At 40.6% G+C, this 144,179-nt stretch overlaps 2 protein-coding genes across 6 annotated transcripts; one reads left to right on the plus strand and one right to left on the minus strand.

Moving 5' to 3' along the window:
• Window positions 1-1,114: 1,114 nt before the first annotated feature.
• dhcr7 (7-dehydrocholesterol reductase) lies at window positions 1,115-11,065 on the minus strand. 2 transcript variants are annotated; one of them, XM_037096162.1, is made up of 8 exons: window positions 10,950-11,065; window positions 9,830-9,941; window positions 6,936-7,158; window positions 6,759-6,849; window positions 6,404-6,617; window positions 6,048-6,252; window positions 3,409-3,540; window positions 1,115-3,213 (listed from the first exon to the last, which is right to left on the minus strand). In XM_037096162.1, exons 1-8 carry the CDS (start codon window positions 10,951-10,953, stop codon window positions 2,749-2,751), a joined length of 1,446 nt encoding a protein of 481 aa, XP_036952057.1. In that variant the 5' UTR covers window positions 10,954-11,065; the 3' UTR covers window positions 1,115-2,748. The 2 variants fall into 2 exon arrangements, with proteins under 2 accessions (XP_036952057.1, XP_036952058.1); XM_037096163.1 differs by having other exon boundaries at window positions 9,830-9,938; window positions 10,950-11,010.
• A 17,539-nt stretch (window positions 11,066-28,604) lies between these two features.
• mtss1lb (MTSS I-BAR domain containing 2b) lies at window positions 28,605-107,740 on the plus strand. Of its 4 annotated transcripts, none has more exons than XM_037096045.1 (15): window positions 28,605-29,248; window positions 52,630-52,691; window positions 53,317-53,390; window positions 82,731-82,815; window positions 83,577-83,668; window positions 84,954-85,028; window positions 86,134-86,142; window positions 88,372-88,529; window positions 89,869-89,976; window positions 90,071-90,168; window positions 92,504-92,789; window positions 93,171-93,245; window positions 96,808-96,990; window positions 98,196-98,361; window positions 98,908-107,740. In XM_037096045.1, exons 1-15 carry the CDS (start codon window positions 29,162-29,164, stop codon window positions 99,783-99,785), a joined length of 2,436 nt encoding a protein of 811 aa, XP_036951940.1. In that variant the 5' UTR covers window positions 28,605-29,161; the 3' UTR covers window positions 99,786-107,740. The 4 variants fall into 4 exon arrangements, with proteins under 4 accessions (XP_036951940.1, XP_036951942.1, XP_036951943.1 ...); XM_037096047.1 differs by having other exon boundaries at window positions 98,950-107,740; XM_037096048.1 differs by having other exon boundaries at window positions 92,642-92,789.
• The last annotated feature ends 36,439 nt before the right edge of the window (window positions 107,741-144,179 follow it).

A 144,179-nucleotide genomic window follows, 5' to 3' on the forward strand; every position in this document is an offset into this window, starting at 1 on the left:
ATAATTTGAGAATCAATTATCCTGAAAAAAAGAATGTTAGGTAATGTGGTTCCATGTAATGCAGTGCCATAAATCTGGTGTATATTGCATTAGCTTTGAACAAAGGAAAGGGGAATCAATGACTTTTCCATTATCATAACTGATTTACATCCATAACTTGTATCATTACACTGATAGGAGACCTACTGATTCAGGAAGCAGGCCTTTGTTTACATTGCATTACAGATCGCCCGGTCCGGCGAATTACTGAAACACTTGAGAACAAGCCGTTAAATCATTAACAGCAATGTCTACACCTGCTATGTCAACCCACCTTAAACAAACATATTTTGGATGTGACATCAAGGTATTGTGGTAGAGTTTTAGATTGAACACCTTTGTAGAAAAGAAACCTTAAATACCCTGACGATATTGGTCTGAGAAGTGTCAACACAAGATCCATTAAGCAGTTGTCTTGTAGCTTTGAGTGCTGTCACATTCATCAGTAGATGAGTTTACTCGGCAGCACAGACTACTCTACTCTGCATTTTTGACATTTTATTAGCTTATGAATTGAGATTTTAAATGTACTTTTGGCCTTATAACACAGAATAGGAGAGGGCGATCTTACCACAAGGCCAGTTTTGAAGTTGTTCAGGAGCTTTTGGTCATATTATGACCTTCACAAGCAGACACACTCTGCATATTTTTTATCAGCCATGTTTTTCAGTGCATCTAAGTTTCTTTTCATTTTTCGTGTTTCCCTCAATCACCTCTGTCCCATCTTACACGTCACATGACTGTGCTGACTGAAAAATGTAGATAACACATAAAATGTTAAAACATAACAACAAAATCCATTATGAGAAAAATGTAGTGGTTTGGGCCTTCATTGTGTGGTTCTGCTTCCTGTTAAAGTGGGCTGCATGTAGGATTAGGTGGAATTCACTGGGTAAACCCAATCGTATCCAAAGTCATCTCTATCTGACAACTGGGATCAGCTGTCATCTGCTGCCCCCAAGTGTTGAACATTGTAAATGACATCTAGGGTACAGTGGTACGAGCTGCCGTTAGTTTCCTTTCACAACTATAACGCAATAAGAAATCATCAAAAATGGCAAATATCACAAGAACAGAAAATGCAGAATGGATTTATTTTGTGACTTTAGAAAAGGCAGTGCTGGTATGAGGAAAAACAAAACAACAACAAAACAAATGTCATCACTGACAGAAAAAAAAAAAAACTCTTCTATCAATAGCTCAAACATTACTACCTTTTAATCTACATGTTGGTTGAACACAAAGCAATGATCAATAATGATCCAACTAGCTTAGTAAACAAGAAAATCTGAAAGTGCTGTTGCTGTTAAAGTTCTCAACCACAACAAGGGAAATCCACACCAACAACTAAGGATTTCCTTATTGTACTGAGTCTTATTAAGCCCGATATGATAAACCTCAAATAACTTTATACAAAGACATCCTAACTTTCTATGCCATTGGTCTCTTCAGTGGACCATGTAATTACATTTTGTCTATTAAGCCAGTGGGGCAGCAACAAAATATTATAGAATATATTGATGAATAAATCTATCCAATTTATATTCATAATTACTGATTACGTTTATAAATGACCCAAACAATGAATAGGCCCCATCATAGGATGACTGAGTGCTAAGTGACACAAACTCCCACAAGTATTTAAGTTATAAAGACAAACCATTCTCACTGGGAAAACTGAGAAATGAGAAGCCAGCCATGTTTTTGTATTTTCTTGATAAATGATTATCAAACTAACTCACTAGCATTTTTCTTTCTTTCTTTTTTTTTCTTTTTAACAAACTGACCAATGAATTTACAGGATTACTCATACATAGCTTGGTATGAGAATGTCACAGTGTTGTGTGGAACAGTCAAAGAGAGCAGTCCACTGCAGAAGTGAGGTGCCCCGAGTTGTGCTCTTTTAATTTTAAGTGCTGTATCATAGGAAACTGGTCCTGTTTCAGTTTCGTGAAAACATTTCACCTCTCAGGCTTCTTCAGTTGTAACTCACTGGAAGAGATGTGCAGACTTTTAAACTCTGTGTGGGAGTGTCCTTACAGAGTTGTTAAGGACACGTATAAGCCCTGAGTTTCAGAGTCGTTAGGGGCATTCTTGTGGGTTGTTCACTTAACCGGCCGTCATGTGGGTTGCTGGAGCTAGGTGAGCCTAGTGTGGATGGTTATTAAGTTGTCTGGGGGGAGAACTCAGTACTGCATTGTTGGTGGGTGAGTACTTTCATATGCGACAGACGGTTGTTCCAGCATGGCTTAGATGGATTCTTTTACTGCTCTTCCAAACCTTCTGTCTTTTCATGCCAATATGTTTACATTGTTGTCCTCAAAGGAATGATTCTTCTCCTTCAGATCTAAGTGGAAAGCAGACTCTTGACCTGAGGAGTAAGCCCTCCTGTGTTCTTCTGCCATTCATTTATAGAGAGGTTGTTTTGTCTCTCCAATGTACAAATCTGTACAGTCATGTAACATACAATATAGGATATATTGTACATTTAAAAAAAAAAACAGGTCACAGCAGAAAGCAGCAGACTGGTGTATCTGACTGCCTTTACTGAGGCTGAAAAAAATACAATAAAATGTATAGAAATGTGTGTGCAGCAGTCTATATGTATACTTATGTTTATCTTGCTATTCGCAATCCAATTTCATAATGTCAGTATCGATCATAATCCTAACCCTCACCTTCTCTCTCCCTCCTTCATCCCACTGTTCACTAAAAAACCCCAGGAATTAGCCGGTAAGGCACCGCGTCCGTGTAGCGTTTCCAGTCCTTGCCATACTTGCTGCTGCAACGGTGTTCATCACGCACACAGCGGTGCACCAACAGGATGGTCATGTAAACTATGTAAAAGTATGGAAGCATGTGGCCAAAGCCACAGGCGGCACAGTAGGCCAGTGACCCCATCAGGTCACCAGTATAATTGAGATGGCGGGCCACTCCCCAGAAACCTGAGGTCATGAGCTTGCTGCGGTGGACGACACCGTCAGCTGAGCGATACAAGCACTCGATGAACGTTGGTTTGCGGCCCCAGATTGAGCAGGAGCCCTCAGTACGGCGGAACAGGTCCTTCTGGTGGTTAGTGGATCGGAAGATATAGTAACCAACAAGGCCAAACAAGAGGACAGCCAGGGCATGGGCATCTGAAAGCTGGACTGGGTGGTACACCAGATACAGACCCTGGACACACAAGACATTTACTTTACTTACTTTACGTACACTCACACACTTATTTCTTTTTTTTTTTTTTAACACTTTAATTTCATTGAGACGCTTATTTTAGAGCTTACATTTTTGCATAATATATGAAAACCATTTTCCTGATATCAGATAGGTGTGTGTGTGTGTGTGTGTTAGCATGCATCTGATTGTTACCTGCAGTGTGTAGAGGTAGGGCAGCCAGACACAGTCACCCCAGCCTAGATACCATCCAAAGTGGTCATGGCAAATATCAATGGTCTTCAGGTACCAGGCCTCATTCCAGAAAAAATCCAACACATAAATGGCCTACAGGAAAACACACATGACACAAGCTTCCAGTAATTATTATAAATCTTAAACTGTGAATCCTGTCAATTGTGACCCATGAAGTAAGCATTTTACATATCATACAGTTTGTTACTCTAACACTTAGAACAACAAGCCCACTCACATACACATAACATTTAGCACAGGTGTACACGTTTACTGAGACCCAAAGACACAAATTCAACAATCTCAAGATTTTAACACTTTCTGAAATCTCTCGGTTTGTTTCCATATTGCAGCACTTCTGCTTCCACATAAGGGCTACAACTAATGACTATTTTGATAGATGATGAGACATCTATGACAATGACTCTTTTTCATTATATTTAAGTGGTAGCAGTGATAAAATACATGTTCTTTTCTTTAACAAAAGTGCATTTTGGGTATAATAATCAGCATGCATAACATACAGTTTGTTAAACAAACATTCCCTACTCTAAAGACTCAACAGCTGCAAGATGCAACTTAATGAAGCAACAAGCCAATCACAGTTTATTCAAACTGAGGAAAGTCAGCATCTCCAAGTGGTCACAAGTGAGGCTTCCTCTCTTCTAGAGTTGTGCGATATATCATTTGGGCATTGCCATTGTGATGTACGTGCGCGCAATAGTCACATCGCAGGGCCTGCGATGTAGGAGGCAAATGAACTCATCTAATTTCAAGGGTACCTGACACAGTGATCCACCAGTCACATTAGTTCTTATTCAGTGTGCCGAAGCTCACTTTAGCAGATGTTTCTTCTGCTCGCCGCCATCCTGCCAGTGAGAAGTTTCGATTTCCGAATGCGACGTAACATGAAGAACAGTTAAGGTGGACCATTCCTAAAGCTTAGTTCCATATAAATGCACAGATAATTCATTGTTTTGTTGTTAGCGAAAAACAATATTGACCTTGAAGTTGAAAAAGGAGCCTCATATAAGAAACAATACTAAAATCAAAAGCTGGAAAAGTCACATGAGATATTGTGTGGATAATTGTTGCTGGTCGACCTTAACTCTCGTCCATGAACAAGCAGAACAAGCATCTGCTTAGGTGAGTTGTTCAAAAACTTTTCAGTAATCTCTGTGTACATCAACTATGTTCTCAATGCTCATATTCATGCGCAGAGACCCTGGTGATACTACAAGCAAAGTTTCATGTTGTGTCGAGCCTTCTCAGTGCTTTAACAATAGCAATTTTTATGCTAATTTGCCCCTAGCACTCCCATTTAAAAAGGAGTTTGACCTGAAAATGAAAATACGGTCAATCTTAAAAGTGCCTCTTTGGTCATAATTATGCTTTTACACGAAGGTTTGACTCATATACATTCTCAAAAAGCCTACGCTGCATTTTGGTGAGAGTTTCACTTTAAGATTTAAAGACACATTTTACTAATTGCTTTGATTTAAAGGATTCAAAATTTGGGAAACTAAAGGGCTTAAAGTTAATCTTCAAGTTATAGAACAAGTTCAACTTATTCATCTTATTACAAGTTGTTTAAGTTGTAAATTGTAAATCACTCTGGCAACTGGCAATGTGCTAATATTTTTTATATAGTTTTGTTTAAATCCTGTTTATTTCTTTTCTTCTAGATTCAAAAAACCTGATTTAGGTCTTATTTTATTTATTTATTTATTTTAATATTGTTTTGTTGAAGCTTGTTTACTTATTTTCTACTATTTACAAAACAAGTCAAATTTCATCAGCAATCTGATGAAAGCTGCTCTTATTTTAATACTAATACTAATACTAATACTAATACTAATACTAATAATAATAATAATGATAGTTATTATGATTATCATTTTTGATTTTGCTGTAAAAGATTTCAGTTGTTGAATAGAAGTTTGAATAACCTGTTTATCACTCATTGTTAGTTCCTTAATGTAATTAAGAGCTAGAATGTTCCAATTTAAGATGGAGAGCTCAAAAGGTTCAAAGGTTTGTTTATTGTCATTCAATTCACGTTTGCGCATGATAGAACGAAACATGTACTCAGGTCCCAGCACAAAAAAAGCAAGCAATAAAAGATAACAATAAGAATATCTCTAAAACACAGACAGAAGCCATACTCCTAACATTCACAAAAAGAGACTGCAGGTTAATTGTCCACAAATTCCTGTATTTTTTCATATCGCAATATATCGCAGGGTTAAAAAAGATCACAATGTCAGATATTCCCAAAAGACACCTTGCTAGTTTAGACAGAGTAGGAAAACGAGCCTCATTTTCCTTCCAATTTAGCAGCTTCCATATTGCTCTTGTTACCGGTCACAAGTGCGCATGTGGTGTCAGTTCATCAATGAGTTGGGAAAAGTGAGATGTCTCACTGTGAGCTAGTTCAACTGGCTATGGTGAAACATTGTTGAGCATGGCCGGGCATGCCATGGGATACACAGATGATGACGTCACAAACGACTAGTCGACACACCCCTTTTCCACAGAATAAATTCAACTTTTCAACAGATATCATTCCATCCAATTCATCCATCCTTCTTCCTCCTTACCTGCAGTACGTTGACCAGGATCATGGAGTTGGTGACATGGCCGTACAGTTCCTGTTGCTTGGCCATGTAAGACAGGTTGATTAGCGTCCAGGCTACGATGCCAGGCCGACCGTTGAAGAAAAGTTTGAAATCAAACCACTCGCCAATCCGTGGGTTGAACTCAATGCCCATCATGTAGTCATAGAAGAGGTTCCCTGTGAACTTGCTATAGAATCACAAAAAAAGGTGGAAGCAAACAAGTCAATTCAGTTCTGTACTAATTACTAGTAAATAACTGGTTAACCTTCCAGACATAGATAACATTTCTGCAGTAGAAATCTACTCCAGTGAATTGTCATCCTCTTATCAGTACTCACCAGTCTTCAGAGTTTGTGGGGAAAAGGTAAGCCTTTATGAACGCAAAGGTGGCAACAGCATAGCCCAGTATGTTAGCACACCACATCAGGGGGATCCAGTTGTCGAAGATGATGGTGGGGGAAAACCAGTGGAAAAAGTTGGCATTGGCATACCACAGAGCATGAGTGATGAGCCAACACTGCAGTCCATTGATCTGGTACTTGTTAACAAGGCCTACAAGAGTGGATGGGGACACAAAATTATTTTGTTACAGAGCTCAGAGTTACCATCCTCCACGGGCACCGAGCCACATCGGTGTTACACCGGATCTTTGAAACTTGTGGCCTGATGAGCTTGGCTGTGTGTGTTAATTACCAGCAGGGGTTAGTGCTCCGTCCTGCACCCCACCAACATAGCCAGGAATAAACTTATGAGTGATGTCAGGAACACACATATACAGGAACGCCTGAGGGACAAAACAACCTGTAACTTGCTGACATTTGCAAAGAAAATGGATTAACTCTTCTGCCTTACTATTACACTTATTCTTACCTGGAAGGCCACCCAGATGGCGTATATTTTGGCAGCTGACCAGGTGAAGGAGGCTGTCCGGGCCCAGATGGAGAGCAATGAGGTCTCTCCTCGAAGCAACTCAAACAGAGGCTGGCTGATGGAGCACTGGTACTGATCACAGGCCATCACAAAGTAGAAGACAATGAAAGGGGCAAAGCACAGGAGGCCTATCACGGAGATCAGGGAAAACCAGTCCACCTCCCTGATAACATATCCGATATACATACAGATAAATTATGAGGACATGACAGGAGAAAAAAACAGTGATAGAACATTGTTTATTTTTTTGAGAAACAATGAGAATATATTATTAGCATGAACTCACAACTCATAGTTCTCTAAATGTATAGTGTGGGGTAATGTGTGAAATGTAACTAGAGTCAAATCAAGTGTTACAGGGTAATATTACAAAATCAAAATAACCCAGACATTTTTTTCCACAAGGAATTTCTCCTTAAGTCTGACAGTTTCTTTTTAATTTCCACGTATGACTTTTAAACAAACTCCTGCTTAAGTCTTGAAAGGAGATATTCACATTGCATATCTTAAACATGCAATTTATGGGCTTTATAAAGTTATTTTTTAAATAAGAAATGTTTTTTACTGTGAGAAATTTCAACTTAGATCAGTTGTGACCTTGTTTTCTAACACACTTGCTATCATTTGCCATCTTCAAACTAATTTAGTACTCTCTCAAGGCAAAAGTTAGTATCAGCTAGTACATTAATATACTCAATGCTTACTATTTATGTAGCACTGAATACCATTTGCTATACTCTGTATGCTGCAATACACCTTTGACAAATACACAGTTACATATTATTAGTGTGGACAGAGTCCCTCATTGGATGCTCTACAGTACATCATTTTGTTACTAATTTCTTAAATTATTATTATTACTTAAAGTAAAAAAAATAAAACACTATGAAGGACATAGAGAGACCCTTGACAGGGAGACTTAAAGTGAGGCATCGACGAGTTCATTGACATTTTTAGGTAATTCATTAGCTAGTTGGATAGGTTGCTGTTGGCGATCACTGGGCTTTGATCACTGTCATGGTGGACGTTAGCATTGTTACTGGTGTTAGTGAAGACCAAGTCACTGGCTGTGCCTGAAAAGTCTAGACTTACTTTTGAAAACTAAAAGGACATTTTTATTATAACAGAGAGATTAAGGACCAAAAAGAGGTACAGGTTCAGATGTGAACAGTACCTACACATAAGAGTCCAAACTGGCAGTGTTTCAGGTATGTTTTTTCACTCTACCTTCTCCCCTTTTTTTTGGCTGACCGCATCAGTGGGGCCAGCCCTACAATCACATTTGTCCGAGTGAGTATGAGAGTAAGCAATAAATTAACAGATTAGTCAAGGCTGTTGAGCTGAATTTGCACACTGGCTGTTTGCCTTTCAAAATGAATCTAGGAAAATGGTTATTATCCATTTATGTGCTGCACATAGGTTATAGCACTGATGCCTGCGGTCGAAGATGATGCTTTATACTATTAATAAATATTAATTTAGAGGCATACAGGGTAGGATTTGTTGGCTGATGTTAACACTATTACGCTACAGAGTGAATCAAGAGAGTGAGCAGTAGTATCATGAAAAAACTGTAAATTAGAGAAATAAAATGTTATTTTCTGATTGTGTCTGAGTGGATTTGTTCTAAAAAAAAGTTATGTGGAAGGCTGCCTAACTGCTGGTTTCTGTGTGATCGTTTAGCCATAAATATGGGTGCTTTCATACATGGAATCAGAAATGGTTGTTTGGATATTCACAGTTCCAATTTTAGACCGCTCAAAGCATCCTCTCCATGATGATCCAAGAAGTTATCTTTTGGTCATAATTTAAATTCAAAGTCCAAATAGGAATGGAATTTAATTTAATCTAAATAACATTACACATTGCACTGCGTGTATTGTTTTTCCATTTTACATGTGTACCAACAGTGCTGCCAAGTGCAGGTGACTAACACTAATTACAGTGCTTGAATGCATCATGTGTAGACACAAAAGAACCACTAAAGCTGCTGCTCTCCTAACAGGTTTGCACATGCTTTGCCTCTAGTGGAGACATGGTGTTACAGTAAACATCTCAATTCTAATAGCAGGAAAGGCACAAGAGTAACTACTAGCATAATGAGGGCCCTTCTTCTTTGGGGTTTCACGGCAGCTGGGCTCAAAAAGTTGCATTGCTGCCATCTATGGGACTAGCACCTTAGTGCACTATATCCTGCTGTATAGACCAGTGTCTTTTAAGAATTTGAAAAAAACCCCACTGTTTTCACGTTGTATGCTTGTCAATCACTGCAGCATTTAAATGCCATTACTGGCACCTAAAACACGTAATTGCCTACCAATTAACTTTTAACTCGCCCTTCCAACCTACCACCAGGCTGAGCAAGTTTTCTGGGGGAAACCCTAAATTGGCGCCTCTCCCGTTACTGAACTGACTGGTTTCTATGAACTGGTCACCCACCGGTTCCAAAGCCACATCCACAGTCAGATGCAGTTTCTGTCTCACTGTCTGACTTTACTGTGTGTTGGGAGAACAAATAGATTGATATGATCACATCATTTATCTATGATGATCTGGTAAGAATAATTACGCTAAAATCCCAAAAGCAATGTCTCTTGCTCACTGTATCACTTATCAAATGGATTTGTTTAACATGTGGTTCCAGAACTTCACTCTACATAGTCAGCCAATATAAAGTTATTCTCTTCAATCTCAATGCATGTTTCAGGTAGGTAGGTTTAGGTTTGAATTTTCAGGTACAGGGCATGTTTCACTCTGTGCTAGACCTGTAATGAAGTCAAGTGCATTACATTGCAAAATGGCCTTAAGCAACCTGTGACATAATATGAACTTACCATGCTCTTCCCCACTGTGCTGGCTCCTCACTCTGTTCAGATGTTTTCCCATTGGCACTGGGCTGAGTACGTCTCCTGGTGGCCTCCATGCCTGCTGTACCATTTGTTTCTGCTGAATGATCAGGTAATCAGGTTAGGATCAGTGGTGCAGTGGTAAACTGGGTGTTGTACACTACCACAGTTCTTTAATGACAGTCCAGCATACAATGGGAGTAACCAAACATAGGCGCAATGGGTAATGGTACAAACAAACAAAAGATATATAATTTTCCTCTTTTATCACTTTTGGAATTGGTGTATATATACATTTTTTTGTGTGGTCACTTTTAATAAAAGCTCTGAGGGGTCACCACAGGTCAAAATGAGGTAGCTCAGTCCAACATGCCAAACCTTTATAAACAGATAATGAAGAAGCATGTTTGTCTTGCAATTAAAGTGCATGTCCTTGGAGATGAGAGATAACAAACAGCGCCTTGAATGGAGGTCAGCCTGATAAAGCTAGCACGTACAGCAGCCTGTGGATACACTAATAATGTCGACATATTTATTCAAATGAAAAACAACGTTTTGTTCTCTGTAACTGTTGATATCTCTCTGGACCCCTCGCCCGCTCTCTCTCTCTCTCTCTCTCTCTCTCTCTCTCTCTCTCACACACACACACACACACACACACACACACACACACACAGAAAGAGTTAGGGCCAATGCTGCTAGTATTCACACCAAAGCTACACTAACAATAGAATAATGAGCTGAATGCCTCCGTTTCTCTGTTGAGTCCACGCTTGCATGTTTTCCAGCAGTTTGGCCCACAGACAGATGTAGTGCGTATAGAGGGAGGGAACAGTTCCCCCGTTGCATAACCAACCTCAACAAATGGAAACATTTCACTCTTGTCTGAATTTATGTTCACGGAATGGAATCATCCTGCGGGTGCCGTTTGTCCTGATGCTAAGTTGCTGTGAGCTCCTCAAACAATGGTATCTTAATTAACCACCAAATATCCCTGTCCTCAACGGTAGGTCTTAAATAACATGCCGACATTATGGACATCATTTGACGTAAACTGGACGTTATAGTAGATTCAATTCTTGTTACAGACGCGCTATTGTACACTTACCCATAGATAACTGCACCGTCGGACAGGGTGCTGGGGTCTCGGCTCGTGTTTCCTTCTGGACCAGGTGCTGCTATCACATAACCGCTGGACATAAGTCGCTGGCCCCCAGGCTCCGCCCATAACGCCACTACGCATTAAAATTCAACCAATGATTTCAGTTAAAAGGCGGGCCTGTGGAGTTGACCGGCATTTGATTGGACAATGCTAACTGGAGCCACCAGCGCCTCATAAAGTCTCCAGTGGTTGAATGGGCGTCAAAGTACTGATCAGGCAGCATTATGACACAGCTGGCACCGTTATCTACGTTGCGTGTCCAAACACTGGCCTTGAGCATGCTGGCTTTTTATAACAGGTAATCATGTCAGTATGATACCAATGATAGATGCATGAAGACATTAACAGCCAAATTTGCTGAGATATTTTTTCATTGTGTTTCATCTTAATGCTTTCTAAAGTCCAATTACAATGCTTAAAAAACACAAATTACTAAAATATTTGTAAAAAAGCAGTGCTATATTGTTATACCTATGTAGCAAAACAAAAAACAAAATACACACAATTTTATTTTGTACTTGGACAGATGTGTTTAAGACTGTAATTGACATGTGGGTATTACATGCACAGACAAAACAATATTGCTGTTAAACAGTTGTTTCTGGACAGGCAGCTAACATAAATTGGGACTAATCTACAATATAGTAGATTGGCATAAACACATCATTCTATGATGTTTCGGTCAATTCACTACAGAAATGGAAGTTTAGAGGAACTGAAGTCCAACCAAAATTAGAAACATCTAATCTCATGATATGATCCCCTTTAACTGTAGCAGATGATGAAAACAGGTCTGTTGGTGCCCAAGATGCACATCTGGCACTGCAAACAAACAGTTGTTTAGAGTCCCAGTAGGGAGTGAGAACTGTCTCCTCTGTGACCTGAATGAAATGAAAGTCACATTTTAATTTACTCTTTCAGTACTGTGGTTGCTACAAGTGGGCAGTTGCTTCTGAGTGTTCTTCCTTAAAATTGTCTAGTATTTCCTCATTGTTACTTTTGTGATTATTTCTAATTTTCATTCATTCATTCATTCATTCATTCATTCATTCATTCATTCATTCTTTTTCCTTGTGTGGTGATAAAATGTTCATGGATCCATGATAAAATCTGCTGTGCTCCAGTTTCCAGGCGCATGTACATAAATGAAACACTAGAGGGTAGTACTCAGCTGTTAAATATACAGACACCTGCTTTAAATGACACAAGGTAGAGTTGATAGACCTTCTGGTAGAGTCAGTCTGTTCTGGTCTATACCACCAACTCAATAATCTGACCAAATCGAAGCGCACTGAATTTTTTTCTTTTCCAGCCTGTCACATTAAGCCAATTTAGATGTGTGACATTGTGCTAGATCCAGAAGAGCTCTTCTTGTTCAATATGATGACAGAGATCTCTGAGAAATTAATATTAACAGCTGCACATTTTAAATTTCATTCTTGCATATTAGCATTTGTATAAAGATATCAACATCATCATTTGCAGAATGTTATAGCATTAAACAAACAGTGCTCCATGGGTTTCATCACAGGACTGAGCACTATTAAAAAAAATGCTGCCCCAAATCTCAGTGTCACTTAGACCGTTAAATGTTAAGAATAAATGAATGAGAGGAGGAGAGAGTCCTGTTTATGCTTCTATCCACCTTTGGAATGTGTTGAAACGTGAAAAGCTGATTAGGGGTACTTTTTCTTCAGTACTGGCTTTGATATTTGGAATTCCTGTCTCATTACTTTTCAGTGTTTTGTGCCAAGTTAGACATTTCTCTATCGTATTATTCCTTGCATGTATTCATCACCAGACACCCTCCATCTGAAACTCTTCAAGACCCCGACAGTGCTTCTGAGAAATGTAGCTGTATTGTACAGTAGCAACATTTTGACTCATTTCAGTAATGTTGAGAGGATATTGCTATTTTCTTTAATTGAAAAAGGAAAAAAAAGAACTTTGTCCTGATTTAATTCTTCACCAGACACTCTACTGTGCCTACCAATCTTTCTCCTATTCCCCTCTGCAAGTCCCCTAGTTTTCTGTTTTCTACCAGTTCTCTCTTCTATACTCTTTGATCAGTTGCCTTGTTGCTATGCTGCATCCAGACAGTGTGATGTATCTGGGCCAAGCAGCAGACATCATTGCTTCACAACACGTCTGAGACAAAGAGGAGATTTTGTGCTGCTGGCACCTTTGGTTACCTCATGAAATTTGGAATTTGAATTAAAATGCACCAGTCTGCTCTCTCTGCAAGGAGCTCATTTATTGAGCTACACAAGGTAGGTGTACTGTATTTACCCTCTACCATTTTTGACTTTCAGAATTCTGACTGTGAGATACTGGAATTCTGACTATGCTTTATAAAGTGCCTCCCTCGGCCCCTAAACCCCCAAAACTCCACAGCATATAGGCTACATATTTTTCGCCAACAATCCCAGAATGCAATGTTTCACACTTTATAGATGCAAAAATTACAGCTGTGAGATCAGCTGTCAGTGATGACACAACATGTCGATGAGTCATAAGTGTCCAAAATCTCAGTTTATTGCTCAGTATAGCCTAAGATACACAGTATGTATCATGTAGAGCACAGCCATAGATTCAAATTACAAACACAAATCAGCAGCCGATGTCACATACACAAATATAGGTTCTTTTCAGGGCAGATACCCAATGGTACCCCACTGAGCAGCATGCTTGGGAATTGACCAATCTGGAATGTACGTATTTATCAATGATACCAATTACTCCTGTGCTTGTATTGTTGTTGCACGTCAAACTGTCTGCAATTTAAAAAAAAGCCCTATTTATGATATAACATGTAACATTTCAACATTTAAAGGTCTTAAAACAACTAGACCTTCATTATTTTTCATGATTTTGACAGAGTTCAAATCCATAATTATATTCAACATAAGAATGTGTTTCATTTGGCTGCCTGATGCTATAATTTCCAGGAGAAAGTCAGACAGTTAAGAATAAAACTTAAATATATTAGCTCATCGGTGAACACTTCTGCTAAGTCACGTAAATAGATGTTCATTGGCGGTGGTTGTTTAACCGTGACAACAAGTCCCATGGTCTTTTGTCTTTTTGATTTTTTGATATAGAGTGTGAGTGTGTGTTTAATGGGTCATAAATGCGGTTGACAGAAGAGAAATTTGTAATTTTGTAATTTCTTCAGGTTTGCTTTAGTTTTTGTGAATTAGAAGAAAGGTGTGTATGTTTGAGATGCAATAATTCTATTTCCATCCACTAAAATGTAGTTTTATTTGTATTTGTTCAGTGGTAGCAAATCAGAAAAAAAAACTACTTTGGTATAGATGCCAGTACAAGTCTACTATGTGTAATTTGGGGTTGCTTGTCTGTTTGTTTGTTATGTGACAGGTAAGACTGTTTTTCTATTTCAGTTCATTGGTTAGTCAACAAACTTAACAGGTTAATACAACAGAATATGACATTATTACCAAGTGCAAGGAGGACAGTCTGTGCTCTGTCTGTGTGCATATTTGTGTGATCAATATAAAAAGAGCTGGCAATGGTGTGTGTGTGTGTGTGTGTGTGTGTGTGTGTGTGTGTGTGTGTGTGTGTGTGTGTGTGTGTGTGTGTGTGTGTGTGTGTGTGTGTGTGTGTGTGTGTGTGTTTGTGTGTGTTTGGGGGAGGAAGCCTGACAAATCCTACCCTAATCAGCTCCCTTGGGATAATGCATGTGTGTCTGTATGCATAACAATGTGTATGTACATGCAATTTTCAGAATGTATACCAATTGTGTATACATGAGCTAGGATTGTGCATATTAGTGTATATATGTGGGCCTGTGTCCCTTTGCAGGTGTTTAAGTATCTAATGAATATGAGGGCTCATGTTGCCTCAGAGATGCAGAGCAACATGGCTCCTAAATAATTTACTTTAAATGAAAGTGAAAAATTAATGAGAGCAGATCCTCTCCTCTGTTTGTCCTCCCCCTTTCCCCCTCTCCTGTGGACCTGATGGAAATGTCTTCCTCCATGCTCCGGCTCAGTTAGCCTCACCATCAGTATTGTCATCGACATTACAATTCCCAAATCGGTGGTTTATTTGTCTTACATGGGTCCATGATAATAAAACTCTCAATACACTTTAATATTGGGATGTACACTAATTCTGTGCCTTTTTACCCATATTTAAAAAAATCTTGTCGCCTGTCCAGCCCATCACCATCAGAAAGATGATAATATATATAGGTCAGCTGTGCTACCAGCTTATTATGACCCATATACAACGATCTCTAGTAGCCATAGTAATTATTCAGCAGCAAAGGAGGAAGTCAGTAGTTGAAAGAAGAAAGGGTGGACCGACAAGTTCAAATTCAAATTCAGAGGTAAATTTGTAGTTGAATTACCAAACATACATTACATACAAAAGTTAAGTCACATGAGTAACATCATTATTTTGACCTAAACTATAATGTTTTTCCAAAATCTACACTGGACTTTGCTTCAAGAGTCAGCAGTGACTTTTTAAATTGTGTTCCCTAGGCAATGTAATGAATGACAATGATGTTACTAAAGTGACATTACTTACAAGACGGTAATGTAGATGTAGTATGACCTCTACCTTAACCTAACCACTGGAGCCTAAACCTAGCCAGTAGTTTTGTGCCTCAACCCAACTGAAGTGCCACAGTTTGACAATGTTATAACAGTCCAGAAATCGTGTCATAACATGTGCCCTTTTTGTTATCAAGCTTTATTTTGAAATTCTAACTGGAGATTGCATATTACATATCATTACCAGTTTACCCACACAGCTTTTCACTTACAAAACTGATGCTAGAAGGGAAGGTAGAGTCACAGTTTGAAGCTTAAGCCCACTGTCCCTGCAGCTATATATGAGAAGTAAGGAGTGACAATTTTTTGGAGCAACAACCTGCTGAGACTTTGATGTGTGGATAAGAAACACATAACTGATACATGTTACTGCTGTTTTTCCTGATGTCTTTTTAAAGGTGTTATTAATTATTTGATGGAAACCTTAGATCTACCATCAGTCTAGTTCTATTGTGATTTTGAGGCTGCCCTTCCTTTTCACAGTTTCTCTACCTAACCTTTGCATTATCAATAAAAGCCTTGGCCCTGGGAGAAGATTCATCAACATACTGTTTCAGTTGAAGCCTATAGTGATTTTAAAATTACTAAAACAAATTGGTATTAAATGCAGTTTGTTAAAGATAGGGTTTAATTTCGGCATTAATCAAAATCTTAATTGCTTTCTTCAGTGCCGTTGACATGATAATCATGGTTATTTTCCATATAGTGCATTTTCATGCATGTTACTCAAATCCGTCTTTACCAGAAAAGTGCAGTTGAATATTTGGTTCTAAACACTGGAAAGAAAGAATCACCCAAACTAAAGCTAAAATAATAAAAGGTTATGTATTAGTTGGACTAACGACAGGATCATGTCATTGGGAATTATATTATATTATATATATATTTGAAAGTATTTGGACCCCTTCACTTTTTTCACATTTTGTTATGTTGCCACCATATGCTAAAATAATTGCTCTGTGGCAGGGACTGGCTGGCTTGTCAGGGATGAAAGAAAGCTGAACAGAGAAAAGTACAGAATTATCCTTAATGAAACCTTGGTCCAGAGCACCGAGGACCTGAGACTGAGCTGAAGGTTCACCTTCCAAAGGGACAATGACCCTAAGCACACAGCCAAGACTCTGTAAATGCCCTTGAGTGGCCCAGCCAGAGCCCTGACTTGGACACAATCAAACACCTCTGGAGACACCTTGAGAGGATCTGCAGTGAAAAATGGCAGAAATTCCCTAAATCCAGGTGTGCAAAGCTTGTCATACTCAAGAAGACGCAATGCTGTTATCATTGCCAAAGGTGCTTCAGCTGGAGGTAATGTGTGTGAGATCAGTCTGACAGACTGTAATGCAATGAAAACACAGACCATCTCATGGGACTGCTAAAAAGACGCCCAGATGGGCATCATGATGAGTCACTTCACAATTATTTATTTGGAGAAATTCCAACGCTACAGCTCAGACAAAGATTATTTAGAGCAGCAAGGCTAGACAGTAACTTCGACTTGTGTTAGATTTCAGAGGGAGGAAAAGTCTGATTTTTTCTTGCTCTGAATAACTGTGGTGGGAGTTCACAATGCATTTTCTGCCCTCAGCATGACCTATGTGCTGTTAACACATCTATAGCTACATTTAACTGGAGGAAATATATGTCAAGTGGCACAATAAAATGCATTTACAGCATACTGTACTGGGCTTTCATTTGGAGGGAAAGGTTAAAAGTTTAAGGAGGAACGTGTGTAGCAGTTGCCCTTTTCCAAGAACTGACCTGGAAGCAGTGCTCAGTTCATTTCCTGGTTTGTGAATATAAAAGCCCTGCAAAACCGACAGAAAGAACTAGGAGTTTTCAACGTTACTTTTAAAGTCATGAATTTACTGCTTTGCCTATGGGGCATTTCTTACGAGGGGAATAAAACAGACACAATAAATGAATCATCAGAATTTTTTTTTTTTTTAAATGCCTGCAGCTACAAAGGAAACAAGAACACAGAAAAATATACAGTACAATGTGGCAAAAGTCAATAAAATTAAAGTCTGTGAGAGATGTTTCCTGTAATCGCAATTCTGCACGGTGGATAATTTCTTCTCACCAATGCTTTTTCCTCTGATCTTAGAAAGACCGGAAGCAAACTCAGGCCAGTTTGGACCACCAGGAGGGGATATTTTAGGCCAGGGAGAGGGGAAGCCCGTGAGAAAAACTGGTGGGGAGCGGCACTAAAATAGGCACCAGAAACAAACCCAGGTGAGCAGACAGGAGAACGAGACCTTCCTGGACCCTGACCAGTACCCACCTCTGGAATTAAACTGTTGAACTCTCTTGAGGTACCAAATGGTTTAACAAGATGGGTTTGGCATTGGTGCGTGCATTTGTTTTGGAGGTGCATGACAGGGAGACCGCAGGACGGGTCATGATGAGGTCATGTATTAACAGTAACTACATAAAAATAGCAGTGTTTTCACTGATGGTCTTTTTTGCTGTTAAAGGTTACTTATAATCATCTGAGGAATCATGGTGATCATGGTGCTGTTTCATAAACACAGTTTCTTCTTAACATTTTGCTACAATTGATTTTGTTAATTTTTGAATGTTTAAAGACATGTATCACATATTGCAACTTTAATGCTCAATACTGATATATCTATATATATATATATATATATATATATATATATATATATATATATATATATATATATATATATATATATAGATATAAAAACGTTTTCAATTGAAAAGAAACAGAGTTTCACCAGGTGCTGTTGCTCTGTTTTGGGGTTTGAATCATCCAGGTCAACTCATTCCAATCAACTTTCTCATAATAAACTTGAAGAGGCTGTGGTTTAATTGCACTGACACAAAGGTTATAGACCGACACAAACATTTGACTGACACAAAGGTTAAACTGGTTTTCAGGGTGATATTAGCCTCTCTCCACAAATCTGATATCAGTCAGTCAGGGTGCATAACACTCTACGATATAACAGACAAGAATAATATGCTAACATTCTGGGTTCATGGTTTTTAATGTATCTGAAAATATGTACATTTTTGGAATTCTAAAATTTAGAGATTCGTTCTTGAAAGGTATACATATGTTGGCTGTAACAGCTATTGTCTAAAAGTATTTTAATATGAATTTGATTTTTTTACCCATTAAGATTTTAATGAACTCTGCCTTAAACACAAACTCACATTCTTCACATTTCCTCAGTTAACTTTTGACAGTTAACTGTTCCAAAACTTAAGTCGTCCAGCTGGCAAGAGAATTATCAGCAGTGGTGTCTCTGAGCTTTAGTACAGACTGGTGTGTGGGCATGTGTGCATCTGCAGCAGAGAACTATGCACAATAATAATATTTTTATCAGAAATATTGGACTAGTTCATCCAAATCCTCTTTTTCTCTCCGTTAAAGTGTGAAAATGTGATCATCTTCAAATGTTTGCATCTGTGCAGCTGTGTAAGAGATCATGTCTGTGTTTGCCAGTATGTGTGTGTGTTCCTCTGAGACTGTCCTGTTTCGTGTGTGTTTCTGCAAGCATATTGTAAGTGTGTCTGTTTCTGTGTGCATCTGTGTGAGCATTTCTGCGTGTTGTGACGTACGAGCGTGTGTGTGTTTAGTCTGTGAGATGCGTCAGTAACTGGGGCAGAACTGATTGTTGCTGATGGCTGTAGGCAAGCACAGACCTACATTCTGCTCTGCCATACAGAGGAGGAGGAGGAGGAGGAGGAGGAGCAGGAGGAGGAGGAGGTTTGCAGTAGGGTAATGAAAACTGGGGTCTCTTCAGTACTCCTCTTCATCCTTTATCTGCCTTCTTCTATGACAGCCTCCCACACTCCTTGTCATGAGCTTTCCAATCTTTGTTTGGCACTCTCTCCTCTATACTCCAGATGCCTCTTCATTGTGTCTGGTCTGACACTTGACAGACCCTAGGACTTACTCAGCACATACAGAGGAAGTGACTGGAAGCAGAAAAGTTGTGACCTGAAAGTAAAAGAGGAAGGGAGTGACAGGTCACGTTTCAGTATAGATTTGTTTTCCAATATCCCAGGTATAAGGGCTAATCTCGCTCCAACTCAGATTCAGATTCATAAACATATTACATATAGTAGCTACAAGGAAACAGGTTCACAAAATACACCCAAAGTGTATTTTACTTTTGTTAGAAATATTCTGAAAAACAGCTTTCACAAAGAAATGTTAACTACAATTTGCACTTAATCAGAACCAACAGTTGAAACTGTGTGCTACTGATTCTGCTCCAAAATGGTGGCAAAATTTGAACCCAGGACCTCATATGTAGAGTACAGTAATAGTAGTAATGCTCAGCAGCAACCTTCATGTGCAGATGTGGTTAACATATACTGTAAATTCAGAATGTAACACAATAAATCAACCGATTAGCTAGCCAGCTAGAACAATCTCAATAGTCTTTGCAAATGTATCATTATATATCTGCCAGATATTATGGTACAAAAAGATGGTGTTGGTGGTCTTGGTACAGGCAAACTCTGGGGCTACTGGCTCTGTGGCTAACTGAGCCCTGAGCTAATTGGCTAACAGTAGCAGCTACAGCCAGGGATATCTAGCAAAGAGCTTCAGTTTTCTGTTACTCTGGTGATGCTGCCTCCCATATTTTTGGAGCTACCTTTCAATTCTGTCTGTATTTCACTGCAGTTGTTTCTCAGCTTAATATGTATCTAACTAGTGTACTTTTTTAGAACTGAATATCTTGTGGCCTTAAAAGGAGTCATGGTCAGTTGAATTTGAACTCTTATGACCTTTTCATTTCTCTGACGTTAAAAGAGCACGTATGATGAATGTTACTTGTGTGCTTAACATTGTTGTGCTTTTTATGTTGAGTATTTTCAGAGCTGTTAATGCACTGTTAGAAGGTTTTTTTCCCCCCATTGTAATTTTATGCTTGCACTCATGCCGATTCCTCCATTATCAGCTAAATCGCGAAGACCTGTCAAAAACCTTAAAGAAAATGTTTTTTTTTTTTTTGTTTTTTTTTATCTGAGCCTTTATGTCCCCACTGCTTTTCAAGACAAAGTTAACTTTAACTTTTACGTGGATCGGGGGAAAAGGAATGGAATTTTTTTTAGGCATTTTCTCTCATTATGAGGCATTCATTGACATTTTCATTAATTTCTCATGGAATAATGACTGGATCTTAAAGTGACACTCTCGTCAAAATGCAACCTAGGGTCTTTTTGTGAATGTATCCGAGTCAAAAGTTCGTTTAAAAGCATAATTACGACAAAAGTGCCACTGTTGTCTATGGAGTGCTAGGGGCAATTTATATGTTAGCATCACAATCACTGTTTTTAAAACACTAGGAAGGCTCAATACAACATGAAACTTTGCTCGTAGTATCACCAGGGTCTCTACACATGAACACGAGCATTGAGAACATTGTTTGTGTACACAGAGTTTACTAAAATGAAAGTTTTTGAGCAACTCATATTACCAATTGCTTTTCCTCTTGCCAATATCTTGCCCGTTGAAAAATGTCTATCGCCGAATGCGACGTAACACGGAAGAGAGTTAAGGTGAAACGCTTCTGTCTTCCAGCAACAACTATCCATGCAAGATCTCACGTGACTTTTCTGGCTTTTTATTTTAGTATTGTTTCTTAAATTAGTCTCCTTTTTCAAATTCAAGGTCGACAACGTTTTTTGCTAACGACAAAACAAAGAATTATCTGCGCATTTATATGGAACTAAGTTTTAGGAGCGTTCCACCTGTGTCGTCGCATTCTGAGATCAACACTTCGCGACTGGCAGGACGACAGCGAGTGGAACAAGTGATAATGTGAGTTATTCAAAAACTTTTTTTTTAAAGTAAATTTCAGTGTACACAAACAATGTTCTCAGTACTCGTGTTCATGTGTGGAGACCCTGATGATACTACGAGCAAAGTTTCGCGTTGTGTCGAGCGTTTGATTTTAATGCTAACATAGAATTTGCCCCCAGCACTTTACCCCTGCTTTTAAATGAACGTTTTAAATGACTCAGGTACATTCACAAAAATACCCTAGGTTGCATTTTGGCGAGAGTTTCACTTTAATGCAAAAAAATAAGACATTTAAAGATGTCTGCTAGCTATGAATGAGTAAAAAAGGCAACTGTTGAGCCTTATTGGAGGCATGTGCTTTACTGACTGTCCTCTTGCTTTTGTGGTAGTAGTTTTTAACAGTTTAAATGGGCTGTACAGATAATGTCGTGCAGCCAGAAAGGTGTCACATCAGAAAACAGTGATGTGTCATTCTTGAGGACAGTTACAGACAGAACATGCTGTTGGTTTGATTCACCTGCTATATTCAATTTTGAAACCATTCCATAACCCATATTCAGTAACCAGTCAAGGTCACACAGAAAAAAATATCAAATGAGGCTGATAATTTGCTGACAAATTATGTGGTAGTAGAGGTTCCTGCCACTTTTAACAAAAGTCCACATATTGATAGACCCTGTTGGGTCGAGAACTGCTCACATTTGCTTTCAGTAGGCAACATCAGTTGCTTAAGTTCCGCTGCATCCTCTCAACAGAAATGACAAGTCATGAGATTTTACGGTCAGCTGACATCTGACGCCTGACCCCATCCAGGGAAAGTGGCTGGGGCTATTCTGTTTTGCTTTATGTGTGTGTGTGTGTGTGTGTGTGTGTGTTTCAGCAGAGAGCACCACAGCACAGAGCTGCTTTCACTCAAAGATGATAAGTTATGACGTGATTCTTGAAAATACAGAGCCACTGAACAAGAATGTTATTAACCCTTGTGACTGACAACATTTGAAGTCACATTTACCCTCTTTAGAACATGTGGTAGTCGGTGGTTCAAAATGAAAGCATGAGGTAGGCTGCAGCTTTCTCTGTGCTGAATGTGACTCAGCCTCTTTTATTAGATGTCTGTCTCTTGAAACAGAAACATGTTCATTCGAAACATCATCTGCTTCCTACGCTGACTCCATTTAGGTTCAACTTTTTTGTTTGTGATTCATTCAACATCTGAATCATCTTATGAGCTAACTCTTTTTAGGCCATGTAAAAATGCCATTATAACCGTCTGACTAATCTTCTGAGCAGATTCACCACAGGCATTTCAAACTCAATTAATGTAAAGGAACAGTGAAAATTGCTTCCTTTTCTTATTTTATTATATCGGTTCCAGTTTTCTCTGCTCATCCAGGATTCTTGTCGCTTCTCGTGACTTCTCGTTGAAAGGCAGATACCGGGTGGCCCTCATTAAATGATCTGTGAAAAGGCTGGGCATCAAGACGTCAACACTGTGAGCTGATCCTCAGCCCCACACTCAAATGGTGTCATTACATCTAAAGGTTTAGACAATGATCAGGCAGTTCAGAGGGACAGCCTCCCTCGGTGGCGACAGCATTTGTAGAATAACCTGCCCCACTGTCTCAGAGGCAGCCTCCAGCTCTGCCTCTGTTTGTGAACCTATACAGCCACAAGAAACAAATGCCACCATTCTGAAAGACGCAAAGGAGGGTTTCTCTTCAAAGTTGAGTTTTTTTTATTTTTTATTTTCCATTTAATTCATATGATTGTTATTCTAAAATCTGACACCTTATTGCAAAATAACCAAGACAGAATTCAGATTTTTACATATTTGTCACTTTAAACCAACTCTGTTTTCATCGGAATCTACGCCAATCCTAATCTGTAGGTTCAGGATACAGTTCATGCCTCATTATTTAAGCGATTCAGGGTCAAATATTGTATCAATTGTATCTTTTAGGATGGTAAGTAAACTGATGCAAAATAAGACAACTATACAAAAAAGGGTTTTCGACACGTTTTTAGGAAGAAAATGTTATACGAGTCAGGCTATGACTGATAGACAGAAATAAATCTGGTTAATATACTGGAGTGGAGATTTCTAGCTCAAGAGTATGAGAAAAAAAAAAACAGCCTTTAAAAAAGTGTATTACAAAATTTCTTACAGTTTTAGACAAAAAATAGATAGTCTGTAGAAAAAAAACGCATTCTGAAACAAAATGTGTTTCGGAGGCAAAATACCCCAAAAACTCAAAACGAAGAAGTGCATGAGAAAATGATGTTGTCGCCTGCTGTGTCTGTCCTTTATTGGGTTCAAGCAAACTGCTTTCTTTCTAAATAGTGAAAATCTATCAATTTTTGATTCTGTGTTTTCTGGCCCCCTGCTTAACGTGCAACAGTCAGATTTAAAGTGCATTTACATAGAAAGCTCTGAAATGTGAGCCTCTCCTAACACTTTCATGAGGTCTGTCCTATGTCACAGTCATATTATAACTTTAAAAAGAAGTTCAAATATACAGGTACATAAATAAATGACTGAAAATGACATCCTTATCATGTGTAGTGGGAATTAATCATATATGTTTGAGCATAGAAAAACAAAACACTGTTTGCATGTTTGGAAATTTACAGTGACTGAAAATTGACAAAAAATTGATGACTTTTTGGCAGAATTGGTAGATTTGAGGTCAACAGGATAAGAAAACCTGAGTGTTTTCATTTGTATGAAGTGAAACAAGCAGTACTCTGAACTCCAGTAGCTGTGCGTGAGACACCTCTAAATAGAAACCAGGTCTGCAGTTAGGAATGCAGTAAAACCTTGTCAAATTGATTTAACCTGGGTGGAATCTGTCACTTTGCCATACACAGCTGTTAATACAGCTGCTCTGTTTTCATGACCCTTTGAAGTGTGTTTACTTTCTCCGCTGATCTGATCACTTTCAGGAAAGGCTTCATGGGAGATACTGTGAACCAAAGGAGGATTTTGTTGAGACTGAACACGTGCACTTCAGGTTTCCGCCAAGTCAGAGCAAACCACTAAATCTGCCAGGCGTTAAGGCGGCCACAGAGTGTGTAAACCAAGTGTACAGTGCGGAAAGACAAGACAATGTGTGAATTTAAGCACATGCGTAAACACGCGTGCAGGGAGAGGCTAAGAACAGAAAAGCACCGGCTATCTATTACATCCTTCCTCCTGTCAAGGTCACCGCAGAGGACCATCGTAGCCGCATGAATGCTAACATACCGCATTCATTTTGATGCAAACGTACTAATATAGATTGGACATATGCTATTCATACTTACACACACAGGAGATGCACACATGGGGCATGTCCTGTCCTTTATCCATATGAGGTCTCTCTCAGGATGCTCAGTATTTGGCAAGAGTTTAGAGCTGAGCATATGTGTGTTGAGTATGTGTGTGTGTGTGTGTGTGTGTGTGTGTGTGTGTGTGTGTGTGTGTGCGCATGTTGTCACCTGCTCTATATAAGGACTTCTACACATTTGTTCTAGTTCAACGGTCTCTCAGAGGGAACTTGGTTAACAGAAGGTAATTAATGTCCTGTAGCTTTTGTGAAACTCATTGAACTGATCATTAAAACTCATTCTTAGGTTTATTAGAGAAAAAAAAAAAAAATAAAATCTGATCTTGTGGGTTAGAGTTGCATTTTTAAATTTTTCCCTAACCCTAACCCTTTATTTTAAGTGGGTTTCATGACTCCCCCGGTTCTTTCAGCCTGACACAGAAGCTGTTCCATTTGAACATAATATTGAGGCACCACATTCTGAAATAATCATGTGACGGTCACATCTTACTGCCTGAAACCGATACAAGAAAAGGATCCCATCGACCACTCTCCACTGCCCCCTGATTTCCCAGCACTTGTCTCTGACATGATCTATCTGCGGCCACAGGAATATCCAAGGCACTTTGACCTTTGACCTTTCTAACCAGCATTTGGTCGCTCAGAGTATCATGTTACTTGAACACTCTGAGCAGTACATTTTGCAAACGAACACAAAACCATTGCCATTCTCCTCCCAATTAAAGTGGACACATAACTATATCTGCGCATTTCCTTGTCTTACCTCTCTTACTTTATTTTAACCTGCAAACGAAACCTAATATTACCTAAACTAGGCACAGCTCTGTTCATGTCAATAAAGGACAGGTCCACATTAGACAACAGACCTCCACTAAAAGGATTTTGGCTCGTGCAAGAACTGCCTCAGGGAACCTGTTTGGAGTTAGCTGCAGCTTTTACTGAATTACATAACTGTCTACTCTACAGGCATGGTGGTGTGAACAGTAGTTATTATGAAACTTATGACCACTGTCATCTTAACATATTTATATATTTTCTCAGGATCATGCACAACATGGCACGGACGACTCTTAATATCAAAATCAGAACACAAATCATCTTCTCATCTTCAGCTCTCATGGACTTTATGGTGCGTTATAGTGACTTCATTGTTCATTAAACTACTTCCTCTGCAGTTGCATGGGGGGAGTGAAAGACTGTGTTTCTGCTGTAGTTTTGGATAAAACCAAGGATTATTCAAGGCCCCCACACACTGGCTAGAAGTCCAACTGCCTTATCCAACCACTCACCAACCACTCTGTTGCCTCTTGTCTGACCCGTTGGGCAGAAAAGTTGCATTGAACACACCGCTTCGACGTGCTGCCAGCTTCACAGTAGCATGAACATTCTGCGCTTCCACTAGATGCTATAAGCGTGTGGCTCTAGTGTTAAAGACGCTGGAGGTTCATGCACGCAACTCTCTTTACTTTCGATCAAAACGAAACTTGACTATTTCAGACAAAAACAGCTGCATACTAAACATGCCGCGAGGCTTTACCAAACGAACACAGATTAATTTGTCCTGAGCTGACATTATAACAGCTAGTCTCGTGCCAGTACTCCAAAACATGAAAACAAGAAATGACAGAACGGAGTGCGTAAAAAAAAACAAAGTGCACACAGCATTCCGCCCCTCCCACACACCGCGCTGATTCGCTAGCACACCGCCAATCAGAGAATCCAATGGCTCCGATGTCCGACAGCCAACCTCCTCAGACTTCGCATGTTGAATCGGAGCAGACAACGTCCGAGCGGCTCCAAAAGCTTCCAACGCAGCTGAACACACTGAACATATTTGCTCCAGACCTCGTCTCTCCAAACGCTTCAGACATCCAACGGTTGGGCCGGTGTGTTCCTGCCTTCAGACAAACACTGAAAACAGCCGTATTTCTTGAAGACCATTTTGAGACCATTCTTATTTTATGCAAACTAAATCTGAAAAGAAGCTGCCAAAGTTGGGCTGTCAAATGCCCAATCTAGAGGATAAAATATTTAGTTTTCCTCAACAGAAAATATGAAAACTTAAAGAACGGCATGCACTCACATTGTTGTTACTTAGGCTAAGAGCAGTAGGCTAGCTAGAGCTTTATTGAAATCTCTTTTTCCTGTTTTCCCCTCTTTCCCCGCCCCTCCCTACATGCCGAACACGCGCTGTGCGTAGGGCCCCGTGATCCATGGGGGCCCCATTTTGCGCAGGGGACGCATTCTCTGCAAATGCGCAAAGGATGCGCTTCGCTGCAGTGAGGCACGTGTAGAGCACCAAGTCAGCCCGAAGCAGGAGTGGGAAAAAAAAAAAAAAAAGAAACAAGTAATATGACACCGCAGGCTTTGCCGCAATGATTGACAGCACGCAGCATCTGGCCAATCAGCGGTCAGATGCGCTGACAGGCAGTTGGATGCAGGTGGAGAGATGGCCTCCAAACGGCTATATGAATCGGGAGCACGCAAAAGAAAGAATAAGTCAAAAACACGAGGAGGCTCGTGCTTCACTTGAAGGTGGTTATGTTGTTGAAATTCAAAAGAAGAACTTTGTGGCATAAACATCCCAGCCTGCTAATCATGAGACAGGAGGGAGGATACTTATATCTAGATGTGGACTGGAGATTACATTTTCCAGCGGACATGATTATCATTTACTGAATGTCTTGTTAACTGCATATACATTCACCTCTGTTTGTGTGATGGATTTCTTGTCCTAACAGGGTCGATGCTTAAGGTTTTTACTAAGGGTGACATGGAGCCAGCACCCAGCGCGTCACCAGGGCCATCTGCAAAAGGCTTGTTCCATTGTTGAAAGAGGCTGTTCATTCGATTTGTTCCTACTAATAAAGTTTGTACACCTAAATGGCATTTTGTGATACAGTCATTTTGTAATGGGGGGGGCTCAAAATAAAATTCTGCTTAGGGCCCCAGTTCAGCCAGGGGCGGCCCTGCCTGTTCTCCTATTTTCCCATCTAAATTATTTGGTGCTGTTTGCAAAACTCAACCACAGCCTCTCTTCAGCAGTCATACTCAAGATAATATGTGAAACTGCTCACAACAAGTTCTGTGGATTAACTATTTTCTTTCTATCAAACTGCACTCACCAACAGTGTCACTTACTTTGCTTATAGGTGGCACCTTTCCAGTCTCAGACAGAGTTCTGGGTGATTTTATTTTCCTCTGACAAACAGTTTGTTTATACAGTTATGGAAAAGGAAAAAAAAATCGTTTTGCATTATTACACTATTCATATTGTAAATATTACAGCTGTGAGTTTGGATTCCTTATTGTTCACTGTGTATTTCCCCTGTAGCTCCACACAGAAAGAGATTTGTGAAGTTCTTCTTTAAGTTTCAATTTTTGCATCCCAGCTGCCTGTCATACAATCCTGAACTAAGCACGTACCTAAGAAGAAATGAATACCAGTCATTTTGGAGAAAGGTCCTATAACAGTACCTCACATAACAGTCTGTGCAGGTCACTGAAAGGTTATGAAAGTCATTTTCTAAAAAAAAAAAAAAAAAGGAAAGAAAAGAAAAAGAGGTGATTAATCAGGGTCACCAAGATACATTCCTACACACTCTTCTGGTACCTCTAATCTATTTGACATTTACCCCCTGCTGATTTTTTCTGGTAGTCTACAGTATATGTGTGTGTGTGTGTGTGTGTGTGTGTGTGTGTGTGTGTGTGTGTGTGTGTGTGTGTGCGGCCATGTGACAGTCCGTCCAGAGTTGTCCAGCCTCCTTTTTTTTTTTTTTTTTTTTTTTTTTTGACTCCCTTGCAGTTGCGTGGATCGTATTACTGGCTTGCTCTCCCCGCACCGCTGAGCCCACCGCCTCTGCACCAATCACAGCCTGCCTTTACCTCCGCGCACATGCCTGCATGCCCGAATACACACACACACACAAGCGCGCACACACGCAGCGGTCTATCTCTGTGGTTCTCCGCTGCATTCACATGCGTCCCCAACGTCTCCGCGTAGCGCCGGCTGCGCCAAGATGAGCGGTCGCCCCGGTACCATCTGAACGTCTGAGCGCCGCCTGACTGAGCCAGAGCTGGAGAGAGAGAGAGAGACAGAGAGAGAGACAGAGAGAGAGAGAGCGAGAGAGAGAGAGAGAGAGAGAGAGAGAGACAGAGACCACCTCTCCACCCTCAGAACCCATCTTCCCTTCGCCAGGAAGAGACCGCAGCGCGAGCCTTTTCTTTCGGCATCTTTTCTTTTTTCCTCCACCCCTCCTCCTCCTCCTTCTCTTCCTCCTCCTCCTCCTCCTCCTCCTCCTGTTCTCGCTGCATCCCTCCGTTACTGTCGCTCTCCCGGTTTGAAGGAGAAACCGGAGAGCCCGGCCGTGATTTGGTGGAAATACATTTTGTATATTTTTTTTTTCTTTTCCTGCTTGGTGTTGGTAGCGCGCAGCTGGTGCGCGCTTTTGCAAATTCCGGTGAATGGTGGATTTGGCAAACATGGAGACCGTGGAGAAGGAATGCGGGGCCCTCGGGGGTCTATTCCAGGCGATTGTCAACGACATGAAGGTAAATGAAAGGCTTGTTTTTACGTCTCACTGGATGCGCGATCGTGGTTAATCACATGTGCTCCCTCCCTGAGAATAACCAGCCTCATTATTATGGAGCTGGTGTCTCGGTTTCCAATGCACACATGAAATGTCCGCGCGCGCGCGCGCGCGCACACACACACACACACACACACACACACACACACACACACACACCAAGCATAATAAGCTGATTTGATTCAACCCGTATTTCACATCGAGATGGAGCGTTTTACTGTCAGTGATGCGGTGGCCCGCTGGGTTGCTGGTGCGCATGTACGTCAGTGCATCCGTTATCGGACATTCTTGACGAGATGCTCAACTGCCTGCCCCCTGCACACACAGAGGACCACCCCAGTCACTGGTCAGCCCGGCCGCTGCTTCCATCAGTGCGTCTTGCGATAAAGCGCACACACCTGTGTTTGTCTGCTTGGGTAAACAGTGTCAGAGCATCGTGGCTGCTGTGAAAGGGCCACGGGCAGGTGGCTGCTGGTTACATGAAGCAGCATTTCGAGGGATTCCTCAAGCAAAATTGCTCAATAAAGAGGCCTCAGGTCAGATTTTTTTTTTGTCCGTTTATGGAGTCATTTAACGATTAGAATGCAGCTTTGACAGGTTCCGTTACACATGTGGACCCTGGGTAGATAATTGCTGTAGATGCTTCATCATCATCATCATCACCATCATCACCATCACCATCACCATCACCATCATCATCATCACACACCCACACGACTCTCTGGAACAGTCCTCGCCTTTTTCACTGGTTACAGTCTCCATGAGAGTGCAGTGTCATTGATTTTCTGTCAGGCTGATCTGGCAGGAAAACATGAAGGCGTGAGAAGCCTGCAGCCGTCAGACACCCAGCCTCCCTGTCTCTTCATGCCTCTGTCTGTCTGTCTGTCTGTCTGTCTGTCTGTCAGTCAGTGGTTCTGCAGCCTGATGGCTCCAGCATGGCACCGACACTGCTGCCAGGCTTCTGCAGCTCAGCACCCACCCATGCTCAGTGCCCTGTGTTCGCTCCAGCCACAGTTAAGATGCTGTGGATGAAAGCGTCCATCAAACGGTTCATGATACAGTCTCTGTCAATATGTCTGCCTGTCAAACGCCCATGCAGCTCCGCACGCCTCCCTGTCTGCCCGTCATTCCCCGTCTCTCCTCTCTCTTTGTCTCTCCCATTCTGAATTTTGTGTTTTTTTTTGTTTTTTTTTTTTGCATCATTAACGGAGGCACGTGGAGTATCACGGCTAGCTGCAGTTATTTTATCCAATAAAGATGAAATGTTTATGAAGAGGATTGTCCTGAATTGCCCCCTCTCTTGAACAGAAAAAAAAAAAAAAAAGATATTTTCTTTTTCCAACTCTGCAAATTGTGTTGCCACCCATATGACCCAGAATGGTAGAGGTCATGACCAGTGCTTTATGCTTACTGTGCCATAAGGAGAAATTTGGCCTCTTGTTGTTACAGTGAGACATGTGGGAGGAGGAGGGAGGGATGTGCAGGTATGATCAAATTCAATAGCAATCACACGCATGACACATGAACCAAAGGGTATTTCCAATAGTTGATATCGAGAGAAACACAGAGACTCATCAGTTCAGTTGATTAGAGTTGATTTCACATTACGCAAGTGTATGGTGGACTGACTTAGTGACAAAAGAGCTCCAAAAAACACTAGATCTTACAGCTTCCATAGTGAACATCGATGACATCTGCTCCAACTGCCCTCATCTTTCAAACTCCACTGTCTCAGTTTGTAATACACAGTTTTTTGAAAATGTGTCTAAAAGTCCAAGCCAAGATAACTATTATTGCATATTTTTTTCCAAACATTATATATCTGTTTTTGACAGGCTGAGTATCACTTCACAAGTAAATAATTAAACTCCATATGTGAAAAGGTCAGATAGGTAAAGTATATTCAGACTGATCAGTATGTGATTTTATTGCAGGGTTAACCATCCTAGTGTATGTATTGTGGCATATCTTCATAAAAATGTTGGTTATTCATCAACAGGGACAACAAGATCCCTGAAAGCACAAGTGTGATAAAATGAGTTGGAAAAGGAACTGCGCGAAGAGTTCTGACAGAGCTGTGTCATGAGCTGTACGACTGACACTCTATGAGTCTGTCAACATAGATTGTCATTATCTTTAGTGTGCTAGATTCTACCCGAAAAAAAACAATTCATACAGTTTTGTGCTTTTCTTTGCTGGAGTCATTTGATACTTATTAAGCTTAAATTACTACTGAAAAGTCAAGGAATTAGAGGTAAAATTATACATAAATCAAGTTCCAGCCTCAAAATTGTTGAGGATTTGCTGCTTTTCATTGTTTTATGGTAGATATATTTCCATTTACATAGCTTTTTATATTTTGCTATGTCTGCTTGGTCTTTGGGAACTGTGGAGGGAAGTGTTCGTGACTGCAGTAAATCAGTTTAACTAGAAATTAAGGGGTGAGAATTATCTGTTTGGGTGTAACAGCTTATAAAAGCTCTGGGAAGTCTAACTGAATGGCAGGAGTGCTCAGAAGCGTCGGTGTCATGCTTGTTACTGCCAGGACTGTAGACTTGACTGTGATAAAGATATTGCCATTGCTCGTCCTGTGATGGGAAACTAACAGTTCATACAAAGACCATTCATGTATACTTTGGTAAACATGGATGAGGTTATTCTCAGCTGTATGATGACAGACATGCTGATCATGACTCAAGACAGTTCCCGGGGTTCCTGCTAATGGGAATTCTTTATTTTGTCAGCTGTAACCATTTTGAGATGATAGCAGACTTGTAAAAATGTTCATCCCTGTGAGAACCATTTGGGTAAGTTGCATAGCAACATCAGCACCAATGACACAGCATCTGTACTGCTCCTATACAGAGTAGAAAAATGAAGACATACTGCAGTATTGTTAGATGTCAGCACACTTTTTGGTTGGATAGTAAATGACAGCTTAACTGATTCATGTCAAGAAACTTACAGTTTTGGTATGTTGTTAGCAGATGTAGTATTTGACATTGCTGAATTGCCCCCTGGGCTACAGAGCACCATGGTGTCACATTGTAGTGTAAAAGAAAGCTGTGGTTTCAGCTGGCTCTTTAACCTTCCCACAACTGGTTAGAATTGCCATGGCTTAGCCATCTCCAAACAATCCTGTTCATTTTTACTCATAGGCAAAACACACCAAGAGCAATATAGCAAATGCTTATATACTGACATTCATCTTAAACACAAACAAAGCAGACTAATACTGGATAATCAGTTTTAAGGAATAACACTTTAAAGACATGTCCCTGCCGCCCTTTTCCCTACACTGTCTTTGTCTTCATCTATTATTCATTTGGTTTCTAATGGTCCTCTTGTTTATGTTATCCAGCTCACTCTGATATATGTGGGTCACTAAGACCTGGGCCAAAATAAACTGCTCTAGTCTTGGATGGATGAATTCCTGAATCCTCAAGGAAGCGTTGAATGAGCGTCAGCGCATGGATGAGACTCACTGAGTCATCAACCCTCAAACTCGCTTTGACTCAACTGGAAACAATGTGGCTATAATCATGTTTATAGCTCAACAAAGAAGAAACAAATGTGATTAATAGCCATTAGTTCTTGGAAATGGCTGGTTTCGTCAGCTCTGGCTGTTAATGAACTATTTGTGCAATCACGCAGTAACTGCAGAAGATTTATGCACAGTTTGGGGTTATTGCGTAAATGCAGAACATAAAGAATTGACAGTTTGGTTTCTGTATAACATTAACAAATTAATGATTTGACTGTTTGAATATCTATCAAATCAAAAAGTCCAATATCATTCAAACTGCTGAAAAAAAAAATGATTATTTGGTGAGGTAACTGAAGGAAAATTTACTATTTTCTAACATTTCACAAACAAAACGTCAAATCGGCTATCTGCTGAGAAATTGTCAGTGAAAATATTTGCATTATTTGCAGTCCAGTCCACCTTTAAATCATTTACCCCAATAAACTGTATAAGAAATTTAGACAACTACATGTATGTCTTAGTCAGACCGTTATTGTATCATTGTGTCTTAAAATAATTCTCAACCAATTTAACATTGTCAGACCTGAGATGGAAAGTTAATAAGTCAAAACAAACAAATAAATGTTTTTATTGAGCGCATTCTTCTTTTGTTGACGTCACTAAAGGAAGTGTGTCAGATTCAGTGCAACTCCCTTTGGAGTCACACAAGTCTTAATACATGTCACTCATTGTTGTGCTGAACGTTACTTTCAAAATGCAAATACATATTTTTTAACTGTAGGCTCAGTCATATGAGACACAATAGACCTATACCCTCTATAATATAGCCCATAATAACATGACAAGACAAAAGTCTTTTTTGTCCTTTTTGTTTTAGTCCTCTGAGCAAGGAATGCATGGACATGACGTGATTCAACACTTCATCCTCAGGCCTATGAAATACAGTTCAGTCCAATCACACAGAAACTGTACAAAGAACGTATGCCCTACATGACATAATTCTAGTAACATATTACTGAAATATTATTAGTAATGCGTCATATTGGTCACTCCTCAGTCACTCCTCAGGTCGAAACTCTGCTGTCCACTTACATCTGAAGGAGAATAATCATTCCTTTGCGGACAACAATGTATACATCTTGGCCAGAGAAGACAGATGGTTTGAAAATAGGAGTAAAAGAATCCATCTATGTCAAACTGGAACGACCGTCTTTGAAGGTGGCCTAAGACATTACATATCACCCACCTACAGTTCCCTCCCCAGACAGCTTGACAACAATTCACACCTGGGCTCACCTAGCCTTAGCAACCCACATGAAGGCAGGCTGGCTTCAACAACTCTGAAACTTAGAGCTCACATGTGTCCTTAACGACTCTGCAAGGGCACTCCCACACAGAGTTTAAAAACCCGCAACTCCCATCCAGTCAGTTAGAACTGAAGAAGCCTCTTGGATGAGAGGTGAAACGTCTTCCAGAGACTTAAACAAGTCCAGTTGCCTACGATACAGCATCTAGATGTAGGTATACTTTCATGCTGTTAGAGGTATTTCTAGTCTGAAATGTTGTTTTCTGAACTGTTCAGACACTCATAGACAGGCTCGACCTCCAGGAAACAGAAATAATGAATGTGTTTCTATATCAAGACTATGTTTTCTATGTAGGTGGGCTGCAGGGTCATTCAACACTGCATAAAAATGAACTGTCTCAATAACCAGACAGACATTTTGTAGCCAGTACGCCACCCTGTCAGCCCACGGTTATTACAGGATTCCATCTTCTCTTGTGCACCTGATCCTTTACTTGGCAGTTTTAGGTGTCATGGATGCTCATGCTCACAACAAGAGCCATGTTCAATACTGCCATCTGTCAATGTCAGCAGACTGAATCAAGGCTGTTTAGAAAGCACTTTTTCTTCCTCTTTCCCTATTGTCTTCCTCTTCCTCCTCCTGTTCTTAACCGGGTCCTCCCTTCCTCTTTCTCGCCTCAGCAGATCCTCCACCCAAGGCAACACACTCTTTGTTACTCCTTGTGTGTCGTCTGTGTGTGATCTGTGTGTGCATGATGTATGCAAATTGGCCCATGTCTCTTTTGTGCTGCATAGACCTGATAATAAATGAATAATGGTTCTCAGTGGGAGTTGCAAAGAAGCTTATAGTAATAGTCTTGAAGTATGGCGGTTGTTGTGATTCATCCTAATGTGTTTTAAAATGAGGATGTTTGGCATTAGAAACATACATACATTACAAGAAGTCCCCATATGTTCATGCAATTAATTGTATGTTTGTGTGTGTGTGTGTGTGTGTGTGTGTGTGTGTGTGTGTGTGTGTGTGTGTGTGTGTGTTAGGGCATTATGTAGTTGTCTGCCTATGTGTATGCCTGGAGGCTATGTCTCGCAACTTTCTAGTGAATTACACACCCCTGCACACACACAGGTCACAGGGTAATATGATGAGACACAGAGGTCATGTTCACGGTCAGACGGCTATATGGACCAATGGTTAATATTTTGTTGACAGCAGCAATGGGACAGAATAAAGAGGAATATGATTTTCTGGTACCATAAAAAGCAGGAGAACTTGAATTATTTTAGTTCATTTTCATCTTTTTGTTATCCTGGTCCTTTACCTGGATACTTTTAGTAAATGCATTTGAACTTGGTACAAAAATTGCTGCATTTAAAACAAAAGAAACCTTTAACAAGATGTGGATGATAGATACACATTAAATATACTATATTCTTTGTGTCAACTCCAGAATAAGTGATATTTTTAAGGCTTGTGTTGCCCTTTGATGCATTTTAGCAACAAAGCTAATCGCTCAGAAAATGTGATTAAAATAACCTCATGAGGAATTTTCCTTATGGAATTCCTGTAAGGCCATACTTACTGCATTTACTTTTAGAGCATATCACTAAATAGATATTTTGGTTGTACAGTAGTTCCAGTTTCATATGAAAAGAAAGTTAGTCATGTTTTGTGTTGAATTTTACAGTTGTGGTTGTGGTCACAGTCATTGCTTGAGGGTCCGTGTATCATCTGATCATTCAATTATTCTATCTAATCTGACTAACGAAAAATGAAAAAACAAGTCAATATTTTGTTTTTCTGTTTTTCTGTATGCAGCAAACACTGAAAACGGGTGTTTATTTTCCTATTTTCAACGCAAAAACGGAAAATATCATTAACAAGGAAACCAAAACGAAAAGAAGAATTGTTGTACCAGATTGTTATACCATTTCTGCTGTGTGGCCACACATTTACAATGACCATGACTTTTACTAACATGTTCATGCCCTTGACTGTCCTGTGGCAGGAAATATGGTAAATTACTGGCTTCCAAAAAGGAACTGGAAAATGTAGAAAATTATATAAAATCAAATACTGCCAATTGATTCTGGCAGGGGACATTTATTCAATGTCACCCCCCTCTCGTTCCTAGTTTTCTGTCGATCTCAAGTATCTGTCTAATAAAGACGAAAATGCCAAAACAATTTTTGGCCATGGATTTTAAAAATTCAAACCTGTAGATAGAAGTTTTACATTTTATCTATTTAAAATGTAATTTACATTTAGTGTATAGTCAGATGACAAACTCACTGGCATCATGCTTTTTTAAAACTTTAGGCCTGGCGATACTCCTGACAGGACATGTACTTGGACCCAGGAAGTACATGTGTTTCTGTTTTGACTTCCTCAGATGTCTGAACAGGCAGTACTTTATTGTATAGAGGCTCTCTACCCAACTACATGTTTCAGATGTACGGGGAATATCCCCACCTGACTGATGACCCGCATAACAATTTAAGATACACCAGGTGTACTGGCACACACAGGTATATAAGGCACAGGCGTGCGTGTGTGATCACTATGATTTTTTACTCTCCTCTGAGCAGTTCAGACATGCAATTTCAGCAGAGAGGAAAGACAAAGGTGAAAAAAGGAACAATCTACGTATGAGTTTGGCAGGCGTTTCTGCACAGGGACAGATGTATGCTGGAGTTTGGATTCCTGTCGCACATGGTTGAAGTTTTCTCAAGTTTTCCCTTTGTTCGTGCACACCATTGGCAGTTGTGTGATGTCCCACTGGTTTGCCAGACATGTGCGCCTCACAGACATGTGCCCACTTCCACGTATTAGGCTAAGTCTGTGGCAGAAACCGGCGTCGTTTGGTGGGAGTCACTATGCTTTTCCCCATGGTACTCCATAGAGATGTATTGAGTGGCCAAAGAGTTAAACCAAGGAACAGATAACGGGGGAAAAAAGACAAACGGCCGTGATTAGTGAGCTGTTTGGTTGCAAAATAAGAGTGTGAGGATATGTGTATATGAAATACACACTGCCCTATATCTGAAATGATAAATGAATATAAAGAAGAAGATGGAAATGGCAAAAGGTCATGTGCAGTCTGGGGTGTGCGCATGCCTGCAGGAGATGGACATGAATAACGGCTCTTGAGCAGATATGGTCCAAATTGTTCCGTTGGCCCATCTTTACATGCATCCAGTACAGAGATGCCTCCTCAGCCTTGGGCCCCACCGACAGCTGCGGCTGTAGGCCAGAGTGCGAGTCACGCATGGGTTACGCCTGGTGCTCCACTGGTGGGGACACCTAAGCAATCCTGCCAAGAGTAGCATGCTAGGTCCTGTGGCCAGTCTTCGACTGGTGTCATCTGACACATCCCTGGTAGTCTGGGGTGCACAAGGGCAAAGGAATTGGGATATCTGACTTTAGCAACAGATGGGCTTCCTAGCATATCAGCAGGCTGGAGTCAAGGCCAGCACAACTCGCCCTGCAAACGTTTCTGCCACATCTGCACAGCTGCCATGTGCTGCTGAGGACAGACACAGGGTTACAACATCCTAAATCATCTTGCAGGAAGGCTTTGGGTGCTCCTCCCTTTGCTGACTGGCACATGAGCTGGGGATGTGTCCATGCATTCTATCCCTCAAGATCATACAGGTGCCAGGGCTGGAGAATCAGGCAGTTTACTGGCTGTCCAGAGGGGGCCTAGACACAGGAGAATGGAGGCTCCATCCACAAGTGGTGACAGAGATCTTGCATGGATTTGTGAGAGCGGGTTCAGATCTGTTGGCCTCCAGGGAATTAACAGACAGGGGTTAGATGACCTGAACTTTTGAATAGATGCCTTGGCCGATCAGTGGCTCTGAGACCTTCTGTATGCATTTCCCCATTTGGTTTCCTTCCTTCCAAGCTGCAGAGGATTCAGATTGAAGAAGTACAGTTAGTCCTGGTAGCCCCGAACTGGCCTCACATGGTGTTGTTCCCTGACCTCCCCCGCTGATATGTGGGGCACCACCAATGGCCGGCCCAGCTTCAGAAGCCTATGTTTGGATGCCAGTTGAATCAGTTGGTTAGCCTTGCATCTGGCAAACTAGCCTGAAAAGTCCATTCACCCCTGTTGTCACTGGCCTTGCATCTTATAGGGCCAGTTAGGCTTTAAGTAGTGTTTTGCACCTATGCAGACAGCAGCAGCAGACATCGTCTGGCTGTTTTACCTGCTCAGGGATTTGTACACATTGGACAAAATTAATATGGAGCAAGGGCCTCAGCCCCTCAGCTTGTGTGTGGGTTGAGCACCTGTTATGAGTGTGGGGTTCTAAGACTGCTCCTGTTCTTTGTCAGGTGTCTTACAGTGTTCTCATACATATGGAACATGTAGTTGGATGGTTACAACATAACTACAGATGTCTTCGCATCTGTGCAGACACTGAAAGTATAATCTGCCCATCAGGTGTGCCTCCACCATTTCAGTACACCTGTGTTTGTGCAGCTTTAGTTCTTTCTTTAAGATCCTCTTTTCCCGGTCAGACTCGTTGGCTGGGTTATTCTATTAGTGCTGCAAATTATGATTGGATTTTTCTTACTGATTTATTGAATGGTTATTTTATCAATTAACTGATTAATAACTTGTCTACAAAATGACAGTGAAATGTTTGAACAATCCAAAGATAAAAGTGAAGCCTAAACACAGAGGAGGTTAAGAAATATACGGGAGAAACTGGAGCTATCATTTTTGACATTTTTGCTTAAAGGTCCCATATTATGAAAAACGCGTTTTCTCTGGTCTCTACATATATAAAATGCTCCTCCCTGACACAGCCAACCTCCAGAATGAGGAAAACAAGTGATTCAAGCATGATCTCTGCAGCCCACCCACTGGTAAAATGGTGCTCCTACAGGCTGTTCAGATTCAGCTCCTTTTGTTACTTAACAAAAACTATGGTACATGTAAGCTTGTGTGTGTGTGTGTGTGCTAACCACTTCACACTGGACTGCTTCAGTACAAAGCTGGCTTTGCCTCGACCACTGATCCTTGTGAAAATCAGTCCCAACCATACGGGACTCAGCAACTGCACCTGAGCCACAGGTAAGTGTTGCCACGGTTTGATTGTGTTTACAGTTGCCTACTAGTACGGTGAAGTCAGCTGGAAATTGGCTAACTAGTTAGCTCCGCTATGGTCCGCTATGCAATAGCGTTTGAAGCAGGTTTAATGTTAATAATATTACGATGGAGCTTGGTTGTCACAGTAAAAAGTCTGGAAACATGCAGACTGGAGACAGAGACTGTGCGAACAGTGTCCAAGAGTTTGGAGACTGTGTTGGAGATAAACACACACTTTCGCTAGCTGTTAGCCATTAGCTACATGGTAGTAACTGTAACAACACATACGAACAAACTAACATTATTCAGACACACTAACCATTCTGAAATGTCCTGCTGCAGCTGCAGAGTCTGTACTTCTTCTTCTTCAGGAGCCTCTCCTTCTGGGTCCTATTCCGGGTCAAACTGGTATGGTTGAACGAAAGCATCTCCGCGAGCCACAGCGATATATATACTTACATATATATACTTCCACCGTAACATTAGCACATGCTACCGCTAGCTTAAGAGGCATCTCCCTGAGATCGGCGTGTAGCAGGCAAGGCTCTCCAAGTAGGCTTTAACAGATGGAGCTCATTAGCATTTAAAGGTATGGCACAGATACAGCCTGCTCTCAGAGCTCACTTGAGTGACATTTAGACAGACCACGGATGGGTTTGGGGCAATGCATATCGAATACAGTGTTGTTGGACCTCTGATTGCTGTGTGAAATAATATGAATATAATATGGGACCTTACCATTATTGAAAATGTATTTAATTTTGATTGACTAATGGATTTATATTTTTTCTTCTTCAATGCTTTGCCATCTTAGGGTTGCTTTTGTTTTCGTTGCTGCTGCAAAACCATGACGCTACCACCATTCCTCATAAGACTGTGGTACACTATGTGTGGTACCATCCTTGTGATAAGTGTCACTTATTTTTACATATTGATCATCCACCAGCATTCAAGTCCTTTAAGCACAATAACCAAACTCCAAGTGAATTGTCAAATGCTTTTTGTCACTATCATACAGGCTCAGCTGCAGCACAGTCACGTTTGTTGGTTGTCACATTACTGTGGGGTTTTAATTTAGGCTGTTGAAAAGACCTAATTTACATTTACATACGAGCCAACAAAACTTCATGAGAGTCAGACTCAATCACTGTATGGTGTATTGAACTCCATTTATCAGTTAATTATAAGAATGTTGAATGTGTGTGTGTTTCAGTGAGTGGAAACTGTCTGAGGCTTGTCTGCCTCCTCATTAAAGTAGAAAAAATGACAAAAAAAGGACATCAACAAACCAGGAGATCTGGAAGTAAACTGTTCAGCATCCTCACAGAGAGTACGCATTGTTGTCTAGCCCTTTAAAAGCCCCTGACAATTATGTCCGATGACTCTGGGCCATGCTGAAGAACTGAAGATTCTCTGTGGAAGCATATCATTAGTCCAATCTGTGGTGTGTTTGTGTCTGTGTGGTCCATGGGGCTTCCCGACGCAGTGTTGTTGTTTAGTACAGAGGCCAGGATGCGTGTTAAACAGAAAAGAGGAAAAACACAGAGACATCTCTCTCATCCTTGTGGCTCCCATATGTTCATCAGACTATTATGAAAAAAATGTAAATTCCAATAGAGGACATGGAAGTTCAGCAGTCATATAGTTTAATTCATTCTAATCTGTATTTTCTTGCAACAGGAAAAAACAAAAACAAAAAAACAATCAGCGAACGTGATAAGATAGTGCTACTTCGCTTCCAGAAAAGGCCTTTTTCTTGATATTAGATGTTTTAGCTTGTCATATAAAGAAAAGCATAGATGTAATTAATAACATAAAGATAGCTATTTAGAGTCCAAGTAGGTCATGAAAGTGGCAGGGTGCCAGCATGCTCAGTATTGGAAACCAAACCTGCTGAATGGAATTCAGCCATGATCATTTTCATTATTTATACCTGGGATTTCTTACTTTGCGCTAGCTTTGACGCTCACTTAAATCACAAGAAAACAAAACAAAAAAACAAAACAAAACACATATCATGCAGCGTATGTGCAGTTGGAGGGTCTTCTTGCTCTGGCTGTGACTTTTTGTTTCCAAGGAACCTCAATATACCCATAATAACTAACTTCTATAGACACTGCAATGGTACTAAACAGTAGGCTGATAGACGGGTTCTGGTAATATCATTGATGCATAGAGGGGGAAAGAATAACACTGATTACAAGCAAACAAAAATTATTATTATTTTGACTCTGCCCATATATGGGCATATGCCATGAGGAAAGCCAGGTCAGCTTCTGCGCAATTTGTGCTGGTGGCGATGTTGCATTTGTGGCTGCTGGACATTCCATGCACCACCACATAAAAACCGTCTGGCGATATTTTCATCATTAGGCAATTATATTTATGTATTTATTTATTTATTTATTATTATTATTATTATTATTATTATTATTATTATTATTATTATTATTATTATTATTATTATTATTTCAAAGCACAGAGATTCAGGGCTATTCTCAAAACATCTGGGGCAATACCCCCGAATGCCCTGGTTTAGCGACACGCCTAGCTGGCAGGCTAAGTAGTTATATGCTAGCTTGCTGATACCATGCTAGACATAGCTGAAATAGCTGACCGAGTATAGTACTGCCAGTTATCAAGAATTAAGTATTCATAAGCTTCTACTAGCTTCTGTGTCAAGATTGACTGTGTTTTGGTCAGAGCAGGTTACATTACTCTGGCAATGGAGGATTGTATAAACCAAGGCAAATCATCACCTTTAAATGATAGATTTCTCCTTATTTTCTTTACTTTCAAACATCAGCTCTAAGACTGTTTGCAATGGTCTGCTACTCAAATTTGATAGTCAAATTTAAACAAATTCAAATCTGATGTGAAAAAGTGTTCAGATTTACTTCACCCTACTGTGTGTTTACAATTAAATATGAAATTAATGTATAACTGACAGTACTACTATAAATGCTCTGGTTTTGGGCCATTAGGATATTTTGAAAACCTTAAACTTCCTTTTTATCTCAGGAATTTCTTCGGCATATTCATTTTGACGGTGAAAGTAGGATTAAAAAGGTTCAAGTCGAGGTGAACTTGCAGTCTAGTTCGTAGAGAAGCTGAAAGTCCCAGAAGCAGAAGCAAGTTGCGTGTGTGTGGCCTAAGGCAAACTATCCTCATTGACATGCATGGTTTTGTTTTTACATTATTCAGATGATTTTGACCTTGAAATGTTTTCATTACAAAAACAACCACGTAAAAAACATTGAGTTCAATTCAGAAGTAAAGGGTGCCAACGTGCCAGCCAAATCATAGGACACGTAAAGGAGCGCTCCTTCGTTAGAGCTTGTTAAAATCTCAGAGGTCGTTAGGGCCCCAGGGCTCGTTAGGGCCGGTAGAGATGAATGGGGGGGACTGGTTGCGGGAGGCGTGGAGGCTGCTGGGAGGGAGCCAAGACAGCCTCTCTCACTGAACCCTTTGTCAGAGCTGTCAAAGCCTTCTCATCACACTCAGCTGTTCACTGTAAAACACACTGATCATTATGAACAGGCCAGAGACAGAGAATAACAATGACTGTGGTAAATCAATATTCTCTAGTTCATTTCAGAAAGAAACCACAGAATGGACTGAAAGTTCTCTTCATGCTCTATATATCACACCTTAATTTTGGAGGGATGTGTTTGTTTTAGATTTAACTCAAAATAAGAGTCGGGTAAGTCATTCCATCAGGTGGTAAAATATCTATCAGATGGGACCATTCCCTCTTTATATGTAACCAAGAATCTGTAGGTCATTTGGTCAAGTGCACTATGTTTGGACTGTTGTTTGTGATGTGGCCAATGATGGTGGTATCATCGGCATACTTACCATTAAGTTGTCTTAATGTCTGGTGGTACAGTCATGGGTGCACAATGCGAACAGAAGGGGACTAAACTCACAGCCCTGGGGGCTCCAGTGTTGGGCACTAAGAAGTGAGACTGCCCAGCCGAACAGTGTCTTTCAGAATGGATTACTGCTTCTATATATGCAGTTATTAACCGGTTATGTCCGTTAGAAAACATTCATTAGAATAGACCACTATGCTATCCAGTATGTTATCAAAATAAGGGTAGGCCATTCTGTCATGTAGAAAATACCAGACTGGACTATTATCTATGCCTACATGTTTGGGTCAAGGGGGCTTGCCTGCTAATGTTATCAGACTACAGATTATGTAACAGATAATGTATCTGCACATAAACAACAACATTTCTTTCTTCTTGAGTATAATTGTATGAATGTGGAGACGTTCAGAGAAAGAAAGAAAAAAAAAGAAAAGAATGCAGCATCTGTATTCAGCCATAAAGCAACTCTGCCCCTCCTCTATATCATCACTGACTGTTACAGTATAACATCTCTCAATGCATTGCATGGTCACCAAGTACAACCAAAGCATGAGCAAAATCTTCACATTAAGCTGCAGTTAGTTCATATTAAATATAATCACATTTGGAAACTTTTATGAACAGATAGCAGAAAGATTTGTGTGTCTTAATGTATTGGTTGACTGATGAGCCAGGTACAGGCCAGTTTATTCAAATGATTAAGTATCAATGAATGCTATGTAGGAATCCTTTTTGGTATGAAACTGCAATATTTCTGTTCACAACACAGACTATTTCTGGATGTCACAGCAACACTACGAAAGCCACAAGCTGTTGCAATCGCTGTTACTGGCTGTAATTCCTTGTATATTTCAACAAAATACTCCCACAGTGTGGAGACTTTAAGACACATGCAGTCTCATCTCTTTGGGTTTCATCATGACTGTCCATCAAAGTCAAGTTCCTGTCCTCCTTATGTCTCCATACATATCTATGTGTGCTGAGGGTCACAGCAGCGGTTGCTGTCACTTACACTAAGTGGTCTGACGAATGCACCTTTGGTGTGCATCAACAGCCCTTTCACTTGATTGCAGTAGTGCAGATAATACTGACATTCAGCCTAGCAAAAGGGAGGAAAGAAACAGCTAAGTGACATCTTTACACCTATATGAGGTTGGATGAATGGTGGATGCTTGTGAACATACCACCCAATCAAAGATAATGTAGATATCCCTGCTATAGACCTGTGTTTTATCAGTGTGCTGTCTGTTCAGAGACGGCAACTCTAAAATGGCAATTAGAATACTTTTATAATAACATCGGCTTCATGAGATTTATCTCAAGACTTTGTGAGAATTGTAAAACATGTCTATTGACAGTTTTCTTGAGGAAAGAAAGTCATCCTGTCATTTAGACAGGCTTTTAAGCAGGAGGAATGTATGCAAGAAAACATACTGTTACAGTCAGAAAAATATGTAGTATGATGACATATGATATATAGATCATTGAATAAAAATAATAGGCTACAAAATAAATTGCTTCAAATCTGAACAGACACAAATGGCAACACTGAGCCCTGATTGAATACATTTCAGCTCAGTTCTTAAAATAAATTCGTATAGACAGGCAATTTGCAGTCTCTGTGTGCAAGTGATAAAACAACAGCCTCACTCTGTGTAACTTTACTAGAATTGCCCTGATAAGATGACCAACCTCAGACAATAAAACAAGAATTGCAGACACTAAATAAAAAGTATGGACCCACTGGCTGGTGCAGAAAGCAATGTTAGGCTAGAAAAGAGAAATATGCCACTTCTTATTGATTAGCAGCAGAATAAAGCATCACTAAAGCCAGATAAACTTCAAACTTTGATGTTATACTTCAACGTGCATGATGCTCCATGGTTAAGTTAGTAATGACAAATATGCAAAATCCAGTTACACTTTCAAAATAAAGATTACTGCCCACAAAATGGTCTGAGGAATTGTTAACCTACTTTTGCACTGACTGCCAACTGTTACTGAGAAAGTATTGACCACCGTCATGTCAAAATAAACAATAAACTACTGCTTAATATCTAAGGTAAAGTAATAGCTAGCTGGCGTCAGTTACTTGTAAAAAGCAGAGATGATGTTTAACAGTAAAATCTCAACTTGGCTTGCACCTGAGTTATCACATATTTGTGTTTGCATTAGCAATAACGTCAGCTAGTTTGAGGTGTATGCTCTGCTAACCATCACATTGGCAGCACATTTCACGTATTTGAGGATAATTAAACATGGACTCAGCTGCAAGTGATGCACGGGCATCATCATCTTACAGTTTTTTTTTTCTCTGCTCCTGACTCTTGCTGTCTTTTTGGAGCCATTTCCAAAAAAGTTGACAGCCTGCTGTCAAACTTTGTCAGGCACAATCCAACAGACCACTGAGCCGGGGAGGGGCGCCCACGAGGTGCTTGGGAATTTGAGTGTGTGTGTGTTTTGGGGGGGCATCATCGTTATTTTCTTGAGCAATTAAATATATATCTCTTCTTCTGCCTGTTTTATGACATACGTGCCTAAAAAGTGCCTAATATTTCAATACTGAAATAATATCGGCATTATGATTATTATGACTATGATGAGTTTTCATTAGGATTTTTGGTGCCCCCTCAACACTTGGTGCCCTACGCACAGCGCATGATGCGCGTGGTGGGAGCGACGGCGCTGAGGCAAAGCTTTGGTTGAGTTTGACTTGTGTCACATTGTGAGTTCACCGAGTGGTGCATTAATTCAGTGATCAGTTACTTGGTACATCCATCCCTTTTTTCATAATGACATGATCATGAATTTCATTGTATACATACAGACATTGTCATACATCGTTGTACTCCTCGCCAACTGCTAGGCACAACCAGGATGAGGCCAAACTCCTGCCTCCACTGGACACTTCCTCACTTTGTTTCTGCTGTTACTAACAAAGTCGTATTTGGTGGTTTAGTTTGTGAGTACATCTAGTGTGACCTACAGCCCTGGTTTTACACCAAACAGCAATGAAAAGTTGCAGATCCCTTGATCGAAAATACACATATGGCCGTAGCTTTAACCAATGCTGATATCCTTTCCTCCTCATCTGTCATCTTCTTTCCAGCTGTGATACAGTAGCATGACATGTGTACATTCATGGCTACCCCTGTCTGATATTACATGACATTCACAAGTAGCATTTTAACTAAAACACGGTGCAGACATCCTATTGGACAGATGTTTCACTGATAGGGCGTTTATGATCTCTGTCCTTGCAGCGCAGAAACACAAGAGCACACAGATGGTTTCCTCTTTCCCTTCATCACTATGTTTGGATTAGAATTAGCTGCTGCACTTCATCAATTATGCAGTGTGGCAGCCTCTGTCTCCTCATCTGCATGCTGATCCTTTTTCTCTTTGAAACAAAGTGCCAGCCAATGTGCTGGGAGATGCATTTTTCTCAGCATGGCAGAGGAAGTCATGACTCCACTTATCTTCATACTGCTTCATTCTTCATACTGTATCCACTAAAATGTTAAAGGTAATACCAGATTCAAGTTGCATTCATCCTACATTGCCTCAGTGTAGTGTCCGACCAGTCTTCCAGCCGAAACCACCAAACAGCATATAACAATCTAAAACCAAAACTAAAACCTCAGCGGTTAAGGTTTTGTTAAGGTTTGGTTTGGTTCGAAAAGTTAAACCACTCGGCTTACATGAGGTAAAATTCATATTATATGTGGCCTCTGTGTTATGTTGCGGTTCCTCTCTAGACCCAAATGCAGAGATCGAGGTTGGTAGAAGGAAATATGGGAAGAGTTGGGCAGGCAGCAGGCAGGCAGGCAGGTAGGCAGAGTTGTCTGGGAACAGCGTGGGAGGAGCTCAGGTTGCCAGTGTAGCAGGCAGAGTAGAGAGGTGCTGGAGGTTCTCCACGAATATACTCGAGTGAAGCTAAAGACAATATCTTTGCAGCACTGATATAATAACCATATATGGCGGAACAATCTGGCATGGGAGTGGAGAATAATTGACAACATAATCGATCCCTAAAATACAAGTGTAGGGAGATGAGGAGAGTCTGCACAAAGATAATGTACAAAAAAAGAACAATGGCTGTCAACTACTCAGTTTCTAGTGAAAAGGCAACCAGATGAACTCGAAAACAAAACATGGCTGAACATCTTCCCTGGATTATTCGGATTATATTGTCATTTGTGTTTTATTGACACAATATATGTTTTTCATGTTTCAATATCATGGTCATTGGTAGTGTAGCAATATTGCGGGGCCCCTCATATAATCTGATACATTTTGAATAAATAGTGAACGATGCTCTGTCCAGCTGCTGGGGTGTGGCTTTCGTGCTGTAGCTTCATGGCAGATTCAGCAGACTGAAGCTCGGCTCACACGTGATCCCTCTCATGTGATCTCATGGGGAAGCAGACATAAACAAATGGATGCAAGCGTGGTGCATCAGTGAAAAGCGTTTTAAAGATGGTTAGCTCCATCAGGTAAAAGAACTGTGACATTAAAACAGTGATTTTGTTTCTAAATCCCAGGGAGATGTTTGCTGGGTTAATAAAGTGACAGAAATGTTGTTTTGGAGTGTAACAGCAAATTAGTGTTCCAATGTTGTCAAAATGTTGTTTACAGGCCCTTTATCCATCTCATGTCAGTGTTAATTTCCTTCCTCTATTTAATAGGTTGGACAGTAAGCTCTACGTGAGTGAATGTGAATCAATGTAATGGTATAGAGGAGACAGATGATATGCAGCATTTTTCTCTGTGGGTTACACATCCATCCCTAACCTTGATAAAAAAGAGTTTGATCCTCTTTTTAAAAAACTCCCGGCCAGTCGATTATGCATGAGAAGTATTGTAAAATTAGCCCCCTTTTGTTTGGGTCTTGCATTTCTCTTTTAACGTGTGAACTGGCTCGATTAAACAAAAAAATCTGGCTAATCCTTACATCCCTCTCTGCCCGCCTCCACCCGTTTTTCTCTCTCCCCTCTGTCTCTCTTGCTGGATTTCCTCTGTTTTTCTGTCTTGCTGTGGGGGAAACAAAGGGAACAAAAGAACGAGAGGAGACAGTAAGCTTCTCATCCACTGTAGTGAGTGGTGGAGTGGAGCTCTCAATAGAGTGCTGGACAGACTGGGTGGACTGGTGGTGCTCTGAGAACTAGGCCAGTGGGCTGTTGACAGAACCCCAGAGTCAGGACCAGATGAAACTGGAAGAATTACTGGAAGAAACGGTGTAAGAGGGAAAGGGATAAATAGTCAATGTATTGCTCGTTGTCAGGGATGTGTGATCATTAGTGATCCGTGAAGGATTTAAATCAGGGATCAGGTGGAGGGTAAAGCACAGTTTAGCTAGTATTTGTATTTGTCTTTATACGCACACACAAAAAAGATCCAGTTTGAACCCGATTGAAGGAATTAGCATCATAAATCGCCACCCTTTTTCTCTGTCAAAAACACAAATTGAAGTGACAAAATCCATTTTTGGGCTGCCTGTTATGAGCAATATGCCTCACTGAAAACGAAAGGAAGACGGCAGTGCGACAGCTCAGCAGATGGAAAGTTGGAGGGAGGAAGAAGTAAAGGTGGAGTATCAAGGTGAATTGCACAAAGCTGGGAATTTCCCTAATAGCATACCATTAATGAAAAATGAACACATTGTGGATGCCATCGGACGTCATCGTGCACATCCTCTGATGCCATACACTGAGTGCCTAGAATCTGGTGTCATTTAAACAAAGACGGGCTACATTTTTAGTTGTGATATATATTTACACTTGGTTTAATCAGACAGTGTGTGTGAGTGTCCCTGTAGATGTATGTGCGTGTGTGCATACGAGGCGATCATGCATGCCCCACTGAGTTCTTCTGTGACACAGGAAGTGGTGATGCAATAGTATAAAATCCTAGAGCGTTTTCTCATACTCACTGTCTCCTGCTCTGTGTCTCTCATACACTCATGCATTTGCCCCGCAGCCATCGTGATATTCCAAGTCCTAGAATCATGTGAGCGGGGCGGCTATGGTCGCGGTCTCTGGCTGAGACAAACACACACTTGTAGACACATTTATGGAGCATGGAGCTTGCAGCCTGAGAGCTTCGTAACCTCCTTAAACCTCCTAAAGTGACTCCAGAGGGATTCACACAGCAGATATTTGACCTTGAACAGACTGCCTCTGTCTTTGTAAGATGATTCAGTTTCCCCAGTGTTACCACAATGCTCTTTTTAGCATCAACTAATCAAAGGAACTGTGAAAACAAAAGCACCAAATGTATAGAACGCAACACCTATGTACGTACCTGGGATAAATATTTATGACAAGTTTGGAAATTATGTTATGCTCTCCATGAGTACCCCTATGTAGAGATGCCTTTTCAGATGCCAGCCTCTGTTCTACTGGCATGTATGTCCAATGTATGCACTCTCTTAATGACAGCTTCTTTGGTCGGTCATTCAGAGCGAGTTAAAGGTCTCCAGGTGTTTACCATCGATGCACTTTTAATCAGAATGCAACAATTTGTGATTTTAATTATGTTTCTAACCTTTGTTTAAACCATAGCTCACATGTAATGTTTTGCAGAGCAGCAGTACACGTACAACGGCCCGTTCTCACTCCGAACGTGAGTCCAGAGTCCGTAATTTGTATTCATATGTAATTTGTTTGTAGCGCTGTCATCTGTCAAATCTGAGCAGCAGAGCAGTGCATACGGTCATTGCACAAAATGCTGAGTAATAAAGACTGCACAGAAGGTGATACTGCAGTCAGCCTTATCTCTAACTAAAGGCATGTGGGAAATAGAATTTGTTAATGGTGGCTATTTACATTGATTTAGTCAAATACGAATTCCTGTCTTGATAACGGGAGTTTGAGCAAGGTTATGTCGGACTGCTGGATTTTTAGTAATTTGCATTGTTACAAATGTCATGTTTCCTCACTTCTGGAAATGAACCTGAAACGTTTGTTTACATGGCATCTCCTCATATTGTGCAATATAGATATATATATTTATAATTAGAACATATATAAATATTTGACTGGTTTGACATATATACATATTTGATATATATTGCTTGCGTGCACACAAGTGACACATGTAAATTTACACATACATTGGGATTTATACAACACACATTTACCAGTGATAACCCACTATGTGTATACATTGAATACTGTACATCTCTAACATGATGCGTTTTCTCAGTGCTGCTGCATTTCTCCTCTACTCTCTCATATTTAAATGAGGTTAGCAGGTAATTCTTGACTTGGTTTGGTCAAAGTTTGAGGTAAAAAATGTTTCAGGTTGTCAAGTACTTCATGGCAGTATACTGATGCAGTGTGTGTGTGTGTGTGTGTGTGTGTGTGTGTGTAAGGGGGGCGGGAGCAATCACACATGCACACTCAATCATCACTTGGTCACTTGCCACCAGGGTCTATTACTGGATTGAAATGCCTGAAATATGCTAATGAGATGCAGGACTGCTCATATGTGTATTTATGAGTGTGTGTATGAACGTCTGTGTGTGTGTGTGTGTGTGCGCGTGTGTGTGTAAGGTGAAGGGCGTCACTTCGCCTTATCTCCCATCCACAATACTTAAGCTCCGTAGAGCACTTCAAACAGCCTGCAATGGGAGGGAGCAGGGTGTGTGTGTGTGTGTGTGTGTGTGTGTGTGTGTGTTGGTGCTGGATGGTGAATGGTGGAGGGGGTAGCTTTCGGTACCAAGGGGAAATAGGACTGTGATTTCAGACCAAATTAAGCCACATCAAACAGGCCAGATCAAAGAGTATACAGCCCTTACTGTCTGTGCCAGTCTGACATCACGACAGGATGCCCCACCCCCAGCACACACACACACACACGCGTACACAGACGCACATTTCCTTCCCACTGTCCTCCTCTGCCTTCATTTTTAAATTATTGCCTGCATTTCCTAACATTTCTGTTTTTCGTATCTTCCTCATACCGACACAAATACAACCACCCACCCCATGCGCCCACTTTGCAGGCATTTAACAGGGTTATGGGTTAACCTGGATCAAGTATAATGTAATATGTGCTGAGGCTGGGTTTGTGTGATAGAGCAGTCATCCAGTCTAAAGGAGGGGTGGGAGGATGGGGGAGCAGCATCCATTAGAGACACAGCTTCAGCTTTGAATCCTGTTTGCAACCCTGGCTGCTCCAGTCTAACCGTTTGATGCTGCCTTATGCCAATGACTGTCTAGGGTTATGTGCTATGTGTATACATATCTGTGTGTATGTATATGTGTGTGGTGAACCTATTTTGGGGGACAAAAAAGGAGGTTGAGAAAGGGTGGAAAAAGGGCGAGATGCAGGGTATGGACGGAGCAGAAAATGGGGTAGGGGTGTGTGTGCTTTTGTGGAAAGAAAATAGGGAATAGGGCTGATGACAGAAAACGTCCTCTTTCAGTTTGAGTATAAAGGGAAACAGATTTTATTTATTCAACTAAATGAGGTTCATGATGATCATGATTATGATAATGATTATCATAATTACAAAATCGGGTTATTGTTGAAATAATGAGGCATTAACTATTTTAACACTAACTGTTATTCAGTGAAATTCAAAATGTCAGAAGAAAGATCTTATCAGCGTAAGTACCTAAAGTACTGATAATGAGCTAATCATTCTAGACCTGTTAGACTGTTTTATGTAACAGTGTTGTTTCAGCATTAAGAAGTGGAAAGGCATGGCACATATTTTAGGGCTGCACCAAACTATTAATTTACATTATCCTGTTTATTTTTCGGTTGTTTTATACATGAAATGTGAAGAGAAAAGTGAAAATGTCATATTTTTACCAGAGCCTTGGTGAATGTATGTGAAAATAATCATCTAGTATCACATGCTGCACATAGTAAAGCCCAGACAACAACAAAACAATACATTTTTGGTGGCCGGGTGGGGGTTGGAGGGGTATTAGCTATTAGCTACAGCTGTCAGACCAATTTAATGGACAATGAAAAGTATCTGCCTCTAGAATATAGATGAGTTAATGTATAATGGGCACGGACCTCAAAACTGTACAGTACAGTACTTGAGTAAAATTACAAGTCAATATTCATGTTGTGTCAAATGTAATGTCACACTGTGTTTTGTTTTCTACTTTTGTGTTTCGCGTCAGTAAATTGCTCTGGACTGTAACTGAACTGTAACTCAAAATTGACTGAGATCATCGAGGAAGCGGGAGAGATAAAAAAAAAAAAAAAAGAGGGACACTGAGTGAGAGAGGCAGAAGGAGAGATGATAACCGGAGGGGAGGAAGAAAACGAGATAAAATGGTTGTAGATCCAGTCTTAACACAACACAGTGCCAGATTTCCTGTTATGGCGTCGGAGTTTTTAGAATGAAGCAAAGTGGTGTGACCTTGAAAGTGTATGACCATGTAATCAGTTGGTTTAGAGATATTACAGTGTAACATCCAGCTACTCTGGACCAAATTAAACCCAACCAATTTGGTTTTGATTTACAGTGCGGTTTTGGCATGCTGGATAAGTTGTTTATCAATATGTAAAATGAGTGGATGATAACGTGTGCTGTCATCTGTGTGTTGCCAGTGCTCCTATCCTGTGTGGGAGGACTTCAGCGCCAAGGCCACCAAGCTGCATTCCCAACTCCGGTAAGCTTTTTGACAACAAATTGGTTTAATGAATACATAAAAAAGTGTTTCCAAAGTGTAATGCTCTACATGATTTTACATTTGCTTAAGTAGTTTTGTGACAGACAGTCCGACTTCAGACGCTGGTGGAATAGTTTTCTGAAGTTTCCATTACTTGAATTGGCAAGAATACACATACTGTGGGTTCAGTGATTTGCAGAGTTGTAGTCTAGTCTTACTCACCATATGACATCATGTAAATACAGTAATTTCATGGGTTGTTGCTCTTTAAACCGCCTTTTAAATTCTGGGATACGTGCCTGCTTTTAATTAGATGTCCTTCTAAATTAACAGAAAGCTAAATAAAAAAAAAAAAAAAAAAATCTAAATAAAATATGCAAAAGGAAAGAAATTTTCTGTCTCTGTTTTTTTTTTGCTGTAGCTGTGGGCAGAAGAGTAACCGCCTACAGATGTGGATAACACTGATGCTGGATTTATCAAAATACCACTCGATCAAATCTACCAGATCAATGAAACTGTTGCCACACTGCCAGTGCAAAACCTGACAATTGAATAGTCAAGTCAAACTGAAGCAGGTTCTCATCAAACGTTAAATTAAAGCACTGCATGTTTTCTGTTCACCTAGAACCACTGTTCTGGCTGCTGTGGCCTTCCTGGATGCCTTTCAGAAGGTGGCAGACATGGCCACCAACACCAGAGGTAGGTTAAGAGCTGTGTGTGGGCGTGTGAGCGTCTCAAGAAAACCAATTCCCAGCCCTGAAAACTGTAAGCTGTGTGCATCGGTATACACCATGTCCCTTTGCCAGTACCTTGCTGTGTTTTGCTCTTTTGAAGAGCATCCACATGGCAGCACTATCAGAAATCGTATTACGTTGTTGAGATATTATCAAGCAGCCTGCTAAATTCTCCATTGACTGATGAAAGTGTTTCCAGCAGCCTAAAGGTACACTTTGTGCCGAACTTCAAAGCAATTACACTGCACTGTTTACAGGGGCAGAAATGAAAGAAGGATCTCACAGAGGTCAATGAAAGGTATTTTTGCAGCAGGACGTCTCGTTAAACTTCCTAATGCAACAGGAGTTTTGCATAGTGCGCTGCAAACAGCACTGCTTGGTGTAGGTCGATGCCAGGGTTTTTTGGAGGAAGCTGCTGTTTGTTGGTAGATTATGCCAGCCTGGTTTATCCTGAAATATGTGTGGAGCATAAAAAAAATCCTGAATCCTGTCTGAGTTTTATTATTCTCAGAGTTCAAAGTAAGCAGAAACAAGTGAAGCACAGGTTATAACTTCAGCAGTAACAAGAATATTTAGAACCTGATTTGAACAACACATTTGAATTCAGGGTTTAGATGATAATAGAGAATCAGAAAAATTCAAGGGTTACAAAAAAAAAAACAAATCCAGATAGTTACAAATTAAAGGGAAAATGTATATATGTATTAACTTTAAAGTCTTGCTAGCTCCTGTTTCATGTCATGTTAGCTACCCAGAGTCAACAGGGTAAGACCATGGATTTAATTAGGGAAATCTGGATTCAGCATCTGAGGCAGAGCCCTGTTCACTGCACCTATGAAAGCTGCTGAATCATATGAAGCAAAAAAAAAAAAAAAAAAAAAAAAGCTTGACTTCTTTTGTGCATAAAAGTACCTGGATCTTCCACATAGCTTCTGCACTGTGTGGCACATAGGACCTATGCACCAGTGGCAAGACGCTAACCTTTTGGTTTAGCCTTCCACTAACTTAAATGGGGACAGGATCAGGCCAAATGGATTCAATTCTTACAGTGAAACAAGTCACTTTTTGGGGGTTGTGATGCTCAAAGAAATGTATCCACTGTTGTACAGCCTCTTCCTTAACAGTGTAAGCTTATGGAAAAGAGCAATTTCAGGACATGTGGTAACAGTTGTTGAAAATGTATGGATAAATGCTGCATACAAAGGTAGTATTCAGATATATTTTGTATCTTGACTTAGTTTCTTTGCAAGTTGTGCAACTTCCAATTGATTTTTTGGGAGCTCTTATGTTGAATAAAAAGCTCAACATGGTGTTTTTTTTTTTTTTTTTTCCTGTGCTGTACTCACCAAACACTCCCTGGACTCAGAAGTATAGTCAATAGATAGATGTGTTTTGTGTTTTTGGCTTGACACTCTTGATATCCTCTGTGTGGGCTCTAAGCTCGGAACTACTTTTAATGTGTGTGGGCTGAGAAGGTCAGACAAACACTCACCGCCCACTGAAGGCCATTTGAATATACTATAGTGCCGCTGAGGGAAGAGAGGGAAACGGGGGAGTTGACTGAAGCGGTGATATAGGGACTTTCTCCCCCTGTTCTGACTTATTAGGTGCAGCTGGCAGACGGTGTATGTGATGGCGATGTGTGCGCTTCCCCAGGTGGGATACTACAGAGGAGGATACAGGAAGAGGCTCGTGCTGCTTTTACAGGCCAGACAGGAAATCACCAAGCTCTGTCAGCTCATTACACATGCCGCTACCACTGCCCCACACACACACAGATGGAAAAAAAATATAACATAAATGATGCTGGCACGAAGATGCAGACTGTGCATCAGAGGCTCTTTGTACTTTTTGCGCTGATGAGTCATCCCGGTTGGAGACCATTTATCAGACTGCTGTACAATCGCTGCTCTTTCTCAGTCTGTGATGTTTTATAATAGATTTGTTAAATGAATGGGGGAAGGAGATGGCACCAATAACGATGCTCTCTGTCTTCTTGCAGTTGGGTATATCAATGTGCCACTTATTTTAGTGTGTGTGTGTGTGTGTGAGTGTGTGTGTGTGTGTATGTGTGTGAATCAAGCCCAAAGGGTACTGATGATCCTTTGCTCTGCTCTTGTACTGACGCTCCCATTTATGAGCCTGCATCAGCTGTGTTTCATTCACAGTGTCAACCAAATGTTCGGTGATCCCAAGTCTTTTCAACAGCTGGGTGAACATATAGAAATTGGCTTCCCAAATATTATATGTGGACTATCTCTGGAAGTCATGGTGGCGCTGCATAACCACTAATAATACTGACATTGAATTGGACGGCATATGCCAACTCCATATTGCTTCAAATTTGGCAAACTTATTTCCACTTAATATGCTAGTAGCATGAAGGTAGAAATGGCAGTGCTGGTTGGTTCATCACTTTGGGCCTGACTTAAATATTGGATGGATTGCCATGAAATTTGGTAAAGACATACATGGTCCCTCGAGGATGAATTTCACAATTTATTGGCGACGTATCCGGCAGCTCCACCATGGAGTTGACTTTGGTGATTTGGAGTGAAAAATATTAACAACTAGTAAATGATTGTCAAGGAGGATAATGTTACCCTTGAGAGAATTATGAAAACTTTTGTTGCCTCCCAACTTATCTCAATACCTGCAGTTCACTATATACATTATATTAATAATTTCATTTAAAATTCTAAATAAAGCAGTTTGCTGAACTATGCTATGTGTAATACAGCCAATGGGAAATAGCGCTGGTTTTGCTGTACTGGGTCGTAGCCAGGCAATGTTTTCAGCTGGGTCCCTAATGTTAAGGCACCAGATCTTAAGTTTTCCACTAAAGCTGCTTACGTTAAAGAGGGCCGCATAGAGAGTGGCAGAGACAGTTTTCCTTGTGTTTGTGATGGTGTGTGTGACAGAGAGAGAGATTTAGCAAGTGGGTGAAATCCAGCAGGAGGAAATGTGCAAGTGTTTGTGAATTCCCTGGTGAGGGGTGAATTTGAGTGCACTCTCAGATGTGCTCTCCACTCCCCTCTTATATCCCAAACATTCACTTTCCCCAGGGCAAACGGGCTGTGTGTGTGTGTGTGTGTGTGTGTGTGTGTGTGTGTGTGTGTGTGTGTGTGTGTGTGTGTGTCTCAGAAATCATGGTGCCTTTCCCATGTTTAATAATCTATCCAATTGGCACCATTAAACTGCTTTTCTTCATCCTTGCTTCAGTTTTAGTGAGGAGACACACACCGCATGCATATTTAGGCACTTAACAACATGTTTTGTAAAAGGAAGTTTCTTCCAGTTTTTTTTCAAAATCAGGTCACACAAACATTTTATGCTCCACTTTAAGCTCTTTTAACATAAGTGATTGTTTGCCACTTTTGGCGGTGAACATTTCTGCTGCTGAGACCACATGCAAGAGAGGATGTTGGCGTCCAAATTCAAATGCTGTTACATGAGTAGTTTTAAGCAGCCGTGGTTTATTGGCCTTTGGAGAGCTAGACCACAGACTCTGTTTTGTCTCTCATTTCAGATGATCTTATGGTAGGCCTGCACAAGCAAAGGTATGGGGAAGGGGAACCATAGTTGGTTTTTAAAATATTAACACAGTTTTTATTTTGTCCCTTGTTAGTCATCTCCTCCTCTTCAGTCATAAGTACCATTTCAGTGATACCCAGCATCTTTCATGGTGTAGACAGCATTATTAACATCATCATAGACTTTCAGTGTATCTTCACCATCCTTGTGGTGTTTTGCCTCTAATGGTGCACTGACACTTTGGCCGAGGTGCTCCGTATCGTGATGACACACGGATGTCCCTCCTCCCTAGTACCCTAGCTGGAACTGCACTCACATTGCTCCGGGCGCAACCCCTTGTACATATATAATCACATTGTAGCATGGTCACATCACAATGGAGAACAGTCTTCTCACATTCTTGTTTTGTTTTTTTTTTTTTTTATGTAAGGTGTCGTTATATGCATGATTATAATTTACATCCACGTTGCGCAACCATACTGTGCCGAAGCACACCTCTTACAACCGGGCCAGGGCCAAGAAAGAGTACCATGCTTGAGCTTGTTACGGAGAACTCACACTAGTCAAACAATCTGGACTTTGGGGGTCAAACATACCTGGACGTGGTATGGATTGCTTAGTGTGAGTGCCCCTATTACTAAATTTATCTCATCTTATCTGAGTTTTTGTCAAAGTGAGTGTATTTCGTTTTTTGTTTTTTTTTGTATCTTAAAGTTGATTTCCTCTTTCTTTGTGTGCAGTTGTGTGTATGCCTTTATGAGTGATGCTTTCGGAACTTAAAAATCAATGTTTGGACATCAAGTTCTTTGACTAAACAAAATTGGGAAGCATGGTCAAGGGCGGTGTTGTATCTGGTTATCTGCATCATGCATGCTGTGCTTAACATTGCTACTGTTCTCTTCTGAGCTCTGAAAAGCTTTTCCTTTTAAATTGCTGAAGGAATTCACTTATATTTTACCGTTTTGCTCATCCAAATCTCTTTGTTCCCAATGATACCAATGTTGTTTCTGTGATGATGACCAAGATGATGATAATGATGATGACGACTCTTTATTCAACTTAGTCCCTCCTCCTCTCTCTTTTCGTCTTTATACTCTCTCTGCAGTAGCAGCAGTAAAACCTGGGTCAATCCCAGGACTCTCACTATGCACACTTGGCACAAGGAACAGCAGTAAAGCATTCTGTGTGTGTGTTTGAGAATGTATGTGTGTATGTGTGTGTGTGTGTGTGTGTGTGTGTGTGTGTGTGTGTGTGTGTGTGTGTAAGAGATAATTAGGATGATGATCTGACAGTCTAGAATGTCTGGCTGTTTTATTGCCAAGCTGCCCGCCTTCATCTGAATACTGAATACATGGTTCAATAATGAATATCATAAATCTTATACACATACATAAACACACCAGAATGCATTTATGCTTGCTTTTATGCATGCAGAGCTAAACCTGCCCCCCCCCCTATATTCGTTTGTTCTCTATAACAGGTATGGTTGCATTTTAGACAAACAACAAACAAACAAAAAATCATTTAGGTTGCTGGATCGGAGCATGCCCAAAGGGTAATCAAAAATGCAACAAAAGAAAATGAACAACATGTTTAACATTACTTCATTGCTTTTCCCTGTGAAAAAAATCAGTATTGGATACATTGTCAGATTGTGCATTTTAGGACATGATCAAAAGTCTAACCTCCACTTAGGTTAGACTTTTTATGGTTACCAAACTGGTGTTCTTGCATCACTAGCATGGACAGCAATAGCAATGATATTAGCACTGTTGGCAATAGTGGCCACTTTAACAGAAGTTTTTCTTGAGCATTGAGGAGCTGCAGACTTTACCCATGGTCAAGCTGTAACCCATATTGTACAATTTACTGCTACTAGACACTTTCTGCTCCAATCACTAACACCTATCTGAGTACAAACACTTCCCTCCGGACATTTTGCAAGAGCCAAATGCTCAGTCCATGTACGGTTAATTGAAGAAAGGTTAATGCTCCTGCAGATAGGGATACGGTGCCATTAAATCCTTTATTTATTTTGGCATGTTAATACAATAACACTTTCTCAGTCCATCCTCAAATGCAATACATTAGGAAAACAATTTATTTGAATTGATTATTTTTAGATGAACAATTTCTCAGTGGTTTAGAAACTTGACCTTTACACAAGATGCACTGTGATCTCAAAAGGATCACCATGAAGTCATCTGGCTAAATTTCACTAAGCACAGTCAATGATGGCACATGTATTGTGCAATTAACACTACGGGTTTTATTTTAGATTTAACCAGTCTTTTCAGAAAAGCTCATTTTCGCCCTCTTCAAGAAATGCCATGCAGCCACGTTGCCCCATAGCTTAGCATAGTTTTCTGGCTGATGATGCCAAACAGGCACACTGTCTTGATGCTTTTTCTATTGCCCCCTATAAAGTTAATAATGGAAAATAATTCAGTATAAAGAGAACAAGAGTGTACAAGAACACAAATAAGACAAAAATAGAGCTGAGGTTTATCTCGTCTACAGATGATGGAAATGAGAGAAAAGAGGCTGGAAAACTCATTTCCAACATGTTTATCTTTTTCTTCCGTGAAGCCAAAGGAAAGGAGCTGGGGGGCAGGAAGCAATGAAGTTTATGGAAAATGTGGTCTTAATTTGGAGAAACACCACTAATATTACCCCTGCTGTGACACAGAGGTTGCCAGTGATCCTCAGAGCGGTCTCATGCATTTGCAGGAATTGTACCAAGGTAGGAATTTTAATTTGAGAACGATTTATTGGTGCTTAAACTTACAACACACAGCACATTTAAAACATGACAAAAAGAAGAAGATTACACTGACTTGCAGTAAACAGAGGACGTTAGATTTGGGGCACACTGGCTCAGTGTGGTAAAACGATTGTTAATGTGTTTAAATGGTAGTAAAACGATGCAGACCAACAGTTGAGGATTGTTCCAGTTCTCTGTGGAATGGACTGATGACTGTATGAAAAGACAGAGAGCTCCATGCTTAAGAGGGCATTGAGTGTAGCGAGCAATAAGGACAGGAAATGGACAGAGAACTGTTGTGGGGCTTTGTGAGGAAGTCTTCAGCAGCAGGCCTGTGCTGTCACTGTGGATACAAGCATCAGCTAAGTCAGCTCCCAACCCTTTTTTTTTTTCTTCTTCTCAAAATTACCCCTTCACTTGATCAGTTAAGAAATAACTATGATTAGATTAACTATGTTGGCCAACACTGTAATAAATGGGTCACAGCCAGCTATATTGTTATCCTCAGGGCACGTCTATCCAGTACATTTACATACAGCAGCATCACACACAGGCCCAACACACAAAGAAGCAAGGTTTTTATTCTTCCAAGCAGCAGAGCTAATGCAAGCCGAGCTCGCGCTGTAGTATAGGGTACAAAAACCAACATTAAAAAACTTAAAAGTACGGGCATCCAACCGAAATAAAGCTTAACGTTCACAGGTTCTCTTGACTGTACCTCAATGTTGCAACATTAATCCAGCATCATTGCATAACATGTCAATGGAAAATTCAACAGATTAAATTACCAAAAAAAACAATACAACAACAAAAACATGGACAAACGTACACCTTTCAAGACTGAAGTCAGGTCAATCCATTCTTAGCATGTTAAAAATGTAAAATGCAAAAATAAACTTAATACACCAGGTTCCTCTGTCCTCTGAGCTTAGGAGCTAATGTAGCAGTGTGTGCTGGTTCTTTGACATGGTGTTTTATGTTTGAGATTGTTAAGTATCAGTAAATGTTCTGTAAGTTGGACCTAGCAGTCTGCATTAAGTCTCCATTTCTCCGTCTAAGAAAAATACTGCATCAATACATTTTTTCATAGAGTTTCACCTGTCAATATACCTGTCAATATAATATTCTTAACTATCTGTTTCAACTTTTCATACAGCAAAATTTCAACAAATTATTAAGCTAATTGTTTAGATTGCTCACATGCTAATTTTGTTTTCTACTCACCCTCATTCCCAGGGTTTGGTGTTCAGGTCTTACAACTGACTAGTCATTTATAAGTAAACAATCATGGCTAAACACAGAGTTAACAAAAAATGGTTAAAAAAAAAAAAAAAAAAAAAGGATATGTTAACCAAATGCTGCTTATTTGCCTTTGTTTCAAAGCTTGCTGAGTGTGTATGGGTGTGTTCATCCAGTGTAATAAAATAAAATAAAAAAAAAGTATTCAACACTTGCTCATTAACTAGCTGGCTGCCTGGCAAAGTGCTCCATGGTGGCTGCACTTACGACTCCCTGGGTAGGAATGAAGAGAGGTAACACTCAGATCTGAGGCCATTTAAGTTAATACAGTTACACACAGTTACACAGACGCCCACACACACACACCCCTACACATGCAATTATTTCATGCATGCATATTAGCTCACAGGCATGTGCGTGTAAACATGTAGCCTGTGCACAGAGCATGCCATGGTTCGGCCTGTTGAAATGACATGCGATGGGAACAATGGGCAGTGGGTTTGTGCAAGGCTTATACTCCAAAAACAGTTTTTTTTAGAAGTTTATACCTTCTGTATGTAATGCATGTGTGTCTCCCCTTATTCTCGCTGACTCTGACATGGAACTGCCGTCCCTTCAGCCAATCACGGACAAGTGGGATCACATTTACGAGCACAGTTGCCAGGCAACAAGGAGAAAGAGAGAGAGAGAGCGAGTGTGTGAGAAAGAGATGGAAGTGGTGGCAGAGAAAAAATAGCCATGTTGTTGCCAAGAGGAGAGGAGAAATCTGAGCAAGATGGCTTAATTGCATTTCACAGATAGCATGCCATTCACGGTCAACTGGAGATCCATTTGATCTGATACGGTTGATCATGCAACCAAAGTGCCTCAGCCGCGCTTTTGTACATATGGAACTGGGTTAGCGTGAGGATTAGCAGCGGACCTTACCTTTACACTACTGAATACATTTTGACCTACAATCACAATTAAATTCCCTGTCTTTTTCTAAGTTTGCCTCTTTATGATGTCCAACAGGCCAGTCTGACACTCAGAAACCACAGCTTAGCTAGATCAAAATCATGTAATTTGAAGATCAAATCAGAAAGAGAATATTATCGTTTGCCAGTCAGGCATAACAGCAACTGTATTCAGTAATGGGTACTGTAGTTCAGTAGTGTTAAACACAGAGGCGAGAGGGAAAAGAAGAGGGACGGGAGGAAAATAACAGATATAAATGCGGTTAGAGGTGAGTTCTGCGTTCAGTCTTAGGCTGAGCTATCAGCACAAACACACAGGCACACTTACCACGTCCATCGCTAGTTAGCCAGCATCTAACAGTTGGTGGCCTACATTGGTGTGAATAGAAACGACCCTGCAATCAAATTCCTTTAAATTTTCTATTATTCAGTTTAAATTAGTATTTTAGATATATCAATTATTATAACAATTTCGTCTATAAAAATGCTGTTAATACATCAAATAAATAAATACTTATAAACTAGATTGAATGGATACGATGTTAGCAGTACAAATTATGACAATCTAGTCATCGTATTAGTCAGTCATCATTTGAATTGAAAAAAGTTAACCTATTTTCAATTCTTTCTTTCTTTCTTTCTTTCTTTCTTTCTTTCTTTCTTTCTTTCTTTCTTTCTTTCTTTCTTTTTTTCTTTCCCACCACCCCTTTTCCTGTGTAAGTAGGCCATGGCTGAGAAGCTTGCTGTTGTGAACAGCTACAAAAAACAACATTATTGGCTTTAATTAAGCCTCATCAACACTGTGTATCTTTATTCCTCCCTACAGCCCCCATCTCTCTCTGTGTCTCTCTGTCTCTCTCTCTCTCTTGCTCTCCCTCCTTCCTCCGGCGAGCTTTTCTCTCACACATCCAACTCTTCGGGGCTTCCCCTACCCCTCATCACTCACCCCAAATGCTACTCCCCTCCTCTCTTGTTCCACTCTGCTCCCTCTCACTACCCAACACGTTTCTCCCATCTAATCCTGCCTCCCATCATTCCTATGCCTTCTTTGCCCTCCTCCTTCCCTCCATCCCTCTCTCTGTCTCTGGCAGCTCTCTAAGGACATTTCCTGATGTCACAGTGCAGTATTGTCCCAGAGGTCAACAACACAAGACGTGCTCTGTTGCACACAAACACACACACACACGCAGTGCACTCACTCAGTAAGCATGGGAAGCTGAGCTCAGTGAGTCTTGCTGCTCCAAGGCCAAGTCCTGTTTAATGAGACAAGAGGCTGGAGCGAGGAGCGGTATGCAATGTAAGAGGGAGTGTGTGTCTGCGTGTGTTATGATGTGTAGTCAGATGTGCTGTTAACTGCAGCATTGAGTGCTTCTCAGTGAGCAGATTCTCAGACTTAGTTACAAAATTCGTCCAAATAACGAAGTGCTTGCTGCAGTTTGGGATAGCTGGGTATGTTAGTGTGTGTGAACATGTGTGTGCTCAGAGTTAGTGAGAGTCGGGTGTTAATCCGCTGCATTAACAGCCATCAGCCAGGCGTGATAACTGGTGTGGCTGCTGCTGGCTCAGCTGTACATACACACACACACACACACACACACACACACACACACTCTCCCTTGTACTGCTGTTCTTTTGAGGTCCCTCCATTGACTCCATTTGACTCCATTTTTCTGTAAACCCTGACCTTATGATCAAAACAACATGGCTTATCTCAGTCCTTTTCTCTAATCTTTAAGGGATTCTCCACACTGAATCATGAGTTAGTATAGTGTGATGACAGGACTCGCAGAAACACTGCTCACTTGTACCTTCTTGCAACAATAGAAATAGAAATCACACAAACACAAAGTGATTTGAAGGAACAACTCTTGTCTTGCATGTAGCTAGTTGTTCTCAAACTTCACTTTCATTCATCCTTTTCATTCATTACTATACCTCCATCCCCGTCTCTCTCTGCTGCCATGGGTGTGTTGCCATGGCAACAGTGGCACACACAGATGCCAGTGTGTTATATTTTGTGGTGCATTGTCCAACCCCTTATTCCTCCAGATACATTTTTAAACATAATCGCAGCAGGAAATGTTGCAAATGTTTGTTTCTCTATGTTGCATCTTTACTTTCCTTTAGGTTTCTGTGATTACGCTTACGTTAGATTTAGCTACAAAAAAACACTTGGTTAGGGTCAGGAAATTATCAAATTCGGCTTAAAATATTAGGTCTGCTTAATAAAATCCAGTGGTGGGTCTCATTCTTACAAATGTTGAAACTCAGTCTTGAACTGCGGTCACTGGCTTACCAGCCTTCACGTCTGTAACAATAAGATTCCACTGGATGCATGTTCCAGCTCTGATACGGTTGTGCCCCGTCATCTGTCGTCTGGCAGCCTCCACCGGCTGCATTTTGAATCCGGCACAGCGCAGATACTTAACACAGCATAGCCAGTGGAAGTAAACACATAGACTAGAGTGAAACCTATCAGCTCCACTGCCATGGCCGAGCTGTGACAGAGCGGAGCCGGACCGAACTGGACCAGATGGGACACGTATCTTGAGGGAACTAGCCGTAACTCCACGCCATCATTTCAACAATCATCATCATCATTTGACTGTAAAGCTTCTCAGTTATTTGCTGTGGTATGTCAACAGTTCTCTTAAAAGGCACAGCAAGCTGGATGGAATCATTGTTACAGAGAGACACTGTGAGATAGATACATTAGCAGGAACAGCAGAACATCATTTCCCACAGCTACCTGACCTCCTGCCAGCCAGTCTGCTCAAACTAAAGGGTTCTCAGGGACACACTGTCACCTCTTGAATATGTGTGTGTTTGTGTGTGTGTGTGTGTGTGTGTGTGTGTGTGAGGGAAAGCGAGTTGGCAGGAAAGACACACACGGAGAAGACTTGTTTGAAGTTAACCTGACTTTGCTGTATCTGTGTTCGTATGTTAGATAATCCGTCCCTCTGCAAAAATTTGCACGAGTCGTGACCATCACTCTCTCTCTCTGCCACTTTTGCATTGCATGGTTCTCTGTAATGTTTTGTCTGCAGGGGTCAGGGGTGGTGCAGAGAGTCAGAGGAGCGTGCATGATGTCCAGACTACATTACCCACAATGCTATATTTAGACCACTGCAGTGTGTGACTCAGCACAGCCGAACCTAACTGCGGTCTGACAGCACAGCTCTGACTGGTTATGCTGCTACACTATATGGACACTTATATGCATAGTCAATTCCTATGTCTTTTGAAACAAAACCCTGGGCCACTACAGTGACATATACTGTCAAGTCAAAAGCCACAAATTTGTCAGAATGGACTTTTAATTAGAATATAATATTTTGATTTTGTACCTCCTAAAAAGACATAAATACATTCAAATGACATTCAACAATGGATGTATGATTGCAGTCATAAGTGGCAGTTAGTGGTTCCTATCGATGTATTAATGTACATTTTAATGTACAATTACAATAAAAGTTAATACATGTTGTTATATATGTTAATACACATACCACCACTCTTGTCCTGAAGCAGCTCATGTGTTGCCTTCGTGCTGATGGGATGATGCATCTTACAGCGGTTACCATCGTTAGAATACATGGCTACCATTGTTGGCTACATGTGAATTCCATTAAGACCGTGTTAATACTAAGAGTTTGTTCATACTGCACATGCACGTATGTGAAGCTACGTTTCAGTGGATGTGTGTGGAAAAATGCGTGTGTGCTCTGTGTGTAATTGGTGACATGAGCATGTGGATGAGCATGAATTCCAAACACCTTCCCATGTAGAGCATGTTCAGGTATGTTAGTCATATCTTCAAGCCTCTCTATGTGCTCTGCATGCAAGGCCATGTGTAAGGAAGCCATGACGAGTAGTCACCTCAAGGGCTTTGTGTAATGTGTGCCAGAGTTTCTTCCCTTGTTGCTCTTTGAGTCCGTGGTAAGAAACACCAGTTGACTTCACTGTTGAATCCTCATCAAACAAACAAATACTGTGGAACTGGTTGCTTTTTTGTTGGAATAGTCTCGTTATAGAGTATCAGCCTTGCGAGTGTCCTTGAGCAAGACCACTCTGACCTCCATTTTGAGTTGGATTTCTTTCTTTGCTCAATAAAACATCCCCTTATGAGAACATATTTATAACTCAAAACCTTCATTCTGATTGGTTGTGACTGCTGAACCAGTGATGAACATCTCTTTTTGTTTGTGACCAATCAAAAGGATGTTTGCCTCTTGGGAGCAACCCATTTTACAGTTCCAGCTGCTGACTTTTTAAATTTAGTTACCATTAAACTTATTTTCAGGTTCATAATTTTATTTCTGGGTTATTACTATGCTCAAAAACGTCTGTTTTCTCATTGTTTCCACTGCAGCCTTCTATTCCCCATCTGTCTGCCCAGTTGCCCAGTTTTAGCTCCAGTCTCTTGAAGGCCTCATCTCCCAAATACCCAGTCTGCTCTGAGCAAGCAATGCTCAGTTTAACACTGGTCGGCGCTGTCGTGTTTCAGCTTCCTGCTTGCTTCCCTTCTACCAGAATGGAGGTATAAATTACACAAATGTGCGGCATGGTGACGTAGTGTATGGTTAAGAAGTCACGGAATTAAAGGGGAAGTTTCCCCTCGGAGAGAGGTTCGCCAGTTGCCGTGAACTTTGGGCTTTGACCGTTTACATGCACAAGAACCTACATAACACACTGAAGGAAAGTAAATAACTGAATAAGAGGTCTCCTTTAATGTGATTCTCTCTAAGTTATGTGCCGCAAAGAGAGTTCTTATAGATACCACTATATATTCTTTGTTTCATGACCACTTCTGGAGATTTGTAAAACTGCACAGACAACTAACCCTATCACCACTCCCTACTGGCAAATGTTATTGTTATTTTAAGGGAAATGACAGCAAGACTCGACTAGATTCCATGACTCATTTGACAGGTATTTCAACAGCGTGTCGAATCAAATTCTTGAGCTGTCTCTATTGTTAACACTCTTTGTGCATGAAAGTTTGATCCTTATTAAACTGTTGCCATACGAAAGAGAGGAATTCGGTCCACTACTGCTATATCCTGCTATATCCTCCCACATCCACTCATTTGCAATGTGAGTGGCGACCGTTTTGTCCAGTTGACCATCTCAACACATGATACTGGAAAATACGAGCACCAACAGAATGACAGAAATATGTTACGGAGATAAGCTTTCACTTGAACATAATACAGAGTGGCCTTCCGAGTATTCGCCGGAGCAGTGAGAGCTCTTTAAGATCATGTGTCATGTAGCCTCGAGAGGTTAGGATGTGCTGACAGCTCAGAAAAGCAGCCACTCAACGGCCTGTACTGAGAGAAGCCTCACCGCTACACTGGCATCAAACACTGATGTTGTTGAAATAGTGAGAGTGTTTACTGTTCGGCAGTCTTGTCAGATTTCAGTCAATAGCCAAGATTTTTCTGGTCTGATTGTTGAAGTTTTAGATGTTACCCTACATCAGGGGTCGCAAACCTTTCTGACTCAACCAGATCCCGTTCCAGCTGCTCTGTCTAGTTCCCGGATGTAGCGAACACTGTTCTCACCATCGTACTTGCCCCCAGCGCTGCCAGGTGGTTTGCTAGCTTGGAAGCTTTTGTGACACTTACTGAAGCGTGTCTACACATTGTGCGACTTCACCGTCACCACAGTTGCCCTGCAGATGAGACACACACACGCACTGTCGTGCAACTCTTCTTCTCAATCATTTTGAAACTGATATATTTACTTCCACTTTTCTGCCATGTCGTTCTTTAGTTTTTTTGGGAGTAAAAAGCGCGTCCAGCTCCCCATCATAGTACATAGTAAATACTGAAATTTACTGGACTTAAAAAACATCCTTATTTTTTTTTTACATACCATATCTGCCTCTGGTGTTGCCTCATGGACGGCAAACCGGTCAAGGGTCCCCCTGGTTGCCCCTCACGTTTTTAATGTGTCGGCCACTAGAAGCATGCTGTTTCACGTCAAACAGTCCACCATGGGCTACAGAAAAAGTGCGCCGGTAGACAGTGGAGTGTGCCTTGTAGACATTATCTAGACTTTTTCCAGCCACGTTTTCGTTTTCCCATTCGAGTCTGTATTTTTGCAGCCTTTTCTCGGAGGAGTAATGTTACTGCTCGTGGTGGAAGGCGTGCCGTCTGCAGTGTCCTGTGAATCCTTGCCGTGTGTTAGCCATGCTGGTTTGTTTTCCCAGTTGCCCCAGTCTCTTGTCTTCCAGTATTTTCTTGCAAGCGGCAGTACCTCGACCAATGAGAAGAGCCGGATTCTGTCAGCTCATTGGTCACAGAGCAGGACAGGGCTGGCAATAAGATTACTGTAAATTTTCATATAAAACGCCCTTTCATTCATTGATTCCACTGACATTTTAAAGACTATTTTGATTCTCATGGAAATATGGGACAAAGCACGACCCTTTTCAGCTCAATGAGTGACGCATAATTTTGTTTCGAAATACGGGACGATTCCGTTTTTCAAGGGACGGTTGGCAACCCTAGCAAAGATTGACATGAAGGTTTGTTTTGCGCGTGAATTTGAACTTTGACCCCAGACGAGGTCAGAGTTCATATATACATAAAACATTTTTGTTTTTAAAATGTTATATTCAGTATTGTCATTTTCAAACATCATTGCAAGTATTATTGATTAAAAAATAAGTGCAACACAAATACATTTTTAGATGGCGCTTCACTTGATTAGTGCTATTTTTAGAACGCACTCTTTGGGCAACTCACGTGGTCCCTGCGGATGACCAGGTGCCCGTGGGCGCTGTGTTGGCTACCTCTGCTCTACATATTGCAGTAAAACTGGATTAACTGCAGGACTGAAGTTGGACTCCATCTGATATCCAAATTTCAACATTTCTATTGATGAGAGGAAAGATGTTGGATCAGTATCAGGTTGCTAAGGGTCACAAATGTGTTTCCAATTGATTTGCCTTTTCATCGATTCTCGTGTCAGGTTGCTGGATTAGAGTAGAAGACATTTGAAACAGTGAGGTTTTGTATGATGATGCAGTGATATTACAGGATGTTTTTAAATACGGTACATCATTAAGGTCATCAAACCTGAATCTGGTTGGGATTCAGTTTCTCGCTCAAGAGGACTTTAGTTTGGACTGCTTGCCCTCAGCCATAAGCTTAATGGTCTTCCTTTATGATATTTAGCACAGTTTTGAACATATTCTGAACTCATTTTGAGGATCTTTTACATGTTGGGTTTCTGTAAGTAAAATAAGTATGGTGGCGTATTGACACAGGACAAATAAAGATTAATGAATGATTTATATGTTTTTCTTTCCTTTCCTACAATGAGTTTATAACAATAATTTAGGACTAAAAAACACTTATGTTACTCTTTTAATTACTTTTCACTTGGTGAAGTCTTTGTTATCCTATTTTCTTTCTAGTCGTCTCACTCAGACTTTTCTTGTCACATTTTTAATTTTCTTAATGCTTGTAAGATTATGCAATGGGGCTGTCAGTGTATGTCCAGAGCAATGATTGGACTGAGGTGTGGGAGATTTAAGAGGATTGTGTAGATAGTAGGGATGTCGAGTCCGAGTCATTTGATTTTGAGTATCTGCCCATACTGAGTCCCGATCTTATACTTCCATAATACAATAAAAGAATGAAGAAGAGCGAACAAACAGATCCAGGATGTCGCTTATTGTTTTTATTTTATTCACCTTATTTTATCGTTTAATACTTATCATGGCAAAAGACAAAAAAAGCAAGAAAATATACGGCTCCACTATGTCCCTCCTTACATTTATTTTGTCCCGTTGTTGGCTTCAGCTAAGAAAGAAATAGTTCCCCATACGTCCAAAATTCTCAGAGCACACTTTTTTTGTAGCAGCTGCGCTCTGAGTCTGTAACCTAGCAACAATATGGGGGTCCGGGGATATGCTCCCCTGGAAGAAAATTTTGAAAAATAACCCTTTAAATGGTGACTACTGGTGAGATCTTTGAAAAAAAAAAAAAAATCACTTTCAGAATTTCAGAATCAGAATCTAAGACACGAGACAAAATAGTGTAGAAGCTGACATTGCTGCTTGAAAATATGTTAACCTCTTGAGCACGAGGGAACTTTTTTGCCATTATTTTCTTTACTATTATATATATTTTTTTTTTTTGAAACAGAATCTGTTTCAGAAGTCAATGGGCCACATGACATGGAAGCTATTTAGAAAAAAATCATAATTTCTGCATATTGATACTCATATAAAATAGAGGAAGCACTAAATCACGATAAAAACAGCTGTGTCTCAAACACTGACACATCAAATAACCACATAATTTGACTACTAGTCTTTACTTCACACAGTAGCCTATGATTTGGGCTCATGGTTAGGCTACAACAATCAGTGCAACCAGCCCAGAACTGTTTGTGTAGTGCTCCTATATCTATCTGGTAAACACAGACTGGGAGACAGATCCAGGGGGAAGCCTTTTAAGTCCTTGTCAACTTTTTTCTTGGATTTTTTTTCTTGCTCTCTTTCTAAATGTTTCCACTGTTTCTTGTGTAATGACGGCGCAAGCTGGCCCGGCCGTTTTCACTTTGTGTGCTGGTATTTTTAGCTGCAGAAACTGTCCTTTGCCAACAACGCCCCCCCCAATTTTAAGTAAATATGCCCTGTCTGGAGGCTTGTAGTTCAGTCCTGCCTTGGTCTCTGGGGACAGAGTGTGTGTCTGTACTTCAGATTGTATATTCGTGTGTGTGTATGTGTTAGTGTGTATGGGTGTCAGAGAGATTTAAAGCCTCTGTAATCAAAGCCAGAGAATGTGCATGCTTTCCCAGGCCCAGCTGACTCCACTCTAAAGCATTGCACCAGCTCTCTGACCATTCTACAGTACCCTGCATCTTAATGGGTCCAAGTTGCTGGGCTTCGGAGTAAATGAGTGTACTTCTGTGCATGTAAGGAAGTTGTCCAACGGTGGGCTTTCTCTGTGATGTTAATGTTGTTTTGCAGCTGGTCTCTGTCATTTCTGGAGCACTGAAAGTTTCATGTAGGTTGTGCTGTATTGACATCAGAGCTTCGCGATCTCAAGGTCCATCAAAGAGTTATGAAAATGTCATTTAAATTGGGAGAAACAACATAAAGACATGAACATTGTGGAGGTCATCTAACAGCTCTTAAAATGTCTTAAGGTATTTACTTGTGGCTGACATTGAGGTGACTGCTGGTATTTTTGATGCTCTTGAACAAAAAGTAAGTACGCAAGTTGATGGAAGTTCATCTGAATGTGAGAAAGAAGAGAATTACAGTTCAGCCGGAGAATGCAGAAAACTCTTATTATGCTGTTTTAAGGCTCATATACTTTCAAGTCAGGGCTTTGAGCTGTCAGGCCGTTTGGATGGTTATTCCCATATGACAGGGATGAAACACATCTCTCCTTTAGACAGGAATAAAGACAGACGGAGGTGAAGGGAGGGAGAAAGACAAGGATAGAAAACGAAGACATTAAGCTTGCAGAGTTTAACACGCTGTTATTCCCAAGAAAACATTGCACATAAAAAAGAGTCAGGTTTCTCCTCTTTCTAAAGCTTCTGTCTCTGACCTTTGCCTTTTTTCTGTTCAGCACAGAACCACTTTGGCATGCATTCCTCCCATCTCTGTAAACCAGGTGACTTTTACACTAGGGCTGCAACTATTGATTATTTCCATCATCGAGCAATGTGACAATTATTTTCATGATCAATCATTTACTCTTTGATTGTCAAAAATGCTCACAACTACTTCGTCCAACCAGTTGTCTGAAACCCAAAGATTCCTCTGTTAGATTCGTGACACTTAAGAAGCTGAACCCAGCAAATGTTTGATACTTTTACTTAAAAAAAATATACTGAAACATAATTGCCCTTGAACTAATCAGGAATATTCTCTCCTCACCGAGGTCGTCATTTTGCTGCTCTATCAGTCAATTTGGCCTCTTCGTTCTGCTCCTCTAAGAGCGTGTGATACGGGTAAAATCTTCATCACGCTACCATCTCATTAGGAATATTAATTTCTCTTATTGCAAAAAGCAACATCTGAAAAATCTGTACTTTGATAGTAAAAGAGTACATTTTCTGGATCATGACTTGAGAATCTGTTTATGGAAAAATAACCTGCTAGGAAAGTCTGTTTTAAGTAATTCTGAAAAAAAAAAAATCCTTTTCAATAAACATCTCCTTCATAAAATGACAACATTATGGCACAAAGGTACGAAGCAAACATACTATTGCAATGAGTTGTACTACACAGGTGGTCATGTTATTTTGCCTACCCCTTAGAGGACATCAGGCTTACTCTGCAGTGTTTGAGCTTTTCCTGCTAAATGTTGTTTAGCGCCGGAGCTACAGTGTGTTGTTGTATGCTGCTGTCCAATCCTCTTATTAGGCCAATTTCGGCTGAGAATGCAAGCAGTGTTTTTGCGTGTGCTGCCAACCACCATCGATCTTGTGTATCTGTTTTAACATCGTGAGCCAATGAGGGAGTCAAACATACAGTGCAAAAACACAAACAAAATCAAAGATACAGTATAATAATTTCATATTATACCAAATTACAGAAGGCTTTAACTGCTAATTATAAAAAAAAAAGACAACATTTAGTACTGTGAGTTTAAACTATAATCACTACACAGTTTACAGTAGCTCAGTCTCTGCTGCAGTATGCTGAGCTGGACAAGATATTTTGGCTCAGCCCTGATGAGAGCAACGAACAAAAACTTTTGGTCGAGGCAAGCTCCGCACTCTCAGGCGAGGATAGTGATATAGTTAAAACCACCTGCATTGCACAAACATCTTAATATTCAGTTTTAATCACCAAGCATGTGACTTCTGTGATTTCTTGTCAAATAAGAGTTGGAAGTAGGACACCTTCATTTGTGGCCTGTTCAGTAGGCCGAGTGCTGTGTTGTCATCAGACAACATCAGATATAAGAGATATGTGAATGTCTGACGCAAATCGACCATGACTCCATGACTGAAACCAATTGAATGTATGAAATCAGTAAGATAAGATCCATTTTGTGAAAGTAGGAGGTTAGCCCAGTTTGTTAGTAGTGGGTTGTTTAATGCACCCCATGAATAAGTTGGTCAGAGGATGAGATTTTGATGTTTTTTTTTGTTGCAACTACAGTACTTGATGAAGATTTATTAATGTCCTGTGCTGTTTTAGGCTTAACTGGGAACGGAACTGATTGGCTGTGGAAGTCAACCAGACTGGACCAGAACATCGATTGTTCAGGTTCATCGCAGCGAGAACTCAACTGGGTCAAACTCTCCAGCGTGATGGGTGGCTGAGGACAGTGTCAGTGAACAGGGCTTATTGCCAAAGATTTAAATGCCCACTATGATAGATAGCCAAAAAATAAAATTATACAATCTTTTGTATGTGAAAGAAAACTTAGCGCAACATACTCGACATTGTATTGTACATGAATTGTGCCATATATCATAGTTAAAAAATGATTTTTACAAACTTCTAGTTTTGTGTGAAATCACTTATTGGACTTCATCGTCTTGTACAATAAACAGCACCAAGGCCAGCAGGCCGTGACCTTGACACAGGAAAAGTATGGAAAAAGGCGATTCGTTAACGCATTAGGCGGGAGGTGAAGAGTGAGGGGCAGGCGTTAAAATACCTGGGTGGCCGGCCCAAGTAAAGTCTGTGTGTGGAAAAAACCGGACCAAGTCTTTAAAGTTTAAGTCAGGCCTTTCTATCTGATTGTTATTCACATCATGTGTTTAATTCAACACAGCTCAAAATCAAAAACGTATTTGTCTCTTGCCATTTAATATTGTACATAGTCACAATGAAATATGACGATTCAGTTGACGGTTCTAAGGAAACAGCAAACTTTTTTTGGTCTTCAGAGTTTTTGTCAGTTCAGCTGTCAAGTACAGTCTTATCCCCCTGTCACCATAGCAACAGCAGTTGGGGCTGGAAGGGTTGTGATTTGACAGGAAGTGACCTCGCCGTGGCCTCCTGCTGCCATGGGTACAAAGGGGATCAGAGGTCGAAGCTGGCATGCTGTGGTGTGCGTGCGTGTGCATGTGTGTGTGAGTGTGTGTGCATGTGTGTATGTCAGTCAATTTCAAGTTCTGTCAGCTGGAAGGACGTCTGACTGACAGGACAACTTGTAGTTTCAGTCTTGTTAAAGCTCAAAATATTTTAGCTGGGTACTGGTTAACAAAATGCCTAAATGGAGTTTGCCAGAAAGGTTCTCCAGGATACTGTTCTATGGGGCGGTACTGTGCATTCACCTGCTCTGTATGTGCATGGGTTTGGAGACTAGATAGATGCTGTAGAGGAGTTCCATTTCCTGCTCTGTACCATTTCTTTTCCCCTTTCCCTCATGAGCTGTATTCTGTGACTGCTGGTAGCACTGCACCACTTTAACTGTCATTGTCTACTGATATCTTGTACTGAATTGGACCATATTGCACGCTGTTTACTGTCTACTGACAGTTGCTGCAGGGTGCACACTGTTGAGCTGATCCAACTTTTGAGTTTGTTATCAGTAGTGAACATTTGTCTGATTGTAAATCATAGGTATGATGTTTATAGAATTCTAATGCTAATTCTAATTTATGATCAAAAATCTACATGAAAGAAATAATTGTATCATAATGAATCATCCTATAATAAATTCAGCATTTAAATCTTGTAAATGCTGTATTTCAAACATACATTAGCTCCCCTAGGTGCAATATATTATTCTGGTACAATGCTTTTTGAAACTACAAACTACAGACACTTACGGTTTGCCCCCTGATATTTGCTTTTGGAGCATGTCCTCGCTAAGTAGAAGGCAGGCATGTAAACAGACTCACCATGAGCTCATTTAAAATTAATACTGGATGTAAGAACACACAAGTCAACAGTTACAGTCTTTTGAGGCCGCAATATTTTGTAACAAGGGTTAGGGAACTAAAATTCGACAAGAGTTGGCTGAGACACATATTAAACTGTTTATATTACCTCATATTTCATCATGTTAATAATTCAAACAATTATCATCACTCATAATATTACTTGCTCACCACATTGTTAGCTTGATTATTGATTAGTAAACCTGATGAGCCTTTGCACTCCTACTGCTAGTTTACTCAGCTATGTTTCATGCTGCATTGCATTCATTTAGCATGCGGTATATTAGGTTTGTTGCACAGGATTTACCCTGGAATACACTTTGGTGTGTAGATGTTGTTGTATCAGAAACTGATGCCTTGTTTTGGTCAGGGTGACTGGGTTACTGACTTGGTTTCATAGCGAGAGGAGAATCTAGGCCTCATGAATTATTCTCCTTCATCTGGCGCTGCTACTACTGCAGTCTCTCTGCCTTTGCTGATCTTCTCCGTAATCCGTCTCCTCATCACCTTGGTCTTTGCCCCTCTTTGTCTCTCCCAGCCGGCCTTTCTTTTTGGTTGAACCCTTATTGTTGCTGTGTCACTGCAGAGATGCTGGTGTCAGGGGAGCAGATGGGCGGTTGCAGCAGACGTCTGTAACCTTGGCAACCGCAGCCTCACCTGCTTTGGCATTAACCCTCCCTCCTTGTTATGCCACTCGAGACACAAAAGCACTGTCATCCCTGACTGCATGTTCCTCCTCTTGTCTTATATCACCTATTACATGCTTTTATCCTATTTCTAATATCTTCCTCATTTTTACAGTTCTGCCCAGACTATAGGTACCTTAAAAAATGCAATAATTTTCTCTGGTATTACTGATAGCAGAATAGTGTTATCCCCCATTACCTGCATCATACACACAACTGTATCTACATCCTTGTCATATATCCTGAATGGTTGTACAAACTCCATGTGTAAAGGATGATATGACATAAATGTTAACATGCTAGTCAAAGACATGGGGTCATATTATCTGTCAGAATGCAACAGTGTTGTGTTTTCCATGTTCAAACTGGGGGGTTCCCCTTATGAGGAGTTTTCAAACTTTACAGCTGATATGTTGGAGCAAAAGTTGTCTTAGTAACTGAAAGCAGACAGGTGTGTCTTGGGTGGGTGCATTGTGCCTCAGAAGTCCTATTTCCTGAATTGAGAAGTGGCTTTAGTGTGTTAATGACCCTTGAGTCAGAGGATGGAAATGAAAATGGAAGCTACAAGAAGGATGTCTTGTATTATATTGCTCAGTGTCGACAGATGTGTGAAGCTTGAAGTTATATTAAAAATGGCCCAGACCTGTTGCTGCATCATACATTAAAACATCCTAAAACCACTAAAACTATTGCTTTACCTGACTTGTTATCTGGATAAATGCTAATAGATGCAGCACTGGTGGAGCAATAATCCACAAATTGGTGATGACAGATGACAGCAGGGAGCATTTTGAAAGGAGCCTATGAAAACAACAGCAGGTGTGGACAGGTGAATGGATCAGCTCTGGCTCAGGCTTGACCCCTAGTACCAATTAGGTAGCTGGCAAGATTTGGGTACTGACCAAGGAAACTAAAAAGAAGGAAGGGTCATGACGTCACTGAATCTTGCTTTTGCAGCTGACCATGGTGGCAGTATCGGGGTGGCTGTAGCTCTGGAGGTAGAGTGGGTGGTCTAGCAAATGAAAGGTCACTGGTTTGAATCTCTGGTTCCCCCAGCTGCATGTCGAATGTCCCTGAGAAAGATACTGGACGCCAAATAGCTCCTGATGAGCTGCATGACAGCCTCTGCCATCAGTGTATGAATGTATATGTGAATGGGTGACAGTGACAAGTGTTGTAAAACGCTTGTAGACTGGAAAAGTGAGATTCAGTGACATAATGACCTTTCCTATTTTTGTATGTTCCTTCATACAAGGAAGTGACTGACAAAGCAACAATGGTTACTTCTGTAATATCTTTACTTCAGTCTTTCTTTCACACTCGGCACCAACTGAATGATGCCGGAGCACTGCTTGAACAGAGACGGAAGGAAAAATATTAATAAGCCAGCATCCTATACTGCAACGTGTGGCATAGCATTGTGGCTGGCCAGGGCCTGAAGACAATATACCCGTGACGACTGAAGTCATTTGACCCGGGAGTGAATGCCAGTTGTAGCAACTGACATGAAAGACAAGAGCCAGATGATGGTGGGTGTTCATGCGGTTTTTGTCGCATGCAATGCTGCGGTTTGTAGCCTGCAGTGTAATATTTAATAAATCAGCTGGATGAATGTGTTCATTTCATTTCAGAACATGTCTTAAAAAAAGTTTTTCGGGGCAAGTTCAGTATTTCATTAGAACGGAATTATACACTTACCTGGAGTTAGCATGAGTCAGGCTGAAGATTGCGCCGAAACAGGGAGCACACTTTTTAAAATTTGTCTGTCATATGAGCTTCAACTCAATGCAGAATGCGGTAAAGAAGATAAGGAATATTCACAGACTGGTGCTAGTATGACATTTACTTCAGGTGAAACAATACCTTTTTTTTCTCCTGATGTAGCATAAAATGGAAGACCGCATACACACACACGCGCGCACACACACACACACACACAAATCTGCATACACATGATGGTTACATTAAGTCAGATGGGCGGCTGCTCAGTTGCAGTGGATTGCGCAGCAAATGCAGATACAGACGCTGATGAATCCCTTTGCAAGATTATAGATAGTTGTTGCCATGGAGATGCACCGGTGGGAAGGCCACAGATGCCCCGGGCAAAGAGACGGAGAGAGGGAGAGGGAGAGGGAGAGGGGGTGCGTGTTATCATTAGAGAGCAGAGTGGTTAAAGAAGCTCATCGACAGTCCGTCAAAAAACTTGTATGTCTTTCAAGCTATTAGGAAGGGTTGTGGGATGATAAAATACTCCCTGTCTTTTGCTTTCAATTTTGATAGGCCATTAAGCTCTTTGAAATCTGAGATTAGAAGGCTGAACTTGTTTAGTTCAATGTTCTCTGCTTTATTGAATGTTTTTTTTATTGTAGGAGGCAGTGCCTCCCTCCCTCTGTCTCATCTATCAACAGTGACCACATCTTCTGTTTCCCGTTGGCTGCCACGATGTTTAGTGACTACCATTTGCTGGCCACGATCACTAGGCCTGTGAACCTGATGAGGGTCTGTGTCTGTTCTGACAATTCATAATCTCTTTCAGGGCCAAATGTCCCAAATAACTTTCATTACATTGCAGTATGATTTGGTTTGCCCTGAGTGTTGTTGCAGTGTTGTTGTGAGACTCTCTCTCTCTCTCTCTCTGTCTCTCTCTCTCTCTCTGTGCAGTTCAGGCACTTGTTACCGTAGCAGCAGACAACTTGACCTTAGTAACAGGCCAAGATCTGCGCTGTCATGGGAACCGTAACAAACCTGTCAGTTAAGTCAGTTGCTGGGCGATGAAGGGCAGACTAACACTGTGCCTGTGACATCATATCATGATGATATCCAAATATATATATATGTATGTGTATATATATATGTATGTGTATATATATATGTATGTGTATATATATATATATATATATATATACATACATATATATATATATATATATATATATATATATATATATATATATATATATGATATAGAACATAGCCTCCGGAATTTATAGAATATTTTGCACGTTGCCCTTCATGTTCACAGGTCTTGATATTGTCATTATTGTAATTGATTTTTAAAATCTCCATCCAGTGAAATCTAACTCTGTAAGTATCAGATGTGTTATGGTATCTGCAGCAGTATATCAATATTAGATTGAATTTCTTTTGGTCTTACCAAAGCTAAAGCTAAACTAACTCAGATAATAAAGCATAGCCTATTTGCTGCATACTAATTAATACATAGTGTTTTTTTTTATGAGATGACTTGATTTAGTTTAAATATGTTGTACTGATGGATGCAATTCATTGAATCTTTAATTATATTGCATCTGGTAAGCTACAGTAGTCTTCAATACCTTGTCTGGGTGAGTCCCTCTCACAAACACACACATGCACACATGTAATTTCACTGGAAGCTTTGCAGCCAGGAAGCATATCAAAAGCAGGAAAAGGAGAGCAAATGAGGGGAGAGGAAGGAAAAAGAGTAAAGTCATATTTCCTAGGAGAGAGTTCCCCCTGCCCTGCAGGATGGACGGACAGACAGAAAGGGGGTGGGGTCTAGGGGATTTATCTCAGAATACTGGTGGTACACTCCAGTGACAAAAACAACAATAATAACCATAAATGCATGTATTTTTGTACTGTCAGGGCAATCAACTTCCATGGTGTTTGCCTTTTTGCCTCAAACTTGACTTTCACATGCATTTCTTAATGAAGACAGACTCTGCTGCTTTACATGTAAGGTTTTATGACTGTCTGGCTGCATATTTTACTACATGTTTGCTTTTAAATGAAATAAAACACACTGAACATAAAACCGCATGCACTGAATGCTGATTGCTAGGGTTAGGGTTAAACCCTGCGGTTGAACCCTGCAACAGCGCCGATCTTCCAGTGCATACACTACTATTTTTGCTAATTGTGATTTAATTAGTACCTTGTATGAGTATCTTTAAATCCTCCATGTCCCTGAAACATGTACAACATAAGCGGTAAGTTTATGGATGTCAAATGAGCAAATATAAGTGACTCAAGTATTGAAATTACATCAGAAATTGAGGGAACAGCAGAGTTGGTGATCATTCTCTGTGGGTTCATGGTTGTGTGTGACCCTTCTTACAATGCATATAGAACCACTATTTATACAAATATGGAAGTACAGATTAGATTGCAGATTACAGATTACAGTGATTTAGCTAAAAGTAGACACAATTCAGATGTAATTTTGATGTTTATTTTTGTAGAAATGTAAAGACTTAACACTGCTACTACACTACGATTAGTCTCTAACTTGACATACTTGACAGTAGCAGCTTTGATTACAGATGAATGGCCTTATAGAGTAAGAGTGGTTGTAATTCTTATGATGAGAATGCAGCAAATAGTGACCCTAACCCTGACATCCACAGAATACATCGCTGAATCAACATTACTTGTTTACTTGTTTTACAAGAATCAACAAGCACAACTTAAGGTAGCTCAAGCCACTGCTTTGCCTCTTACACTCCAGTTAAAGTGCTGAGACATGTTGATTTGCATTGGAAGCAAACAGCAAAGACAGACATTCACACACACACTCACACACACAAACATATGCACACACAGTAGCTGTATTCCAGATGTGAGTAGTGTGTGTTCTGTGCCTCCCTCATCTAGTTGTTGATCTCCTGTGGAGTCTGAGAGGCATGGTAATAACAGACAAACAGGAAGAGGACCATCATGAATGTAGAGATCAAACACAGACTCACACGCACACACACACACACTCACACACACACACTTGGCTGTAAATCCAGTCTCATGGTTCCCTCGCCAGCAGTGAGCTCATTAAAATGTGCGAGGCGACCCCTCTCGTCTTCATGGTCTCTCATCTCTTCCCTCTCTCATTTCTTTCCCGGTCTTCATCCTCCTTCGACACATAATATCACACACTCTAGTTATGTGACTTTGCTTCACTCTCTCCTCATGTCAGTTTTATGTTCGACTTATTGATTATGGATTAGAGCACACCATCAACACACTGTTCGAAATACTGCTTCAGCTGTGCAACTGTTATATTTGTGTGTTGTGTGTGTGTGTGTGTGTGTGTGTGTGTGTGTTTGGGGGAGGGTGGCTCTCCTTTAATGAATGGTTGCTGGGTAGAACAGGAGGCGTGAGGGAGGAATTTGTTAATTATGAATGGAGCACTTCTCTCTGGATGTGAACAACACACAGTGAAGGTATGTGTATGTGTGTGCTTTGTCATTTATGAGTGTATGGGTATGTGGTATCTTTATATAGTTTAAAACATAGTTCCTCGAGGTTCTTGTAATCTCTTCTTGTAATTTTTATAATGTTTAATAAAATGAACTGCTTAAAGCTTATTCCTTACATATACGTTTTACTACTATCCCTATAGTGGCTTGTAATGAGCCTTTCATATTGCGAGGCAGACAGTAAAGGTGTGGAGGTTGTGGTATTGAATTGACTTTTGCCTTAGACCTGAACCCTAACCCTAACCCTAAGAGAGTAACAAAGTTAGACCTGAGCCTATGCCGTACTGGGTCGCTTCGAGCCCCCATACACCTACATCCCCATCACTTAACCCTAACCCTTATAGCAGGAAACTGGAGTTTGTGTTCTGTCATAGACTTGAAATTAAAGTTTGCTTTTTGATGAACCATATTCTGGTCTTTCCCAAGCATTAACTAAAATTGTTTCAGTTTCTTAACCAGAACTGTTCCATACTGTAGTGTACTCACACTGAGAAGATACTTTAGCCTAAGTTTATTTGCTATAACCGTTAACTTTCCTTCAACTACACCGTAGTTACCTGACACATTTACTGTGAAAAGTGAGAATTTATTTAAAGGTCTGCTTTTTTAGAAAGCTGTTTTTTTTAATCTTCTCTCCCAACTATACAAATATGCTTTGGGATTACGACGACCCAAACGACAATCCCAAAGCATCAGTACCTGACAAGTTGGGAATGCTTCCAAATAGAACATTTAAAGCTTTGAAAAAAACTATGCATGAATTTAGGTAATCAACATAAATATGGCTGAGGTAGACTGACATACTGTCAGACTAAGAGTCTACAACCATGTTAGCGTCTCTGTGAGGATGTATAGGCACAGCAATGCTTTCAACTGAATGCAGACCTCAACATGAGATATTTCAATCTGTTTAAAAATTATGTAAAGCGTGGTTTAAACTCTGCAGTTGTGTCCAAAAATGCAATTGTAAATTATACAATAAAAAAAAAGGACCAGGTTTGCATTAAATAACTTTGTGAATTATAAGACCACCAGACTGTATCTGAAGACAACTTCCCTTTTTCAACGATATGGTCACTGCATGCCTGGTATAACAGAGGAGGTTTCTCAAATTGTTGATTCGATCATTTTGGGGAAGTCACCATCCCCCTTTTTTGTCCAAACATTGGATTCTTTCAGTTTTGGATGAAAATATTAATCTGGTGCATAACATTTTGGAACAACGCCCTTCCTCCCTCTGCACTCCCTGCGTTCGACTGTGTAAGCCTGTCTAAGCCCTGATGATAAACAGTGACTCTCAAGGAAATCCCATTTGGCTGCTGTTTAATCTGAATTTTCCAGTGTGTACATTATAGTGGCAGCAGTGATTATGGTATTCTCTAGGCACTGTACACTGCGTAAGCCTTACCTTTTGCTGGAAAGTCTTTAAGTACATAGCACGAGAGTGAAGCTATAATCACGTTCTCTTGTCAGCTCTCCACCTGTGCAGCGGCGGCAGCAGCTCTTAGCACCTTGTTTGGAAGTCAGCATTGTCTGCCATCACTTGAACTGAACTCTTACTCCAGGGTCAGCTTTTTCCACATGGACCTACTCTGCCTTTAAATAGACAGGTGTTTACAGTTGCAGGTTAGCAGCTCATGAAACTGGGTCTCTGAGCCATTGGCTCTCACACAAACACACACTCGTGGGACACTACTTTATTTAGGCGAAGCAGGAGTGTGTAGAGTGTCTACGAGAGGCAGATCAGTCTCTTGTGTAAATACTGGCTCATTGTAAAAGGATACAAAAGCTTGGTAGAGGTTCATCTGTTTGAAGAACACAATGCTTTGACTTTGCACAGCTCACTCAGAGCAGTAATGTAAATATTCATCACAGCTTTGTGTGGTTTCTTTGGTAAATGTGTAGTCAGCCTCTTTGGTAGCATCTGGTTGGACAGTACAGTATGTCTGTGTGTGTGTGTGTGTGTGTGTGTGTTTCAGCCAATGAACCTAGCTTTTTTTGTGTTTCCAGGGGCAACCAGAGACATCGGTTCAGCACTGACCAGGATGTGCATGAGGCATCGCAGCATTGAGGCCAAACTTCGCCAGTTCACCAAGTAAGATCCATGTCCTCCATTGACCTTCCTCCCTTTTGTTGGCTTTACCCTGTAGAAGTAGCAGGGTCTTCAGAAGTCAAACCTCATGTGTATTTTCATCTAAAGCTAACCGTGTTTCTATGACGGAACAACTGCTTTTTGAATCTTTTTTGTTATGTATGGCCTCCATTAGGAGCATTGCTCTGTCTGTACATGCGTAAACGAGTGTAACCAGCAGTCTGTTTTCAGCCATTGTTTGCATTTTATTTTAGTCTTCATACTGTCTAATGACTTCTTCATGGCAAAAGCTATTACATTGTTGATGATGATGTTGATGATGATGATAATCCATGTCCATGGGAACAACAGGAGTCCCTTTGAAGACTAAGTCAATCTGAAAACCATTGTGTGTCTGTGTGTGTCTGCACATGTTCCGACAATTCTTCATTTACTCCACACGTGTGCATTTGTGTCACATGTGTATGCATGTGTGGATAGGCAGGAGGGCAGTGTACCAGATACTAAAAGTATGAAGTGGACTAACATGTGGAGGGAATTCATATAACGTTTTCATTCCAGAAATATATAATACCGTCTCATATTCCGTGGGGCTTTGTGGTCAGAATGGGCGTTTCTTTCTGTTTACACTACATCAGTCTTTTGTCAAGACACCACACAATGGACATATTAGTCATAGGATTCATTTTGAATGAAACAAAGCAAGAGCTTTTGGGGTTCTGTCAAGATGTCTTTTAATCCATGTATGTCTGTCCCTCCTACAGTGCTTTGATGGAGAGTCTGATCACTCCGCTCCAAGACAAGATTGAGGACTGGAAGAAGACAGCCAACCAGCTGGATAAGGATCATGCCAAAGGTACACAGGTTACCATGCTAATTCATCAAATGGTTGCATTACTAAGTTCTTATGTCTGGGTTGCATCCCATAATATAAGTAGCACTGTATTAAAAATGCAGGGGACTACGGTGGTGTGAGTGCATTGCTGCAAGTAAAAGTGAGACAATAAATATAATCCAGTAAATCCAGTTTGATCAACATTTCCATACATTTGAAGGCTTATCAGACCCTGCACAGCTGTTTCAATTGTTATGATAAAGGATTTACAACTGATGATTGTATCTCAGCACTCACAAGAAGAACTGTTGATTTCCACTAGTCACACCACAGTGTAACATTGGAGGAAGGTGTGTATGCAAGTATTTGATGTGCCAGTGCAGGACGTTCCCAGATGACATGGCCAAAGCTGAGCCGCCATCAACTTGTTAACTATTTTTGGGGTGGAGCTTTTGTGCCATGTCCTCCAATGTGCCAACCTAATGATCATGATGATGAGATATAAGGCTGTGCATTCATGCCTGATCACAATTCCTCCTCTTGGCCCTACTGTACCACCTATCCCTACCCCACCATTTTGTGTGTATAGCATGGGTTGCTATTGTCGCTGTAGTATGACTTGACCCACTTAATGTTATCCTTTGTTTTTTTGTTGTTGTTGTTGTTTTTTTTTACCTCTGAAACTTTGCCAGTTCCATTGGCAACATTTTTGGTCAGATGTATTCTTGATCTGAAGTGACCATATAAGCGAGAGTGGGGTAAAAATGATCGCACAGACGATGGATCCGAGGTCCTTCAGGTTTCGCTTTTTGATTAACTGATACAGACTACCACCACCTGGTTGTATGGAGAGGTATTTCCTCTCACACATCGCAGACAGTACAGGCATCAGCTTTGATCTTTGTGTTGTGTTCTGCCTGAGATGCAGGTGACATGACCACTAGTTCATTGAGGTCAGTTTGTTGCCTGGACCCTTATAACAAGGGGAAAAAAAAAAAAAAAGTAGTTGTTGTTGTTTATGTTTACACTGACTTCTTAACCTTCTTCTTCATATGATTGGCAGATGGATTTGAGCCTGAGATTATCTGTATGTATTATAATAACCTTCTCTCATAATGACTAATCACTGAGCATTCCTGTTTAGTGTTTTGCTCTTATCAGTGTAAAGTCAATGTAACTGAGCTATTGCTTACACAGCTCCCGGAATCACCTCTAAGTTCATATTGAAACCACAAGATAATATGAGTTCACACAAGTGTAATTTCGATTCCTTTTACTAAAGCATTTCTGTTCATCCTGTTTCAAGAGTACAAGAGGTCACGGCACGAGATCAAGAAGAAGTCATCTGACACCATGAAGCTACAGAAGAAGGCTCGCAAAGGTAACAGTCAGCAGTATCACTGCCGGGCTCCCACATCTGACAGAATGTCACAATGTAGAGGTCAAATAACATTGCGCAAGGTCACCATCAGTTTATATAGTGTGAGGAGGTGTTTGAATGTAGCTCATGTGCTGTAGCCGTGGATACATTTTGACATTCTGTTCATTTTCACTTCAGTTTCTCAGTTACGATCTCAGCACTGTTGCTACTAGTACCAACATTAATACTCCCTCGGCCTCAGCTGGATCAAATGTTGATTTGTGGCTTTTGTCTGATTGGGATTCTTGAAAACAACGTTACTAAAACAGACTCAAAATACAGTGTGACCGCATTCTGAAAATGAGGTCAAGAACTACAGTCTTTGTACTGTCTTGGTCAAATGAATTGTTGTTTTATATTTCCACCTAGTGGTAATCGGTAGTATTGCAGGTCTTTTCTCATTTGTCCCGAAACACTTCACTTTGTGATGCAGCAACCAATAATTAGTGCGTTCATTCTGGAACAGCTTACACTCAGTTGCCAGGCAGATGAATACACACATGTGAGGTGTCTGCAAAGTAAATCTCCAATAACTCTGACTTCTTGTTATGTTCTAAGAATTTCTCTGGTCCACATTCTATTTCTGTTCTATTTCTTAGCTTTTTATTATAATGTTTATTGTAATATGACTGTCCTTTTGTCCTGTTTGCAGAACACATAAAGGAATTATGATTCTGATTCTGAAAACATATGTAGTAGATATAAAATATGAGGCATACAACGATTCAAAACATTATTAACGTGAAAAAAAAATCCTCTTTTGTCATGTTTTTGAATGTGTGCTCAGCCCGTCAGTGCTGATGCTTCATGGTATTTAGTTTTTGGTTGCAGCGATGTTATTTTGCTCTAACCTGTGGCACTGTGGCTGTCTTGTGATGGCTTCCTTGTACTAACCTTAACAGTGAGTTCTGCTATTTCTGCTCTCTCTCTCTCCCCTCTCTCTCCCTCTGTCCCCCCCTTTCTCTTTTTTTTTTTTTTATTTTGCTTCCTTTTTGCTGTCTCCCCCTCTCACTGCTACCGTCTCTATGTCTTTCCCTACCCTGTGGTATTTGTCCCCCTGTAATAGAGATGCAGGGTAAGTATCAATCAGCCTGTCGCTCGCTACTGCTCTGCCGCGTCACCTCCTTTTTTACTCACATTCCCACCCATCCGAAGTCAACTATCCAACATACTACAGAGTAGTTTATTATTACTGATGACTAATTTGTGATAATAGGGTTTCTGGTTTCCATTTTAGTGTATATTAGGCAATTGTTTTGCTATATGGAAAAGTCATGGAAGTTGGCTCGAGGGAAACAAGGAAGAACTTGTAATGAGGGCTGGATTAACCTGCCAGGTGGCCTTATTTTCCCCACTTTATGTTTATACATTGCAGTCATTAATACATAGTTAACAGTCTGTGGTAAGTTAAATGAGGACACATGTATTTTGTGAAATGCACCACACTGGCAAAATATCAGCCAAAATAACAAAAACCTTAAAGATAGATTTTATCTCAGGGCCCGTCTACAAGAGGAGGCCTCAAGATAGTAACACATAATAATACAGGTTAATTTCATTCAGTTAAGTCCTTTGTCTGGTTGGGTCTTAAAAGACCCAATATACTTTATGTACATCTGCTTTCAATGTGTGAAGGCTGCAAAAACCAGCATGTAGCATTGTGTTTTCCTTTTTATTCTCATTTTGTGTCATGTATACTGTATATAAACACAGACAAAAATGATAATATAATATAATATAATATAATATAATATAATATAATATAATATAATATAATATAATATAATATATATATAATGATTTGAGTATTTATAAAGTCCATTTGAAAACAGCTACAGCTGACCATAATGCTGTACAACACCAAAATCTGTTAAGAAGAAAACAAGAAGGAAACATGAAACATGTCTTTTTCTCCCTTAAGAATATTCATAAATCTGGTGACTTTTTAGAAATCTAAACACTAGAGTTCCTAAAGTCGCTTGACTTCAGGTTTTGTCTCCAGGTGGCATATTAGAGTTCAGATGGTTGTTTGAGGAGTTGCATGATGTGATTTAACTTCTTCCTCCTGCATGACTTCTGTAGCTGCTGCTATTAGCTTTGTAGTCACACAGCAGGGTTTCTGCTCTCATGCCACCCATCCTCTCCTGATCTCTTTTTCATTCTCTCTCTGTTACGGAAGAGATCTCTGCCCACTGTTTTGCATGCAGTAACACTACAAAGGCCTTTTTCATGTCTTGCTTTCCATTCATTGCATTTCATGTTTTTTTTTTTTTTTTTCTGTTAACGGTAGATAGGATTCAGATTCCTTACACCACACTTATGCACCTCTTACCTTCTGTCAACTGATTGCAGTGCAATCACAGCAAGTAGTAAAGTTCGGCAGAAACACATGATTCGTGTTTTGGCTCTATACTGCCATTGTGCTGGGTGACGTCTGACACAGTGACACACTCTCACTCTCACACATTGCGATCAACTTTCTATGCATATATTCAGCCCTGAGGCTGAGGTGGCACAATGACAGACAACAGAAAGGCAACTGTCATTAGCCATATTACTAGTGGCCACAGTTTTTCTACTATTGTGTAACATAATGACATGATGCACTAGCCATCCCCTTCTACGGATTATCCCTTACTATCTCGCTCACATTATCTACACAACCTTGCATGGAAATCTGATCTGCATATTTGATTTGGCCTAGGCTTTGGACACTCTCAGGAGGCCCTTTCTGATGCAGTTCCCTTCCCAGTTCATCCCGGGTTGAGTAATTAGGAATGCATCAGCTTGTGCATACCCAGTAGCTAAGGAGCAACCAGGGGTTCATTTCTTGCCCGAGGATATTTCAACACTGGGACAGGAGGCGGTTTGGTATTGAACAGCCCTGTGATCGGTGGATGACCCACTCTGCTTCCTGAGCCATAGCCAACCCTTGTATGGAAAGTACAGTATGGAATAAAAATAGAAATGAAGAGTACAGAGCCAAAACATCAAACAAAGTGTTTCTGCTTACATAGTCTCACTCTGTGTGCATTTCCTAATGTATGACATCCGGCTTGATGGAGCAGTGCATTGTGGGAAGCAGAGGCTTGTGGAGCGATATCCCATCAAGCCCACATCGCGTTCATGCTCTAAACACCCACACCCTATCTGCACCTCCATCTTACCTGTCATCCACCTACTCTACCTCTCTATTCTTTCCTTCATGCATTTCTGCAATTATCCTGTCCTTCACCTCCTATCTCATTATCTTAAACCTCCTATTTTCTGGCCACTCACCATGAATGCACCTTCCACACCCCAGGCCGAGGGGACCTGCAGCCTCAGCTGGACAGTGCCATGCAGGATGTGACCGACATGTGCCTGCTGATGGAGGAGACAGAGAAGCAGGCAGTGCGCCGGGCCCTCGTGGAAGAGAGAGGCCGCTTCTGCACCTTCATCAGCTTCCTCCAGCCTGTTGTGGTGAGGAGATAGAGATGGAGGGGTGGTGAAAGCGATTCAAGGGGAATGTTGGTTGTCTGACAGTTTCACTGCACTTAATTTCCACTGGGAGGCAACATAGTGCAGTTCAACGGACTAAAGTGTGTGTAGTGTCATGTATTAGAAAGGGAGATGACAGTGTTGAATTATTATTTATGTTACAATTATGGTGATCAAAAATGTCACAGCGAACTCTATTATTTTAATTTTCGCTTAAAACTTTCCTGAAATACCACAATAGGTCTGAAAGAGTAAAGTTGCCTCACACCTGGGATTTTGTTAGAAACAATAAACCATATGATGTAACTTGATGCAGCTTCTAGATGTTAAAACCTACAAAAGAATGACATAAACTAAACAATATTAAGTACTCTTAAGAGGAAACACTGCAGGTGAAAACACAATTTTCTATGCACTGGTAAATTTTAAGATTTTTACCTCTTTTTCAGATGAATGGATACAAAAAAAATGTTAAAAACACACATTCATGTGATTATGTGTTTTCAATTTTCTGCTCTGGAAATTCATGCAATTAGCACACATTTAATTAGATAATGGCTCATATGCATATGAACCTGAATAAATTAACATAACTGTCTAAATGTAGTAATCAGCTGGAGACGTTTCATGGTGATATCTATTAGTGATTCCCCCCCCCCACCCCTATTCATCTGTAGTGTTTCCACAGAATTCCTACAAGCAACAGTTTTATCTAGCATAACTTGAAATACAACATAGTGTTTGTGGCTAAGAATTTTATACCATTTTTTTGTTTGTGTTTTTATGTTTTTTTTTTTCTTTTTACACATTTTCTGATTTATTTTGAGTCATTTAAGTATGTAATGTTTGCCCCTGTGGATACTAATGTGCCTCACTAGTAATCAAACTAATTCTGCTTACCGGGTGATGCAAGCAGTGTGTACTGAAATTGAAATGAAACCTTTGCAGTGAGCAAAGAGTAAAACTGCAAGTGACGGCAGCAGTGCAGTGCAGTGTTCACACTTCAGTTTTTTTCTATGTTAGTACATTATATACATAATATATAAACAATACATATGGTGAGAAATTAGGTAAAATGGTACTGTCTTGATCATTGTACAGTACTCTTTTTGCCATGTCTGAGGTGTTACAGGTGTTTTAGACTGTGTTAGCTGACATGCCACTGTATTACCAATCTGATATGTTTTGGACTTTTGGGAAAAGATCAACTCTGATTGAAAGACAGGAAGGCAATTAGTATTTATGTTGTTATTTAATTCGATTCTTTCTTTCAATCTGTTTTCTTTGCGTGTGTTTTTCTTTCTTTCTTTTTTTTGTTTAGAATGGAGAGATCGCAATGCTGGGAGAGATCACCCACCTCCAGGCCATTATCGATGACCTCACTGTGCTGACAACCGATCCTCACAAATTGCCCCCTGCCAGTGAACAGGTGAGACACACCCACCTAATGTAGGACGCCTATAACGGAAGTGAGAAATCATACGCAAACCTCTAAAACCTCACCATCTCCATCTCTCTGTCAGGTGATTAAGGATCTGAAGGGCTCAGATTACAGCTGGTCCTATCAGACTCCTCCTTCATCTCCGAGCAGCTCTGGCTCTCGCAAGAGCAGCATGTGCAGGTACTCACACACAAACCCACACATGTACACACAGACATGACGACCAGCACCTTGTGTGATGAACTGTACCAGAAAGAGGAGCTATCTGTGACGTTGATGTTTCACTGTGACTGTCAGTCTTTCTGTCCGTCTACCATTACTTTTTGTCCAGTCATCTTCAGTTTAGTGGAACGTCCTGTTACGTTTCACATTAAAGTCCCTAGAATAAGTGTTAGATGTTGAGTAATATAGGCCTATCTCTGTCATTACAAGATGCTAATTAACATCCATAAAACAATATGAACATTGATAATAGCATTATAAACGTGTTATAGTTACATTATAACACAAATGTATGCACTCATAAGAAACGCAGAACTTTATAGAATGTTTAAAGCTGCAATATGAAAGAATTGGCTACTCACTGAATTCATACTAAAAACAAACAGGGGTCTAATTGTAGCTGTCAATAGTTAGTTCGGTCAGCCATTCATCTGGCAGTTTTGAACTGAGGGATAAATTCACCATTCAGTGTCAGTGTTTACACTGCCTGCACAGGAGCTTTGAACTGGGACAGGCTGGGGCTAACTGGTTAGCATGCTAACTTCAGTAGATATCCCTGCAACACAAACTGTTATTTCTTCAGTCGGATGATCATTTTAGTTCATTTTTAATGTTTCAGCTAAAATGAAACAATCATTTTACAAAAATAAAACATTATTTTACATAATTTCACATCTCATGAGGCTTTTTTAAATTGTTTATAACAGCATTAAAAAACCTTACAAACCGATCATGTCATTGTTAAACCGACAAGCTACGCATTTTGCAGCTACTGGATCACAAATGGAAACACTGCCTTGTTTGGTTGATAAATCTTTCATTACAAACTTACTAATAGTTAATTTTGGCATTTGCATCTGATCTGAAGTGAGAAAAAAATGCATAATCAGAGTAAACTAATAATTTACTGTCCACTTATTAAAAGTTAGAATACATCCTAAAGTAACGACGGGGAAGTGTTGATGAAACAGTCTCATGACTCCTCTGATGATTATGAATGACCTGTAACAGCAGATGCGACCATCAGTGCAAAGACTGCTAATTTTATAGTTATTATGAATGCCTGCACTGGGGTCAGATCACATATATCACATACAAAATCCCCATATAAACACATTCTTTTATCGCGATTCATCCTGCAGTCTCACTGTCACTTGCTTCCGAAACAGATTCCTATGTTTTTAAATGTCTTACAGTCTATCAATCAACATGGTTATTAAGTTACTAAGAATCTTATAATGACTTATGCATGCCAAAAGCTATGAAGCGTTACTGAATCTCCAAAATGTAAAAAAGAACCACAGCCTTCAGACAAAAAAAGTTTGAGCAGCTGAACAAAAGATGATTTTGAATTTGGACATAATTACAATAGTTTAAAGCAGGATTTGTTTCTGTTTATTTCATTTATTTAGCTGGAAATGGATTAGTACTCCAATTCTAAATCCTTCTAAATCTCTAAAAACAATATAACGAACAGAAGAGGAGTAATCTTAACTAAAAATACATTCCTGCAGTTCTATGTGTGAAAATATCACACGGTGTGTGTGAGCCAGTCTCTGCCAGTGTATGCATGCAGTAGCATTCTCCCTGCAGGCAAAGCTCTACTGTATGCAAATTCACAGTCTTTTACCTGTGGTGTTTCAGTGTGTGTGTGTCAGTACCTTGGATCCTCATAAGCTTACACACTCTCTGTCTACCCCCCCCCCCCCCCCCCCCCCCCCTCCTGCCCCCTCCCCTTTTTTTTACCCCCATTCCCTCACCACAACCATCACTCTCTGTACTTTTTTCTTCACATGTCTATTTTCTGCTTTTATTGTGTGTGTGTGTTCTTTGTGTGCACTCACGTGATCTGCCCTCTTTCTCCTCTGCGGGGTGTTTGATTACTTGGTTTTCTTTCCTTCCGGGCTGTCTGCTTTTAACTGTGACTTTTCTGTGACTCTAATGCGCCATCGCATCGTGTTTTCTCACTAACTTGATGAACCAACAACTTGCTGTCAACTACTCCATCGCATAAACCGATCACATATTCCTTCCATGCATCCTCCAATCATCACTTTACCATCTTGGGCGATACCCAACCCCTCATATCTCACACATTTTGACTCACCTTCCTCTCTGTAAAACGAACCACCTCTTTGACACATCCCTGTCAACAATGTCTCTTCCCTTAAATGCCCCCCCCCTTACTCCACATTGGCAATCATCACCTTCATCTTCCTCTCACAACCCTCACCCTCCCACGACTTCACCCTCCCCCTGCTCCTCTGCACCTTTTCCTTCCACCCTCCTGCAGCAGCGTGAACAGCGCCCACAGTAGTGCCTCCCGTTCATCGGGGGGAGGAGGTAGTGTTGGTATTGGTGGCGGTGGTGGAGGCTCCCAGCCCCACTCACCCACCTCATCGTCCTCCTCCTCCTCCTATCGCTACCGCAGCAGCCTGCCTCACCAGCCTCCACCACCGGGGGGCATTGCCGCCCACCGCCTCAGCAGCGTCTCCTCCCACGACTCGGGCTTTGTGTCCCAGGATGCAAACATCTATTCCAAGCCTCCCTCGCCCATGCCTTCAGACATCACTAGCCAGGTACGAAAGTCTCACACACAAACGGACCCACATGTTAGTGTGGTAAAGAGCCTAAAAATGTTGGTAATGTTGGTATCCAGCCATGCCACTGAACTAGCGTCAACAAGTCAACATTTGATGTATTTGCTTTGGAAATGAACCAGAGTTATTTTATGAACCCTCTGTTGACCTCACTGGGATTGTTCACTTGTTCTTGAAAAAAAAAAAAAAAAAAAAAGGATATTTCATCCTCACACACACACACACACACACACACACACACACACACACACACACACACGCGCGCACACACACACACACACACACACACACACACACACACACACACACACACACACACACCAGCAATAGCTTTGTGTTTTCTTTGTATTCCTGCTGTAGAAGTCATCCAGCTCAGCATCATCAGAGGCCTCAGAGACGTGCCAGTCAGTCAGTGAATGCAGCTCCCCCACCACTGTAAGTACTCAGTCCTCCGCAGTAGATCACTCAAACCAAAAAAAGCAATTAAAGATTGTTGTAAATAATTAGAACAGGTGCATTTTTTTTGTTTCTATTACTCTTTACAATGAGATATTGATACTGATTTAAGTAATTATTTGTGCCTTTATATTAAATAACTCATTTGAATGTTTCAACAGTCTTGCAGCTATTTTGATTAAAAAAAAAATACATGAGGAAATCTCATGAACCATGACGAGCGGTAGAATGAGATAACTGTGAAATTATTCAGGCCCATTAAACTATATAGAGTCTTCCTAGATTTACCTGGCCAGTCTGTGCTACTGATGCTATAAAGAATCCAGTAATCTCTAAATGAAGCCCCTCCTAAATGCCTATTTCATTCTTACGTTTTAATTTTGTACTCTCGGTTTGGGGTTTGTGTCCAAACTCAGCATGAAGTTGATACTGCCCAAAGTTATTCTCTAGTCTATGTAGTGTGTGCATTAAATTCTTTATTCTTTAAATACAAAATATTTTTCCAATAGTGTTTTCTGGTGGCAACAATGAACAAAATCTAAACTTAATTTCTGGTAAACCAGAGCAGTTGTTGAGACAGCTGATGCTTTGGATGGTTTACAGTTGTTATATACATGGCTGTTTATATGTTACATTCAACAAAGTAGCAGGAGTTGCATTTTAAAGGTGTAATGGACTTTTGAAAACAGTGTGCTGCTGGACGATGATGCAAACCTGCAACAGATTAGACAGTCGGAGCTCCCTGCATGATAATAGGCTTCCGCCTGAGAATGCTTTTTGTTCAGTGGCATCAAATCAAAGAATAGTGACTTACTTTAGAGAGGACCATGAGAAAAAAAAATGCACCTTAAAATGTGTTTGATCAGTGTATGTCCACGTTTTCCAGATGAAAAATAAATAAATAATTGAAATCAATCGCTGTATTTTTTTACAGCCACATAGTGTGAATGCTATCTTCTTAGCCCATAGGGAATTTTGGGAGAAGTGCAGAAGCAGTTCAGCACCATGTTACACTTTTGGTTTTAACTCAACAGCAAAGAATGCATGGAACTCTTGTTTTCTGTGCTGTTCTCATCACTTTAATTGGTGCAGGCACACACACACATAAACCTTTCCAAAATCTCCTGCTCCTGGTATTTATGTCTCAGAGCATGTCTCTTCCCCTTTCATGTTACATTCTTTGATCAGTATGCACATCTGTTTGCAGAAAAGAAAAACAAAAAAAAAAAAACCCAAAAACAATTCCAATGATGCTCATGAGGCAAAGTAAATATTCATGTGTGCTTTTAAGGAGCATCTATCATCCACAACAGCTTGCATATAGGACTGCCTTCCTTCTCAGCTGATTAGTGCAGCCTTTACAGCCGTCTGACGGCAGCGGGCTACATTTGTGATCCATCCTTAATTTGAGTGACACGCTTTGTCAAGATGAATTGCACGCACCACATCCACAGATTACCTTGTATAAACCTTGAACAACCACCATGAGGCTGCCTCAAGACAATCATACACATCCTTATTGCTTTCATCTAGATTTTTTTTAATCTAAATTGGGATCCTCTTGACATCCTATGGACACACACTTAGTTCCATGAAAAATAAATAATAATAAAAAAAAAAAAACGCTCCGAAACTTCTCAGAGTTCATATCCGATTCAGCATGTCATCACTCTGTGTACACTTCAGACAACACTGAGCTTGCAGCTTGCATCTGCCTGTGAAACAAGTCAATCTAACACTAACTAAAACAACACGAGGTGGTAGAGCAATATAATGGCATTTCTTTGCATTGGTTTCATTTCTGTAACCATGTAAAGACTTAAGGAAGCTAGGTAGTGTTCAAGTTATTTCTGCAGTGACGGTGTAAAACTCCTGCAGGCACAAAAATACCAAAAGTTTACATTTACCACCATTTTGTCAAAACGTATTGTGAATGGCATGCTCATCTTTTTTGCTCCCAAAGAATAGCAGCCAAACTGTTGCTGGTCCCATTCCCAGCAGCACCAGTACAACTGTTTAGGTCTCATCAAGTGCATGGGGAGATAATCTAGAAAGATTTACATTGAAAACAAATATACTACTTGAGATTAGTCCATTTGATTTTGAATGTGGCTGATGAGGGATGATGACGACAGCTAACACCAGTGGTAGCTGTAGTGGGTAGGGAGGCCTCTGGGAGCAGCACATTACATGAAGCAAATAAAAGGACTTGAAAACTTAAGTGGATAAGTTAGAAAGGGTGACATCAATGCTTTAGCTGCAGCTTCAAACAGTGGTGAGGCTTTTACAAGAACCACTGATAAAGAGCAGTGCACAGCTGCTTCCATCACTTTTCTTAGGGACCATCCACCTCCTACACTTTGGATGTGGCAGTATGAAACAGGGCCATACCGCTTTAAAAACTGCTATGACACAGATCACATGATACAAGCACATTAGAAAAAGAAGTCACCATTGGCTACTTTCTGTGTTACACTGATGCAGACTTACTGTCAAACCAAATCCGTCAACATTTTAAATGCATGCTTGGGCCTGCTTTAACACATCCCATGACCCTTCTGAGGTGAACAAATAAATGTAGGCTTTCGAGCTTTCACTGACTTAGTTCTTAGACATGTTGAACTTAGTTTGTATATAGAGTCATTCTGATGCATGGACAGCCGTGACTAATTCTGTGTTGTAGAACTTTTCTATCGCTGAATCTGTTCATACTTTTCTGTTTCATACTAAGAACTTAGTGTGTGTGTGGGTGTGTGTGTGTGCGTGTGTATTGTAGGTGTGTGAATACATGTGTTGCCTTTATCGTGTGTGGCCCGGTGGTCCCTCTCCACAGCCGGCTGACTCTCTCTCTATCTGTCTTCTTCTTTCTCTGATGACATGACGATGTCTCTCATCCCGCAGTTTGGCACGTCCTTCGCAACCTTCCGCCCCGCTCTCTCTCACTCTGGCTCCACCAGGCCTCTCTCTGTCATTCTTCCCGTTCCTGCGTCCCCACCCTATAACTGCCCCCCTGGATCCAGCTCTTCCTCTCCCACATCAAAGGTTCCTATGTGGAAGGTTTGTTCTCCATTCGCTTCCATTTCTTCGGTTGCACCTTTTCTTCCGTTTCTGTTTAAGAAGATTCAGTTATCTTATCATAGGGTGTGTTCTCTTTTAACTCTCATCACCCAATTAACTCATTCAAACCACATTGCTTTGCTTCCTTAATGTGTTCATCCCCACTTGCTGTGTGTGCATGCATTTTCTTTTTTTTTGTCTCACTCACTGGTTTTGCAATCTACGGGAGATTGTCCAAACCGAATAATGGTGTGTAAAGCTCACTAATCAAACTCATCAACATAAACACATTCAGATGCTGAAAAAAATCCCCTTCCCACGTACACCCACGCACGATCTTCCAGACACTCATGCCCAATCCACCCGTACAGGCCCCCTCTCTCTGCACTCAGATGAAGGGCTTCAAACTGCTGGATAGTGGACAAGTCTGTCGTGCTAATCCTACCGGCTCCTTCCTGTTTATTAATTTGACTCACCTCTTCAGGATTGGTCCAAAGCAGGTCAGTATGAGCAGCCGGTGGCTGCAGCTGCAGTTCAGAGAAGAAAGGAGCCTCTCGATAGATTGAGGGAGAATGAGGCGTCACCAGGCTCCCAGGGATACGTCGGGCCATCACACCCTGATGAAGCACAGAGATCCAGGATGAACCCGGCTACCATGGCTGCTAAGGTAACACTGGAGGATGCTGACAAGCAGGCTGAAGATATTGGAGGATAGTCAAAGAAACAGGCTAGTTGTGTGAAGAAAAGTGTGCACAGCAATGCAATGAATGTATGGCCTATAATAAACCAGGCCAGTCATTGTAATCAATTTATTACATCAGCAATATATCTTCTGATTCCACATTTCATAAACTCAAGACATGACAAATCTAGTCTACCAAATTATACCTAGTTAATAGAGAGAAAAACAATACAAATGTGAGCATTTCAGATTTTCCCAACACTCACTGGTGCAAAATATGTTTTGGTTATCTATCTATGGGTAAGGTGTGGCAAAGAAAAGTCAATTCCAGGCACATTGGGAGGTAGTTTTGAAAAAGGCAAAAACCTGAGTGTACATTATGGAGACATAAAACTTAAACAGTGATGTGTCTCAACATTAAACAGACTTGTAAACACACTTTTGGCAAAAGCTTTTATATTGAGTAGAATAAAAACAGAGAACAACCAAATCTGGGGAAAAGCTCTAAAATTATCCAATATGTGCTTGCAAGAAGATGATAAATCTAACCGTGCATCAAGAAAAAAGAAAGGTCACTCTAAATGAGCAGGAAACGCGATGCAGCCAAAAGTTAGTGGTACCTTTAAATGACTGAAAAGCTTTACTTTTACTCTGTTTCCTTTTCAAATGAGAATGAGACAACAATGTTAAATGAGATTAGCAGTATCCGAAACAACCCCTCTGGAAAAATGTATTTTGTTACTGGGGCTGTGAAAGAAGCCACATTTTAATAATTTGTAGAGATAGACAGATGTTTCACCTGATTGACAAGAACCATCCCACAATACTGAGTTTTCTGTAATAACATAGCCTTTGTTGAAGCGCCCACGTCCAAAGTCACTATAGTTATAAATTCACAGAAAGCATCCGCTGAAGTTTTAACCAACATCAGGTTGACTTGCTTTTATTACTGTGAATGGTATTATAGTTTTTTTTATTGTAATATTTCTTTAATCTTATCTTTAACTGTCAAATATTAGCACAATTACTGCATAATGTATACTGATGTACCCGTCAATGTGTCAGCTCACTAGAGCTAAAAGAAATGTGTCACATATTCCACATGTACTCAACAAAAGGATGGAATTTTTTCTCCTGAATCTGAATTTAGTTTTGAAACTCCAAAGCAGCTTTTCTCTGATTCTCCTCAGCATGGTGATGAGGTTTCTCCAGCAGCCAGTGACCTGGCCATGGTGCTGACCAGAGGACTGAGTATGGAACAGCAGAAAAGCAGCAGAGACTCACTGCAGTACTCCAGTGGCTACAGCACAGAGACCACAACCCCGTCCTGCTCTGAGGACACAATTCCTTCACAAGGTGAAGCTCTAATCTGCTGTTCCCTACCTCTCTCACTACTGTAGCTTTTAATTGTGTTCATCATTCATTTACATTCCTTCTGACGACATGTATTCTCTTATGTCTTGTAAATTTGCAAGAAAGCCAACACGTCAAAGGTGCTATGATTAAGCGAAATATCAATATTTACCTGCTCTTAATTAACTTTATCACTTTCACCAGAACCCCCTGTCTTTAGGAATGTTGTGTTGCTAAAATCAAGCAAAGTGATAATCTCAGCATTCGTCCAAGCAGCGAGCACAGTATATGACAGGTGCATCATAACAGCTTCCCTTGACAGCAGCTGTGAGATGACAAGAGGAAAATGAATAATATAAAATGTGTTTCATGCATCATCGGCTGGTCTGTTCTCTATGCAGATACTCCACCCAAATAATGTTGGCTATTTAATAGTGTAAATCCAATTGCAGTACATTGTCTTTCCTCTCTTGTTTTTTTTGTGATGGCAATCTTCTCAACCACTTCTCTAAAAAAAAAAAAAAAAAAAAATCACTTGACCCTTTTCAGGTTCAGATTATGACTGCTACTCTGTGAATGGTGATGCTGAAGGTCCCGATGGACAGACGGAGTTTGACAAGTCCTCCACGATTCCTCGCCACTCCAATATCGCCCAGAACTACCGCCGCATGATCCAGACCAAGAGGCCAGCCAGCACAGCCGGACTGCCCACTGGGGTTCTCGGTCCAGGGGCTCATGGGATACCAGGACAACCTGGCGGAGCTGGTGGAGGTGGAGCAGGTACTCCAGGCACTGCCACCATCCGCCGAACCCCATCTACCAAACCGGGGGTGAGGCGCACACTGTCCAACGCAGGGCCCATCCCCATCCGACCACCCATAGTGCCTGTCAAGACCCCCACTGTTCCTGGAGATTCGCATTCACCTGGTGGTGGTGGGTACGCAGGTGGAGGGCACCCGGTTGGGGTGCCTGTGCGTGTGGGCAGTGAAGAGTGTGTCTTCTTCACTGGAGTTGAGGATGCACAGGGAGCGCTTGATTATGTGAAGGCGTCACCGAAGCGCCTCAGCCTGCCTAACACTGCCTGGGGATCAGGGGCGGCATTAGAGGTCTACGCCCAGCAGCATGGCCTCGCAATGGGAACGGGATCGGGGGCTGGATCAGAGGAGGATCAGATGATAGCTGCCAATCGTCACAGCCTAGTGGAGAAGATAGGCGAGTTGGTAGCTAGTGCGCACGCCCTCGGGGAGGGGCAGTTTCCTTTCCCCGCCCTCCCTGATGACCCGACCCTACAGCCGACCGGCCCCGGGGACACTCAGACAGGGACAGAAGGGGCAGAAGGGTCCGGTGACATGCTGACCACCATCAGGAGAGGAGTGCGCCTTCGCAAGACCGTCTCCAATGACCGCTCGGCACCGCGCATCTTGTGATTGCAGGGGAAGCAGGAAGAGGATGATATTCGTCAGCCAATGCGGGAGTCAGGTGTTGGTGTGGTGCAACCCAACCGCCTAGTACATACACAAAAAAACTTAACCATGTAGGGAAAGCTATAATATAACAGAAGATGAATAAAAACAAAAATATACAGAAAAAAATCAATTTAAAAACATCATTAGAGTCAATTATATATAATATAATGATAATAATAACATTAATAATGTTAACCCATGATGACAATTAAAAATTAAATACTGAATATTGACAGGCTCCTAGCTGGCCACTATAACTAGTGTGTGTTGGACGCATGTTTGTCTTCTCTACACCTTCACCCAGGGATGGAAAGACTCGCAGGACAAACAGATGAGATACAAAAAAAGGCAAAGAAAGAGAGAAAGACTGGGTTCTGTTTGCCAACTTACACCCTTCCCCATCCTCTTCTCCAACTAATAGACTGTCGAATCCCAGATGAGTGACTAATGACTGAAGGAGGGGCCAGTGTGGGCGAGAGAGAGAGGGGGGTCAGAGTGCCATGCGAACAGCTGGACTTGAACCCAGGCTGTCTCAGCAGCAACATACTGTACTTATTAGCCCACTGAACTGAAGCTTTGGTATTAGCACGGGGAGCTAACAAGCCAGAGGGCTCCTCTGGTTCATCCCAATGTAAAAGAGTCTTAAAAAAAAAAAAAAAAAATACTGTTGGCATTGAACCGTGCTAGTGCCCCCTTCCCCTCTCTCTCTCCGTGTGTGTAGTGTGCGCGTGCATTCATGTGTATGCATGTGGGCAAATGTGAAACATGAGCGTGTGTGCTCGTGTGTGTCTGTGTGTGTGTGTGTGTGTGTGTGTGTGCGAGGGGGGTGGGTAGAGCTCTGCTGCAGGACAGCTGGTTACCCAATGAGGGCAGGGCTTTTTCTCCTGTGTGTTGTGCGTGTATTTTCTTGTTTATATCGTGACGTCATTTACCTTCTTACCACTGTTACGAGAAGTTACGAGAAGTAATCCAGGCGTATAGATATATTCATATATATTTTCTAGAACCAGAGAGAAAATGTTAAATCAGAAATGGAGCAATAAATGTGTTTTATTTTCTTGTTTCCAAGGAGAGGATTGATGGGAGGATTGAAGGTTCTCCTTTGTCACATTCAGGCAATCATCAGGAATGCGAAATTACACATTGACTGTGAATTCATACTGGCGCATCTCTCTCCCTGGCCCTGTCTCCTTCTGGTGGAAAAAAAAAAAATAAAAAATTCACTTCAAATTGTCGAAAAAGAAAAACTATAAGCACTTTGATAGGTGGCAGAGTGTGTACAATAGCCACTAGGTGTTGCTGTAGTCATGCTGTATGATAGGGAGCGTGAAAGTGAGAGAGATAGTTGCCAAAAATAATGTGTCCTGAGGAAATTATTTAATTATTTGTAGAAGACGAAGACAGAAAGGGACAAAGAGGAAGTGATGAAGACTGGTGGAACCGGAGTGATTGGTCAAATGAGAGATGGGATAAGAAAGTAGAGCAAAATATTGATCTAAAAATAGGTTGGACGTCGGTATTCTTCAGGGTCCTGAAAGCCATCAGCTGTTGTGGATTGTGAACGGTACTGAAGCACTGGTTACACTGCTAGCTGAAGGACTGAACCCATAATGCAAAAAGTACACTGCACAAACAGATCAGACTATTTTTGGATATAGGCTTTAATGGGTTAGTTTACCCAAATGAAAAACAAGCAAACAAACAAACATATTGTCTCACTAGCCATGCATATAGTTCACTTATCTGGATATCTGTCACTGAGAGTTCTGCCTCGACCCCATAACATGTACGTATCCTCCCAGAGGCTCCAAATACTCTGGATCATCTACAGACCTTGTTGTAGTTCTCTTGGAAATGTTCAAGCATAAATTGATTCACCTCCCATGTGCTGGGGTAAAGGCAGAAATCACATAACCTGGGCAAATTAAACTAAAACTATCAGCCTTCATATATTGTAGTGGTACAGTATGCAAGAAAATATGTTTCCTTGTAATTTGCGTTTTAATGGACTTGAAATGTGTTTGCACATGTAGATTATGTTTATTGGCTACACATAGAGTAACATGCTCTGGCCTTTTCAACATCGGGACTGTACTGTCCTGAATACTGTATATTGCAGAGTAATCTTCGGGTTCATGTGTAAATACATATCAGCACGCCAGCTCATCTGCAAATATATTCTTACCCATAAATAATTTATATTTTTGCATTATGAGAAAACAACGTTAAGCCTGGAACACAGCTGAAAATGAGCTTTTTTTTCTATAATAACCACCATTATTAATTGGTAAATGTAAATAAATAAAATAATAATAATTCTTTCATACAGGATGTATGAAGCAATTGCAAAGGTTTATGAACAACTTAATTATGACCATCCAGATAATTTATAGATGAACAACCCACACTACACAGTATTTATTAAATATCTACTAAGTATTATGAATATTAGTTGAAATTTTACAAAAAAATGGTTTGTAAAACATTGCATTGTTGTTCACTAAGATTTAATTAACTATATTATATATCTACCATTTGGTAATGATGGTTATTACAAAGTGTTACCATTCCTCCTTTACTATCTGAACAGAAACATTCACCAGGCTACCCCTGTATGGTTCAGCTCAGTTCAGTGCAAACAGTTGAGGACTCGGCTGCATGAGAGAATTATTTATGGACATTGAAATGTAAGAAAAGTGTTGTATGATGTGCTCACTTATGGCAAAGTAGCAGAAGGCTTTAAACGAGACTTTTGAAGCTGGCAGAAAGAGGAAAATATGTGTGGAATGAGCATTTCACTGCCTGTTCAAACAATATTTACTCTATGTGCTGTACTTGTAAATGAGAATCAGGCATACAGATTTGGTATAAAGGTTTGTTAGAAAATATTACAAATAATCCTTTTTTTTTCATTCTGCAGTACTGTTTGAATATTTAGTCTTACTTTAAATTAATGTAAAAAGAAGAAAAAACTCCAGTTGTACCACAAACTATTAAGCTGTGTAACATACGGATGTAGGATGTGTGGGCCGAGAGTGAGTGTGTCCTTGTTTGGCTGTTGAACTGTAGGCTAGTGAACTCTTCATCATCATGTCTGTAGGCTCTTAGCAGTGACCTGAATATACCGGTGACATCAGCGCTCTGAAATGCTCTTTTTATTGATTTCGTTTTGTTTCTCTTGAATAGAGCACTGTTTTAAACATATGTGGGACTGTTTAAAAAGAAAAAAATATAATGATTTAATTTAAAGTGATGGGGAGGAGAATGTTTGCAATTTCTAAACCTTGTCTCCCTCTTTGCCAGCAGACATTGTTTTTGTTGAACTTTGTGACAGTGCTTTGGCAAAGGGTTGTTTTTATATGTTTCTGTGTGTGGGGGAAATTCTGTATGTGTGTTTCCACATGTGGATGCTGTGTGTTGTATCAGCTGAATCTGACTGGGTGAGAGGGTGGAAGGGGAGAGCAGCGGGCTTGGACTCAATCCCCCCCCAAAAAAAAACAGTTTTGGGTGAGAAAATGTTCATCTGAAGAGTTTGTGTAAGACCGCCCGTCGAGGTCACACTGTACATGAATATACGTATGTCTGCTGAATGTACTGCGAGATTAAGGAGGACATCGAACTGTGCATTATTGACTTGCTTGAACTGTTGTTCATGTCAGAACTTTGTTCTTGTACAACTGAACGGCGTTCCCAGTTTAAGTGATAGGAAAGCAATACAGAGAAGTGTGCATGTACGTACATTCACAATGATATTCCACTGTGGGTGTGTTAAAGGAAAATACCACTGTTTTCTCCACTTGAGGGTACTTGTGTTACTCTACATTGTGTGGCTCTGATAATATGATTTGGAGTTAGAGGTCCTTTTAAGTCTATACGTCTCCAAGGACATTGCTAGAGCCGACTCTAATAGTCTGAATGTGTGTGAGCTGTATGTTTAGTGCAAACTGAAACAACTGAATTCACTGCCAGCTTTCTACCGTAAGTTATTGCTTATTGAAAGGGTTTATAATGCCTTGCAGAACAGACATGCTGCTTCTAAATGATGATGTATGTGTGAGATGTGAGAAGACACAACACTGCTATTTTCCTTTAAAATGCCCAGTTAACAGCACAAAATGTTATCTAACTAAACAATAATGTCTTTTTTTTTTTTTTTAACATGCTGAATTAACTGTGTACTGAACTAACTGTCTGAACAAGCTGAAATAACTACTCTGCTACAGATGTGTCAATATGAGTGTATGTGTATGTGGGTAGAACTAGGCCTACCGGCACGCGGGCAAGGCGGGAGCCACGATTCTGTAGGAACACACACAAAGAGCCAGAGTTACATGCGTGCAGGCATGCATACGTACACACAAACACACACACACATATACATATACAAATGATAGGATACACACACAAAAAAGCTCTTTCTTCCTCAGTTGAAGGGACTACACTGTCATAATGACAGTATCTCCAAAACTAGCATAGTAAAAAGTAAGCTCTTATTTAACAATGACTTCATAATTTGATTGATATAAAAGGTTGAAAATATCCCATCTGAATTCTCAGTCCGCACAGACTATAGTGCTGTTGAGTATGTACCTATAACTAATCTGAGCACAGTAGACTGTCAACTGTTAAAAGGAATCGCTTGACACTTTGGGAAATACTCGCTTTTCTTGGTACCGCTATCATTACAAACAGTCTCATCAGATTGTTAACTTAGTTTAGCATAAAAACTGGATGTATAGGAAAACAGCTTGTCTGGCTTTCTCCAAATATAAGCAGATATAATAATGCCTTTTTTTTTCTTTTTTTGAGTACTAGTATCATCCAAGTAAAATGTATCAATAACAGGACTCATGATGTAAATCCTCGCAAAATTCCCCGGCTGTTTTGTAATATAGCAACTTCTGATCCAGCCAGATCAATTTCCAGCTTGTATTAAAATCGTCTGGTTGATTCTGTTTAAGCCCCGCCCATCAAAGTACACCTAAAAACACAGCTAATGGTGTATTTACTCATTCCCTTTAAAAACAACAGACTGTGTTGTTTCATGTGGGTAATGTGCTGTATTATTTCTTTGCCAGGCGCAGCTTGTTGCCCCAGGTGACTAGACTCTAGGAAGAGAAAAAAAAAAACAAAGAACACATTTTCCAAAATGTTGAGCTATTCCTTTAATGTTTATTGAGAAAACTAAAGATTAGTTTGGTGATGAGTTTTTAAGAAGGATTGAGACATGAACACTCAACAGCACCATTGTCTTTAAACAACTAGAATGGAGAAAGCAAAATAATATATTCATTTCCATATCCCTTTGATCCCTGGCTTTTGACATCTATGTATCCACTTTTTTTTTTCTTTTTCATCTCTATCATTTCCCCCTTCTTCTCAACTTCCATCCACTGACTGGCATCATACACACAGGGATGCCATCTAGCTGACAAGTTAGAAAACAGCACTTGTCATGGTGAGAGTCCCGTCGGCTGAACGTGGTCTCTTTGTGCCTTGCAACCCATCAAAGCTAATGAAAAATAATCCTGATGAAGTCTTTATTTTCGGCACAGTCCACAGTGAATATGATTCCAGCTCAGACTCTCTCTCTGACCATCTCGCCTTTACCCTCTTCCCTCCCCTCTCTCCATGTGTGTCTGTGTATTGTATGTCAGTATGCACGTGTGCCACATTTCAAATGTGGGTGTGTGCATAATGGCTAACGCGTGTACCATTATGGGGCCTGGGCGTGCTGTTCAGAGAAGCTCTGGAAGCATTAGCTGGGGTAAACTTCTCCCTGCTGTACACAGTAACATAAGCTGGTTTCAAGGCAAGCAGCTGGAGGTCTGACGCTTCTTCTCAGTGCTGATTACATTTTAATTAATTTTGATCAGACTTTTAAAGAGATCTTTTTGGCATCATCTCACAGGCAGCCTCTATTACTTTGATGGTGTCTTGGTGAGCTTCTGTCAAGGAATCGGACAAGATGGCAGTAAGAGCAGTAATTCAACAGGCAGGGAGGGTCTTTTCATCAACATTGCCATCACAAGAAAACTGCTGGTGTGTAAAGAGCAGGACTGGTAAACACCGGATCATAACAAATAAAGAGTATTGCTACTTCTGTTACATTTGCAGTTTTTGTTAAATAGCTGCTCCTGTGGCCACAAGTGATAATTAAAGCATGAAGATAAATGCAAAGATTTGAAAGATTTAACATAAGAAGGGGAGATTTGAAAAGTCAAAAAACTGACTCAGTAGCAGCAATATTGGTTTAAATCTCCTAACATTTTTTGTGTTGAGCAAAAATACGTCTGACTTTAAGCATAAGTTTAAGTTCAAGAAATTATGTTTAAAATAAAATCATAGAACTAAAATAAAGTAAACCACTTCTAACATAGGACGTATTGTAAAAGGGCCTCGGGCTCCAAAGACTTTAGCATACTTTGCACCCATCGCCATGGGTCAACCCAATCGCAGTAAATGTCGGAAATGTATGTTTCTGCAAACCAAGAATATGTTCAAATTTTGCACTTTGGGTTGTTGCTACTCAAGGTTCAGTTTTCACGTTCACACTGCGATACCACTGTGCTTATGATCTGTTAAGGCGTAGGCCCAGAGGGCTAGAAAAAGTAGTATGTATGACACAAAATGTGAATGTATCACTGGTTTGCAGAAACACAGCCAAAGTTTTGCCATCTGCACCTCAGATGAGTTTCCGTGGTTACGTATAGGAAATGACTTCCACTCTGAGCATTTGCTTGCAGTATGAACACAGTTTTAAAATTCTTTTGTGGACTACAGCTTTATATGTGGTGTAGACTGCATCCTCTGGACCCCTTCAGATGTCCTGCATGTATACACTGCAAACTTACTGTATGTCCAAAAATAATCTTTATGAAATGTAGCCAATTTTAAATAATTTAAATGAACATGCTCACATTCTTTATCTGACTGATTCAGATTCAGAGGACCCCTGCTGGTCACAGACGGACAGACTGTGTTGTGTTTATCATCAGAACAAAAGAGGTACTGTGTATTTGCTCCTTTAGCCATCTGCCCAGGTTATACTGAATGTGTACTTTGTGAATGTGTGCACGCGTGTGTGCATGCATGTAGACATGTGATTAAGACCCCTACTGTTCCTCTCTCCCACCTCCCACACACAATCTGTCAATCCTTCCTGCTGTCTAATACTGAAGAAGCCCACGAAACATTCACAGACATACGCACACAAACTCTTACACACACTCGCCTGAAGCAAACATGACTAAGGTTGATTCTCTGAAGCTATGTGGTCCACTGAAGTCCTCCAGAGGAACATGATGAAACATGGGGCAACTTCCTGTCCGATAGCCATGCAGAGCGGAGTGGCCAAAGTGGCCTCCTGGTGCCACTGTAACTGAAGTGAATGTCTCTCTGTCAGTACTCCAGTACTCATAGTGTCTCTCGCTCGCTCGCTCTCTCTCTCTCTCTCTCTCTCTCTCTCTCTCTCTCTCTCTCTCTTTCTCTACTCGTCCTCTACAGCCGCGTTATGAACTCTACAATGAAATTTCTCCACAACTCACCACTGAAGCGCTGACATCATTTCTGAGGGGCGATTCTGTTCAAAGGATAACATTGTGACAGTCAACGTTTGCTTCATCTTTCTGTACAAATGGATCTTTTGCTCCTCTCTTCCCTCCCGGTTAGCCCTGCAGGCACTGTGGTCTTGTCTTTCTCTCTTCTTTCTCTCCCCTCTTCCGCTCTTCTTCTTTAATTTATTGTGAATTTATTTCTAAGGTTGTTTTGCCTCTGTCGCTGATAAGGTTTTTTTTTTTTTTTTCTGTCTTCCTTTTTGTAAAATTGACCCTTTTTTTGTTAACTTTAGTCACTGCTAATGTAACAAAACGCACTGTGATGATTCCAGTATTAATAAAAGTTGTACTTAAACTGTGTGCTGCTGTGTGAAGTGGATCTTATTAATCAATAGACAAAGGCCAAGGTCCTGACCCATCCCACACAGTTCAGTAGATACTGTACCCAGAGAGAAGTGAGTGAATATGGTTGAGTGAATTATCGGTATGCCTTCTAAAGCCGCTGTGGAGCAGGGAGGCTAAGTGTAGTCAATGAACCTAAGAATTATTAACAGTGTATTAACTGATACTTTCACTGCAGACGTTCTGTGAAGGCATTATAGAGGCACTTGTTTAAACAGTGATAAAATAAGTGTAATATAAATAAAAATATGACAGCTGAATCTGAATTAAAATGTTGGCATAATGCGAATGAGTCAGTGATGAAAAGCATTACTAAAATAGATCGTTAAAAATGACATCCCCTTATATCCACTCCACTGATTTTTCATATGGCTTGTAGCTCACCACATGTAACAAAACCAACATTATCACCATATGCATCATAAATTCAATAAAAAAACACAATATTTGCTTTTATATTATACAGACCCATTCCCAAGAAAAATATCGATGAACTTAAATACAAACACACATTATTGCAATCATCCTCTCAGACTTTTCCTTAACAAATACAATCACTCCATGAATAGTGAAAATGTTGAAGATCCATTTGTCAGTACAAAGGAAACTATGTGTTCTCTCTCAACTCCTTTTACTAAGAGAAATCCAGAAATTATGCTCAAAAGAAAAAGTCCTCATTGCCAAACCATTTTTTTTACATTGTTAATGACCATGACAGTCCCACTTTGAAGTAACTGAAGTGGCTCCCTTGCTCATATTCATTTTGCAGGTGAAGTGATCTTGAAAGTGTACAGTATAGTCACAACCTCTGGTCCAGACTTACTGTATATATCTGGGTATCACAAGATGATCCAAAGACCTTTCTCTTCCCTAGATTTGTTTTTTCTTGAATAAGTTATTTTGCTGACTGATTGCTTTTTTAAAGTGGAACACAAGATAGATTTACATCCTCTGATGACTGAATACTAAACAATGTCAACTGGAATCTGGCTACAGTTGACAGATAGTATACATCACATTTGTAATTAGTCACTTATTTGCTTTAAAGGGCAAAAATGTTCAGGCATTGTGTAATTGGGGAGGGTCTACTAAACCTCACACAGTCCATTTTTTCCATTAAGGTAATTCGTTGAAACAAACTAATTTATTTGCATGCATTAATGCTGAAATCCCTTGAGAAACCCTTACAAGATAAATAGCAAAAATGTTTTTATGGTGATGAAATAAAACAGACAGAGCGTTAAAAAAAAAAGCCTTGTTCAATTCTCGTTTGGAAGTAACCAACTACACAGAGATGGATTATAAGGTGACAAGAACAGAGAAACTAAACAGGTTCTGCTCACACCTTAGAGGATACTTTGAACTCATTTGCTTTTGTTTCTCCAGGTCATTGCCCACAACAGAGTTGTAGATCACTCGCGAAGGTGGAGATGAGGGAATTGAGGAGGAATTAGATGCAGTGTATCATGAGCTGGTAGAGGGCGCCCAAGAATTTTATCTTGCCAATGCAGAAGCCAGTCTGAGGCAGACAGAGCAGTTACACTACTGCGGTGCTTATTCTGTACAGACAAGCCATTTTCATCCGGACACACCTGACCTGTTCAGGAAGGAGTCACACAGGCAGACAGGCCACGCTTTCCTCAGCCAACCTGTGAGCTCATGTCCTCTGGTTGCCTTACTTTCCTCTTTCTCTGAAATGAAAGGACTTCTTCGAGAGCTTACAGTATGAACACAAAAGTATATGTAAAATAAAGTCTTCATTCAAACAGAGTTTAAGAGACAATGACTCCTCAAGCATTAAGTAGAACTTAATCCATAAAAACTGACAAAATATTTTTCATTATGTTTTATTCTATAGTCTGACTGCTTCTTAAGATTTATATTCACTTTTAGACAAAAAAAAAACAGCTAAAGCTTCTGCTACTGCAGCCCATCGACTGCTGAAAGAAGGTGAATAGTCTATTGGTTAACTGAAACGACCCTGTCTTGATTAAAACACATTGACAGAACAAGGACAGACTTCTTTTACTTAACACCTACTCCCACATTACCAGCATGGAGCCACACAAAGAAACTTTAATTAAAAATAAGTGGGCCACAATTAATCTGAGGGAGGCATGCTTCATTCAAACTCGCAGCAGCTTGAGACTGTAAGCCTGATGTACTGTCTTGAGTGTGTGTGCTTGTGTGTGCATGCTCGGTTGAAACGGTGGAAAAGTGAGTGGGAGTGTGTCTATGCTGCTCTGTCCTTCTCATGCTGAGATTCTAATTAAATGTTTAAATGGTAAGGTTCAGTATTATTGCCACCTTCATGAGCTGTTGAGTGAAATACTGGAAAGACGCACTTGTGGTTGTGGTTTATTAACATAAAGGCAGCACACACACTGGGGATGTGTGACATACTCTGTGTTTCAATGATGTTCTAATATCAACAGCCTATTCAGTTGTGACATTCATACTTCACTCTTTCATACTTCATATTTTGTGTCCATGTGCATTATATTATGTAAATAAATTACATTTGCGAGGTTCAATTCCCTGACCCCATGTACTTAACCTTGACACTTTCTCGAATGCATTTTTTGCCATGCTACTGCTGATGACACTTAAATACATACAGTATAACATTTCACAGAACGGAAGAATTAAGTGGCTGCAAAGGCAAAATTGTCCTCCAATTATGGACAAACAGACCTACAATAATTAGGGTTAATGCTGAAGAAAGCACATTTCCATCAACAAATCCCCTCAAAATACAAAATCAACAATGAATATATGTTGAACAATATGAGGTATGATGTCATATGAACTTATCAATGAAAAATGAAAGCACATAAACAAAAGTTTCAAAAGAAACAAAAGAGCCATTCTATACCATTGGGTTACATACTTTGGCCTCATTTCTCCACAAACTGTTGTGGAACTAAGTACACTACTAGTTTACTATTACTGAAGTACTAGATCAGCAATTAGCAAACCCTGCCTACTTACTGTATAAATACAACTGTGTGTTATACTTTGCCTTTCCATTGACAGAGTGTATGGTTTCTTGGTCAAATAAAGTTCTAAATGTTGTTTTTCCTTGGGACAGTAGCCAGGCTGCTAGCGGTAGCCACGTTGCTAATGCTACGTTTGCAGCAATACCACGGGGAAGGCTAGGAGGGAAAAAAAAAATCAAATCACTTTGGATGAAACCATGCTCACTTCATATGGCTAAAGCCGCACCTCAGTTCTGCACAATATGAACAAATAACAATATGGACACTGAATGAAAGTGTTGAGCTCATGGATTGCATCTTTGATAAGTTCACATATGGCAATCATACCTCATGGCAGCAAGTGTCAATTTGCTTTGGATTTGGGACTTGTTGTGGATCCCCAAAAAACGTCAGAAAATCCTACCTTGAATCCTAGATTATAAACTAATCTTAATGTAAATGTTAATTCTTAACAGTATGAATAAACAGTTTGAGTGAAGCATGAAGCCGTGCTATGTGTAGCTCTTGTTGCGTCCTTGTTAGACTTTGTCATATGAGGTGAGGACCCAAATGCAGAAAACACATGGGAGGCAGGGAAGCCAGCTTCAATTAAATAAAGCTGAATGATTAAAAAAAAAAAAAGAAAAGAAAAAAAAAGAGTAATACAGATAAACCAAAATGAGTACTGGGGACAAAAAAACAAAGCAGCAAAGAAGAGACAGACAAACAAAGATGCCAAGTGCAAATCAGAGGAGAAACAAGAAACCAAAACCAGAAACTTACCAAATGGAATACACAAGGAAACACTGGAGAAGAAAGCAGGGTGGCAAAATGGGGGTAGGCAGACGGACACGGAGGATGATGGAACAAGACGGAAGGAACTGACAAGGACTTGACGGAGAACAAAGACTGTATACACAGACACACTATTGAGGGGGTCAGGAACAGTCAGAGTGAGGAGGGAAATGAACTGAAAAGCACGACATGACACATGAGGGCTTATTTCTAAATAAATCAGAAAACACAAGAACAACAAGACACTGAAGCTTGACTTTTTCGCATGTTTGGCTTATAAAACCAACAGCCCATAGTGTTGCTGACAGAGCAGATTGTGAGGGGTATTTCCCTGGTAAACATACCAACTTCTTCTGCTCTCACAGTCCCTCCTACTCAGCCTGTTGTTGCCCCTCTTGGGGTCATTCCTCCTTTGGAGCCAGTTGTACATACATAAGCACCTTAAGGGACCAACCATACTGAGAGCATTAAAACATGTATGCAGGAAAAGAATTTTGGTTCTGGAATTTGATGATGATAATAGCACCACCTTCGTTCGTGAAATGTCTTCTAAGACTTTAAGGATTCATGCCCTTGAAAAACCTCTCCTTGGCTTTATCTCCAGGGAAGTTAGACTGCTTCTCTGGTCTTTCTGAACAGCTACAGCTCACAGCAGCTGAACACAACCTGCAGTTGTGCTTTCATTGTGTCACTGAAATCATTTAAAAATAGTGCTGCTGATTTACCCACTAGTTTAGAGCAAAAATACATCTCAGAGTTGCTTTTCCAAAATTAACCCCCTTGGCCATCAGACACTGGTTTGCTACCTCTAAGATGAAACGTGGTAAATGAGTGTTTAGTTGCTGTTAAAAACTTACATTCACACTATGACTGTTGCTACTTTTAAATTGAGGCAGAGAGATTTATCTTTACGGCTGCGTGTTCTTAAAAATAAGTGTTTATTATTCTTTTCATCCTTTTATTCTACATTATTCTGTCCACATTATCATCTTGTGTTTTGATGCTGCACTTTGGAATGAATAATATGTGAAATACGTTTATAATGTAAATAATCGTGCTCACCTTCTGCCTTTGTCTCACACACCTCATTGTTCTAGAGATGCCAAGTACAGTGCAGTGGGAGGGTGTGTGACGTCAACTGTGTCTCCTTGAAGATCAAAGTACGTTTAAAGGCGTCCCTTTATCCAACGTGACACACGATGAAGGGAGGATGAAACTGGAGAAAAGGACACTCTGCTCAGCAATGAATAATGCTAAGAATACAGCATGCATTTCAAGGTTTTGTTTTAAAAAACGAACATGCACCATGTGCAGCCTGGAACCTGGTTTATTTATGTAACATGATTATTGTCATCCTATTCTCTTGACCTTTAAGCCTTCATTCATTCTGGTGGGTAGTAAAAGCATGTGCTTTGTATAACTTACTCTGTTATAGTTATTATGCAGAACATTTCATTTTGCTTTGATGAAGATCTCAAGGAAATATTGTGTAAATTTATGGATAGTTGGTCACACTTCATCATTCATGGATTTCATAATTATTCAAGCAGGACTTCTTTTCCAGGGTACTGGGCATCAGTATTATACCATCAATTTTAATATTGTGTATAATAATAATAATGATAATAATAATGCATATTATTATTATTGTTATTGTTGTTGTTGTTGTTGTTGTTGTTGTTGTTGTTAATATTATGTCCCAGGGGATTTAATGTAGACTGGGCAGAAGACATATGTACATATGCCAAGGGAGGACACCTTTTGAGTTGACAAACTCTGGATATGCGTGTTTGGTTCCCCCAAAGGAGAAAAAAACATTATCTATAAGATGTTGATGACTGTAAAGGTGAGCGTGGTCGAGGCCCACACCACACACCCACTTGGCCTCCCCCCTGCCCTGCTCTAATCCTCCGTCTGCTTTCTCTCCATCCCAGGCTCCAGCTGCTATGGATGCTGCTCTCGACTCACATGGGGGCTCCTCAAGTGTCAGGGCAGGAGTGCTGGAGTTGGAGGCATCCTCTGTGGATATTAGGTATATGCATGTGGATATTCACAACTATCCTGTTGTGCCAGTGGAAGTTAGACATAGGGGGGGAAAGCATAGCGTTAAGGCTGCGATTAACTCCCACCTGGTGCGCCCCCTAATTTTGGGCACGGATGTTATATGTTAGTGGAGCAATGTGTGAGGGTGCATTCAAGACCATTAGGAACATGGGATATGTGTGCTGTGCTCAGTGGCGGCGCATGGATATGGAGACTGCAGATGGGGAGGGAAACCAGCGTCCTTTGCAAGAGGCTCTGCAGGTTCACAAGTTACACTCCACGCTTTGGTCATGTAGTGCGCCCTGACCCCGTACAGATATATCCACACTTCGCATTGAACAGGGATAGATTGTATGGAGTGAGTCACAACACTCAGACAGGAAAGGAAATGACCCAGTTGCTGGTACCAAAAAGCCGCAGGGAAACTGTTATCCAGGTGGCACATTATAACCCAATGGCTGGACACATGGGGGTTGACAAAACACTAGACCAGATAATGGTTTGATTTTACTGGCCCGGAATTTGGGCAGATGTACTCCGCTGATGTGGGTCTTGCACTAAATGCCAACTGGTTAGCCAGCCGGCCATCCCAAGAGTGCCTTTGCTCCCGTTACCACTCAGGGAGGTTCCATTTGAGCAGATTGTTATGGACCTTATCTTTCAGCAGTGCGCGTCATTTTGTGTTAGTCCTCGTGGACTATGCAATGCAATATCCTGAAGCCGTGCCCCTGCACACTATCTCTGCAAAGAGTATGGTACAGGCTATGTTTCAGGTCATCTCCTTAGTTGCTATCCTGAAAGAGATCCTAACTGACCAGGGCATGTCATCACGTTATGTCACATACACTTAGGGAACTTTATGGGTTATTGGGCATCAAGTCAATTCAGACAAGTGTGTATCATCCGCAGACTGACAGCCTTGTTGAGGGTCTGAGGGAAAAATTTGAAGTCCATGATCTGTAAGTTTGTGCACAAAGATGGCTGCAATTGGGATAGATCGCTAGATCGTCTGTTGGTTGCAGTGCAGTAGGTACCCTAACCCTCCACAGGATTTTCTCCCTTTGAACTGCTGTTTGGCAGGACACTACAGAAGGCTCTGGACCTAGTCAATGAAAGCTGGGAGGAAGGGCTGAAGTTCAGTACACCTGGACCTCAGAGAAAAACTACACACTCCAGGGCAGTTTCACAGGAGAATTTTCACAAGACCCAGGAGCATCAACAGTACCTATACAACAGAGGAACTAGATTGAGACAATTTGCACTGCAGATAAAGTCCTTGTATTACTCCCGTCATCCAGCTCCATATTACTTGCCAAATGGCAAGGACCCTTCGTGGTCACATAGCCAGTTGGCGATATCGACTATGTGGTTGTGTGCGTTCTGACAGGGGAGAGGCAACACAAATTTATCACCTTAAGCTTCTCAAGGCATGGAGAAAGGCAGAGCCTGTTTCCCTGGTGACAACAGAGACAGAGAGAGATGAACTGGGGCCTGAGGTGCCAAAGTCCTCCAATTCCACCTCGCTCCTCTGTGATGATCATGACCATGACCACACCATCCCAGGTAGCAGATGTTTCCAGGTTGCAGCAGCGTAATGCTGATGTGCTCTCCCCCCTGCCAGGATACACAGATATCATACAGCACCATAACGAGACGCGCCCAGGCATTGCGGTGCCTTCACAGCCCTATCGGTTACCAGAACAAAAGAGAAAAGTGGTTCAGTAGAAATTGGCAACCATGTTGGAGATGGGGGTAACAACAGAGTCCAACAGTGACTGGTGTAGCCCCATAGATCTGATGGTCAAGAGGGATGGGACTATTCAGTTCTGTGTTACAAGGTGAATGATGTTTCACAATTTGATGACTACCCGATGCCCCAGGCCGAAAAGCTCCTGGATTGGCTGGGCACGGCTCGTTTTTTTTTTACGACATGGGATCTCACCAAGGTTCCCTTGTCATCAGGGTCTGTTGTTCAAGTTTGACGTTGATGGTGTAGGAACATGTCCTGCCTTTATGCATCTTTATCCAGTCACCTACTTTGCCTGTTCCCCCATCAGAAGGGTCTGGAAGGCCCCTCTCACCTTTGACCTGGCAAGAAGAGGAGACTTTTTGGTATAACCATAAAACTGTGTCTGCAGGAAGAACCTGTCTGCTTGACTCACACATGGAGCCACCCAAACAACAACAGAAGCCCATAAGACCCTATTTCAAGTTAACCGTGGATGAGTACCAAACTAGAATTTCATCTTTTCCAAAATAACATTTTCTTAACCAGCATGAGAAGGTCGCAAATGTGATGTTTTCAACGTTATTCTAGCATAAAATTAACCCAAATTACAGATTCTGGTTTAATATGTCTGAATATTTGGTGGAACCACAGTGCCACCTTTTGGTAAGTTCTGGTATAGTTGTAAGAGAACTTTCTAAACTGATTTTACACTTACGCCTATAATGCATAATTATATACTTCTGACATACATGTTTGTATCAAGGATTAAGCTAGCACTATATGAAATATGTATAAGCTAGAGTTCGCAACGGGCCTGAAAATTACAACCTGACCCGACCCGGCCCGCAGGTTTTTAAGTCCAAACCCGACGCAGCCCGATACACCAGCATGAATTGTCTGCCCAAACCCGACCCCCCGTGCGCCTACATTGTTTTCCTTAAGGGTGAATTCGGCTGTGGCAAGTTTACAGGCTATAGCGTGAGTACGTCACGCAGCGGCGTCAGGTCTGCGTCTGCCCCTTCCCATGAAGCAGGCAGCCAGACTTACTCTTCACCACATGTGAACAGTGATGATTCACAACAAACAATATATAATTTACAACTTGCAAGAAATGTGTTTCATGAAATGTGTTTTATAAAAAAGGAAGCCCGAGGCCTAACCCGACCCAGCTCATTTGAGTATTTTTTTCAGCAGGAACCCAGCCTGAACCTGCGGGTCTGGTCGGGTTTGTCGAGCTGGCCTGACCCGTTGAGAACTCTAGTATAAGCCATCACTGCTGCTGCTGCATATGCCTGTGTGATATATTTTAACAAGTTTACTTTTTTTCTTTTTTTAGGTCATGTTAAATCATGTAAACAATGTCAGTTAAACCATGGTGGATTTCTGTGAATGGTGAATGAAGATCTCAAAACTTTCAAGACGATAAGAATAGTTTAATAAGTTCTGTGAGATAAACTGTGATATCGCCAGAGGAAGTGACGTGGTCAGACCGCCCTTAAGTTCCACCTTCAGACTAAAAGAATAAAAGTGCAGACTCTGTTCTCACTCACTCTTGCTCTCTCTTATTTCTTTTTGTTTTCTTTTATATTCTGTTAAGTATCATTGACAGAGGTAGTAGCATTTACCTCAGATGTGATGTCCGCTACTGTCATTGCATTCTTGTCTGCTGTTTTCAGCCTTGAAGGCAACCCCCTTGAACTTGTGACTGACAATGGCCCTTCATTTGTGTCTGCTGAGTTTGAGGCCTTCTTAGCAGCTCAGGGCATTACACACTGCCGCAGCTCCATCTACTATCCACAAAGTAATGGAAAAGTTGAGAGATGGAACAGGGTATTAAAGGACTGTCTACAAACAGCTGACATTTAAGATGAACCATGGACGCCCTTTGTCACTTATCGAGCAACTCCCCATGCATTGACTCAAGTCTCCCCTGCTGAACTTCTACATGGCCGTCCATTCCGCACTGAATTGAACATCAAAAACATTGCTTTGCCTCGAGCATCTGCTCAGCCTGAGGCTGTGAGAGACACTGTGATTCTGAGACAAGCCACAGTAAAGTGCTATGTGGTTGAACGTCGTGGTGCACGGTCTCCAAAGTTTCAGTGTGGTTCCTACGTTCAGATCAGGGAGCCAGGAATCCTAAGTTCACACAGCCCCTCCGGGTTGTTGCTCAGAAAGGCCCGGCAACCTACAAACTTTCTGATGGTAAAGTATGGAACGCTGTACACCCGTCCCCTGCAGGTTTCCTCTCCCCTGAGGTGCACACAACCAGTACCTGTGTACAGCCTGAGGATGTCTATAACGCCCCTCAGACCCCCCAACTTGCATAACCATCTCCCAGGCCCCAGCAGAGTCACGGGCAGATTCAGCTGCCTACATGGCTGGGAGTGTGCATCGTGGATATACTGCGGACTTGTCTTTGACATCTGAGTAGTAAACACCATTCCTCTGAAGTAGCTTGCCTGCTAGCTTTCTCGTCATTCTTACAATACAACACAATGAATAACATTTGATAAAACAATGCAAATTTATATTGTGTATCATACATTTTTGGTGCATGCTCAGTGGTTAGATCACTGCTAAAAAACACATCAGGTTATGAGTAGAGTAGTATGAGTAATAACAAAGTACAAGTCCTTCATTACAGTACTTAAGTAGATTTTGGGAATATCTATACTTTACATGAGCTTTTATATTTGTTTCAACTTTTACATTAGTACATTATAAAGAAAAAACACATACTTTTACCCCACTACATTATCCTTTTTTTTTTTATTTATTTATTTTTTTTTATTCACAATATTTTATTTTTGGCTTTCAGGTCCACAAAATATATATGGCAACACAAACACACAGCTCCAGACCCCTCCCCACAACCCACCCACCCACAAACAGAGAGAGAGCGAGAGCAACAATAGTAATAATAATAATAAAAAATAAAAGCGGTCAAGAGGCAAGGCAGACAAAGAAAAAACACTGAGGGCAAAGAGCCAGTGAATCTACAACCCGTCATCATGGGAGTGGACAGTGTGTCCATATATGCCAAATAAGGCTGCCACATCTCTGTAAAAGTATCATAGTCTTTCCTGATTTTATATGTAATTTTTTCAAGTGGAACACAGCTGTTCATTTCTGAGACCCCAGTCAGACTTCCATGTGATGGCGATGCACTTCCTGGCAACACTCAAGTCCAGTGACAGGAATTTCTTTTGAGCTTTTCTTAATCGTACATCAATACTTGTAGTATCTCCTAGTAAACAGGTGTGATGATCTAATGGGAGATTCACCCCTAGAAGTTTTGTCATGATATCAGAAAAGTCATGCCAGAATATGTTACATTTTGTGCATAACCATGTGCAGTGTAGAGATGAGCCGTCTTCTATACTGCATCTGAAAACCAAGCTGGATATCTCAGGTTTATATTAATGCAATTTCTGCGGTGTAAGATAGGTTTAGATGGAGAGAAGTATAATAGGTCAGTCTGTATCTGGAGTTAATAGTGGCAGTTATACTTTTTTGACACAATGCAGACCATAGCTCTGTACCCATTGTCACACCCAAGTCGGATCTCCATTTCTCCCACGATTTACGTAAACCTGGTTTTGGCGCACCATCCATCAAGAGAGAATACACCTATGAGATAAGACGAGCTGCTTTACCCTCATAAAGCAGTCTTCCCAGATCACTGAGCATGGGTAAAGTCATTTCAGAGCCCAAAACAGATTTAAGAAATGATCTTAACTGTAAATGACAAAAAAAAAAAGTTTCTGCTGGACAGATCATATTTCCTCCTTAGGTCCTCAAAGGACATCAAGTATCCATCCTCGTAGCAGTCCTCCAAATGACGTATCCCTTTCTGGTACCACATTTCCAGGATCTTATTATCCACTGACATAGGTATGAGTTCATTCTGTTTCAATGGTGTTTTGGGTGAAAATATATATTTTTAGTCCAATATTTTTCCAGACTTCATGCCACGTTTTGATGATATGAATCAAGACAGAGTTGTCATTTCTTCTGGAGATAGCTGTAGGTGTTCATTTATAGATAAAGTCTGCAGGGATATCTTCTTTAAGAGCATACATTCCAACTGAAACCCAAGGTGGGACATTTTCCCTTTCAAAAAGAAAAGAAAGCTGCATTTGGGCAGTCAGATAATACTTTTCAAAATTAGGCAGTTAAAGGCACCCCAGTTTATAGTCCCAAGTTTTTCTGTTGAGACCCTTGGAGTTTTACCATTCCATATAAATTGTCTGATATGTTTATTAAGACTTTTTCAAAAGCTGAGTGGCACTGGAATCGGTGAGGACTGAAAGATGTACTGCAGCCTTAGTAATATATTCATTTTAATGCAATTTATTTGTCCATCAAAGTAATAGGTACATTTATCCACTTCTGTAAATCCTCTATTATTCGACTAACTAGTGGTAAGTAATTGAGTTTGTAAATATTTTTAAGGTTATCATCCACTGTGATTCCAAGGTATTTTATTCCACTTGAGGACCATTTAAACAGGTCTCTTTGCTGATGTTCAAGATTCAAGAGTCAAAGTTTGAGGGTGGGAGAATTTCACTTTTGTTGTAATCTACCTTATATCCAGAAACAGATCCAAATGTATGTAAAGCAGTTTTTTTTTTAATTTAGTGAGGGAATCAAATGGATTTGTTAAGAACAGAATTATATCATCTGCCATAAGATTGATTTTATGTCTTGTCTGGCCCACTTTCACACCCTTCATCTCTGAGTCTTGTCTTATTGTCTATAACAAAGAGCCCAGGGGATAAGGGACAGCCTTGTCTACTCGATCTACTCAGGGGGAAAGCAGTGGACATTTGTCCATTAGTAATTATTTTGGCTTGTGGTTTCTTATAAAGCGTTTTCACCCAATTAATAAAATAAGCGCCAAATCCAAATTTAGGTAGGATCTTGAGTAAATAGGGCCACTCAAGCCTATCAAAGGCTTTTTCAGTGTCCAGAGTAACAGCTATACTAGGTTCAGTACTGGAGGTTGCCATATGAATAACATAAAGTAACCTACATGTTACTGGTGGAGGATGTCTTCTGGATGAAACCAACCTGGTCTAGGTTTATCAATTTTGGTAAGAATTTACTCAGCGTGTATGCTAAAGCCTTATAAATCAATTTATAATCCATATTCAAGAGTGAAATCAGTCGAAAAGTGGAGCATCTTAAGGGGTCTTTGTTTTTTGTTTTTTTTTACTGTTTTTTTATTTTTTTATGGATCACTGTATATATAGCTATATTTATAGCCATTGAAAATGAGTCAGAGAGGTTTGTGCTTTAGATGCGAGGTAATTACATCCATAAGAAGAGGTATAAGCAAATCCTTCAACTCTTTGTAGGAATCTGGGGGGTAACCCATCCTCCCCTGGTGATTTATTAGATTGCAGCGTAGAACGAGCATTTTCAATTTCTTTTGAGGTAAATGGTGAATCTAGATCCCTTTGATCGTCCTGATTTAGGTAACTCAATATTATTTAAGAATGAATCTATCATGGATAGATCTTCTGGTGATTCTGACCTGTATAAATTGATATAGAACCTTTTAAAAGTTTCATTTACTTATTTTGGGTTCTGTGTGATACAGCCACGTCCATCTTCAATTTGGTTAATTGTTTTTGAACTCTCCTCTTTCTCGAATTGCCAGGATAGGACTTTATCTCTCCCCCAGCTCATAGTATCTTTGTCTCATTCTCAAAATATTCTTCTCAGCCCTATAGGTGCATAATGTATTATAATTGAGTTTTTTATTGACCACTAAGCTGTATATATTCCTATCCCTATGTTGTTGAAAGTCTTTTTCCATCCCAATACCTGTACATGTTGGGTATTTTATCAGGCATTACTATAGATAGAGTGAGTGGAGAATGATCAGAAAGTATCCTCAGCAAATAATCAGACCCTAATGCTCTGTAAGCCACATGTGTTGACAGTAAGAAAAGAGCCATTCTAGTAAATGGGTTATGACGGTTTGAATAATAAGAATAGTGTATGGTTTGGGGATGTATTTGCCTCCAAACATCTGTTAGATAAAGATCTTTCATGAATGATAGAGTTGTTGAGGCTGATTCAGATTTGTACAAAATTGGGTCTGAACAAAAATTAAAATCTTCTCCCATGAGAATATGTTCATGACCTCCTGATACTTTAAGAAAAATGTCTTGAATAAATGAAATGTCGTCAATTAATTAGGGGCATAATGGTTTGGTAAAGTCCACTATTCAGAACAGATTAGACAATTTATTAAAACATAGTGGCCTAATGGATCACAAATCGTTTCCTGTACAGGGATGGTAATATTTTATTTTATTTATTAAAATAGCGACTCCTCTCACCTTAGAGTTGAAAGATGAAGAAAAGACTTGGCCTACCCATCCTCTTTAATTTGTTGTGCTCTTGCGTGGTAAGATGGGTCTCCTGAATAAAGGTTATATCCGTTTCAATCTTCTTTAACTATGTTAACACTCTTTTCCTTTTAACAGGCCAATTTAAATATTGACATTAAAACTGACAAATTTCACCACCTTATTCATACGAAAAGTTCTAAGATTTGACAGTTGCCTGCCTTGTAGCCTCTCAACAATAAGCTTAAAGAAAATGCCCCTCTTTTAGTGGAACCAAACAGAAAAAAGAAGATAAAATCAAAACCTCCCCGTTCCCTTAAGCACTGACCCCCTGAACACTTGGCACCATCCAAAATCGGCAACTGGGACCTCCATTGAGTGCTACTTAGAACTATCATGCCTAACTAAGACCTCATTAGGCCCGGCGCTCATTTATATAAAAACTTATTATCCCTCGATATGTGGACAACCTCAAATGTAAACACTGTAACACCTGACTTGTATTCCTTTCTGTGCTTCACCAGGTTTGCGCACCTTTTTTTCTGGATGTCTTGGCGGCTATTCGGAGAATTTTATCCCAGTCCTGGTACTTAAGTAGGCAAATTAGAATGGGTCTGGGTTGCTTATCTCCTGGTGGGCGATATGTCTGGGACCGATGTGCTCTTTTAATAATCAGTGGCTCAGGAAAGTGCTGTTGTCCCAGCACAGAGGAGATCCGATCTGTATAGAGCTGCCCCGGAACTGCACCCTCTCCCCATCCTGTAGGTTAACAATACGTACATTGTTGCGCCGGCTTTGATTTTCTAGTTGGTCTACTTTGTCCACGAGGAAAAACTTTTCCTTCAACAGGCGAAGGACATGGGAGTCCAATTCAGCTAGCTTGTCTTCAGCTGAGATAATTCGCTCCTCCGCCTCTGTAATACGCGAACACATCCCATCTATCACCGTTTTCAACCCTGAAAAAGAGTGATTAATTTTGGCAGTTTTGGCGACAAGCTTCAGGGAGAGTGCTTCATTACCACATTTTATTTCTTGTAGTATGGCATGGCTTCCTTCTACTCCACATTGCTCTTCCGAGGCCATGTTGTATTTGGTGCTCGTTTCGCGTGTTGCAGCTTCCCAGGAAGAGCAGTGGTCAATGATTGAGATTCGCATCTTATTTCGAGATCTCAAGTCCATATTTCACCAGTTAGATAAAGTTTGGTACAAGTACAGCGGGCATTAATTATCATTTTCCTTAAGAGGTCCGGAGCATACGTCTCCGTAGCTCAGCTGCATCACCAGAAGTCACTTTGCGACATTATCATAGGACACTGTTGTTACTCGTTACAAAACAATATATTTGAATAATAGCCCAGTTGTCTCATGATATTGTATCTGGACTGAATGTATTCATGACATGCGTGAACAACTGATGTTAGTCTCGCTGTAAACCGTGAACATAACCGTGGCAGTTGCCTCGACCACTGACACTGTTGGAGGAAATATAGACAATGCTGCCACAACAGCATCTGCTAGCAAGGCTAGCTCGGAGGAAGAAGAACACCCGTGGCCGTATTTAAAACAAATGTTTTGCTGTGTGGGAATAAAAGATTCATCCTTCAAAATGAAGTGCCTCTTGTGTCTGCCTAGGAACAAAGAAATACTGCCATTTCAGAATTCTCCGTCAAACCTTAAAAAGCACATTGTGATAAGTGAAATAACTACTAATTGCAGTAGATGAATCTGTGACGATAACTAAGATACCAACATTTTAAGGTTACTCAATATCTCAGGTCAGTCAGCTAGTTACCAAAGCCTTGCTAGCTTAGCTAATGTTAGGCAGTGAAAAGTGTTAGCTTACAGTCCCCATGGTACCATCAATTCCAAACTGAATGGACAAAAGATGATGCATACAATCAGAATGGGTAAGACAACGTGGAGATAATACATTTTAACACATAGTAATATTTTATAAAAGTTATTAAATTAAATTGATGCATCAGATTTTGCATTACCCATATGGAAAGAACCTATATGAGGATATATGCGCATGTATGAAACCTATATGCAGCTTATCTGTGCATATATGCCGCATATATACAGCATATATGCTCATATATATAGCATATATGTGTATATATGCCACATATATGCCACTTGTAGGCTGCATATAGGCCGAATTCAGGTGTGTATATGTGAATATTCTTTATATCCACATATAAGCCCTATATGTACATACAAGGTATGTCTCCTATATAGCTCATATACCCAGTGGCAGGTTCTGTTTGTCTGAAGCAACAAGTTGAACCACTAAAACCAGCAAGCGATTACAATACATTATTTTACATAATTACACACAATAACTGGGCAATAAGCCGCCATTTGGCCGTCCCTTTTTGTGGCTAGGTCCACAGATTTAGACAGAAGGCAGTACATTGGGGGTCTGTTTTGGTCCACCAATTTGCCGCCTTGGAGGGTACACTTATTTCCGCCTCCTTTGCTATCTAAATCCTAGATGTCAATGTGCCGGCAATTGCGGGAGATGGGCAGAGGTGTCGATGATGTGCACTGTTGTGCGACCCACAGCCGGGGAGTTTTAAAACCAGGAAACAACAACAAATATGCATAACTATAGACAAATAAGATGATGCATTTTCTTATAGCAACATTATTCACAGTGAATGAAATATATTTAACTGACCTTGAATGAATGAAATACAATAATCAGAACAAATTACTGAATCAGATGCTTTGTCCTGCTGCGCCATCTCATCACACGCAAAATAGCTCAGGATAATTCTTTGTATTGTTAATGTGACGGGAACAGAAAGGGTTAATAAGAGTGGATCGTACAGGTAACACTGGACACAGCAGTTAACCACTTCTCCATCATCACCACAAGCTGACAGAACGGAGATATTTATTTACTACGTCTTTCAGGGTTGTTGTGTTACATGAAGAATTTTGTAGGTTTATTCATGTTCACTATCCCATAGGTGCGGCCATACGGCTGCTACTTACCTGAAAGTATGTGATATTTGAGTAGAAAAGAGGCACAGGCACTTATGGATATGGAAATTCATCGGAACATCGTATACGTCAGCATAGATAAAAGCCAATTAGGCTAAAGTCCTGACGTCATGAAGGTGGGTCTAGACTTCCACAGTACCTGGAGAGCAACTGCTCAACTGCTCTGCAGCCACCTTGATAACTTAAGGTCATGTGAAATGCGGAGCAGAGACCACTCCCACAACACGTTTTAACCAGCATGCATCACAATTTAGGCAGCCCTGCGAATGTTTACCTCATTTTCATTTCTGTATCTTTTTCCTCTAAGAAGAGTGATTTTTTATTTATTTATTTATTTATTTTTTTTTGTAATATTTTCTGCTCAGTATTGTAGCCAGTTTAAGTTTATAGCCGTTTTGTTTAACTCCATTGGAGCGCCCCTTCGTTTCGTAATTTTTAAAGCTCAGTCGTGAAGTGTAGTTAAGTTTGTAGCTTATTCGCTTTCCACCGTTGGCGTGATTTTTTTTTTGTTAAAAGTTTTCATAGTCAGAATAGTTTAGTTCATTGCCTCCTTTGGAGTGATTTTGCTGTTATTTAGATTTTTGCTTTGAGGTCTTTTGCTTAATTATTTTGTTGTGTGTTTTGTCTCCTGTTGTTTCCTCGCTTTTCCTAGATTAGGAAGAGTTTTTCATATCCTGTTCATTTGTCACTCGGTTTAAGAGAAAAGAGAGAAATGCTTTCAGAATAAAAGCCTGCTTTAATTGTCTCTGCTCTGCATCTGAGTCCGCTTTCAAGCCCAGGCCTGATACATACAGGCGCATATATAGGTACATATTGCTGCATATACAAGTGAACATATAGGTACTTACATGGGTACATATGAAGGTGAACATATAGGTACCTATATGCACAAATATGTACATCTCTCTACAAAAGCAAGGAATCTCTGTCTGTCTGTGTGTCTTTGCCTCAAATATCTCTGCAGATCAGGATCAGACTGATCTGAGAGTTTCCACATGGCTACTGCATGGTTCAAGGGTGTGCAACATCACATTTGTTTAGACTACAATGACACTGTTAATAAATTATTTCTTAAATGCTTTACAACTTCCGCTAGCATTGTCAACCATAGCCACCATAGTCACGTGCACACCAGAGCCAAGTGGGGTTTTGTGAGTTGAGAGATTTGTGACATATAGTGTGTTTGGAGTGTATAATTAGTATGTTATATAGTGTTTGGTATAGTGTGTTTAGTATGTAGTGTAATCGTTTTTTTGTGTTGTGAGTCAAAACAAGGAGGAGACTCCTGAATGTGGAACAGGCAGGAATGAGCTGAGGAGCCCTGAGCCTAAGGCATTGCCTGCATTTAAATGTAAATAGTTGCACATAACTTTGTACATTTCAAAAACCTATGCATAAATTTAACAAACAACAATTTATATTTTCATTAAAACTAATGCAATTGGTTCATTAAACATATGTGTACTCTGATTTTATGATATTTTGTGATTTTAGGTCCATAGTGTTAATATAGTATGTCAAAATGAAAAAAAAAACAAAAAACTGTACAGTTGTGAGGTTGTGCTGAAAATAATGACACCAAACAAACCTTTTAAGGTGAAATATAGTATTAGTCAAAAAACATCCAATTATATCCCTGATGCCCCACCTTCAAATACAACCTCATTTGGCCATCCATGAAAAAACTACTTAACCTCCCACTTTTCTATGGGAATACATGCTTCCTGCGGGCAATGCACTAGTAGTACAGATAACATGTATGATGGGGAAGACTTTTTCCATTCCCTGAAGTCATCTCATGCACAGGAAAGCTCCAAGCATCTAGATACATACCTGGCCTGTTCAGCTGATCAAATGGACCTACTGAAATCCTTACCTGCTGTTTGCAAGTTGTCTGTGAAGTTGAATACACCTCTACCTGCCTCTGCAGCCTCTGAACAACTGTTTAGCATTGCAGGACTTGTCTTCAACCCACAAAGAGCACGTTTGGATTCTTGCAATTTTGAAAACCAACTCCTGCTGAAGATTAATAGTAAATTTGTTGACTTTAAGGAGTAGAGCAGAGGGAGGCAGTGAGGGGGTGTGAGAGAAGAGAGGGAGGGAGAGCAGGGTGGAGCAGAGAGAAGGAGTAAGCAGAGGAAGGGAGTAAGGGGAGAGGGATGAAGGGAGTATAAGGAGAGAAGGAAGGAGTAGAGGGAGGAGGGAGGTATAAATTCTGTTGATTATAGCTGCAATGATGTTGTATTAACATTGTGATTTTGATAAAAGATTAATCGTTCTGAGTAATTTTCTTAAGAAAAAAAAAATCTCAAATTCCAGCTTCTTAAATGAATATTGTCTGGTTTCGTTCCTCCTCTATGGCAGTAACCTGAAAATCTTTAAGTTGAGGACAAAACAAAAGATTTGAGGACATCATCTTGTGCTTTAGGAAACTGATCCACATTTTCAACCATTTTCTGACACTCTATAGACCAAACAACTAATAAATTAATGGGAAAAAAAAAATGAACGGATTGCCCTACTGTTAATAAAGATTCAATTGAATAATTACATTTCTGGCTGTTTGTACTTTTACTTTTGATACTTCAGTACATTTTAATACCTGACAAATACTTTTGATACTCAAGTACATTTGATGAAAGCTACTTTAAGACTCAAGTAATTTTGTCATGGGTAACTTTGACTTTTACCAGAGTCATTTTCAAGTAAGAGATCTTCACTTTTACTGAAGTATAGCATGTCAGTGCTTTATACACCACTGATTAAAGGGCCCTGCTCACCCACACAGGTGTTTTCAATTAACCTGCTGATCAGCACTCTAGTCAGGCAGAAGCCGGGAGGAGCTTCACTGGGAATTGTTTGAAAACAGAGCTAATCAGAAAAGATAAATGGAAACGCCTTTTTGGATAGACTATGGGTGTGTAGGGTTTTTACAGCATGAATTAATTAATACCAGCACAGTAGAGGCACAGAAAATGTCCCATACATGAGACATATCTATGGAATTACCTGATGCTGCTGGTGGCTGAAGCTGAGCTGGAGATGTTAGGAAGGACTGTGCTGACTGAACCACAAACTCTTAATTGTGATTCTGCCAGGGAGAGTGAAAAGCAAATGTTACGTATCGTTGACTGATTTCATTTTGAACGTGCACTTTTTGACTGTATAGCCACCATGCTGCCAACAAAAAAAAACCCTTATATGTGGCCGATATGCAGCAAATAATAACTAAATGCTTCTTCTCTATGTTAAGTTTTGACTAATTGTGTCACTATTTCAATTTTAAATCAAAATTGACCGAAATTAAGTCACAATCTCGGACTTCGAATTAAAAATTGAATCGTCGATGCTGCCACACCCCCATGTCACGTCCGGTCACCTTGCCAAGCGGCACATGTTGAAGTGCTGCGAGTCAACCTCCTCTAATTTAGCTACTAGCTAAGCCAGTAGCTATTAGCTACAGCCAGCCAAACAAAAGCATGGTGTCACACCATTCCTGTTCCGGACCGTGGGAGGGAAGCATGGGGGAGATGATTTCTTCCAGGGCCGAAGTTTAACTTTCACCTTCAGGGTGAACCTCCCTTCACGTGTTAAGCTGGTCGGGAGATAATACCAGGGAGTTTTATTGTATCTAGCCTTTATTCACAGCCAGACTACAGCCTGTATTGTGCACTTTATTGCTGTCGCTCCTACTGCTACTCCTTTGGCTTCTCCTTCCCATTCATTCACTACGTTGTAAATAAATGTTTTCAATTTGACAATGTAGTGTGGTACATTGCGAACAAAGGTCAGATATTATATTGGATAAAAGTCTAGTCTAAAAGTGGCATAGCAACCTTTGCTTTAAAAAGAAATGTATGTAAAAATCAAGAATCGAATTGAACCATGACCTCAGAATCAAAAATATAATCGAATCGAGGATTTGGAGAATCATGACACCCCTAGTTTTGACCCAAGGGACCGAAAGCAGACCTGTACATGACAACCTCAGAGGTCTGGATGGTTCATAATGTAGCAGCAGATCAGAAATGTATATCAGCCCGAAACCACTCAGTGTGCCCTATAAACCAACAGCAGGACTTTGAAATTGATTCTTTGATGGACAGGAAACCAGTGTAAAGATCTAAGAACTGGAGTGATGTGATCTACCCTTTTGGTTCTTGTTACATATCAGACAGCAGTGTTCTGAATCAGCTGCAGCTGTCTGATGGATTATTGAGAGAATCCTTTAAAGACATCGTCACAGTGGTCGAGTCTGCTGAAGTTCAGCAGTCTTATCTTTGTTGAACTGAAGAAATCCAATCACTGATGTTTTCAGTGTATCTGCTCAGTGTTTGTATGGGCTGGCTATGTAACCTTGTGTGTCTTCTGCATAACAATGGTAACACATTGTGTTGTTTTCCATTATCTGAGCTAGAGGGAGCATGAAAATGTTGACTAGCAGAGGCCTTAGAATGAAACCCTTGGGTACGCCATGTCATTTTCGTTCACTCAATGCGTAAATGCCTATAGGCGAAAAGTAGTCTATATCATTTACATAAGACTCAGGACTTAATAACTGCAGTTTTTACGGCTTGTGACGCCTGAGAGGAGAGACATGTTTAGCAGATCTGGAGTCATGCAGTCTGAAACTTTTTGTTTTTTTAAACCCCATTGGTAAAGCGTATATCACGGCAGCAGGAGGAAGATTGCAAAGGTCGTATTATTTCTTGTCAGTTTTTGTCATTGATTGGATCAAACTGTGACATGGTATTTGAGTTGGTTTAGGTGGACACATGGACAACACAGCTCCTGTACCTGGTATGGTGGCACTGACTGCTTATCTAATTTTCTGAAGTTTGGCACTGAAGAAGGATGCAAATTCATTACAGGCCCTGGCAGACAGAAGTTCAGAGGCTACTGGCACAGGAGGGTTTGTTAGCCTGTCGACTGTAAACAGGGCATACGCATTGTTATTGTTTTTGGTGATAATGTCTGAGAAGAAGGACTGCCTTAACTTTTTCAGTTCTAAATAAAAAATTGTCACGTCTCTCTTTATAGATGTCAAAATTGTTTTTCACCACTTGTGCTCAGTTTTCTCGACAGCACACTGTCAAAGTCAGTGCAGATACGAGACAGTAGCTCAGCAAAGTCATCACAAAAACTACAGTACAGAATATAGGTGGAGGAGCCACATATTCTTAAGAGGTAAAATGTCCATAAAGAATCTGCTTACAGTTGAGTAACTCATTAAACAGAATACTAACACCTCCTTTTTTATGAATACTAGTCTCACTTATGAAGGAGAGGTTTGGATGTGAAGAGCTGCACTGTTACCCTGGTCTAACCAAGTTTTAGTTAAAAACATACGATCAACATTGTGTTTGATGATGCAATCACATATCAAAAAAAACATTTTCCTGTCAGAGACCTAATGTTTAAAAAAAAGCTATTTTTAATGAGTCAAAACCAATTGTCCCAATTTTCTTGGGACAGTTTGTGGCTGACAAGGAAAGCAAGCTAAATTTAATAATTTGGTAGATTTAGTTAAGTAGCAGAATCACCATTTTTGGGAGAATAACATTAATGAAATCAGCTTTGTAGTTGGACCTGGCACAAATTAGTAAGGGTAGTTGTATTGTGTATGTATATATTTTCTCTCTATATTCAGACAAGATGTACTGTGCTGTTACCTGACTGTGGAGACAGAGGATGCTTCTTAGGAGGTGGAGGGTCGCGGTGACGTTTGGATGATGGTTGTTTCAAGCACGGCAGCATAAAGGGATCTCTCATCACGTCTTCTGTCAGTAGAAGGCCACTGAAAACACCCCAGTAGGTAGAGATCTGACTTTGCTATAAGGATAAGGTGTTTTTTCAGGTTTTAGGATGGAGAGCCAAGGTCTTGTGAAAGTGGAGCAAAACTTTTCTCCAGATTTATCTTTGTTACGTGGGTAGGGTTGATCTTACATTTTGTTTTCCACCGCCATCCATGGCTGTTTCCTCCTTGGTACGGAGGTTGCGGAGGCACACCTTTCAGATGATAGCGCAGGCCAACCAAGTTGCATCACAATCTCAGGGCGCTGGGTCCTGCCTGTTACTCGTTTCATATCCGAGGGAAATTATTTATCTTTAGGCTTTGCCCTAAGAGTGTTCCAGCAAAGAAAAATATTCCAGGATTTATTACACAGTGCACAGTCCTCCTGTTTCATCGAGTCATTGTTCGTGCTAATTAGCCATGTGTTAGCAGGCTCTTGTCTGCTGTTCTGACTCCATGGGACAGTGGTGTTATTCCGACACAGACCATTCACTTCCTCTACTTCTATCCGGTGGACCTTGGTTTCCAGCACAGTCATTTTCGGAAGGATCATCTGAAAATCATCCACGGAAAAGGGAGTCATTTCGATGCTAGTTAGCTTTAGCTGCTAACAGGCTTCTGCTAATTGGTGGGCCATGTTCAGACAGAACTGAAGAGTTTTGAAAACATTTTGAGATAAGCCAGCAACCTACTTAATCTACAATTAATTATAGTCCCAGTGGATTGCAATTATCTAGGAGTCGCTGCTTGTCATCTCTCTGTGAATAAAACATGCAAGAAAATCATCTACACCCAAGCAGATACAAGAAGTGAACAACACAGATATAGGAAGTGCACTACATAGCATCTCTGTCAAAGCCAATCCAGTCTACATTAGACACATAATTTGTTTTACTTAAATTGTATTCATGTTTTGATTTATAATTTCTGTTGTGTTATGTTCACTGGCAGCCTGTTTGTGTCACGATCTCTCTCTGTAGTTATATTTCTTTATTCTCATGTGTTATAAATACATTCAAAGTACCTGAGATGTCATAATATAATTTATGTATTTTTACTCTGTACTGTCTTGATTGTTTATTTTAATTGTTTTCTGCTGCTTTTTATTTTTGTTCAGTCCTTTGCAAAACTGGTTTGCTAACTGCTGTACAAACAAACTTTGAACAGAACACTACTAGCATACTACTTGGTGTGTAGTGTTTCATGCAACACTGATAGGGGATTTGGGGAGATAATTATTAATTATGATAAATAATATCCAATTTACATTAGATCAACTCAGGGCACCACCCTTGGAGAAGGTAAACGACAATTCATCCAATCGGTCTCATAAAAAAGGTACTAAACTGTCCGTTTGTTACCAGGTTAATTAATTTAATAACTACAACCAAGAAATATTGTAACAGCTGGTAATAGTCAAAGGATTTTGGAGGCCTTGACACAGTAGAGGTTGGCAACATTCACTCCTATACAATATTAAATAAACATGTGGGTTCAAAAGTCTTTGATTTAACACAAAATTAAAATACACAATCTAATGAACATGTACTATATACAGGTGCGTGTATGTGTATGTGTGTCTGGAATAACAAAAGCATAATGGTGGCTAGGGTTCAAAGTGCCACACGGCATGGCAGACGACAAACAAAATGACTGATCAAAGGGTTGGACTCGGGTCCAAGATGGCTGATCAGTTTCAGAAAAAAAGAAACTATGGTGGTGTTCACACCAGTAGCTCACTCATATCACACGTAGGTGTGGTCAAGGCTGTGAGAATGTGTGTGTGTGTGTATGTGTGACATGATGCCGAGTTAGAGAAGCTGGTTGCTTGCTTGCAAAGACCCTGAGCCTGTGTGAAGCATAATTAGACTAATGTCAAATTAGCTGCATAGCAAAGAAAACTTTCAATAACCTGACCTGAGATCACAATACCACCCAAACAGTGAACAAACACATAGATTGAACATGTGCCATCAACCTGAGTCAAAAATTCCTGTGCTAAGCCATGCTATGCCGTGCTGTGTGCTATATAGGCCCAGTTCAACATTACCAGTCTTTGAAGACCACGTGCTGATGGTTCCTTAGCTGACAAGCCAAGCAGGAGAATGTTGTAATCCCAATGTTGAACAGGGCTGTTTTTGCAGTTTGAGGTCCGATGACAGACAGCGGATGGAGGAAAGTGGTCGCTCCTTTCCTTCGCAAGGATAGCAGCTTGGTGTTAAAGCTGCAGTCTGGAGTTCTGAGGAAAAAAAAGTGGACAAAAAGTGGGGTACACACATGACAATAATCTTAGCCCTTCCTGACCACGGAAGATTATCCTCTGTCTCATAAGATTATCCTATATGATTATCCTGTGGTCTGTGGTGTGTTACGAGTTAATTTGTCCCAATAATTTGCTCCAAAACGGGTCGTTGCCGACAATCGAAAAGGTTAAACTTGTTCAATACTTCTGTATCTGTATGTGGGGAAAGCCGATGACTCCTGAGTCACTACTCCGTGAAACGCAATGTAGCCAACCAGCTGACTGAGGAACACAGAAGTGGACGTGAATAAAAACAGAGGCGGAATCTACCTTTTCCTATGGGGGTGTTTGAATTAGCCATTTTAATGTTTTTTAATGGGTTTAGCGTTGGCGCTGATGTTAGCTGTCATAATGTGTGTTGTCAGAAAAGCTCACATTCCCTCTTTCATGTCTTTCATGTTTTAAAACATTTATTTACTCTTTTTTTATATACAGTCTATGCTCTTTTCCGTTTATGAAGAGCCCGGTGGCACTGGGGTTGTTGCTATTGGTTACTGTAGATGACATCTGATCACGCTATATTTCTGGCTCGGAGGACTAGATTCTAGATCGGCCGTGAGACAGATAATCTTTATGTGTGTGGTGTCCTGTGCTGAGAATATCGGAGCACACCACACACAGGACGATAAAGCTGATTTTTTAATCTTAATGTGTAGGGGCTCTACAGATATAAAATCTCTTAAGATTTATAACATTTTTATGTGTGTACCCCCCTTTAGCCAGAATATTTGAATGAGCACATCTCCCAGGTCCCCCTTTCTTCCTCTCTGCTGCGCTGCAGCCCGGCCTTCAAAGCCCCTCACAGAGGAGCCAGCCATCTAGAGCAGGCGGGTAACCATGGTAACAGACGACGCCAGATAACCAAGATGGCACATTCAAGATAACAACAACAACATAATCGCTGATTGTTGTATTTCTGATCAATACAACTTAATTACAATGACATATGCCTGATGGCGAATCACTGAAGTAAACCGAGTAACAAACAATATTCATCACATCGTGGTAGATGGAGTTACCAGCATATCCTTACCCGGTGCAATATTTTTGCCATGCTGCATTTCTGAAGCATGAGTAATGTTATTTCTCTAAACCAATTCAACCACTTCAGAACATCATAACCACCCGGTCACTTGAAAGACACTTTTGCTAACCAATAGCCGTAGAGACAGAGCTAAACACTGGAGTTAGCATACGAGCTAACAAGCCAGAACAAGCTGTGTAGCTCGACTGCAACATCAGTGAAATGTAATGTTACTGTAACCGCCGACATCTTAGACTTGTGGTTAAATAATAAAAATAAACATGCAGAAAAGTGGCCAACTCTGCGTCACTCTTGAGTCCTTGCAAATCCCACAGCTCCCTCCACGTCTGAAATGACTCTCCGAAATTTATCCTAGATTTCTTTCTGGCATGGTCCACAGTTCTTTGTTTTTACACTGCTTTTCTTCGCCAGTCTTCTTATTTTTTCTCTGACAGTCTTTGCACCTAGGTGTGAAGGCTGGGGAATTCTGGGTAAATGAGTTCAGTTCAGAGTCCATTTTGAAATCCACAATGAACAACTTAACTGTGGGTCCCAACAGGTGTACACAGAGCAGCTACTTTGTGAATTTGATAAGCAGAGAATGATTAAGTAGGCTAGTTCACCTCATGTGTGCTTATTACCATCTGTCACAGCTTGTTACAAGTTGAGGAAGACAGTCTATCACCACATCTGTCCCAGCTGTTTTATCAGAATACATTTCTGTCACACTCCTCATGGTGTGTGACTGAAGGATTTTAAGTTTTTTAAAACACTGTACTGAAAACCTGTGCCAGGATCCCATGCGGTGCCAGATAAAGATTCAAGTGAAAACAGACTCAAAACGCTTACACAGAGATAAACCAATATGGTATCCGACTGATCATGGGGCATGCCATATGGAAATAATGATTAAATTATACCACCAGTATGACATCATTACTCTCCACACAAGCACTGTGAAAACATCAGTTATTGGTATTTTATTTGAAGTATCCATTGCTTATTTTCAGCCTCTGCTTGGGTTCCCATGGCAATTTGATATTGGAGACCCTCTATATCCGACTTTAATATCATACAGTTGCATATATTATCAATTGCATAATCTGACAGATCTGGATAGGGATCCGGCCTCTAGAAGACATCAAACATCTTTTATGCATTGCTTCCCTTTTTCTAATACGATCTTGGAACTGTGTCTGACACATTCTTTCTTTCTTTCTTTCTTTCTTTCTTTCTGTCTTTGTTGATCTCGTTCTTCCCTCTGTCTCATTAAACATGGGGTCGGTAAACCAGTAAACCCCGTCTCCTGAACTCAAGCCTCTCTCCGAACTGCTCCCCCCAAACCACCAATGTGCACTGACCGACAACTGCCGAATACCGCAGACAGAGTCCGAGTCAGTGCACTGTTTTCATCACGGCATCTAACAACAAGTAGCCACTTCATGTCTCCTTCACCTGTAAGTACACACCCTTATAATATCATACTTAACCTAAACAACCAACAAAGCTGTCAAGCTAGCTGGCTATGGAGATGTTGACATGGCAAGATCAGTGGTGGGCCTGCTACATGTTTTGGTTTTTTGTTTCCCTCAGAAATTCACAGACAAGCGTGAATATTGTATTGGACTCATGATGATATGATGTTTTGCATGGTCAGAACTGCTTACACTGCTGAGTAGCCCTGTTGCTGGATTTTTTACTTTTTTTTTTTTTTTTTCCCAAATCATTTAATATTTTGATTGCTGGCTGGATGTTAAGAAATTTTAAACAAATGTGATTAAAAAAAAATGCTTTTGAACATATTGGGAGCTGCAACAATGCATATCAACAGTTAGCCAGTGAAGACAAGAACCTCTCAAAACATCTATTCAAGACCTTTTATTAGGAAGGTTTAGACTTCAAAAGTGAACACAGCAGGAGGACAAATTGACAACAGGCGGAAAAAGAGAGAGAGAAGCGGAGGAGAAAAAGAGACAGAAAGAAAAGAAAGAGTGCCATGTGATGAAATGAAATTCTAATCGTGGAGCAACAAGGCCACTGAGTGACATGTTTTGATTATCACACTGGTAGATGTCGTACTGTGAGAACTCACAATGAATCAGGGAGATCTCATGTTTAAATGTATATATTATTGAAAATAGAGGGAGGGCGTGGGAGAAAGAGAGAGGGAATAATCAGTAGAGAGAATAACAAAGCAAGGTTCCTGCACATGAATAGGATGTCTGGAATTCGGGCATCTGAGAGGATGACAGAAAAAAAATGTCGGTCCTCTCCTGCATTTTATGGCTCTCCTAACATGGCTGTCATGCTTCAGGGAGAATGGCGGCTGTTTTGTCTAAAGCTGTAGAAAGTTAAATCAGGAATCACCGAATACTTCAGCTCAAAAACCATCAAAAGCGACTTGTCTGCATACAGAGTGGCCTCGAAGAGGAGTGGCAATGGGAGAGGAGGAAGAAAGAGAAGACGCTTGACAGAGGAAAGGCTGTCTCAGTAAATGACGTGCTGTAAAGTCTCACAGCATGTCCACAACAGAGTGAATGACAAAGAGAAACAATACGCAGAAAACACATCTGTGAAAAGTGACAGTGAGATCAGAGGGATGACAACAAACTCACAGATATGCATAAATTATAAAATAGAAGCTGTCTCGTTTTCAGTGATACGTCTGTGATTTGACAGAAAATTGCAAATTAAGAGTCTTGAGTATGTTGGCCTTGGAGGGACATCTCAGGGTCAGCTCGTCAGACTCAGCTCGGCTTTCATCAGCCACACCAGCACTTCCTCTAACTTTCCTCAACATCTGTGAAAAACAAACAGGATGTTTATCTGCGTTTACTTTAAATGTAAAGGAAACAAGAGTTTACTAAAACATGTTTTTTGCTCTTGTAGCTCTGGACATCAGCTCTATCTGTTCGGATAACACTGTACTCGCCAAAGGAAAATAGGTCAAAAACACATGAAGTCAGTTTAGCCAGATTATCTTAATCTTTATTTGGTGCTGAAACTGAAAGTGAGGTTGCCCAGAATTAACTAGTAGTAGAGTTAAATCAAGAAGTCAGTCTGTAAGTTTTAACAGATGTTTCCAGTGAACAGTTTGAGTAATAATTTTACTTTATGTATTTTCTCTTACAGAGCAGTTTGACCAGCTTGGAGAAGTTTGTTTCAGTGTCTGAGCATCTGAATAATCAAGTGCGTCTTTTTAGCAATGTTACTGTTCCAAGGAATTTGCTTAGTAAGTATCCTGTTGGCATAATTAATGGAAATGATGGTGAAAAACAGGAAAATAAACCCAAGGTGCAATAAAGTGTAGTTTGTCTTTAAAATTAGAATCCTTAAAATTACCAAATAACACTTCTTTTTGATGTTATTCATTATTAATTTTGTAAAGACCACTCTATATACTCTTTTTAAATGATGCAGCATGAATCTTATCATCTTATCATCAACTTCACTATTAACTCTATTATGGCCATACATACATCAGAGCTGTTTTAAAGGTCCTATTTGTAAATAAAATAGTTTTTTTGAATCAAACTCCCAATTTGGCAAAAAAACTGATGCTCTGGGGTGGCTGCCTGCCCGTTTCACAATCCCACGGCATCGCATTTTTGAAGGTTGGGAAACTCAGACTGTCAAAATCAAATTTTCTCACAAATAGCAGGTCCTCTAAAGGTCCCTACAGACCGCCCAGACTCAACCCAACCGCCCAACTGCCTTTATACGATCACTCTGTTGCCTCTTGTCTGACTCGTTCAGAAGAAAAGTTGCATTGGACACACTGCTTCGACGTGCTGCCAGCTCCACAGTAGCGTGTACGTTCTGTGCTTGCGCGAGATGCAATAAGCAGGTGGCGCTAGTGTGTAAAAAAGATGCTGGACGAGAGGTTTATGCACGCAACTCTCTTTACTTTCAGTCAAAATGAAACTTAACTATTTCAGACAAAAACAGCTGCATACTAAACATGCAGCGAGGCATTACCAAATGAACACAGATTAATTTGTCCTGAGCGCACATAACAGCTAGTCTCGTGCCAGTACTGCAAACCATGAAAACAAGAAATGACAGAATGGAGTGCATAGAAAAGCAAAGCACATGCAGCATTCCGCCCCTCCCACACGCCGCGCTGATTCGCTAGCACACCGCCAATCAGAGAATCCAATGGCTCAGACGGCCAACAGCCAACCTCATCAGACTTTGCATGTTGAATCGGAGCAGACAACGTCCACGCAGCTCCGAGAGTTTCCAACGCAGCTGAACACACTGAACATATTTGTTCCCGACCTCGTCCGAGTCTCCCCAAACACTTCAGATGTCCAGCGGTTGGGCCAGTGTGTTCCTGCCTTAAAGCTGGTGTTGGTAATTCTGTGTAACTTTATCCAATCAATTCTGGCAGACTGTATGGACTGTAATTCTGTACCCTGCGCTGACTCCGCCTATCACTCATATGGTGTGACCGGAGTCTTAGCCAGATGAGCTGTACATGAGTGTGGGCTAATTCTTGTGTGCTACGCGCATTAAAGGACAAGTGCACTATTGTTAATTATTATTTATGTGGTGTTCATTCATATAGACTTTGAACTACACTTTTTACAGGCTGATGTTGTCTGTTTCTGCGTTCTATAGTTACGAGAGAGATGCATCAACTTCCAGCCTTCGAAGCATGAGTTCACGACAGAACCATGCTCTGATGTTTCCATTAGTATTGCGGCCTCTCTCTGACATGTGAGTGTAACTTTATGCTGGTAGCAACATGGATCAGACCACTGTTGTAATTATGGAATATGTATTGCGGATTGATACATCTCAAATATACAGTAGTCCTTCAAGTTGGTTTGCTTCATGTGCCTGAATTCTGATTCTGATGTGCTCCTTAGCAGGGGCATAATACAAAAGGAATGGCGTGACCAGGAAAATGCTTCAAACACTGGTCCTAAAAGTCACATGTTAGGCTACAGCTTGAGCTATTACATATTAGTAAAATACCACCCATCCACCATCCACACCCCTCCCCAGGACACTTGTACACCCACCGCAGCCCCCTACCAATCCTACAGTAGATGTGGTGCGGTGCAGAGTACCAACCACTCTGCAACACACCTCACCAACCTGCTGTCTCTCAACACAGACCCTGCCACACCCTCCACCCCTCAAACAGGACTGAACGTCCCAATCTGCCACGTGAGGAAAGAGCTGGTGAGGCTCAAGCAGAGGAAGGCTGTTGGACTGGACCGCAGCATGCCTTGTTTGCTGAGGGACTGTGCCAGTAAGCTCTGTGGAGTTTTCCAGCACCTCTTGAACCTAAGGCTATCAGATAGACATGCACTGTTTGCATAAACAGAACAGAACAACAAAATCACAGTTTTCAAGTTGCATTGACAGAATATCTGAAGCAAATCAATGCCAAAATGGTAGAGGAGTGTGATAGCACTGACATCAACAGCCTAACACTGATCTGTGTTTATTATTGCCATTATTGACATGAAACCCAGGTTACTACTTCCCCATAAGCCAATAAAGCTCTGTAAAAAAAAAAAAAATTATGAACTTACTTTTTCCAACTCCTCCTAGGCCATTTGACTGATTTGCCCCAAACTTTGCAAGTAGCATCTGTGGACAAGATTTAACAAAAGCTTCCACCTACGTCACACCTGCTGGCGTGCACCATTTTGATGCTTCGCCATAAAACCATCAACTCAGTATAACTTCCGCATATAATTTGCCACCTTCTCCGATTTGCTCAAACATGTAGAGGGTCTTGCCCTGAAAACATCTACGTGGCACAACCCCACAGCAGCATGCCCCAACATGCGTGGACTGCGAGGGCCCATTCACCGCTGCTTGCGGCTTTAATTCGGTTCTGTTTCTAGTCCCCTCTCACTCTGCCAAATTCTCCAATATACCTCTATCTTCTTTTACTCAAAATTTTCGCCCTCCCTCTTCTCCTTGACTCCTAATCAGCATATTTTTCATGATGGCGCTTTCTCTCTCGGGGGCTGCAGTTAGCAAGAAGCCCACAGCAGCACCCTTACTAATTAAAGACAGCTAATGAACATCATCATTAGCATATCAATAAAGGATCCCGCTCTCTCTATCCAGCTGCTGAGTTGTCCGTGATGCTGTGTCCGCGGCCAACCACACAGAGCCAGGCCGCTCAGAGGATTAAAAGGGCAATGCAGACTGATGGCAAACATACACAAAGGTTCTTACAAGCAGATAATTCAAAACTAAGATCAGAAAATAATCAGTTACATCATCAAGCAATAGATTTTAAAGTCTCTGCAGTCTCTAAATTGTCATATAAACATGGTCAAATAGTCCAATGCGAAATTCCTTTATGAACTTTATTCTAAGAGCTGTATTGTAGGCAGCTGGTCTTGTTTCAGTTTCTCAATGACGTTTCACCTCTAATTCAAAGGACCTCTTCAGTTCTAACTGACTGGAGGGGAGTTGCAGGCGTTTAAACTCTGTGTGGGAGTGTCCTTACAGCGTTGTTAAGGACATGTGTGAGCTCTGAGTTTCATAGTCATAGGGCCACTCGTGGGACATTGACCCAACATTCTTCATGTTAGGGCTAGAGCTAGGCAAGCCCAGGTGTGAATGGTTGTTAAATTGTCTTTGTTAAACTCAGTACTGCATTGTAGGTGGGAGATGAGTAATCTTGTAGGCCACTACCTCTGTTCAAATTTGGTCATTCATGTTAGTGATTCGTTTACTCTTCCTTCAAACCATCTGTCCTCTCTGGCCAATATGTTTACATTATTGTCCTCAATTGTCCAACCTGAGTAGTTAACATGAGAGGCGTTTGTGCCATTCATTTATGGAGAGGTTGTTTTGTCTCCCCAAATGACAAATCAGACACACCGTTTCTGCCTCAGCATGTTGCTACATTTGACTTGAACTGGGATTTGATGTTTATTCAAGATCCATTCTCAGATGTGTCCCCAACATAGGGCAATACGATGCTGTTACATTTTTCTGTCTCCTCCTTTAGAGGTTTTGACAAAGGTCCAGTTTGGGTGACCACAAGTTTTAAGTGCTCCCCTGATTTGTGTCTGTTCCTTATGCTTTCCCTCGGTCTTTGTGGGTATGGGCACAACACAGCAGGGCTAACTCCTCAGGTCAAGACTCTGATGTCCACTTACATCTGATGGAGTTAAATCATTCCTTTGAACAGAGGAGGTGGCCTACGACATTACATATCATCCACATACAGTGCAGTATTGAGCTCCCCCAAGACAGCTTAACGACCATTCACACAACGCGTCCAGTTGTCTCTGATACAGCACTTAGAACTACCAAGACTGGATGACTGAGAACCTTCATCAACATCTTTATGGACTTAATTATTGTTAGTGGCAAGTGGCATACAATATGTTGTGACATTCGCTAATCTCTTTTGTACATATTGCTGTTTCATGCATATGAGCAATATTTAGATGGACCCTTTGCATTTTATCAGAGATTATTGCCGTGTCTTGTGGCTATGGTAATTGAAGAACTAAATCGTGTGTTCCATATGGAAAATGTATCTCCTTTGGGCCATGCCATGTGAGGCTTAGCTATATGACTAGAAAACAGGGATACACTACGAACCTCATTAATATCTGGTATTAATATTCAGTTTGTATCTGAAGATGTAATCTGGATAATGACATCTGAACATTTGCATTTACACTTGTTAATAATACATTTTATCGATATCTGTATTCTACTGACATTTTAATCAGATCTTACTATGTAAATGAAGTAGATGGAGCTGACAGACTTCTTAACAAACATCGTGTATCTGAGGTCAAGACAAGTGATGCGGGATACACAGCTGAGAAATGCAAGGCAAGGGTAACATGAGAGACAGAGATGTCTGTAGGCTACTTTTTCAATAGACTTTGTAACAAGCTTAATATTACAGCATTTTTTGGCCAAATACTGTAGTTCCAGGAACTAGAGTGCCTTGGAAGCCAAAGTATGAACTGTCTTCTTTCTGTGTCTTCATTTGAGATACTACAGCAGCTGAAGAACCGTGACAACTAGGCACAATATTCTGATAGCAAATTCTAAAAGTCTTTAATTTAGTTTTGTTGTCAAAGTCATGTCAAAGTGACACAACTTTAGTTGTATTATCCTCCCACACATAGTGAATGACAAGTCTATAGCGTATGTGCACCGCTCATTATGTATACAGTATGTATCATAATTTAATGTGCATGTAGAGCTGTGTAGCTTTTCTAACAAGTAGATGACAAGCTTTGTTCAAGGCTTGCAATACGACATTTAAAATTGTTGTCTCTAACTATTTTTTCTTATATTTGGTTTATCATTTAGTTATCAGTATGATCTGACTGTAGAATGAAATGCAGATCAACTGTGAAAAAATCCAACACAATGTGAATGCGCCACCTTAGTTGTCTGGTTACCACGGTTAGAAGCCTGCTCATATATGGCAGGCTCCTCTGTGGGGAGGGGCTTAGAAGGCAGGGCTGCAGCTCAGCAGAGAGGAAGAAGGAGGGACCTCGGAGCTGTGCTCATTCTAATTTTCTGGCTTTTTTTCTTAGAACTCCAGACTGCAGCTTTGATATTTTAACATTCAACCGGATTACGCAAACTGAGTAATAAACCTCATTTGATTTACTCAGTTGGAGAAAATAAAGTGCCAGATGGGCCCTCCAGTGTGCTCCAGCAGCATTACACCAGTCATGCTAATGTGAGCTAGCATGTTGTGACAGAAACTAAAAAATCTCATCTCCAGTTCTCGCTGAAGAATAGAAAAACCTCTGTTGCTTGATGTTCCCACTCATCCAGACTTGTTTAACCTTGAGCTTTTCTTTCTCATGCAAGTTGTTTCACCACGCTACTCTACATTTTGTTTACATCAGCAACCCTATGAGATCACAAGAGAGAGATCACGTGAGGTGGTGCTTTGCTCCCTCTGGTACTATAACCTTAAGTATAGTGGGTTACGTGGCATTGTTTAAACATATTGTAGTATGCATGTTTAAGATTAGATAGGAGGGAATCTGCAGAGGTTCAACACTGAACTTCTGTGGGTCCTCAGCAACATACCTGCCAAGTGCAAAATAAATCAGGTGATTGCTTTCGAGATACTTAAGACTCATAACCAGACAGAGATTCCTTGCTTTATCGCTGGATTACGATAGATAGGAGGATAGGATAGGAAGATAAATAAGGTCTATAAAAGAATAACAAGGTTCAGTTTGACTGTAGTGCTTCCTTGTATTGTCTTTGTATTGTTGTTTGAAATAAATTAATGCAAGATGTTGCATCACAGAGTGTGTACACAGTTTCTTACTGATGCAAGCTTTTTTTTACTATGCTATTTCACAAAGCCATAGAGACTCATCGACTCACTACGTGATCCAGTTCTCTTCACAGCTTAATGTCAAGGGCACAGCTGACACTCTGGGGACCGACAGTTTGAACCTGACTTTGTACTGTTCTGGCTGAGCCTCGGCCTACCGTGAATAGTGTATCTGATCTAATGTAAGCCTATTCACAGATGTGTAGTCTCACAGAGACTGTTACTGCTTAGGAATGTCTGGTTAATATTGCACTTATCTTCACTTATAATATCTTCACTTATAATAACCCAGTCAAACTACGTTTTGTCAATACTGCATTAACCAATGAAAGAGGTGTTGTTTTGCAGAGTAGACAGGATTAGCTTGAAAATACTCTAAAGTCACTCTGTCCATCAATTAGATATGTCTGCTTATCCAGTCGCAGAAGCCAAATTCAGCTGAGTGATAGCAGGGATGCAACCTGGAAAAGTCTGCAGTCAATCACAGGGCTCCTACAAAGGTGGTAGGTGGTTTGTTGATCTTTAAAAGGGCGGTGCTTTTATGGGACTGATACTCATTATAAAAGAATGAACATGTGCTGTGCATTCTACAGGAAATGTTCTTTTTTTTCTCCAAATGTTGTGTCTCTTCTCTAGTCTGTGTGTCTGACTAGAATTATGACACAATACACATTGAATTGGCAGAGTAGAATCCATAAAGGATAGAAAAGAGTGTGCCAAGCAATGAACAATTTAGCGTTGTTAATCAGCCAAACCTGTCTTTGGGTTGTGGGACGGAACCAGAACTCCTGGAGGAAACCAAGGCAGACAGTGGGAGACAGCAAACCCTGCATAGAAAGGCATGCAGATTCAAAACCCAGAACCGTCTTTTTGCAACAGCACTAATCACTGCAACACTGTGCCACCCTCTAAAATGACTCTGTCACGATAAAGTGACTGTAAGTCATATTCCTCATAAGGCCATTCTGATACCTTGTCACGAGTATTTCAGTGACTGGGGCAATCTGTTGATAATTCAGCAGGGACTAAGCATATGGCT

Source organism: Acanthopagrus latus, chromosome 4 (genome assembly GCF_904848185.1).
Source record: "Acanthopagrus latus isolate v.2019 chromosome 4, fAcaLat1.1, whole genome shotgun sequence".
In the NCBI taxonomy this organism is placed as follows: Eukaryota; Metazoa; Chordata; class Actinopteri; order Spariformes; family Sparidae; genus Acanthopagrus; species Acanthopagrus latus.

Coding starts and splice junctions, on each gene's coding strand:
- dhcr7 (XM_037096162.1), bottom strand. Junction 6,850..6,935: donor CCATCTGGGTGGCCTTCCAG/GTAAGAATAAGT, acceptor TTTGTCCCTCAG/GCGTTCCTGTATATGTGTGT. Junction 6,253..6,403: donor CCCACAAACTCTGAAGACTG/GTGAGTACTGAT, acceptor GTGATTCTATAG/CAAGTTCACAGGGAACCTCT.
- mtss1lb (XM_037096045.1), top strand. CDS start 29,162: ATGGTGGATTTGGCAAACATGGAGACCGTGGAGAAGGAATGCGGGGCC. Junction 29,249..52,629: donor CGATTGTCAACGACATGAAG/GTAAATGAAAGG, acceptor GTGTGTTGCCAG/TGCTCCTATCCTGTGTGGGA. Junction 96,991..98,195: donor CGGCTACCATGGCTGCTAAG/GTAACACTGGAG, acceptor GATTCTCCTCAG/CATGGTGATGAGGTTTCTCC.